General features: G+C 43.0%; 5 protein-coding genes across 10 annotated transcripts; 3 read left to right on the forward strand and 2 right to left on the reverse strand.

The window, feature by feature from the left end:
- Positions 1 to 15,751: 15,751 nt before the first annotated feature.
- Positions 15,752 to 70,178, forward strand: slco2b1 (solute carrier organic anion transporter family, member 2B1). 3 transcript variants are annotated; one of them, XM_083987154.1, is made up of 15 exons: positions 15,752 to 15,808; positions 21,341 to 21,451; positions 25,349 to 25,486; positions 27,332 to 27,494; positions 29,170 to 29,394; positions 32,783 to 32,881; positions 43,296 to 43,426; positions 50,368 to 50,461; positions 52,157 to 52,321; positions 52,406 to 52,616; positions 53,519 to 53,663; positions 56,679 to 56,839; positions 62,655 to 62,719; positions 65,096 to 65,216; positions 69,064 to 70,178. In XM_083987154.1, exons 2-15 carry the CDS (start codon positions 21,365 to 21,367, stop codon positions 69,257 to 69,259), a joined length of 2,001 nt encoding a protein of 666 aa, XP_083843280.1. In that variant the 5' UTR covers positions 15,752 to 15,808; positions 21,341 to 21,364; the 3' UTR covers positions 69,260 to 70,178. The 3 variants fall into 3 exon arrangements, with proteins under 3 accessions (XP_083843280.1, XP_083843279.1, XP_083843281.1); XM_083987153.1 differs by lacking the exon at positions 15,752 to 15,808 and having other exon boundaries at positions 21,330 to 21,451; XM_083987155.1 differs by lacking the exon at positions 15,752 to 15,808 and having other exon boundaries at positions 21,434 to 21,538.
- Positions 70,179 to 76,596: 6,418 nt separating this feature from the next.
- serpinf1 (serpin peptidase inhibitor, clade F (alpha-2 antiplasmin, pigment epithelium derived factor), member 1) lies at positions 76,597 to 88,665 on the reverse strand. The gene is made up of 8 exons (XM_083986557.1): positions 88,553 to 88,665; positions 86,079 to 86,139; positions 83,883 to 84,078; positions 82,325 to 82,480; positions 79,819 to 80,022; positions 79,570 to 79,709; positions 79,267 to 79,477; positions 76,597 to 77,145 (listed from the first exon to the last, which is right to left on the reverse strand). Exons 2-8 carry the CDS (start codon positions 86,136 to 86,138, stop codon positions 76,895 to 76,897), a joined length of 1,218 nt encoding a protein of 405 aa, XP_083842683.1. The 5' UTR covers position 86,139; positions 88,553 to 88,665; the 3' UTR covers positions 76,597 to 76,894.
- Positions 88,666 to 91,504: 2,839 nt separating this feature from the next.
- On the reverse strand, positions 91,505 to 98,849 carry serpinf2a (serpin peptidase inhibitor, clade F (alpha-2 antiplasmin, pigment epithelium derived factor), member 2a). Of its 2 annotated transcripts, none has more exons than XM_083986544.1 (9): positions 98,576 to 98,849; positions 97,429 to 97,497; positions 97,060 to 97,303; positions 96,735 to 96,878; positions 96,602 to 96,644; positions 95,847 to 95,992; positions 94,803 to 94,945; positions 93,627 to 93,828; positions 91,505 to 92,500 (listed from the first exon to the last, which is right to left on the reverse strand). In XM_083986544.1, exons 2-9 carry the CDS (start codon positions 97,480 to 97,482, stop codon positions 91,989 to 91,991), a joined length of 1,488 nt encoding a protein of 495 aa, XP_083842670.1. In that variant the 5' UTR covers positions 97,483 to 97,497; positions 98,576 to 98,849; the 3' UTR covers positions 91,505 to 91,988. The 2 variants fall into 2 exon arrangements, with proteins under 2 accessions (XP_083842670.1, XP_083842669.1); XM_083986543.1 differs by having other exon boundaries at positions 98,571 to 98,848.
- Positions 98,850 to 110,782: 11,933 nt separating this feature from the next.
- On the forward strand, positions 110,783 to 132,778 carry LOC310997450 (Na(+)/citrate cotransporter-like). 3 transcript variants are annotated; one of them, XM_083987150.1, is made up of 13 exons: positions 110,783 to 110,949; positions 111,214 to 111,362; positions 113,168 to 113,296; positions 115,149 to 115,285; positions 115,380 to 115,597; positions 115,675 to 115,854; positions 117,752 to 117,935; positions 118,015 to 118,137; positions 118,211 to 118,423; positions 126,161 to 126,455; positions 126,984 to 127,145; positions 131,126 to 131,263; positions 131,345 to 132,778. In XM_083987150.1, exons 2-13 carry the CDS (start codon positions 111,249 to 111,251, stop codon positions 131,471 to 131,473), a joined length of 2,022 nt encoding a protein of 673 aa, XP_083843276.1. In that variant the 5' UTR covers positions 110,783 to 110,949; positions 111,214 to 111,248; the 3' UTR covers positions 131,474 to 132,778. The 3 variants fall into 3 exon arrangements, with proteins under 3 accessions (XP_083843276.1, XP_083843275.1, XP_083843277.1); XM_083987151.1 differs by lacking the exon at positions 110,783 to 110,949 and having other exon boundaries at positions 110,993 to 111,362; positions 126,161 to 126,258; positions 126,334 to 126,455; XM_083987149.1 differs by lacking the exon at positions 110,783 to 110,949 and having other exon boundaries at positions 110,990 to 111,362.
- Positions 132,779 to 135,248: 2,470 nt separating this feature from the next.
- Positions 135,249 to 141,354, forward strand: med31 (mediator complex subunit 31). The gene is made up of 4 exons (XM_083987178.1): positions 135,249 to 135,412; positions 137,660 to 137,734; positions 139,369 to 139,465; positions 140,764 to 141,354. Exons 1-4 carry the CDS (start codon positions 135,403 to 135,405, stop codon positions 140,972 to 140,974), a joined length of 393 nt encoding a protein of 130 aa, XP_083843304.1. The 5' UTR covers positions 135,249 to 135,402; the 3' UTR covers positions 140,975 to 141,354.
- The last annotated feature ends 2,520 nt before the right edge of the window (positions 141,355 to 143,874 follow it).

Raw genomic sequence — 143,874 nt, forward strand, 5'->3', positions numbered from 1 at the left:
AATACATCCAAATCTGCAGCTAGTGCCAGCGGCTTAGCAGAACATTTCAGAAAGGGCAAAACAGTCGTGGGTCTTACACTTACTTCTGCTGTGGTAGGAGAGCTTGAATGCCTCAACAAATCCCTGCAGAGGAGAATCCAGACTGTCTCTGGAATGCTGGCAGCGGTCGATTGTGTCTGCTCCTCTTTCCAGGAGAAACAAAATGGCCAACATTATGTGACCCTTTTTGAAAAGGCAAATGCTGCAAGTGGTCGAGTCTGCACAGATACAACCCTGAACGCTTTGATCAGGAGAGTTTTAAGGATCTGCAGAAACTGGAGAATATGCTCCTCACTGAGCAGGTGGAGGATGTGGTAGACCCAGAGGTGGGTAGTAACGCGCTACATTTACTCCGTTACATTTACTTGAGTAACTTTTTGGATAAATTGTACTTCTAAGAGTAGTTTCAATACAGCATACTTGTTACTTTTACTTGAGTATATTTCTTCAGAAGAAGCGGTACTTTTACTCCGTTACATTGAGCTGCATTCCGGTCGCTACTCGCTACTTTTTCTTATCGATCCAATGCGCAAATTGTTTATTTTTTAATGGAGATACTTCCAAGCCTCTGTCACATGACTGCGTTTCACCAATCAGATGTAGCCACTCGCGACGTTTGCCTCCGTGTAACCAATCAGACAGAGCCAGGGAGTCACATGACCGCACACAAAATCTCTGCGGTAAACAGGACGGCCACTCCGCCTCAAATTTGAGAAACTGCGGCTAGTAAATGATTAGGATGACGTCAGCCCTGGTATGTCGTGGATAATGTCCGTCAAGGCAAAGATATTCAATATAAACCGTCTGTGGTGAAGGTTCTCAGTCATCCAGGTCATCTTATTCTTCTTCCTCCCCAGGAAGTTTAAACCCCATACACACCTGGAGACATGTGACTCCTAGTCACATGACCACCACTCCAGTTTCGGGGGTGTGGTCATGTGACTCGAGTCTCGGGGGTGTGGTCATGTGACTTTGGTTTCACTAGAAACCAATCATAGGACCACTCACCCTGGGTTTAAACACCTGGGTTTCTGGCATTAATCTCAGACAGTTCATATCATAGATAGGCCTATGTAAGTTATTGTGGCTGAATTTGTCTTAATTTATGTTTAGGCTATTTTCCTAGTTGTTAAATGTTGTTCTTTGGCAATATCTGAATTTTTTCATTGCTATTATATTTTTGTGTATTTGATTAGGCCTACATTTACGCGCTGTTCATTAAACAAACAAATCAGAGGTTACTTACTCAGTACTTGAGTAGCTTTTTCACCAAGTACTTTCTACTCTTACTCAAGTAAATATTTGAATGGCTACTTTTTACTTTTACTTGAGTTAAATTATTCTAAAGTAACTATACTCTTACTTGAGTACAATTTTTGGCTACTCTACCTACCTCTGGGTAGACCAGTACCCTGAGCTGAAAAGAGGTGCTCTTGCTGTTGAGTTGCCTTTATTTAAGAGTAAATATGAGTTCAGCTGCAGTAAGGAAGCAGCAGAGGTACTCAGGGAACTGCCTGTAGAGGGGTGGGGACTGTTCGAATAAGTGGAGGCTCTGGTTAGACTTTCATTGGTAGTGCCAGCATCTTCCTGTGGAGCAGAGAGGAGTCCCCTGAGAAGGCTTAAAACCTGGCTTAGAGCCACCATGTCTCAGGAACGACGTGTCATGTACACAGAGAAAAGGTTGACGAGCTGGATGGACCAAATCTCTGTCAGCAATTTATTGCTGGTAGTGAAACTCACAAACACACCTTTGGCTCATTTGCTTAGTTATGATAGTTTCTTCTGCTTCTTCCATTCCCATTTTAAACCAAGGTGGTTGTTCTGTTTGGTGTTTTTGTTGTTGGTTGGTATTTATTTTGTCTGATTGGTTTGAAATAAACTTTTTGAATTTAATTGAATTCAATTGGTCAGATTGATGATAAAAAGCTTCTATCTTCTTCATAAAATGCACACGAACCATCTTCTTTGGTTGACTCATGCAGCACCTGTGGCAGCCGATATCCGCTATGCGGTTACATGCTGCCATTCCGACATGCTGCCACTCCGACATATCGCCATTCCGACATTTTACTATTCAGACATGTCACCATTCAGACATACCACCATTCCGACATGAAAACGTCCTGCCATTCCGACAGTTTCGTCCCGCCATTCCGACAAGGCTTTAATTTCCATAAGGAAATGTGCGTTACTCCGAGCGGCGGTTAGGTGTATGTGTGTATGTTTTTTTTTTTTTTTTTTTTTTTTCATGTTTTAAGACATGTGTACAGATGTGATACAGTCAGTGGAAGCTTAATAAATAAACAAACACAAAGTCTCGCCATGTACAATCACACATGTGATTGTACATGGCGATGTCAGTTTGTAACCATTTCCCTTACAATAAGGATATAAGAGGAACTGGCACAACGCAGGCGGATCTAGGCTCGCGCTACTGGTGCGTCCAGGGAAGCAATAATCAAAGTCGCTACTTAGAGTCTCTGTATTTCACTGAACTCAAAACGCGCCCATCACAGGCGGCATATAATAAACTATTACACACAGATCAACAGAACCCGAAAGACCTCCCCCCTCCCGCTGTCCATTAAGTCCGAGTGGGAATGAGTGTGTGTGTGTCACTGTCCGTGCAGGCGTGTGTGTGTGTGTGTGTGCGGGGGTGCGCGAGCTCACAGTCAATGTGTGTGTGTGTGTGTGTGTGTGTGTGTGTGTGTGTGTGTGTGTGTGTGTGTGTGTGTGTGCGCGTGCGTATGTGTGTGTGTTGGTGCGTGGTGAGGGTGAGTGAGAGAGAGTTTGTTTGTCCTACTGTACTACACGGGAGAGACGCCGCGGCTCCGCCGAGGTGACCACCAGTCCTCTCCCTCGTCCCGCTTGGCTGAAAACGGGCTGTGAGGTGTCCAAACGGGCTTTTATGATCCACAGGGTAATCCACCGGGAAAAATAATCCACTATGCCGCCTCTCCTCCCCTCTCACCACGTCACTTCTCCATTTAAACCCTCGGTCCCACTAATGCACTTTTACGCATTACGCACACAACTTACAGAAAAAAAGAAACATTCATTCATTCATTCATTCATTCATTAAAGGTCCGCACGTCCCAGTGCGCAAACCACAAGGATAATTGATCATTTCCCTGGCCTAATACACAATGAAAAAAACCTGGGGAGCAAACTTGCAAATCAACTACCCCAGCTGGCCAGGCAAAACCCAGTGTATCACTACAAGTTGTTGCAACTTTTGGGAATTTACTCCTGGTAAAAACAGCACGAAGTAGTCAAAATATGTGTTTTACGCATGCCTCTGTGCGTCTGCAGATCAAATTGTCTATAATTAAACTTGGAGCCAGACCCGGCCAGGCTACAGGAGAGATCAAAAATATGCAGGGGTCCAGGACCCCCATGAGAACCACTGATTCTGTTGAACGTACTGTAACCACTGTGATACAATAATAAAAAACAACACTGATCTGATTCACCGGCGTAGCGGTCCCTCTCTCCATTAACTCTCTATCTCTCTCGACCACAGCTGCAAACTATAGCACAGCGCCAATAATAATAGGTAATAATAATAATAATAATGCATTTTATAATCGAGATGGATGTGACAAGGGCGTTGACCAGAGTCAAAGTGCTGTTAGAGGAGAGAGATGGGCAGGCAGGGAGGCGGTGATCATTATTAACCTACACATTTAATGACCTTATGTCGGAATGGCGGGACGTTTCCAAAAAAGGAAAGTACCGCCATTCCGACAATGGAAACAAAAATTGTCGGAGTGGTGGGACGTTTTCAATTAATGGAAGTGCCGCCATTACGACAATTAGACGTCAATGTCGGAGTGGCGGTATGTCGGAATGACCCGCGGATACCCCGCTATGCTGCCCCCCTCTGGAAGCAGCAGTTAACTCTGACTGAATATTACACAGTAATTGAGAGAGAAAACAAAACGAAAACTACGCTGATTTTATCTGCAATTAAGTTTTGTTTTGTAATGTTCATTGTAGTTTTTATTTTGTTTTAAACTGACATTTTCACAAATAAATTCGTTTTTCACTGCTAGTCAGAGGTGGCAAGTAACAAAGTACAAATACTTCGTTACTGTACTTAAGTAGATTTTTCAGGTATCTGTACTTTACTTGAGTATTTATTTTTCTGACAACTTTTTACTTTTACTCCCTACATTTATATGCAAAAATATGTACTTTCTACTCCTTACATTGTAAAAACAGGCTCGTTACTTCTTTTTTTTTGACACGACGTAAAAGCACCGGTAAAAGACGTGACGAACTAGAGAGGGAAAGAGGGAGAAGAAGAGGGAGGAGGAGGGAGGGGGGGCGGTAGAGAGAGAACCGAGTTACCAACTTGTAGCTACTGTAGCAGGGACATGGAGGCAGCAGCATGGAGGAAGGAAGCTATGGTGGTCGGACTATCCGACTGGGGGGGTTGAACACTGTACAATCAGCGCGATATAGCGCATTTACCGTTTACGAGCGGCAAAGCTCAACCTGTCCCATGTGCCCGTGTCTCTGTGTACGTGCGCGCGCGCGTGTGTGTGCGACCGCACGCGAGAGAGACGGCAGGTGGACTGACTGACAGAGATGAGAGGTGGTGAAACGCTGTTTAAAAATTCTTATTATTAGCCTATTATTTAGTGAGAGTCTGTGGCGGCCCAAACGTTGGGAAACACAGCCTCTGGTCAGTTCAATCTTGATTATTCTGTCTGAACTTTTTTTTGTTTAACAAAATTATCAAATGATGTACAGTAGGTTTCATTAACGGCAAAAATTCATTTTTACTTTTTACTTTTACTTTGAAAGTACATTTCAGAGCCTGTACTTTCTTACTTTTACTTAAGTAAAGGAGTTGAATCAGTACTTCTACTTTTACCAGAGTATTTTTTTACACATGTATCTGTACTTCTACTTAAGTACAGAATATGAGTACTTTTGCCACCTCTGCTGCTAGTTTAAGTTTTAGTCTTAGTTTTCGTTAACTATAATAACCCTGGCTGGAACATGATATTCATCACTCACCAAAAAATGCACAGACCTCCCAACATGATGACCCTGCCATGTTGCCATATTGAGACTTCATACAGTGGCTTGGTCCAAGTGGTCTGGATTTGACAGTCATGTTTGTGAGGAAGAGGGTGCCAGAGGTCCCTGGAACTAATATAGTATGATAATTGATTAGTGCCCAAAGTTGTTCCAAAACCCCCACCACCAAAATGTGGCAAGATAGCAAACAATTACTGTTGTCACTGATCATAAATTGTAGGTTTGACAGTTAAAGCAGAAGTAAGCGGAATATTTGTGTTAATATAAGTCTTAAATAGTTATATCTTCCGACAGCAATCACTTACATAGAGTATTTGGTCTGAAACACGGGTCTGTCAGTCACTCTGCTCTGCTGTAAGCCGAGGAGAAAACGTCTTGTATACTTCCTTGTATCCTACAACCTTTATCCAATTAGGAGAGAGAACGGCATGAAGGGCTGTGTGTGCAGCCAAGGGATGCGCGTGAATGTGGTGATGTAGGGACGAGGACCAATAGATGCATGACGAGGGCGGGGGCTGCTAACTCCATCGGCTGACAAAACGACCGGATCGCTTACTTCTGCTTTAAGTCCCCACCTCCACCTGGCCAAGTGGTAAAGTGTCCTTCAGCAAGACACAGATCCCCAAATTGCCCCTAATGGTCAGGTCAGTACCTTAAATAGTGACCACCTGTTGCTCTGCTAGCAACATCTGTATCTCTGACTGTATCAGATCTATTCCTGGGCCTGTCCACAGTATTTTCTCTGACATCATGGCCTGTCACACCTGACTTGAATATGTCTCTTATGTCTTTCTTCTTGCATGCCCACTCTTCATCCTTCATGCTCCTGTCTGCCAGAGGAGGTCACTGTTAAAGCCTGTGTTTCTCCAATACCCAAACCGGCTTCTGAAGTTTAATTTTGGGGCCTTGTGCTTCACTGGTCATCAGATGACACTTGATTATTGAGGAACAGGGAGCCATCAAGGTCCCTTAAATTGAAGCCCATGAACAATTTTACCTGCGTTACACCCTAAAGACCCATTCTGAATTTAATTCCTTGCCCACTCATATTAACATGGTTGATTCTTTCACTTTATTAAACCTCATTCATGTTCCTGACAAACTGGTCCTTATCCAAGCCTGCCCAGACCTATCTTTGTTTGTTTTTTTGGGCCCAACCAATGGCAGCAAAGGGATGGAGTTTTTGGTGCACATTTAACAGTTTTGTAATCCTTCAGTGGTGCAGGTGCTGCAGTTTTATCGTAATACTTGAAGTAAATGGTGATGGGTGAAAGGTACATAATTTGTCTGAGTAACCTCAAGGTTACTGTGTTTATCATAAAGGTCTGTAACAGAAGGTGATGAAATGAATCACATAAATGAAAATCACTGTTGTGTGTTCACAACAGGGAAACAGGGAAAAAAAAACACTTTTGGATAACAGAACATAAGTTGGTATAATGATAGCTTCACTCGTGAATCACCACCCCGCCGCCATCCCCCCACCCCCCCCCCCCCCCCCCACCCCCGCTGCTGAGTAATATCATGAAAACATGACCTCACTGTATCACCAATGTTTTTGTTGTTTTGCTGTTGTTACAGTAATGCGTTGTTAATTAGTACCTAGAGGCAGAAGAAGCTCTGCAGCAAAGCCTCAGCTGACCCAACCTCCATCCTCAGCATCAGCCAACAACAGTTTGTACAGGTTTGGTCACCCCAGAGGGTTTTAGGAATTCAAACAACATCAGGCCTCTAATGATAAAACAACTTTTGCATCATGAATCTCCTAAAACTTTTTCAATTTCACATTTAAGTCAAGTTTTTCTTTTCGTTAACTTTTTAGACTAGCACAAACTTTGACCCAGAGAGGGTACAGAAAATCTGGATGGATTCTCTTTGGTTGTTACCCTACTGTAGGTGTTTTGCACCATTAGGCATCCAGACAAGACTAGATTACGAGCTGGCAAAGAGGGCAACTGCCCCAGGGGTCAGAAGTGAGTTGATTTTTAACAATTTGTTTAACTGCAAATTTATCATGAATTTGAATTTGCAAAGTAGAATATCAAATAAGGGGCCATGTACAGTTTTCTGTCTTCATTATAGCTAATGGGAACTTAGAGGTGACCTGGAGCGTAGAGATGGGAACCTTGCACATTTAAACCAATAAAGTTCTGTTACCCTGTTCCTGGAAACCAGTACTGGTATGCAACGGTACCTGTTTTCGGTTCTTTTTTGTGTGCATGTGTGGTAATTGAAGTTATTTTGTTTGGAAAAGGGGGGGCTGTTCACAGACAGTAGAGTTCTAAACGGGCCTAAAATTTAAGACCCCACCCACTGGTGTTGAAGACTGGACCCAACGCATACCAACTCACTGGCATTAATTCTCGGCCCAAAAAGAGAGGAAACCCGAGGTCCAACCCGACCCAAGTCATTTGTACACACGTCCAGTTGGGCATATAGAGCAGGGTAAGGAGGGGCAATGTACTGCATGTCAGCCAGAATTCCTCCACTATCTCACAGCCACATGGGTGCGTTCAGGTACCAAAATATGGTACCATTTGATCTAACGCGAAGATAATTGGGATTACTGTGGGAATTCGGTTGGTACCAATAAAAGTACAGAATTAGGTACTTATCCCTACTAGGGGTTGCACAGACTAGTCGACTGTACTGCTCCACAATGACGTTTTGAGCTTGACGTCGACTAGTCGCTGATCATGTGACAGAGCTGCTTGAAACAACAGCTGAGTGCGCTGAATGAAAAAAATACGAGCGCCGTTGTGAAGCTGGATAGAACGAGATTTTACCAGACAGGAAGTCGGGCACAGAAAAGGCGAGAGAATCCAGTCAATTTTCAAAATACAATAAATTAAATGATGATTAAGTTTGCTTGTCCGTCTAAAAATATTTGTCAGTTGCGTCTGCACACGAGACACACATCCATACAGAGCTAGAGACAGACCTGTGTGTGTGAAGAACACACACAGTTAAGTGTGCGACCAGCCAAGCGCCTGCGAGGACGCGCGCAGTGCTCCCGCTCGGCTTCCGCGGGCAGTGTGTCCGGGCTGTGTAAGCCGGCAATCAAAAAAAAAAAACTCACCTCATATAGACAGCTTTACGTCGTACAACAACAACAACCAACCAACCAGGATCGAAATACAAAAACTGTGACTGAGCAGGACTGTGATGGTGACGAGGCCTGTGTGTCGTTTTCCTCCCTAATTGTTTAACGGACAGTAGGCTACAGTATTTTCTTTTGCACTTATATATGTTACAAAAAAAACAAACTGATTTACAGCTTGTTGTTTATATAGCCACCTGCTGTTCTATGTACTAATTTCTGTGCATGAGCTGTCTGTCAGTGAATACAGATTGTTGCAAAGCATTCCCTCCTCTGGTGATTTTAGTTATGATGGGGAAAATATGAATTATGTCATCAGCGATTAGTCGACGTCGACTCGACTTTCATAACATTAGAGTCGACTTGAAAAAATCTGAAGTCATGCAACCCCTAATCCCTACTGCCTTACAGGGAGTGCAGAAAAGATGGGGGTCAGTAGGCCCCCAGGAACTCTGCCACATTAGCGATCCCTGTAGATACCAACAGTCAGTTGGTCTGACAGATTTTTAAATGGTGGCCTCTTTCTTCTGTGTGTATGTTGTGGTTGTTGCACACCTGTGTTGTACCTGGACTGCAATGAGTGTCCTGGAGGCCTCAGAGCTCCCAAGTGTCTCAGTGACCAGTGGGCTAATTGAATTAACAGTTGCAATGAGGTGTTCAAGGGACAGGGGAGAGGGAGCCACTCAGTCCCTCTGGAGAGAATCCAGCCTGCAGACACACTTTCCTTTGACCCTATCTGCCTAACATCAAAGTGTGTCCAGAAACTGTTTAGCCTAGCTTAGCAGAAAGACTAGCAGCAGCAAAGTGTTAGCAAAGCAAAACCAGGCTCTCCGATGTTTTAGATCTTACTGTAAAAACCTGTTTTTGGTGTTTTTGATTGGTCTTTTTTCAGGGTGATCTGTTTCCCACTCTGTCAATGCAGTGCAGGCCAGATTCTCTGCAGCCACAAGTTTATGGTTCAATGTCTGTTAAGTGAGTCCCTGTGGGTCCCAGGAGATTCCATTACTGCCTCCTCTGAGCTCTGATCACTGGGCCCCTCTCTGCCCCCACAGGGCTAATTACCATCAGAAACTGTTGTGTTTTGTCAGTAGGCTCACAGTGGACCTCATTAATGACCACCTTTGTTTCTCAATTATTACCACTCATTACCGGCTGCTTTTGCAACTGGAAATGATGAAACTGGTGGACCATAAGGAGGCAGCGCAGTTCCCTGAGCTGTGAGAATGCAACATCTGAATCAAACTAAGTTTGTTACCATAAACAAACAAAGTGGAACCCTTCAGGGTCCACACACTCAACATGATGAAGTCACATAGTTTCACAAGTAAATTTTAACATTGTGTGTGTTATGTCTACAGTGTGTGAAACACCAAGGCCTACTTAAAAATGTTCTTGGCACCACCACATAGATAAAACACCAGTGTAATTACTTGTAGTTATAGTTGTACAAACAAAATCGATCTTTTGTCATTTTCTACTAAGTCTACGCTTAAAGGGGAATTTCCGTTTTTTACAATCTGGACCTGATTTCTAGCATAAAAGATGATCTCACCCACATAAGTTTGGTGTCATTACGAGTCCTTCCGACGAAATTAGATCCAGCCAAGAGCTGTGTATATCCATGCGAGTCTACAGGGCAGCAGAATGCAGCCTCTAAATAACACATTATCTGCTGTGAAACTTCATTTCACCAATACTTTATGATACGCTAGTGCTATTCCCCTCTGAGTCCGGAGTTACCTGTTATCAACATCCAGGGTCTATGGGTTGACCTATTAAACTCTGACCTGGATGATATCATATCTGAGCGCCGCATGGCGTGGCTTGTTTATGTGAAAGTTGCTACTGCTAATGCTATGGTTCGTATTAGTGCTGGGTTGAAAAGATCGATCCGCCGATTATAAATCGATTCTCATTTTAATTTCTACAGATCGATTTGTACGTCCAAAGATCGATTTTTTTTTTTTTTTTTAAATATATAGCGTCCGACCGGACGTGATAAAATGATGACAAGGAGTTGCTCAACAAACTTTCATTTATTTCAGGAACAGTACAGTTACTGTCTGCCGTAACCCAAAAGAAAGAAAAACAACAAAGACAAACTTCTCTGCTAAGGAACCTCTGCTCCTCTTGCACACCACACACACACGCAGGCTCGGTCCTCGTCACACCCGCCCCCCACTCTCTCATCCTACCAACTTGGCGACTTTCTCTTTTTTGTCAAAAGCGACTAGCGACAAATCTAGCGACTTTTTCCGGTGTTGTTAAAGACTTCTCTCGTTTGTAGACTCCGATGTGAAAGCACGTCTCAAGCACCGTCTTCAACGAGCCGCGGGTGCCGCCGTGGCCCCGCCCCCCCAGCCTCACAGGCGGTCAGTCTCACAGTGTCACGGTGCCTGCTGCAGTCAGAGACCCGCACCGCGCCGCATGACCGGCCGCTCGTCAGTTATGCTACTTTTCACACTGATGCTGCTATTCGGACTGAAGCCTGCACAACATGCAGTGGTTACATGCTGCTATTCTGACATGCCGCTATTTCGACATTGACTTCTAATTGTCGGAATAGCGGCATTAACATTATTTTTCAAACGTCCCACTATTCCGACATTTTTTTTTTCATTGTCGGAGTAGGGGCACTTTACTATTTTTCAAACATTCCGCTTTTCCGACATTGATTGATTACGTTATAGTCAGACGTGTCCTTCTGATTTTTTTTTTCTTTTTCATCTGAGACACTGTTTCTCATACACAAATACATAGGCCTATAAGAGAAGAAAAAACAAACCCTCCAAGTTTAAAAACACACAGGCAGCTCAGATTTGGGAGGTTTTTGTTTTTATTGTAGCTTAGTAAAATGCAAGATCATTTTTCTGACTGATTTATTGCCCGATGTCGCCGTGTATCTCGCTTTTTCTTTCCCCCACCCTCCGCCCGTTGTCTTCGTTGTCACTTTGTTGCCGCTCCACAGAGCGCACATGGCTAATTAATATGCACGTGCTGACCATATATGGTTGTGTCTAGGCATTCCGGGGGCGGAGGTGTGTTCACGTGCACAACTGCGCACCATTCTTGGATCCAGTTTGATTTATCAAAGAGAAATTGTGGAGAGTTGTGCACGCACAGTTTGATAGATCTGAAAAAGGTGTAAATATTTTGGGTGTCTTTTCGCCATAGGCCTAAGCAAAAAATTTAGTAGCAGCAGTTTTACACTGCTTACTTACAGTTTTGATAAATGAGGCCCCTGGCCCTAAGCCCAGAGACGCACAGCTAGTCCGTGGTGCTGAAGGTCACAGGTTAACTTGACAAACAAACTGCAGCATAGTTCTGTTTGTTTATCATGTGTGTCAGTTTTGTTTGTGACTTGATAGTTGAGTTGTTGAGATTAAGAACATCACTCCCTCATCAAACCAGTGATAGGCATGCTGAAAAGAAAAGAGAGAGAGAGACGCGCCTGGGTATCGCAGCTGTAAAAAAGAAAAAAAAAGATGACGTGTCGGAATAGCGGTATCAAAAAGTGTCGGACTACCGGCATGTCTAGATAGAGGGATGTCGTAATAGCGGGATGTCTAAATAGAGACATGTCGGAATAGCGGGATGTCTGAATAGCGGGCGGACCCCACATGCAGTATAGTTTACTGTGTGTCATGAAGTTCACGGACTCACTTGCTGTAACTTCACGCTCGGTTTTATTCAGGAGCTACTACACAGTTAGTCAACACGTAAACAAACTGTTGCTACTTCTTCAACTAGCCACAACGATACTAGCATTACCCAGAAGCCCCCACTTCTCTGAGCCCACAATGCACACAGTGACACCTTGTGGTGTAACACAATATAACAATCCAAACTGAATCACATCACACTGTGTGACCCTACACTTCACTATCTTTAGTTGTTCACGTTCACAGCTGTTTGTGGGCCAAATGGCCATGACGAAATTAAAATACTTTTGTATTCAACAGCAACAGCTTTTGGGTGAATTCTTCATGTCATATTTTTAATAATGCACCAGGTTACTGTCCCAATAGCAATCCATTGCTGCAGGTGCCCTGGATCTGTTCAGTAATTCTGCCCTACAGCATGTTTGTAAAATTCTAGTCTATCAACATTCTGGGATTGGTCCTTGCCATTTTCACCAGTCCTATATTTCGCACATTCTGTGACATAAACTGTAAACTGTCTTGTCTGTAACAACATCTATTGCACGTCTGTCCGTCCTGGGTGAGGGATCCCTCCTCTGTTGCTCACCCTGAGGTTTCTCGGATTTTTCCCTGTTAACTCATTGAGTGCCAACCACGTAATTTCTCGTTTTTCGTTCCCATGCGTTGAGTGCCGAAAACGTAATTTTACGTTTTTTGCTTTTTTTTTAAATTATGAAAATAGACACTTTAATACACATTATATGTAAATTTGGGGACTCTACGACGAGGAGAACTGAAATAGATGACGATCAAAGTCACATGACAGCTCATGATCTGGAAGTTTTTATCATAACTCGGCTTCTGCAAACGAGTTCTGCATGCAGATGCAGCAGCTGCTGCAGCTTTCAATTGAGCCACAGTATGTGTTGGTGGCAATAATATAGAATACACTGTGGCTCTACATAAAAAGTCAAAAATGGTCTAAATTGCCGGTACACTTGACTAAAACTTTGGAAAGGAGCGCGGCACTCAATGAGTTAAAAGGGTTTTCCATGGAGTTTTTCCTCAGTCGATGTGAGGGTCTAAGGACAGAGGATGTTGTTACGATGCCATGTAAAGCCCTTTGAGACAAACTGTTTGTAAAAACGGGCTATACAAATAAAATTGCCTTGCCTTGCCTTATAGCCATCATTAACTACCAATAGGCTACTTCATTAATTTAATACTAGTATGTTGCATAACTAGACAATAATTTATTAATATGTTACATAACTAGACAATGAGGTAACAGCTCAAAAAACGGTTTTAATGACACTAACCCAAATTGAATCGAATCGGATCGAATCGAAAAAATAAATTCTGAATCTTAAGAATCGGAATCGAATCGATTCTTGAAATTTGAATCGATACCCAGCCCTAGTTCGTTTCTGCGTGTTTCTGACTTGTCAGAACAAAATGAGCAGCTGGATGAAGTTCAGCTTCCACAGGCTTCCTCTCCACAACCTAGACTCACTAAAGCTCTGGATAGTTGCACTAAAAATGCCGACCCGAATGCCGAAGCGGAATGATTATTATTATCAGAATGAGCCACGCAGCGCTCAGAGATGACATCATCCAGGTCAGAGGTTAGTAGGTCAACCTACAGACTCTGGATGTTGATAACAGGTAACCCCGGGCGCTGCAGATAATGTGCTATTTAGAAGCTGCATTCCGCTGGCCTGCAGACTAATTTCATCAGCATGACTCGTAAGTTATCCGAGTAAGTAAATGGTTGCATTTTATGCTAGAAATAAGGTCCAGATTGTAAAAAATGGAAATTCCCCTTTAAAGCAGTTCATACCCTTATGGTCATTCTCACTAACAAATTTCATTATTTTCTAAAAGGACTCATTCATATCAGGAAATCAAATCAAATCTTGTCTATTTTTTTGTATCGTTCTCTCTCCTGTTCAATTTCTTTTTTTCCTTTGTTTCTAAGTGTCTGTTTCTATGTTTGTACTGAGAGTCATGAAAAAACAAACATTTGTTTTGTTCTTTGACAATAAAAGATTGTGATTCTTCAGATGCAGATATTGATGTACTGTATATAAATACCTGCATATGTTCTTTGACTAATCAGTCTTTACTCATAGAAATTGAGCCCAAGTTGACTGATATCAATGCATGTATAAAAATATGTTCATTTTCTGCTTTGAATAAAACATATTGTCATGGCTTCTCTATTTTATTTGTAATGTATGAGCGCTGGCCAGTAGGTGTCACTGTGTTACTTCTCTTGATCCTCACTCTGCTGGCCTGCTTCTGTTCTTCCTAAAGCATTGTGTCATCATCATCATTGGTCCTGATGTCTCAGCAGATGTGGTCACTGTGTTCAGCCAGTAATAAAAAAAACTCCAGGTTGTCTTCCTATGAGGGGAAACTCAGGGCAGATGTGGAAAGTGTTGTGAACAGCAGAAATTCCACACAGCCTCATGATTCAGTGGCTGTGGATAGAACTACTGACACTGTCATCACTCTGCAAAAATATGCTACAAATAAAATTGCCTTCTATAGAGACACCAAGGACACAAACAGTTTGCCTCAAAGGGCTGTATGCACCATTATAATAACATCCTCTGCCCTTAGACCCTGACATCATCTGTGGAAAAACTCCCAAGAAAAAAACAGGCGACACTTCAGGGTGAGCAACAGAGGAGGGATCCCTCACCCAGGACGGGCAGACGAGCAATGGATGATGTGTAAAGACCAAAAAACAGTTTACAACATGGAATATGGGATAAATGGGGATTGTTCAGTCAAGGAAGAGCTGATGGAGGCAGTTTCTGGTGGGCAGACTGGTTTAGGAACAGAGGAAAGGAGGTGATGCGGGGGCAGTTGGGGCAGAGGGAATGGAGCTGTGGAGTCAGAGGAATCCGTGGAAAACACAAAGTGCGGGACACCAAGGTCAGACTGCAAGAGCTGATCCATGGTGGGTTCTTCACCACAGTTAATGATGAGATCACAGAGCTGACGTCACATCTTCCAAAGAAGCCCATGTTGGGCCAGAGTTCAGCATTGAGTGCATTTGTTATATTGACTCTGGCACCACCTGGTGGTCACATGATTAATTACTAATCAAAACGTCTTGATAGGTGCTGATTTGAGTGATCATGGAGACAGCAGCAGTGATGTGGACAGTCCATCTGAATGTTTGAATGTCTTCAGTTGTTCTGCTTCTTGTTATTAGTGTTATTTCTCCTGCATCTCAACTTCAGTCTAATTTTTATTCAAATTTGTTCTATTGTTTTGTGTAAACAGAGAACTAAAGTATGAATTTAATTCATTGTATGGTCTAAACCACTGTGTTTTACTGATGGAATATGAATTTTGTATCTTTTATTTATAGGCTTTATGCACAGCTCCACTTCCTGAACTTAAACAAGCTCCTTTATTTCATGTCTTACATTATCAAACTGATTAATCCGGGTGTGTCTGACCATTAATCAGTTTGTCCAATAATGTAAGACAGGAAATAAAGGAGCTTGTTTAAGTTCCGGAAGTAGTGGAGCTTTGCATAAAGCCTATAGCAAGAGTTCACTGATCATCTTAGAGGTATTAGAGGATCCACTCAACAAGTCGACAAGTTTAAAACTGCAATAACTCATGTTCCACAAATCCACAATAATAAATGTTAAGTAGCTTACACATGCTTATAAAAGATCCATTTGAAATTAACAGCCAAGCAAAAAGGTTTGTGTATATTCAGCCTTGTTGAAGCAGATTCCTTAAGTGTCTGAAAGACAAACCTGTTTATTACTTAGGTTGTAAATTGAGACACGTGGGTCTGAAAATTCACTTCCTTCTTCTCCACTAGGGTCAAATTCCTGGTCCCTCCCTCCTGCGCTGCTCAGGCTGTAGGAGGAGGAGAAGATCGAAGCTGCAGCAAAGCGAAAGGAGTAAGCAGAGAAAGCTGACCTGAGCTGGTGCTGCTATCAAGGTGAGTCTGACTGGATCACGTCTCTGTCTCTTCCCTCAGGATGTTTCAGGCTTTAACCCAGTCTAATGAGAAGTCTCTGATTCATCAAAGCTAGTGTGTTACAGACAGCAGGAAGTATTACTTTACAAAATCCACGACAAAAGACCAATTTTGAGGAAAAATTGAAAGGATAAAATATGATTCATTACTGTAATGCTGCCTGTTGACAGTCCTGCTGCTGCTGCAGGTTGGATACACTGTAAGTGGTATGAAATACCAAGTGCATGATGTGCTTTAGTGAAGTAATGCTCCTTTGTGCACAAAACTACTGCAGCATTGAAACAAAATCATATCATAAAAAACATCAAGTTGTGATGCATATGTTAGCCTCATTTTCTGCAGTTCCTCCAGTGCTGCTGCAAAATCTCTGTTAAACTAATCATATCTAACTCTCAGATCTGTGGGTCTGACCTCTCTGATGAATGTAGCTGAACAGGTCCAGTTTATTGCACCTCTGTGATGCCATGTTGCACAAGAGCTGCAGATTTCTGTTCTGTCTGTTTGGCCATTGCTTTTGCTGATACAGTTGTTCGTCCTTCAGTTCTACAACAAACATTTAGAAGAGTCAAAAGAGTTTGTAGTGTGACTGGACTTCTTTACTCTCATACTCACAGTGAAAATGCTAACATGTTGATGTTACACAGTTAGCATTTTCAGCATCTTGGTTTTAGTTGTTGGCGTTGGGCATTTGCAATTTAGGCCTACCTGCCGAGATAAGGTCTGCTGAATCTATCAACAAACCTAAAGCTTTCTTAAAAGCTTTAAAGAGACCCCAAGGAGTTTGCTTTTGGTTATAAAAGAGTCTCATATTAATGTGGATGAATCTACGTTACCCACACTTGTTAATGGGTCCATTTGGATAAATATATCATTTGTCTTCATAGTTATTTTTGTTATTATTAGTGGTCGGCTGCCCCAGCATTTCCTAGTTTCGGTTTCGCGGATGCTGCCCGGCGGGTCATGGGAATAACGCCACCGAATCACCGTTTATGGTCGGACTCAGACTTTCATTCTTGATTAATGAAAACATTCTTGGAAGATGTTTTCGCTTTCCGTCTTGCGTCGGTCCAAGAATTTCATTGTGCGCACAGAGGCTCATGGGAAATGTAGTTTTGTCTTGTTTACATATGCCATTACGTGCAGCGGCTGTCGTCCGTCTGCTGTCTGCCCAATTTCACGTGAATGCATCATGAAAAATACGATTGAGTTGCTTGCGATATACAACCACAACGCTAGATGGGAGTAATTCCTAATGTACCTTTAAAGGTATAATGTGTAGGAATTACCCCCCATCTAGCGGTGCGGTTGCATATCGGAACGTATTCTTGATGTTGCATTAACGTGAAATCGGGCAGACGTCAGACAGACAACAGACACTGCATGTAACAGGATAAACAAGCGTAGTAAAATAAGTGGTCCGCTAGCACGAGGCAAAACAATACAGGCGTGACAATATGTTGTCATGGTGATGTCGTATTGTTTACCTGACCCACGACATCAGTGCCTCCGTCCTTCATCACACTACACAGTGGTGACAGTTTTAACAGGCGCTACCTGGAAAACTTTCTCCCCGAGTTGACAGCTCCGCTGAGTTTCCGTGGTTACCTACGGTCACGCTGCCACTGAACGTAAAAAATTGTGATGCAACATGGCAGCCTCGGTTCTGTGCGTCGCCCACTTATTTGTAACGACTTGTAACTCATTCTAAGGTACAAGAAAGCTTTTATTTGTATGCGGGTGTGACTCGACTTCAGTGAAATACATTTATGAAAGCAATATTTGATTTTTGCTACTAAAAAGCCAAATAAGTTACATAGGCCTACTGGGGCTTTAAAATTAAAACAAACCAAGAATGAACTGCACTTTTTGTCTCTCCCACGATGTTACTTTTTCCTATTAGCACAGCGTCCATTACATTATGCAAATTATGTGATGACGTCATTTAGTGACTCACTTCCCTTTACTGAGCAGTTGGCATGGATGTAGCCTATATACTATGGCAAGCCATTTTAAAGGGATAGTTCAACCAAAATTCAAATTGCACTCATTATCTACTCACCCTCATGTCGACTAAGGGCTGGGAGAAGTTTCAGAGTCCTCCGTGGCTTCTCTGAGTTACAGGGGGTCTCGGCGTAGCACTGCATGTCCATAACGGTTGCAAATCGATACCACTTCTCTTCGTAACAAAAAGACACACCAAAAAACATCCAAATACCTCATATGCTGCTTGTATGTAATGTCCGTCTTGTATTGAAGCCCCGAAATGCGAAATTGTTCCGAAAAAAATTAAATAGGCTACTCTAGCTATAGAGAATGTGAAGTTACGTCACGTCGTGGGACGTTGGGCGCCATCTTTGGAGGATCACGGATGTAAACACTTGCTCGTCCCCCTAAAAAAAGTTCCCCAAAGTCGCTTAAAAGTAATCATGGTGGGACAGTACTGCTGTGTAATAAAATGCCACAGTATGCACTAATACCAAAAACGAGATAGTTCACAATGTCTGGATAAGTCAGTGGAGGGAGTAAATCTGGGTCTTGAATCCAGCCAAAACGTAGGGATCGACACCATTAATAAGTTGTAGTTTTTCTGTGTACCTTTGTTTCTCGTTAAATTTGAGTTTATCACACGTTCCTCCTTCGTTTCCCTTCCCCTTCTCCATTTCTTTTTTTTAATTTCTTTTTGTCCGTCTTCCTCATCTCTTTTTCTTTCTCTTTTACTTCTTGCTCGTTTTCCTCCGTTTTCCCCACTCTGTTTACGTTTGCGTTCCTCCAAAGATGGCGCCGACGTCCCACAACGCCAAAGCGGCGTGACGTCAGCTTCACATTCTTTAGACTCATAGCTGTAGGGGCCAGTGCCCGGTGCGATGGCCCGTGGCCCTAATTAGAAGTTATCTGGCTACACTGAGTAGGCATACGCTGAAACGTCACCTCGTCCACACTGGTGGAAGCAAGGGGGTGGATCGGACTACACGCAGGCGTAGCTCACAGTCGGCCATATGAGGACGGTCAACTTGCTCTGACTCTGGCTGCAGTTACAGTGCAGTAGATGGTGATCCAGTCATCTGCACTAAAAAAACGATTCATAACTCTGTGAAAAATAAATCAGTAGCTATTACTTTAACTATTTGCATAATGTCACTATAATGTTACTTTTACAAAAAAAAAATACATTATTAAAATTATCCGTGATTCTAAATATGCTGCATCATAACTGCATAAACGTTCATAAAAATCAAACCGTTTTGAAATCGGACAAAAACTGAGCAAGTTGTGGTCATTATAGCAGAACATGCACCATAGGCTTAATGCTCTGAGGGAGAGAGTTGCCCGTCCCAAGATGGCCGCCGTACTGGCTACGCTTTGTCATTGGGAAACAGCTGCGGGTGAGTCATCTAGTTCTTATATATATCTATGGGTGGAAGCACCGCAGACTGTGACGAACACGGTCACCTGTCCATTCAACACAGAGAGGAGGGGGTGGGGCGCCGGCGCTAATGCTAAGCTAAACTAGCTAATAGGTCGCAGCAGCACGTAAACAATCGCTGACTTGGTGAAAGTTGCTGAGACTGCAGACTGACGGTGAGAGCTGGAGAAAAACTCATTTGAAGAGCACGCTGCCAGGGAAAAAATAAAGGTATAACTTCTATTAGAAATATTTATGTATAGCGTTATATGCCTCAGTAGCCTTTCTGTTTATAAATGGAGGATATTTTTCAATTTGTGAGACAGAGGCAGGAAAGATATCAGGCATCCATTAATTTACAGGGTAATATTTTGTGTAACAGAATTTTACTATAGTAGAAGTAGAGTGGCCAAAATGGTCTCATAAGTAGTCTCAAGTTGTTAATGAGTAACATTTCATTTCAAATGAAATTAAAGGGCTACAGTGAATCATTTCACAGGTGAGAGCAGCACCAAAACCACACCTGTTGATACCAATCAAGCACTAACAGATTACTGAGCTTTCAGTTTCTTGTTAGAAAAGTGTTAGACAGGCTTCAGTGGATGGAGTAATAGAAGCAGGATGTGTTGGCGAAGGTTTCAGCTGCAGCGCGGGGCTGTTGGTGCAGGCCCAGGGTCAGTGGTTAGTGCTTAGTCCCATCATGTTTGGACTCTGAGCAGACAGACAGTCGGCTTCTCCCTTGATGCTGGTGATCTCCCTCTGCTGAATCTGATAAGAAGTTGTTTACTTCCTGCTTCTCTCAGCTCCATTTATCAGCACTGCATGTCAGGAGGGCAAACATCAAGACAACCAGACTGGTAAATAACGGGGAAAAAACAACAACATTCTTTAGGATTATTCAATCATCTGCTCTTTGTCGCTCTGACAGAGGAATAAACTCAGTTTATTCACAATCCTCAGTATAATGATGATGATGATGGTGAAGGTGAAAGGGATGAAGTTTATCTTCATCAGTGAAACCTGAGAAAAAGTAGAACATCACATCCTAAAACGTATGATGGTGCATCTCTAAAACAAGAACCTAACACTTAAAGAGATAGTTCAACCTTTTGGCAAATTGGCCCATTGCCATAATCCCTATAGTCACAGCAGTAGGTTTGTTACCTTTATTTGTCAGTGCAAGCTGTTGTTAGAATGGCGAAGCAGAGCTGCGAGCTGCTCAGAGCTACGCTACGGAGGCTCATGGGATTTCTTGGTTTCAAACTCATCAAATACAGAATCCAACATCTCCAAAACGCTCTGGTGGACAGGTTGTGACCTGCACATTCACCACGCTATGAGATAATAACACAACGTTACCAGACAGAGTTGTTTTCGAGGTAAATTCATGCAAAACAACACGTTCCCGTCGGGGGCAGTTTTTCAGCAAGCAGACTCTGCATTTACCTCTAAAACAACTCTGTCTGGTAACGTTCCGTTATTATCTCATAGCGTGGTGAATGTGCAGGTCACAACTTCTCCACCAGAGCGTTGTGGAGTTGTTGGATTGTGTATTTGATGAGTTTGTTGAGGGAAACCAAGAAATCCCATGAGCCTCCGTAGCGTAGCTCTGAGCAGCTCGCCGCTCTGCCCCGCCGTTCTAAAAATAGCTTGCACCGACAAATAAAGGTAACAAACCTACTGCTATGACTATAGGGATTATGGCTATGGGCCAATTTGCCAAAATGTTGAACTATCCCTTTAAATCTTCTATCACAATTTGTAATTTTGTTGTTATGATTTCCTTCTCTAAATTTCATTTTTTTTCTGTCAGTGTTTGTGTTTTCTGTCTGTCTCTCCATCTCTCTCTCTAACTTTCTCTCTCCCTCTCTCTTCTTATCTTGTTTTCTGCTGCAGTGATTTTTCCTGTTGGCTTCAGTCCAGACTTCAGTCGGCTGCCAAAAGCTTTCACTTCTCAACCCTTTGTTAGAGCACACACATAGACCACACACACACGCACACACATCCTTTATGTTCTGAGTGATTCTAGAGAGCTGCAGCCATGTTTATGTAACACTGTGTGTTTTACAGGCCGTGTTCTACTCTTCCAGTTTCCCTGCTGTGGAGGTTAAGTCATGGCAGCCACCGACCTCACCGTGTCCTCTGACCCCGCTGGGTCTCGACCCTCTGCTCGCAGGCGGAGTCCCTTCAACAACATCAAGGTTTGTCTCATCGTCACACCCAGAGTCTGATGTTAGATGATCGACAGAGAAAGAACTACGCTGAACACATTAAAGGGATATACCGGCGTAAGTTCAACCCATGGTCTAAGTGAGTAAGACCCCCCTTTGAAAGATCAAGTTTGCCGACCGCTAACTTCTCTAGTTGTAACATCCTCAGTAAAGACCGCACTATAGCAGTACACTGCTGTCAATTCCTCCACCAGCTATCCACCATCAAAAAAGCCACAAATAATGCTCAGAACAGCACCAAACTTCATCAGCAGTACAAATAGTGTCCCAGCCCATAATACGAGCCATCAAACACCTGCTGGCTTTGACTGGTTTCTATTGAAAAGAGACCAAAACACAACTCACCCACTCTCCTCCAGCCGCTTGTTACTAATACAGAAGCCCTGACGAGTCGATTACCGAGTGAAGTAGAAAAGTCAAGAGTCCAGTGATGTTTAGTTTCAAAAATGTCAATAGTTTAAAGAACTCAACTCTGTTCAGTTCCCTGTCAACACTTGATAGTTATTGCCAGAAACAGAGAGGAACACTGATGCACTCTGTAATCAACTCGCCAGGGCTTCCCCACAACTAGCCAGTGGCTGGAGGAGAGTGGTTGAGTTGTGTTTTGGTCTCTTTTCAATAGAAACCAGGCAAAGCCATTGATGCCTCGTATTATGGGCTGGGACCCTGTTTGTACTGTTGATGACGTTTGGTGCTGTTCTGAGCATTATAAGTGGCTTTTTTGATGGCGGTTGGCTGGTGGAGGAATAGGCAGCAGTGTACTGGCAATTTTCCACAATGGTGGACAATAAAGTTTTATTGTATTGTATTGCTATAGTGCAGGGGTCAGCAACCTTTGTGACATGGAGTGCCGGTTTGAAATTTTCTTGTCAATGAGTGTGCCACTACAATAAAACAATGTGACACAAAATACAAAAACAACATAACAGAAAGCCTGGGAAAAACAAAAAAAACTCTGACCCGGGAGCTGGTATATGTGTGGTGGCCTGGGAAAACCCTTCACATGGTGGGATTTTGACATTTTCATTTTTTTTATATTTCCATAAACTAGAAGTTTTCAGCCATTCATAACTGTTTGAATAACTGAGATAGCCCTTTCAGATCAAAAGTGATGGGCATTTTAATCTATTATGACCAAAAAACTGAAAAGTGAGAAAAATGGCTTTAAATAGAACGTTGCTGTTTTAACCCTCTAAAGACAAGTGTTTTACGAAACATTAAACAACTTCTGAACCATTTATGATAGAGACTAGCTGTAAACTTTATCTGAATCGTGATTTTCTGCTTTCCGAGGGTCCTTGAATGGTGCCTCTGTGACAAGAAGGGACCGTATAGGGTGCGTGTAATCACGTGGTACGGCAACAGACGTTAACCTAGCATAGCATCGATGCTAATCCGAACGTAGCATCAATGCTAAACAGTACGTAGCATCAGCGCTAAACCGAATTTATCATCGGCACTTGCACAAGTTTTACAAAACATCAACAACATATTATAACTTCCGAACCGTTTATGATAAAGATCAGCTGTAAAAAAGCATCTGAATCGCGGGATTCTCTGCTTTCCGAGGGTCCTTGAATGCTACCTCTACAACAACAACGGACCTGTCTCCTCTATAGTCTACTTGCCAGCCCATAGGGCCCCATTGTGAACCCGGAAATGTTGAGTACCCCAAAGTTTTATGTTAGAAATATATAGTATGGGTCCCCAGTATTCAGAAACTGCCGGATGCTAACTTATATATATTGGGCAATTAGCACAATTGACATAATTAGCATAAATTAGCATAATTTCCTATATGGGCAATATTTCAACAAAATTGACTTGGCTGATCTGGGCAATATTGGAGTGGTTTTAGGGGTTATTGATGATGCTGAATCCATTTCTGACATTTTCAAAATTCAAAATGGCTGTCTAAACCGGTAGTGACCAGATTTAAACCGCCAGTGGGCCGATTTTGATGGATTTCAATCTGGTCCCTTCCGGTTTAGACAGCCATTTTGAATTTTGAAAATGTCAGAAATGGATTCAGCATCATCAATAACCCCTAAAACCACTCCAATATTGCCCAGATCAGCCAGGTCAATTTTGCTGAAATATTGCCCATATAGGCAACTATGCTAATTTATGCTAATTGTGTCAATTGTGCTAATTGCCCAATATATATAAGTTAGCATCCGGCAGTTTCTGAATACTGGAGACCCATACTATATATTTCTAACATAAAACTTTGGGGTACTCAACATTTCCGGGTACTCATTTTTGGCAAGTAGACTACTAGCGCTGCTGCTGCAGCTCAGCTGTGCTGTGGCTCAGCTGTAAACGAAACGCTCTACTCGCCACAAAAACATAAAAATAAGTACTTTCCGTTTTGTTTACTTAAAATATTTATTCACCACGATGTAGCAGGGAGTTCAAAGTACCAGAATCACACAAAATATCAAAATCGTGGAAATAGTACTTTTCCACCTATTTCGGCTATTTGCCACAATAGAACGTCCGCGACATCCAACGGGTTTTCCCAGGCCGCCACACATATAGCGGTGAGAAATTTAGCGGTGGAGGTGACAGCGTGCCAATGCCAAACTTGATCTGTGTGGGGGGGGGGGGTTCTTACTCGGTGGCACGGTGTGTTAGACCATGGGCTGAACTTACCCTGGAATATCCCTTTAAGTTTTAAAGGTACATTGTGTAAGAATTACTCCCATCTAGCGTTGCGGTTGTAGATCGCAAGCAACTCAATCGTATTTTTCATGCTGCATTCACGTGAAATTGGTCAGACGGCAGACAGACGACAGCCACTGCACGTAACGGCATAAACAAGCCTCTATGTAAACAAGTGGCCCGTCAGCACGAGGCAAAACAATACACGTGACAATATGTTGTCATGGCGATGTGGTATTGTTTACCTGACCCACGTTTTACCGGCTTTCTCTGGACTTCTGTGACTAAAATGACATCTGGTTTGTTAGCGACGGCCGTCTGCCCGACTGCAGGTGAATGCAGCATCAGTGTAACGCTCCATTCCTCCTCACTGCGTTACCGCGGTGACTTTTCACAGACGCCACCTCCACCTGAGCCGACAGCTCCGGTGTCTCCGCTGAGTTTCCGTGGTTTCCTACCGTCACGCTGCCACTGAACGTAAAAACATGGAGACACCACATGGCAGCCAGCACTGAGCTTACCCGCTCCATGTAGATATGAATGATATGAACGGCTCATTCAGAGCTGAAAGGAACACTTCACTTTGTTGATGGGGGGATTACTGATTAATGAAAAACAGACTTTTAAACCAAATAATCGATTTTCGTGAATAGATAACAGGAGAAGTTACACAATGTCCCTTTAAGTTTAATTTCTCTTCAGCTGAGGGAGTTAGTGAAGGTGAGACACAAAATCTCCTCCAGGTTCATTTTCCTCACTGTCGTATTGCAGCAAAGACACAATCGGAAGAACCTTTGGACTTTTTCCTTACTTTGGTCACTAAGGTGTTTTGTGCAACAGTTTCAATTTGAGGAAACTTTAACTCAGATCCATCAAAACAAAACTTTACGGTTTCACATTCCTCGTGTCCATCCTGGTTTTGTTCTCTGAGGTCGTGACATGGAGAGGTTTCCTTTCCCCCTCTCTCCTCCCCCCTCCTTGACTTTCACTTTTGAAACCTTCACCTTTGTTGTTCTTTGGCCACAACTCCTTTGTTCTATATATGAGGAGTTTGGTTTGTTCTGATTTGAGCCTTTGAACCTGATTTATCTGACAGATATTCCTCTCTCTTCTCCCTCTTCATCTCTCCTTATCTTCCTCATCCTCCTCTCTCCTCACCTCCTTTATCTTCCTTGTCCTCTTCTCCTCTCTTTTTCTCTGCAGTTCTTTGTGTTCTGCCACAGTTTGCTGCAGTTGTCTCAGCTGCTGGTGTCGGGCTACATGAAGAGCTCCATCTCCACCATCGAGCGGCGCTACGGCCTGTCCAGTCAGAAGTCTGGCCTGCTGGCAGCGTTCAATGAGGTCAGTTCAACTTAAAGTTATAAAACAAAATCATTACTCACAACAACTGTAACAAAAGTTTATATTTTCAGTCAACATTTTCATGATTGAATCTATAATTACACCTCATTCTTGTCAGCTACACCCAGAGATGGACAGAGTACTCGACCCCAGTACTTGAGTAAGAGTACAAATACTACTGGTCAAAATTCACTCCGTTACAAGTAAAAGTAGCTCAGTCGACATGTTACTCGAGTAAGAGTAAAAAAGTACTTGCTTTTAAAGGTACTTATGTATCCAGAAGTACATGCTTTTAAATTTACTTTATGTAAGAGTAAGAGTAAATTTCTTATTTTTCACATCAATGAATTACTATAATTTTTTCTAAATGAATTTAAGGAGCTTTTAAAGCAGAAGTAAGCGATCCAGTCGTTTTGGCTAATGCTGCGTTCCAGGCAGGCTTTTGAAACCGTAAATTACAGCTTCACGTCACGACTTACGACTTTGTAGCGTTCCAGGCAACCCACTCGTGTTTTTCCGACCTGTTTTACCTGTGAAAGTTTTACGTTAAGTTTTGAGTTGACAAACGCAGTCGAGAGCGTGGCTGCTTTGGCGGTATCCGGGAGGGATGACGTAGATCCCAGTGGAGAGCTGCACTGTGCACTTTGACAAACACAGCTTGTGTCCAATAGTATTTTAGAAAAAAAAAGAGCAGACCTGAAAGTAACGAGTACTTTTCAGCCTTCCTAGAAATTAATTCGAGTAAAAGTAAAAAATATTTGTCTTGGAAATGTATTCAAGTAAGAGTAATAAGTCCCAAAGAAATCTAATACTCAAGTAAAGTACAAATCCTCTGGATATGTACTTAAAGGGATAGTTCACCCAAAATTCAAATTTCACTCATTATCTACTCACCCTCATGTCAACTAAGAGCTGTGAGAATTTTCAGAGTCCTCCGTTCCTTCTCTGAGTTACAGGGGGGTCCGCGCAGCAGTATTTGTCCATATAATGGTTGTGAATGGATACCAACTTTCTTCGTCCAAAAAGACACACCAAAAAACATCCAAATACCTCCATACTGCTCGTCTGTAATGTCCCTCTTGTATTGAAGCCCCGACATGAGAAATTGTTCCGAAAAAAATTAAATAAGTCTATATTTTAAGCTTGTTTGTAGCGGAAGCTCCCAGTGTCTCGGTTCACTGCTCTTCCTATGTCAGTGCAAATCTCGCGTGATTTGCACTGACTGGCGGAACAATTTCTCATGTCGGGGCTTCAATACAAGAGGGACATTTATTTGGTATTTGGATGTTTTTTGGTGTGTCTTTTTGGACAAAGAAAGTTGGTATCCATTGACAACCATCATATGGACAAATACTGCTGCGCGGACCCCCCGTAACTCAGAGAAGGCACGGAGGACTCTAAAAATTCTCCCAGCCCTTAGTCGACATGAGGGTGAGTAGATAATGAGTGAAATTTGAATTTTGGGTGAACTATCCCTTTAAGTACAGTACTCCAGTAAATTTACTCCGTTACTGTCCGCCACTGGCTACCATTTTTCTGTAGGGCCAGGATTAAATGTAATAGTGTTCATGAACTCCAAGTGTAGTGGGGACTCATCCATGTTATTTCCAGGCAGTCATGTGAAAGAAAACAGATTTCTGATGCAACAGGACAAGAGGAGGGAGGGTTTCCGTCATAGTTGTTGGAGGCTCCAGCTCCGAGAGGAAGAGTCTGTTTTTCTACAGTGCACATTTCCTTAGCAGAGTCCAAACAATTGTCTCTGCTTTTTCCCTTTTCACCCTGTTCCTCACAGTGTGTGTGTGTGTGTGTGTGTGTGTGTGTGTGTGTGTGTGTGTGTGTGATCAGGTGGGGAACACCGTCCTCATCGTCTTCGTCAGTTTCCTCGGCAGTCGAGTCCACCGGCCGCGGCTGATCGGGGGCGGGGCTCTGCTGGCCTGCCTGGCCTCGCTGTTGATGGCGCTGCCACACTTGCTAAATGGACCGTACGAGTACACTGACCGCACCAGCTGTGAGACCACACACACACACACACACACACACACTGAATATACAGTTTTCATTTAATTTTCATGTATTTATTTATTGAGTTGGGAGCTGGGACAGTGCACATTCAGCAACATTGATGCGTTAAAGGGATAGTAGCATTTTTTTTAAAGTGGGGTTGTATGATCTACAAATAGCCCCTAAGTACTTTAATTGCAGTAGAAGACTCTCTGCACTCCTCCCGTTAGGTCCAAATAAAAACTGCCTTTTTCCTGCACTTTGAGGGGCTGGAAAAAATTATATTATAGCGAACAATAGAACTGTGTTTTTTTTTCAGGTAAAACCTCTTTTAGGCCGTGAAAATAGGCCGTTTCTTTGGGTCTGTTCACAACACTGTATGTTGTAAATCTCTGGGCAGGGCTATGGGCTGGCGTTGCTAACGGGAGGAGTGCAGAGAGTCTTCTACTGCAATTAAAGTACTTAGGGGCTATTTGTAGATCATACAACCCCACTTTAAAAAAAATGCTACTATCCCTTTTAGCATCAGTGTAAACAGTCACAGTTTCTGATGCGTTCCTCTTACAGAAACCACCATTTGACAAAATTTAGTTCTACGCCTCAGTACACTGCAATCACCTCTAGTTGAAGCTCTGGTTCTTTGTCCTCCTTTTTTTTCTGAATGAATTCATAATTCAAAGGAAGACTTGGTCCTATCAGGTTCTGTTTCTTCTGAGCTGAAGGTTAAAGGTCTGGAAAAAAGCATATAATGAAATACAACAAATTCTGGATATTGGAGGGAATTTTCATGCAAAGCATACACACGTTTTTTCAATACACCAGACATACAGTCCAAACTTCATCATCCATCAGCTCAGACCATGCAAACCACTCACACTTTTTCTATTTCTTTCTAATTCTGGCATGTTTACATTTGTTTAAATGTTTTTATTAATGTGCAATGTCCCTGATCCTTAAACCTTTAAATAAATAAAAAATTCTGCCCATCACTAAAGCCATTCTGGAAAAAATCACATTCTATTTTTTTTTAATGTTCCAGTTTAAAAAGACAGTGGAATCACAATGTATTATTTTAGGAATAACACCAGCTGAGCTCACAACAGAAAAAGAGTAAGACAAATACTTATTCAGGATACTTGCAGTTTTGAAGCAAGTAATGAGGGACTGGCTAAAACCCACTTTACCTTCTTTTAATAACTGGAAATGATATTTTAGAAATGGAAAGAATAACATAAAGAATAAGAAATCAAGAACCAGAATGTCTGAAAAGATGGGATAGGTGGATTGAATATATGGAGAACAATTAAATAATACTGAAGATTGCAGCTCTGAGGAGTTGTCTGTAGACTTTTGAAGAGATAAGAAGAATATATTTATACATATACGTACATTGTTTTTGTGTTTTTCTCTATTTTACTGTTTTTATTCGCTCTCTTTTTTTCTTTCCATCTTTTTTTCCGTTATTACGAACATTTTCCTTTTTCTGTTGTACTTCATTACAAAATACAAAAATTTTGTGGGATTGCTCTAATATCTAAAACGTAATATGTGTAATTGAATGTGAACCAATACTGTAATTTGTGCAGTCCTGCAATCAAGTATGAAAAAGGGGAAAAAAAGGGTTAAAGGTCATACAAACTGATATAATGCAAACTGACCTTTTCCCTCCTGTTTCCCATCAGCCCCCAGTGACAACAGCTCGGGCCTCTGCCAGTCAGGGAGAACCTTCACCACTTCGCCGTCCAATCAGAGCTGCAGCAAGCAGGACAGCCCCTCCCAGGAGGGCGTCTACCCTGTCCTGCTGATGGGGCAGCTGCTCCTGGGCATCGGCGCCGTCCCCATCCAGCCGTTCGGCATCTCCTACATCGACGACTACGCCAGCAAGAGGAACTCGCCGCTTTACCTCGGTACGTTGGGCCGCTGGCGTTCAGGGTGGGACGGCCCATCGTACACCAGGTCATGTGATCAGTTCAACCTCAGAGTTCCAGCCACAGTTGTCAAGTCAGTTTATTATAAGCGACTTTGGGCTTGTTTTTCTGTGAAGTCTCTTATAAATATTGGCAGCCGTTGCGGGTTTTTGGGCTATTTTCCACCTGAACCTAACACGTCATCATGTTCGGTCCGGCCCGTTAAGATTCGGAGAGAAGATTCGAAGCAAATATTGGAAAATTTACTCTACATTTTCCACAAGTTTTTTATTTCTTATTCTATTTTATTTTTTCCTTTTTTTATTTTTATTTTTTTTACCAAAACACAAATATGAAGATGAGCACATAAAAACCAATAACAAATTTGTGGATTCAAGGTGATATTTACAGTGGTGGAAAAAAGTTTTCAGACACCCTGTGGATTTGTGGAATATTGCATTAAGAATCACTCTTAGGTCTTCAAGTGCAATTTCTTTTAAGTCACAGCCACAATACTAAACAATTTCTAAAAAAAAAAAAAAAAAAACTTAAAATGTATTTGTTCCATAAAAATACACAAGAAATGTTGAGTATTGGGTCATTTTTGGTTCCAGTGATCCACTAGTGAAGGTTGTGCTTTTTATTAAAAGACACAATCTTTGTTGCCGTGCTTGGAGTCTATATAAAGCCAGCACATTTGAAAGTTCTTCAGAGACAAAAATGTCTAAAACAAGGAACCTAACGCAGGAAACAGGCCTGAAGGTCCAGATTCTCAGCCAGGAAGAGCAGACACACTCCTTTTTGCAGCTGGATCCACTCTGCTGAAATCCAGCTTGGATGACAAACCAAGATCTGGCTGTCCAAGGGTTTCTTCAGCAAGACGTGACGCATCCTGATCCACATGTGCAGCAAATTTTTCATTAACCAGTAATCCCCCCCATCAACAAAGTGAAGTGTTCCTTTCAGCTCTGAATTAGCCGTTTATATCATTCATATCTCCATGGAGCGGGTAAGCTTGGTGCTGGCTGCCATGTGGTGTCTCCATGTTTTTACGTTCAGTGGCAGCGTGACGGTAGGAAACCACGGAAACTCAGCGGAGACACCGGAGCTGTCGGCTCAGGTGGAGGTGGCGTCTGTGAAAAGTCACCGCGGTAACGCAGTGAGGAGGAATGGAGCGCTACACTGATGCTGCATTCACCTGCAGTCAGGCAGACGGCCGTCGCTAACAAACCAGACGTCATTTTAGTCACAGAAGTCCAGAGAAAGCCGGTAAAACGTGGGTCAGGTAAACAATACCACATCGCCATGACAACATATGGTCACGTGTATTGTTTGGCCTCGTGTTTAAGCCGTTACGTGCAGCAGCTGTCGTCCGTCTGCCGTCTGCCCACTTTCAGGTGAATGCAGCATGAAAAATACGATTGAGTTGCTTGTGATTTACAACTGCAACGCTAGATGGGAGGAATTCCTACACAATGTACCTTTAAGGGTGTCCGAAAACTTTTTTTCCATCACTGTATGTGTGTGTGCAAAGTGTAACCCTTTTTTTTTTTTTTTACCACAATCAGAAAAGCAGAGGTGGCAAGTAACGAAGTACAAATACTTCGTTACTGTACTTAAGTAGATTTTTCAGGTATCTGTACTTTACTTGAGTATTTATTTTTCTGACGACTTTTTACTTTTACTCCCTACATTTATACGCAAAAATAACTACTTTCTACTCCTTACATTGTAAAAACAGGCTCCTTACTTTTTTTTTTTTTTTGATACGACGTAAAAGCATACCGGTAAAAGACGTGACGAACTAGAGAGAGAAAGGGGGAGAAGAAGAGGGAAAGGGGGAGAAGAAGAGGGAGGGAGAAGAGGAGGGAGGGAGAAGAGGAGGGAGCTGGGAACAGAGTTACCAACTTGTAGGCCTACTGTAGCAGGGACATGGAGGCAGCTTGCATGGAGGAAGGAAGCGATGGTGGTCGGACTATCCGACGGAGGGAGGGGTGGGGGGGGTGTTGAACACTGTACAATCAGCGCGATATAGCGCATTTACCGTTTACGAGGGGCAAAAGCAACCTGTCCATGTGCCCGTGTCTGTGTGTACGTGCGCGCGCGACGCGCGTGTGTGTGTACGTGGGTGCGACCGCACGCGAGAGAGACGGCAGGTGGACTGACTGGCAGAGATGAGAGGTGATGAAACTCTATTTAAAAATGGTTATTATTATTATTTTGTGAGAGTCTGGCGGCCCAAACGTTGGGAAACACTGCCTCTGGTCAGTTCAATCTTGATTACTCAGTCTTAACTTTTTTTGTTTAACAAAATTATCAAATGATGTAGGTTTCATTAACGGCAAAAAATCATTTTTACTTTTTACTTTTACTTTGAAAGTACATTTCAGAGCCTGTACTTTCTTACTTTTACTTGAGTAAAGGAGTTGAATCAGTACTTCTACTTTTACCAGAGTATTTTTTTACACATGTATCTGTACTTCTACTTAAGTACAGAATATGAGTACTTTTGCCACCTCTGCAGAAAAGTCGCTTGTTTTCATATTTCTAGTTGCTTTGTTTCTCTGGCGAGCTCTGGCAACACTGGTTCCAGCCTGAGTTAAGAGTGGGCAGCAGACATCAGAACACAGAGACCTTGGCCCTTCTTCTCTGATGTGATAAAAGTTGCAATCACACCAGCCTGTGGAATCTGAAGCTTCTCACACAAGGAACCAGTTCTTACTGGTTCCTGGAAGCTGTCCGCAGCCGACCCAGAGCCGCACACAGGAAGTCAGCGTGCGTGGTGATCTCTGCTCGCTGTTCGTTTACTGTGACAGCATTTTTATGCTTTTCGACACCTTGTCACACGTCGTGATTTTTCATTCGTCCTCCTGTCTAATTTTGTTTCAACACAAAAAAGCTGCTCATTCTACACAGCCACATTTAAACAGTTCAGCTGGTTCTCTGCGGTTCCTTCTCTGTCATCGCTCCCATTGAGATTCCAGTAGTTAAAGACAATAGAGGACGCACCCACACATTCTTTTGGGATTATTAGGTCATTAATTATGCTTCAATAAAACAGTTGTTTATTCTGAGAGTTCAGTCCAAGACTTTTAAACATAGAGTGGAAAAAGAAACCAGAACTGACATAGACCCATAAGTAGGTCAGAAATGTAAGTTATGTAGTTTATATCTACTGAGCATGACACACACATAAAGCAGCAGCGAGGCCAGTGTGGGGTTGGTGTTAAAGAGTGAAAATAAACAGGATGTGATGAGCAGAGAGCTTTAATGCTGATCCATCAGATCTGGAGGTGATGAGTAGATTTCTCCTTAAAACAAGTAAAAAAAAGGAGAAAGATTGTGAACTTTTGATCTTTCTGAGGTTTGTTCTCGTCGTGTTTTCCAGGCATCCTCCTCGCCGTGACCTCCATCGGCCCGGCCTTCGGCTTCATCACAGGCTCCCTCATGCTGCGCTTCTACGTCGACTTTGACAAGCTGCCCAAAGGTGAGGGGACGCTGATGAGCCACAGCTGGACCCGACCGCTGTGTTCATCTCCTCCTGTCCAGTCAACTTCATTTACAACACTCACTTTGAAAGGAAAGGGAGGATTTCCTGCAGTAAAGAGTGTGAGAGGTTGATATGTCTTCATGTTAAATGGTTAGGGGTTAAGAACAACAGCTGCAGCAAAACAAGACAAACAACCGACACAGGGGAAAGGTATTCATCCTGCTGCGTGACAAGCAGTAGGTCTGAAGACTTTTCAGCTCGTTGGCTTTTCTGCACACAGTTGTTCAAAAGGTGTAATCTGGATAAAAATTATCCAGATTTTGAAATCCCTTTTTTTGCTATCCAGGATCACATAATCCGTCTTAAATGTATCCCAGTGGTTCAAAGCAAAGTAGGATTGGATCAGTCTGATCCAGATCCAAACTTTTCAAGATTACCAAATCCGGATAATGAGTGCTCTAGATTGGACTGTGCATCACAATGAAGGCTGATTGGTCTGTAAACAACAGGTGGAATAGCAGCATGGGCTCACTCAAAGTCTGTTTATTTGAAAACAGAGTGCATGTATATTCAGTGTCTTTTAAACAGCCAGACCCCATCTGGTTGGGCTGTTAAAATAAATTAAAAAAAGAAAATATACAGTTAGTGAAATTGTGAATATTTCCCCATGTGTTTCAAATTCAAACTTCAAATTTCATTAAATTCAGTTTGGGGAAAAGTAGTTGGGGAAATGTTTTCAGTTGTAGAATATTCAACGGTTAATGTTATTTACTAATCACTGTTATGGTTTAAAAAATTTGGTGCAAAATATCAATCAATAAATGTATCCACACTCCATTATAAATATTGTTTATTTGACCAGTTTGAATTTAATTTAATTCACATTTTGTTACTGAATCCACCCGACCGCTGGGATCCTGTTTTTTTGGATCAAAGTTATCCCGATCCTACAAAAAAGTTTTGAACAACACAAACTTGAGGGTTTGATCCAGATGAAAACCAAGATTGGATGTATGTGATCTAATCCGATCTCAGAATCCGTTTTTGGTTTTGAACAACCCATTTTCCAATCCATTATCCAAGATCCAATCAGATTACTTTTGAACAACTGGGCCCAGGTTTTCAGTTACCAGTGATGGAAATAACGGCGCTACTTTTTGCAGTTACGAGTAATCAAAAAAGTTACTGTTTCCCCCGCATTACGCCGTTTCCGTTACTGAGGCAGTTTCTTGACTCAAGAAGTCCCGTCACAAAATAATACACCTGTTAAAGTGTATGTTATAGTATTTTTCAGTTCATCAACTAGACAAGACAAAACTGTTTGTCTGGAACTAACCAACTCACTCAGTATTCCTCCACACAAGCAGTAATTAATGATAAAAGTAAATTTCCTGGCAATTAGTTATTTTTATAATGTAGTTTCCAGTTACTAAATCAGTTACTTTTTGGGGAAAGTATCTAGTAACTATAATGAATTACTTTTTAAAAGTAACTTGCCCAACACTGTCAGTTACTAGCCAAGTGATTTACTGTGTGTAAATCAAAGTGTGTGTTTAAAAAGTTTTCATTATTTGGTCCTTAAAGGACAATTCCAGTCAAATTCAACCTGGAGCTATAGTTTCCTAACATTTTAGGTCTATAAGAATGAATCTGAGGATTTTCTTTTCAATGTCTCCTGTTCTGCAGTAGTTCTGTCTGTCCCTGCATCGCCACAGCAGCGTATAATGGGAGCAGATGGATCTGGCTGTTTACATCCCACGAAACCTACGTCAGATGGCTTCAAACATACACCGAGCGGTTTACTTACTTGTACTTGTACTTACGTGTTTATAAACAGAGTTGTAATACAAAGTCTCACACGAGAGTTAAGTTCACCTGTCTCCAAGTCTGTAATTGACTTTGTAAGTGAATCTGAGAATGAGTGAGGAAATGGTGTTGTGGAGAATGCAACATTTCCTCAATGGAAAGATTCTTTGTTGTTAATTCAAGGATTGTGTTTTCTGGAACAAGTTGAGAATTAGTTTCTGCTCTGCTTTGGGCCAAGAAAGAGAAGGAAGTTAGGTGACATTTATTGTTTGATTTCAACTTCAACAACTCACGACAGCTGTCAGGCTCGGTGTAGAAGTAAAACTGCATAGAAGCAGAGACTCGGTCCCTAATGACTGATTAATGTGAAATGGAAATTGAGAAAAGAACAAGACTGAGCACAGCTCCTTGTGGCACACCGCAACAGGCCTAGAGCATGTCTGCTGTGATTACCACTTAATGTGTAGAGCAAAGTGAGATGTGTGGGTTTACTACGATCTAAACCATGGAAGAGGTGTGTCGGAGACCAATCTATGACTAACAGGTCCAGGAGTCAGAGAGTCTCAATAACCTCTTTGTCAGGACTTTTTTTTTTTTATCTATGACAAGATTGATAAGGTTTATGATAATTATTGGATGAAAGGATTGTACAGTATGAGTTGCTGAGCCACTGCTTTGCTTTTGGAAAAAACTTTTTTGAAATGTACGGTAGGTCAGGTCAGGCTTATAGGTTATAGTAAAGGCGTGGTGATTATTATTAATTATCTTATCAGAATGTCAAAACAAACAAAGTAAAATATCAGTGATAAAAAAACAGAAATAAGTGGAAAGTAAACTCAACTCTCTCAGCTTGGTGTGTGATTAGTAAAATCCATGTGCGTACGAGAAATACTGAATTGTTGAGCCCGTTGTTTTGGTAGAAGGTAACTTAATACCCGACAGTTTAGCGCTGAGTCACCGAGTGTTCAACAGGTTTTATGAAAGCAAACAGTTACTTCACACCCTGTTGACTTCCTTTCACTCTTGTGGGAAAGTGGTGTTGGACAAGTTGGACAGATTTATGTGGTTCCACTCACACTGCCCCCTAATGGAACAAAATGAAACATAATTTTATCTTCCATCAGTTATTCCTGCCCCACCCAATCCCACCCTATATTTGATCAATTTACTTGAGGTTTTAATGATGGTTTTAAGGGTGTGGACATGGCCACAGTTGGCATTGTACATTGATCTCGGTGCCTCAACTGTGGTGACACAATCTACTCCCACTGCCAATGTAACAGTGAGTGTGTTTACATGTGCACTAATGAAACAATTGCTATCAGAAAACTGGAGTTCTCAGATTATTTTAGCGGTCATGTACTAGGGGTGTGACGATACACTCATCTCACGAGATCGAGACGAGACGAAATTTTAAGAAAACTACAATGACAAAATATATGACTGGACCAACAGACTTTTATTTAACTGAGTTGCACATGCATTTTTAAATGTTGTATTATAACTCTTTACATGCATGGTGTAAGCATTTTAATAAACTTCTTCTTCCACAAATTGAAACTAAAACTAAAATTTATAAAAGTTAAAATAAAATAAAATATTCCTTTCTTTTTTTCAAGTGCAAACAATGTTATGTGCAGTATGTTTCCTCTAGGATTTTTTTAGGTAGTGGCAGCGACCCCCCCCCCCCCCCCCCCCATGTCATTTCACTACTCTGATACTCGGATCCCCCCTCCCCCGTCGGACACATTAGCGAGAGAGAGAGAGAGAGAGAGAGAGAGAGAGAGAGAGAGAGAGAGAGAGAGAGACGCAGCCGCCACAGAGTCATTAATTAACCCGGGATGCGCTGGTTGATAAGTTTCTGTTTTACTGAGGAGGAACTATGTAGAACTCAGCTGTGACTGAAAAGAAAAGCACCTAAACCGAGTCGAGTAGAGTTGTAACTAGTGGAAAGGGGTGCAAAGTAATGGTAACTGGTAGTGGAAACAAACAAAAAAAAATCTCGCAAGACGGATTTTTAATGCGACGAGAAATATCGTTGAGTTTAATCTTGCGAGATCATGCCTATAATCCAATCCACCAATCCTCATGCTTATAGAACCCATGCAACGTACAGCGCTCCATCTGCCCCTAAATGGGGGTGAAATATGGAAGGGCCGACTCAAAGAATGTGGAACCTGTCATCACAGGTGGCAGGCCAGGGTGTGTGAGGAAATGTGAATATTTGCTTTGCAAGTCGATTTATTCGCCCCTAAATGTTCTGCTGTGCTCCAGAGGTTTTTAGTTAGGGGCCTCTTTGCTCCTAGTAAAAAAAAGTTAGTCTGGAGCCCTGGTGTATGGAACCTTTCCACCTTTCCCTTCACCACTGACGTTTTTTGAAAAGAACAGAAGACCTGAGGTTTTGAGGAAAGAGTTCTGATGACCAACAGAATCATGCAAACAAGGTTTTTTTTTTAAGAAAACGGATTATTGAAGAGCATGTAAACGCATCATAAACATTAACGTATTATTCTTATAATTGTTTTATCAGTGTGCATTTAAACACACTCATTGCGAAAATGGTGCCAGTTCTGTTAAGGTTGTGGCTCTATAGTAACATTCTCAAAGCCAGTAATGACTCTTTGGTAGTTGTTTTATTATTTATTTATTGGATCTCCATTAGCTCCAGCACATTAGCCTGGCTATTCTTCCTGGAGTCCAAGTACCAGTATTATTATTGAATGTCTGACACATCAACAGCAGATGGATTGTGAAATCTCTGTAGCAGCTGAAGATGAATGTTTACAAACTTAGCAGAGTCACAGAGCAAATCTGGTCTCATCATATTTCATCTTGAGCGTTTGTTGAGACTCCCATGCTCTGGCTGTTTGACGCGTTCAGGATCAGTGGAGCTCAGTTTCCTATAGAGACTTGTTCAGGCAAAATCCTGTTTCCATGTGTGTGTGTTAGAATGGAGGGAGGAGATGATATTAAACTATTGAGCTTATGTACTAGGATTTAATCAGACCGTAAACCTGAATAGTTAATCCATTCCATGGGTCAGGTCCGGGCTATTTTTTGGCAAATTTAGGCAAATTCTGAGCAACAAACGGGAGAAAAGGAAAACAGAACAGTTGACCTTATAATGTTCATTTTGAATCAGTTGAGGATTGAACCCGCTCTTTCTGGAACCAAAGACCGTTGTCTATCGCACTGAGCTAATTGACAAGTAGTAGTTTAGCAGTGGCTTCACAAATTGAGTAAGCTGTTCACTGTCGTGCAGGCAGATTTGAAACCACTGTAAAAAAAAAAAAAAAGTTTTTTAGGTAAAATTCTGATATGTATTTGTCAAACATCATCTATGACTCTAAGATTTTGTACATTTGTTTCACAAAGACCATCTGGTATTTTGATGTGTTATCATCAACTCCCTTGTTGGGTCTTGAACCCACATCCTCTTACACCAAGCACCAGCTCCTAACTCACTGAGCTAATTGTCTGGAAGAGAGACCCGGTGTGTGTCTTCTCAAATAGACTCAGGGAGTCACTGTCCAGGCAGCAGGTGTCAAGGCACATTTAAAAAATTATCAAAATGTCACAAATTCTGTTATCTAAACAAAAATCTGATAATACACAAATTGCATCTTGACAGCATGGAAATGTTGGTGATTAGTTTTTAACTCAAAGTATTTTGCATCAAGAGAAAATCTGATGTTTATAAATGCCACTATTACACTGACTGCAGCTGTTCCCATGAGAGCAGAAATATTCAGTTTTTGAGATAAAATTCTGATATTTGCCAAACTTCATCAACCGTGACTCCAAAATATTGTCAGTTTTTTTCAGGAAGATTGAAAATATATTTAGCAAGAATTTGATGGTATGTTTACAGTAGTGTTTACAGTTAAACGTTTTCATGCACTGTAGACTAAATTTTTGACAAATCAAAAAAAGTTTTGTGGAGGACGGTCTGAAGATGTTCTCTAGCAAGTTTGGTGACAATTAAGCAAAAATTGCCCGGACCCTAATAAAGCTGCTGTAAAATAAAGTATAAAATCTAGATTTATTTTGTGAAGTTTAGAGCTTTATTTATGCTTTAATGCTATCATCATATAAAATGTTCAATATTCAGACAAAGGCTTTTGTAATACATATCATACAAACACGTGTGTACATGCACACGTGTGAGTGTTAATAAGGGATTAAAGGATCGTTAGTCAAGGAGTTCCTTCTTGTCCTACATATAAAACCAGTATTGTTGAACCTGTCATTCGTTGCCGTTGGTGATGAGTGACTCATAAACAGTAATTGTATCCTTTCTTAGTGTCTGAGAAAAAGAATCCAAGTGAATCTTTTCAGACAACGTGTAGCTTATGTTTCTGATAAAAATGTACCAGTGGCATCACCGATACAAAATAATCAGAGTGTGGCTGTGACTATTGTCATTCAAATACCTATACAGAACCACATTGTTCAAATACTTCATATGAACTAACAATAGTTACAAGCAGACAGATATCAGATCAGATATAGGCTAAGTGTCAAAGTTGCAGTGAGATATGAATCCCAACGTCTGGTGTAGACTTTGATAATGAAACAACAGGAAACATGACGAAGGTTGTGATTCACATCCCAGATTGTGAATCTACCCAAAAGTATGATCTTGAGCCGGGGAGATTATCCACCATCTGTTATACCAAGATGGAATGTTTATAGTCAACAGTATCACTATTAAGTGTTGGTTTAAAGAAATAGTTCAACATTTACGAGATAGAGTTGTTTTCGAGTTAAATTATTGCGAAACCGCTGATATTCCCGTCGGGAGCAGTTTTTCATCAAGCTGCCTCTGTATTTACCTCTAAAACAACTCTGTCTGGTAACGTTCTGTTATTAACTCATAGCGTGGTGAATGTGCAGCTCACAACTTGTCCACCAGAGCTTTTTGGAGTTGTTGAGTTGAGTTTGATGAGGGAAACCAAGAAATCCCATGAGCCTCTGTAGCGTAGCTCTGAGCAGCTCGCGGCTCTGCTCCACCGTTCTAAAAATAGCTTGCACCGACAATTAAAGGTAACGAACCTACTGCTAAAACTATAGGGATTATGGCAATGGGCCAATTTGCCAAAATGTTGAAGTATCCCTTTAAGGCAATGTTCCAACTAAACTGTGGTGCAAGACTCCACAGCATTTTCATCCCTTGTCCCACATTTAGTTTAGTGCTAGTTTTCTTTGTTTTAATCAGCTCAAGTTTCAACACTGTAGGACTAATGTTTTCTTTTTGTGTTGTTTTTTTTCTGAAATCTTGATACAATGGCTGGGAAGAAAGCTGGAGGACTTTTACCACAGATCCTCTTGAGTCAGCATCTTTATCTCGCCCTTTTTGCCATTTTTCGAAAATCAAGTTTTTTTTTTTTTTTTTTTTACGTTTTTCTTCTGTTTTTCTACCCTGCACTGGTCCTATGTATGTATATAGAGCTTCCCTTGCAGTCTTATCACCTCTGGTTAGAGCCCATCCCATGTTGGTATAGTCTCCAGCAGTTGAACTCCTGACCAGAACAGTCTTTATTGCATGTCATTTCCCCAGTCTCTGTCTGCCTGCTCACCTGTCTCTCTTCTCTGTCCTAATGATAAAGCCATAAAATGACTGAAAGGAACTGTTCTTAAACCAAATGATTGTAGAGACAGATGGAAACTTTCCTCTCAGTTTCTCTCAGACACATTCCATTAAATAATAATAGAGAAACTGGTTGAAACTTGCTAGAACAGAATGTGTAGGTTCAGTGAATCAACTGAGAAGCAGCTGAAAAGATTGATTTGAAATTATGGCTTATCAATTTGGTCTGATGACAGTGTATAGTATGATTGAGATGAATGATTTGAAGCCGTTGTTGTTGTGGTTTGAGTTACTCATTCTTGTTTTTTCAGCTTGTTGCGTGCCAACTCTGAGCTCACTGCAGTCAGACACGTTTGACAGATGACAGCGCATCACAAACCACCTGTAGCCGTTGGTAACTGGATATTTAAGGAGCATCTGTCACATCTGCTGTTTTGGTACCCACCAAAGCCCCTGAACCGAGACTTGGTCACGGTACAGGAGGAGAACCAGGTTCTCACAGGTTCAGGTTATGGAATTTCAAGGTCACGAGTCATTAAGTTACCAGAGCAGAATAGTTAGAGTTTGTGGAGAAGCACCAGGAGCCTGGTACAGGACAGATGTCCCACGACGGTCGGTTACAGTATCAAATACAGAGATTACAACACCAACAGCGTGGTGTAATATGTAATATATATTAACGTGCTGCATTATCACAAAACTCTTATCGCGCGATAAGAAAATTATTATTAAAGGGATAGTAGCATTTTTTTAAAGTGAGGTTGTATGATCTACAAATAGCCCCTAAGTACTTTAATTGCAGTAGAAGACTCTCTGCACTCCTCCCGTTAGCAACGCCAGCCCATAGCCCTGCCCAGAGATGTACAACATACAGTGTTGTGAACAGACCCAAAGAAACACTTAAACAGAAGATCCGCCCCGGTCCAGCTACATGACCCGCACCAAAAGGTGGCAAAGTGACTGGACTTTGTTTTATTTTACTGGACCATGCCGACGCTGAGAGAAAGACAAAGTGACACCTGACTCTCTCTGTCTCTCTCTCTGTCTCTCAGTCTCACAGTTGGCTCTTGTTGAGGTGATGGATTGTACAGATGCTGCTGACAGCTGTGGACATTTTGCAGATGGTTTAAGAATCTGCACAAATAGTATTGATGTCATGCATATACCCACAGACCTCCATTACACATAGATGATAGATGTTATCAGAGGCTGTTCATGCACCCTCTGCTGTTCATACCAGGTAGTTCAGGAAAGAGCGTTGTCCACATGGAGACAGAAGCTGTGTAAGATTTGATTATTATATTATTATAGTGTAGTCTCGCTTGCCAGACCCTCCTCCAGAGAAGAAGGAGAGTCTGGCTGGTCCGCCTATGATTCTGCGATCAGAGAAAAAAACGGTCCGGCCGTTTGGAATTCTTTCAACCAGTCACAATCATTGTGGTCGTCGTTTAACGACGGTCAGCAACCGCTGACGGATATTTATTCTTCTGTTAAGTTCAAGACACGGATGTATAATAGATCCATGGTTCGGTTCCTGTTGTTATTTGTTGATGTTTCCCTTTACCGGGCGGACTGTGAAAGCTGCAGCAGGGATGCGGGACTTCCGCCGGGTGGCTCGTTCCGACCAATCAGAGGCTAATCGCAGCAACTTCCGTCAGGCCAGACTAATTATAGTAGAACAGCGTTCTCAAGCAGTTTGTGATGCATTTTCATTATTTAGATAGGTCATGCATTTTTTGAATGTCTTCAGAAAAATTCAAATCTAGCATTTTATATCTAGATTAAAGCAAAAGTAAGCGGAATGTTAGTGTTAATATAAGTCTTAAATAGTTCTATCTTCCGACAGCAATCACTTATATAGAGTGTGAAAGACGGGTCTATCAGTCACTCTGCTCTGCTGTAAGCCGAGGAGAAAACTTTCCTTGTATCCTACAAGCTTTATCCAATGAGGAGAGAGAACGGCATAAAGGGGCGGTCCTCTCTGTGTGTGCAGCCAAGGGATGCGCCTGAATGTGGTGACGTAGGGACGAGGGCGGGGACTGCTAACTCCATCGGCCGACAAGAAGTTAGCCAAAACCACCGGATCACTTACTTCTGTATAACTACAAGAGAGAAAGAAGAAAAAGAGAAAGTAGTTCAACATCTTATAAAACTAAGCAACACACACAGCTCTCATGAGCCGGGGCTGATTGTGCGACTGATTGTGCAACTTCTTCCTCCCCAAAGTCTGAAGATCAACTCCTTGGTCATGCTGGTGTTTAGGACCAAGTTGTTCCCATTACATTACACCAACAGTTGCTCATGCACATTCCTGTCCTCCGGAGATGAAGCCCACCACCGTGGTGTGATTAACAAATGTATTTATGATGCCGTTTCTGTGGTAGCAGATGCAGTCTCACCTTGACCTCAAAAAACACTTTACGCGTCAGTACTGATGATCTCACACAGTAACATTGTTTGCAGATGGTTGGTGTTTTCTATGACTCAGGATAATCAGGATTTAACTGGAACTAGTCTTTGTAGCGGAGGGATACAACCAGGAGGAGCTAGCTTAAAGGGACAACGAGGAGTTTTGGAAAAGCGAAGTGTTTTCACTACATTTATGAGCCTCCGCGCACCGTGAAATTCTTTTGACCGGCGCAAGACAGACTCATGTTTTCATTCATCAAGAATTAAAGTCAGAGGTTCGAAGGCGATCACATACCGTCGTAGTTCCGACCATAAACGGTGATTCGGCGGCGTTATTCTCATGACCCGCCACGAAACCGAAAGTAAGGAAACGCTGGTCGGCTCGCCCAGCATTTCCACCACCACTAATAATAACAAAATAACGATAGAGATAAAACGATATATTTATCGAAAATGTGGCCCATTAACAAGTGTGGTCAACGTAGATTCATCCACATTAATATGAGACCTTTTTATTGTCGCGGAATTTTTCGTTCTGCCGATGGAGAAACTCCTCGTTGTCCCTTTATGTGCTTTGTGTTTCATGGTGCTCTTCTCTTCTTCCAGATGAGATCAAGCTGGACCACAAAGACCTGCGCTGGGTGGGAGCGTGGTGGCTGGGCTTCCTGGTGGCTTCCTGCCTCCTCTTCCTGGCTGCGCTGCCGTACCTCTTCTTCCCCAGAGAGATGCCAAAAGAGGTGAGGAGGGGTGGGGTGGGGGGGGGGGGCTAGAGCCCATCCTCAAGTGTTGCTAGGTGACATTAGGGGTGTAACAATATGGTTCGGTGCACACAGTTACACGACGAATCCGTCTGAGTGTTTAAAAAAAAGTCAAGTTGAGTCCTCACTCCAATCCAGGTGGCGCTAATGAGCCTAAAAACATGCAAGCAACGGTCATTACAGACGAGTGATGAGAGTGTGGAGTTTGTGTCAGTGAAACACAACGGCGTCGGCGTTGCTGGAAACGCATCAAACACGTTAAAGGGCATTTCCAGTCGTAATCAATGTTTACCTCAGATATCAGTGATGAAAAAGAAAAAATCCGCACACCAGCAAAAGCTCTAGAGCAATAATTTATTATCACCCAAGGGGGGAGTGTAACGTTTCAGGCTCAAGGACCCTTCCTCAGACTACGTTACAACGTTCCACTCCCCCCTTGGGTGATAATAAATTATTGCTCTGGAGCTTTTGTGCTTTGTGCTGTGTGCGGATTTTTTATTTTTCATCATTGACTTTTTATGTCCGGCACCCAGCGTTTCAGATTTTGGGATGTGCGTGCTTTTTCTATGTTTTCAATACCTCAGATATCAGGTCACCTATGATCAGTTCATTTCATACCCTCTATACTCCAAACTGCAGCGTGTGGACGTTTATAATCGTTTTTGTTCAAGAATCTATCGTTTTTTTCAATGTTCTTCAATGGGCTCTGGACTCATTTTAAAATTGTTCTGTGGTCGCAAGTAACATCCTTTTGACCATCATTTAAATTATTTGCTTTACAATTAAATTAAATCAAAACTCAGACTTACCGCGGCTTCCGCATTGTTCCTTTCCGGGTCAGATAACACAACAGCAGAGGGACTCTGAGGCGTTTGTTCTTTTAAATTCATTTTGAATTCTGCTCTCATGGGAACAACTGCAGTCAATGTAAGAGTGGCATTTTTAAACATCAGATTTTCTCTTGTGAAGCAAAACACTTATCATTAAAAAACAAATCACCAACATTTCCATGCTGTCTAGATGCAATTTATGTATTATCAGATTTTTGTTTAGATAACAGAATTTCGGACATTTTGACAATTTTGTTACTCCCTGAGTATATTTGAGAAGACACACACCAGCTCTCCTTAGCCAGCCAAGTAGCTCAGTGAGTTAGGAGCTGGTTCTTTGTGTCAGAGGATGTTTTGCAGTCAAGTGGTGTCAGTTTAAAATAAATCAAAACAGCTAGTCTTTTACAAACCGAGGTACGTACTGAACCGTGACTTGTGTGTACCGTTACACCCCGAGGTGACATCTAGTGGTTGTAGTGAATATGACTAGAGCAAAGGAAAGAGGTGCAGTGACGTGGTTTTAAGAGACAAAGTCCACGTCAGGAGGAGGTGGTTACAACACAGTAGCCTGCTACACACTGCTACAACGTGACGACTGTGAAATTAGCGGTTAGTTGTAACCACAGAATCAAAGACTGTGCCATTTAGAGAACTACTCATTTTGAGCATCTTCTGGTAAACTGTAGCAGCAGCAGGATGTTGGGTGTGTCCAGGGTATTCATAGTTCAGCCCTATCTACGTGCTGGCCTTGTTTTACACTGATTGTGTTTATGTGTTAATGTGTTTACTGTTCACTCCAAACACACACACACCCTGTATGTGGTGATGATTAGCTTAAGACAACAACATGATTTAATGAAGGAGGAAATGAGCTCCAGACCTTTGGATGAACTGGTTTAGAATATTTTTGTGAAGGGAAAATTAGCTGTTCTAACCAAAGATTTCATTTAATTTACTGCAGGATCATCAGTCGTGTTTGTACGGCAGCACAGAGAGCATGAAAACATGGAGAACAGTGAAGGATTCACATCATATTTTCTTAATCTTTAACCATGAGTCGTGCAAACATTTACTTAAGTATTGGGATTTACAACGAGTCAGTTATTACATTTAAAGCCAGCCAAATATTCGCCAACATAATGGGTCGATGTGGCCGTGTAAACAGAGGCAGGTTTTTTCTGTAATAACTAAAGGCTACATTTCCTGAACAAATGTTGATGAAATAAACTTAAAGACAAACTTTAACGAAGAGAAACAGCATGAAAACACGTTGCACACGTTGCCAACAGGCTTTGGAAGCTGCTGTGTGTTTTGGCTCAGTGCCCAGAACAAAAAGAAAGTTCAACTCAGCACACAGATTTATCAGTTCAATGAGACCGATCCGGTTGTTCCTGTTGTTGCTCAACAGAAGTGAACTCGGCTCCCTGAGCGACGCAACAGTGTCAAACTGAGCTCGTACCTCAGCAGTCCAGAGTCTGAGTGATTCACACATCTGCAGTGAGGCTTGGTTCCTGCCTTTTCATCCCATCAAGACAAATCTAGATCTAAATTACAAACATTCCTCCTCCACACTGATGTTAACTCCGACACCGACTCCGTGTGAGGCAAGGCAGTTTTATTAGAACAGCCCATTTTTACAGTTTGTCTCAATTACAACATTCTCTGTCCTTAGACCCTCACATCAACTGAGGAAAACTCCCAAGAAAACCATTTTAACAGGGAAAAGCATGTAATGTAATCACTGTCAAACAGCCCGATGTCCATGAACGCCTCGCTCCACTGCTGAATGAGTAGTGAAGATTTGAACACAGTCAGATAAACAAGTTGACTGAAATGATAGATTCCACGTGGCTATGAGGTCCCGCCCCCTTGCTGTCACGCCAACCAATTAGACTTACACTTGGGCACGGCTCAATGTTTTTTTTTTTCTCTGCGCTGTGGGGGTGCGTCCAGCTTATGGTCCAGGTGGCGAGGTCGTTGTCCAGGTTACAGGTAGGCGGGGATATTTCTTGGAAGCAATTTCAGGCCACAAACAAGGCGTTTGGTGACTCACTGTGACGTCTCTGTGATGTACAGTACTGTGCAAAAGTATTAGGCGAGAAAAAATGCTGTTAAAGGGATAGTTCACCCGAAATTGAAATTTCACTCATTATCTACTCACCCTCATGTGGACTAAGGGCCGGGAGAAGTTTTCAGTCAGTTTTCAGTCCTCCGTGGCTTCTCTGAGTTACAGGGAGAACGGCGTAGCAGTGCATGTCCATATAACGGTTGCAAATGGATACCAACACGTTATATGGACATGCACTGCTACGCCAAGACCCCCTGTAACCCAGAGAAGCCACGGAGGACTCTGAAACTTCTCCCAGCCAGAAATTTCAATTTTGGGTGAACTATCCCTTTAAGTCAGAATGCTTAGAATGCCCCCCCTTCTCCCAGCCAGAAATTTCAATTTTGGGTGAACTATCCCTTTAAGTCAGAATGCTTAGAATCCCCCCCCCCCCCCCACGGAGCCCTGAGCTCAACATCATCCAGTCTGTCTGGGATTCCATGTAGAGACAGAAGGATCTGAGCAGCTCCAGGATATTTGGAAAAACCCACCGGCCCAGGTCCTTCAAAAACCGTGTGCAGGTGAACCTGCCTAGAAGAACTGATGCTGTTTTGAAGGCATTCAAAAAAAAAAAAAAAATTCACTGCATTTTGTTAATTGATGAAAAAAAAAAATCAACACTTCCATCTTTGAAAGCAGTCAGGTTTTTTTCCACACCTGCCTTAAACTTTTGCACAGTACACGTGCACAAACAGCTACAGAACAACTTTAGGAGTGGCTGGTTATTTCAACCATGAAGGACATGGGATGTGCTTCTTTTAGGGTGTATTCAGACCTGGCTGATTTGGAGCAGTCATTCCAAAACAGGGAGCGTTCAACCCAAGAGATTAGTTCATTTGGTCAGGTTTGGATATGGGTGGGTGTAAGCAACAGTGTAACGCTACACACACACCAGAAGATTTAGAAAAGACTCTAAAAGACTGATCAGCTCACATCTAAAGACTGGTTGAGTTATTAGTGCCACTGTCATGTTCTTCTATGGGACAGACAGTAGTGAGCTTGCTTTTGAGCGGTAAAATATTAAAAAATAAACCGTTCAAAGGTATATTTACAACTGTTACTGAATTACTGTATCAATGTCAGTTCTCAAACAAAAGGCAAAATCTTCTTGCTTCAAGGTTTTATTTGTCACTCCAAATTGAAGATTAGCCTGCCCTACAGTAAAAATGGCATACATAAAATAAAAAGAGGAGTAAAGCAATATATCAAGCGGGAATATATTTAAGCATCGAAGATGTTCAATCAAACCCACAAAGTTTGAAAACACACAACCAGTATCACAACTAAACATAAAGTCCGCTAGCTTAATGCTAACGTATAATGTAAAACCTCATAGACAGGCTAACAGAAATTAGCATTTCATGGGAGAACATAATCAACCCAGCAACCTACACAAAAAAAACCCTCCTCCTCCTCCTTCTGACCAATGACAGAACAGTTGGTTTGCACATGGCATTTGTTTGTCACTTTGGACACAAACAACCAAAAATAAAAATGCAACAATTGTATAGCTTTCACCCCTGAATCAGAACAAAGCAAACGAGCCACATGTCTGAATACAGCTTTACAGTCTAACTAGAGACCTTCACCTCTGTGTGACCTGTTATCTAACACTTTGATTGCTTCCAGCCTTCCACCATTCAGTTTGGATTTCTTTCTAAATTCATCTTTAAATGGAAGTGATCATCTCCAGTGGGGACAAATAAAGTTTCCATCAATCCTTCCGTCCATGGAATTACATTCTGGGTTTCAGTTTTCTTGCCTATAATGAAAATACCCACTCAAACAATAATGTGAGGAGATTTAAAAATCGCTGAGGCAAAGATTAATGTTAGATGTGGACTTTGGCTGCAGTGTGTTTTCATTTGAAGCCAGGGAGTCGTATCATATCAGTGTTGTGAAACCTCCTGGCACCGAGCAGCTCATGTTATGCAGTTACATTCGTTTTTTGTGTCTGTGCCAAAACGCCTCCACATGCCGGAGCTTATTCCTCCTCCGTCAGTAACGTAAACCATCTGATGGGATGGCTTATTGTTTGTGCTTGACTCGTCCTCTGCTCAGGACACACAGTGCATGTTTTAACTCAGCACCGAGGCCCCCCAGCATGCTCTGCTATGCTCTCTGTGGGATCTGCCAGATTATCTAAAGGCATTGGGGAGGACACTGGTATCTGCAGAAGCTTTGACTTAGTACAGATATAAAAGTAGGCTACCAATAATCAGTCCAATCAATTATTAAAACACTAAGGCTGGGCCTGCACTTATGACCATGGTTATCATGATTACAATAAGAAACACACATGGAGTGAATGGATAACAGCGTACCTACCATGGTTACTGTAATGGATTGGCATGGCATGATTCGGTTAAACGAAAACTCATGATTTGATTTAATATTTCCCCAACATAACACAATCTTGTTGTCATGGTTACAATAACCACAACAAACAACCATGGATTATAGAAATAACATCACTATGGATGTCCCAATTCAGCGGATGCATCCTTCAGAGGCAACATTTGAAGGCCGATCACAACAGGCCGATCCCAATTGGGAGGCTCCTCCAGATCTGGCCTTGCTTTGCCAGTTCCAGGAGGAAGCACTGCACCTATCCTTCGTGGCCTCCCATTTAACAAGATTCAGTTATTATTAGCCACCTAGCATGCTAGCTATCGGAATGTTGAGGCGACTCCGCGCTGTAGCCATGGAAGCCCTGCTCTGCGGCCGGCTTAGAGGCTGGCTGCATAGCCCGAGGTGAGGTGTTGGGAGTGTAAAAAAAGCAGCACCTTTCAAATGTTTAACGTTGGGACGTTGACTGTGTTTGGAGGTGCTACACATTTCAGCAGGTGAACCACCAGGGCGCTCCATCAGCTCATTCGTTTTAATAGAACTGTCTTGTTCTTGTTTGTCCTTGTCAGCCACTGTAAGATGTACGTAGAACAAGTATTGAGCATTCCCTCAACCGCTGGTGAGACTAAACACTGTGCTCAGAGAGAGAGCACCGGACTTCCCATGTCTGATAACGCTGCTCTGGAAATCCTGGAGGTTAAAGAAAGCCGCTGTTTGAAAATAACACACACGGTAAGGTTGTTAACACAGACGGTATGAAGAAACAACGTGTTTGAGAGGAGTGAGACAACATGCTGCCAAAAAACATGTCTGTGAGTCTGAATTCCTGTGTGGGTGGTTGGAACACGGATCAACTGATCTACCACCAGCTTCACCTTGACAATCAGCACCCAGCTCTGTCACCATCTGTTGATGCCTATCAGGGGTTAATCAGACTCGACATAAGGATTGATAAAAGTCTTCATGCTCAGTGTGATAGACCAAATAAATCCTTGTTGCATGAGTAACAAACCCTCTCAAGGTCTCGCAATATCAACTAGAAAATTTGCTCTGGGAAATTTTGATAGGGCCACAGGGGCTACTGCCGGGCAAACCATCTCCAGGGTTTTTTCTAGCCAAACTTTGAGCTAAGGAGGGCAGGGGAGCTAAAATTTTGCGGTACATGTGCGTGCACGCTCGTCAAGTAACACGTGCATGAAAGTGCCCAGGTGTTATGTGCACAAAACCACATCCACCTGACCTTTCTCTCATTCATACAACACAAATTCACCTCACCTGTTTCCAACAAGTACAGTTTCCATAAAACACCAAATAAAGGCACGGGCATTTATTTGGTTAAATTATTCAAATCAACATAGTGACACGTGACATAGCACACCGATCCAGATCAAACCGCATGTTCGCCCCGAGCACTGGTCTCTGCAGCTATTTCATAGCTGTAGGGGCCGGTGCTCGGTGTGATTGCCCCGTGGCCCTAATGATAGTGCAGCTACAGTAGTTCATAACCCAGAGGGCTCTGTTTATCAATGGTGTCTTCGGTATAAAGCTGTTTCTCATGCAGGGAACCAGCAGACTGATGGAAGGGTTTTGAATGGAGTCCAGTCTGTGATGTTCTGTTTCCATATTATGTCCAGGACGGTGCAGACGATGACGTGGAGTCCAGACCGGACGGCAAGCAGCAGCAGACAGACCCTGTCCAGGAACCTTCCCTCCTTCAGTTCCTCAAAAGTAAGTGTCTCCTTGTGCTGACTTGTCTGAAGCATCAACAGAGGTGACTGCAGGGCAGTGACCCTGACCCAAAGTTACCCACCTACCAGAGCGTTACATCAGACCACCAGTAGTGTCTCTCCAGTCAATCACAGCATCCCCTGACCTCCGTCGGTCAACTGCAGGGGTTAAAGTTCTCCGTCGCCACGACGGATTTCCGTCGCCACGACGGATTTCCGTCAATGGGAAAAAATGAGGGGAGAAAAAAAAAGGCTACACGTGTTTTTGTTGTGGTTTACTAACGCTGCTCTCAACCAATAAAACTAGCCAGGACCGTTGTATTAACCTAGTGGTTCTCAACGGGGAGGTGGGGGGGCGCGAGCACAGGAGGGGAGGGTGGAGGTCGGCTCCCGGTCGGTAATTTCTCCCGCTAATCAGTGAAGGAAAAAAGTAAGATTGTGGGGGATATTTTTCGAACTATCTGGCAACCCTGGCCTGCCTGCACGTATGAGCCCGGTGACGTGACAGTCACTCGCTGGAGGCAGATACCGGACCGGTAGGATTGATTTTAAGATCTTATTAATCACTTTTAAAGCACTCAACGGTTTTAGTCCTGCATACATCACTGACCTTTTATCTGTGTACACTTCTGCTCGCACTCTGAGATCCTCAGATAAGGGTTTTTTAGCTGTCCCTGGGGCCCGACTGACGACAAAGGGGGAAAAAGCATTCTCAGTTCGGGCCCCAAGGCTCTGGAATGACCTACCGGAGGACATTAGGTCAGCTTCTTCAGTGTTGTGTTTTAAATCACTCCTCAAAACTCATTTTTATCGGAAAGCCTTTCCTGATTTTATTTGATTTTATTTACTTGTTCTGGTTGTCATTTTAATTGTTGTTACCTTGTTGTACAGCACCTTGTAACATTTGTTTTGAAAGGTGCTATATAAATAAAGTTTATTATTATATTATATAGCGTTGGGTCTCCTGAGTTCTGCCGCTGTTGACGTCGACACGAGCGGACCTGTTGTTCCGAGTGGCCGCAGTGCGAGCGGACGTGGCGGCGCGCATTCGGTTTCTTTTTTTTTTTTTTTTTACCGTGCACGTCCGCAGTGCACCGCTGCATGGACAAATAGCAGAGGAAACGGGCCCTTGAATGGCTGGTCCAGACCCCTAGATTAATATGAGATTTGTTTTTGCTCCCCACTAGACCAGTTCTGAGTTCAGTTTCATTCACTCCAGCCATTCTTGGCTTGTTGCCTTACAATGATAGGAACCTCAGTCAGTAGGCCTGGCCTACTCAATGTTTTTTTCTATCTGAAACAAATGTTCCCTTCATGTTCCTCTCAGAGGACATCAGAATGCTTCATTTATGTGTTAAAATCAAAAACAATGTATGGGGGGGAATGCCCCCAGACCCCCCTGTAGGGGTTTGGTGACTCACCTTTGACTTCACCACTTCAGAGTTTGCAGGCAGTGTGCACCTTCAGGTTTATGCATATGCAGAATCATTTATTGAAGAATCAAAGAAACAACACTTTTAGAACAAGGTTCCTTCATCAGGTTTAAAATACAAGGCAAAAATGACGAGAAATTATGCACACCGGACGAAGGAACGCTTAGTTGGGGGGGGGCTTGCAAAAGAAATTTCAGTCAAAAGATTTTTTTTTGCTTTAACCCATGCAACTGCCACCTAACCAGTCCTCCGCTGTCCCTCAGGTTTCCCTCGTATCGCCCTGCGGACGCTGCAGAGCCCCATCTACCTGCTGGTGGTCCTGGCGCAGGTGAACCTGGCGGCGCTGCTGGCCGGCCTCGCCACCTTCATGGCCAAGTTCATTGAGAGACAATTCAGCCAGACCGTCTCCTTCTCCACCATGATGATCGGTGAGTCCACGCGGCCATAGCTGCAAGTTACTAAGCTCATAAAAACAGTGGGAATCATCCGACATCTCTGCGTCTTTCCGTCAGGAGGGGTTTGCATCCCCATGGCCGTGCTGGGCACCGTCCTGGGTGGAGTTCTGATGCGGAGACTGAATCTTTCGGTCGGCGGTGCCAGCAAGTTGTGCAGCGTCGCCATCCTGCTCTGCCTGATCTGTGCCACGCCGCTGCTATTCCTCGGATGTTCCACCCAGACGGTCGCCGGGGTCTTCCCGCCCACCAACACAAACAAAACTTTAAGGCAAGAAATCAAACGCAGTCAAGCTCAGGACAGAGCCAGTTCCAAAGGTTTTAATTTGCAAACAGGTTCAGTTTACAGACAGGAAGCGGGTGAAGAACCTGATGTTGTAAAATCTGACCAAGCAAAACCAGGAGGCAGAAAAATGAGGAAATGAGGAGAAATCAGGAGGGACCTCAGGTTCTGCAATGCACAGGAAACAGAGTGGAATATGACACCAAACAGGTTCAAATAGTTTGAAGGGTACTAAACATGGATAATTTCATCAACACAGAATTAACCTGTAAGCAAACTAACACCAAATAAAGTGCCATAGACACATTTCTTTCTTTTTTTGTGATCAAATGTTTATTTAACAAGAATACAAGTTACAACCAAGAAACATGACTCATTAATTGACAATAGAGACAGTACAAAACAAAATTGACTGTAACAACTAAATTGCATAATAATAATAGTAATAGTATAACCTTGCACTTCAATAAGTTGCAAGAAAAAACCAAAACAAATGTGCATAAAAATGATTTAAAAATTAATTAATAAAAAAAAAAGGAGAGAGAAAAAGAAAAGGAAAAGGGGCACCACCCCCCACCCCATTGACAAATTACTTTAACCACCTAACAACTTTTTCTTAAGAAGAAAAACTGATCATGTCATCACTGGGCAGGGAACAATGACAGGGAACTAACATGGATGTTTACAGAGAATTGGTTTGTTATGAGCTGAACTGATGGAAACTGATAATGAAGGAAAACGGAATCGGGGAATTCAATTAATCCCATTGTTGTCAGGGAACTGATTTTTTCTACTCACTGAAAATGATTAATAGGGAACTAAACTTCTTTTTCAGCCATTCTCAGATCTTCCAAAGTGTTGAAGTTTCATCATGTGTGTTTTTTTTACAGTGCACAGTTGTCGTGCAGCTCCAGTTGTCGGTGTCCTCAGGCGGACTTTAACCCTGTGTGCGGTTCGGATGGGGTGGAGTTCAAGACGCCCTGTCATGCCGGCTGCACTGCCTTGAAGATGAACACATCCAACCACAAAGTCATAGTGAGTTACTTTATGCTTTTACTTTGAAATCCTGAAAACAAAACATCCTGTTGTCACGCATTCAGACTCATAGAGCACAAACATATTGTCATATTCAATTCATCATTGAAATCATTTCACCCAATTTATTGGTTCCTATCAATATTCCTAAAAAGAAGAAGTGTAACCTCATTGAATTAAAACTTTATTCGCAAAATATTCATCATTATATTATATTATATTATGTTATATTATATTATATTATGTATGATCAATGGAGTTGTTCACTTGTCGTTATGTAAATGTGTGTAAACTCCGGACTGCGAGTTGACTGGACACTGTGGGATAATGTCCAGATGTTTCCTTTTTTTTCCTGGCTGAGGAAACGAGGGGGGTTTGTCTTTAATACTGAAACTCCGAAACCAAAATCCAAAAGAAGTGATAGTGTGTTGACTCAGCTGGAGAAAGTATCACACTGACACAGTAAGTGTTACCAGCAAATGCCAGAACTGAGTTGGAAACTCTGACGTATGAAGGAAAGTTATTTAAACATCCTCATCCAGAAACTGAAACTTTGGTTCAGTGAGTTCCTGAACATTTATTTCCTGGTAGAAAATAGTTTCTTCATTTTACTTCCGCTTCAGACTGAACCACACTGAGTACTCCTACAACAGGGCTATTCAACTGGCGGCCCGCGGGCCACATCCGGCCCCGAACCAATGTCCGAGTGCCCCGGCTCGTGGTTGACCCAAAAAAATAAAACAAAACAAAAACAGAGGGAAACACGTTTTGCGAGAACTCCAAATCCGTACTGTAGGTCAGACAGTGAATGCACCACTCAACGCAGCCTAGCAACACGCAACCCACCCACCCAGTCAGTGCGTTGTTTTGAATGTTACCGGTAGAACCGAGGCTCGGTCGGTCAGCTGCTCTCCAGAAACGCCGTGTCGGGCCACAGCCGCTCATCACAGAGCGGGAGGCTTCGCCGCGCCGGACGTCCGGACAGCCGAGGCTGAGGCTGCCCTCCGTGGTCCTGTGGTGCTACAGGTCAGCGAGAGAGACAGTCTCCCCGTCCGTCCGGGACCGACGGACCTCACACTCCCCAGCGGGCCTCTGTGGCACGACACGGTGTTTCTGGAGAGCACGCTGACCGATCCTCAGCCCTCACATCAGCCAACAATAAACCGTGGTGGCTGGTTAATACTCCACCAGTCTCTCCACTCCTTTCAGCCACACATGAGCACTGTCCACGCAGTGACAGCACGCCACGCTCCGCTGTCCTTTCTTTTTTCTTTTGAGGGAATGAAGTAACCAATAATTTAATTTCAATGCAACTAGCCTGCTTGCAATGGAGTAATCAGAACTGGGATAGCTACTTTTCAAAGGAATGATTTGTAATCAAATACTTTCCCAGAGTAATTGTCCCCAAAACAGCTTTTTGCTCCTTGTTTTTCACCAATTAAAATATGTTAGAGAAGACATCTGTGTTCAGTTTAAGACTATAGGCTACATTTAGTGATTTACATAACCCCCTGCTGTAAACCTCAGTGGAAACTCAGACAGTCGGCCCCAGGAAACTTTTAGTTCCTAAAAAAACCTCCAACTCAAAGCATTAACAACTACATCTTTACTACTACTATCACTACTACTTTTATTGACTTATAGTAGCTAATGCTGGGTTTTAAAAATGCCCCTCATTTGTAATAACCTCCTCCTTATTGACCGCTGAAAATGGCCGGCCCAGCTTAAAGCAGAACTATGCAACTTGGCCGGAAATAGCTCGCTCCTTCGTTGGTTTCTCTTTTTTTCCCTCTCCGGGGCTCCCCCACAGTTCTGGGAGGCACATGTCACTGTCGTAAAAAAAAAAAAACTCGCCGCCGCCACCTCCTCCACCCCCTCCCTACACGTGCTTGTGTTTACTGCTGAAGGTAGAGAGCGGTGTTTGCTAAGCACGGAGCTAATGCTAACACGGAGCTAACGCTAACAGGGAGCTAATGCTAACACGGAGCTAACGCTAACAGGGAGCTAATGCTAACACGGAGCTAACGCTAATACGGCCACACACAGACAAAGACACAAAGACACACACATACACACACACATGAATAAAGGTTCCAAAACGCGAAGGCGTGTGTGTGTGTGTCATGATGTATTACATTATCTTATAAAAGATCCATGGTGTGTGTGTGTCTGTTAGCATTAGCTCCGTGTTAGCCACAAGCCGAACTTCATCAGTACAAACATGTTTCCATGGTTTCCTCCGACTTTCCGAACTCAAACCAATCACGATTCATAACATGCATGACGTCATCTGCGTTCTTATCTCGTACTGCCGTAAGGCAGTTTCTCACGATAGTTCTATCCATTGATGAGATTTGTAACACCGAGACGGAGGACTGATCTTGCAAGTGCGGTTTTCAGCCAGTGGGGGGGGTGAGCGCATTGGCCTAGACCCCATTCACCTCATAATAGGTCACTCTACCATCACAGTGACTCTGAGCCACAATAATTACAGCCGAAATCCTGCATAGTTCTGCTTTAAGGTCTCGGTTTTAAAATCTGGCCCCACTGAATTTGTAATTGAATAGCCCTGTCCTACAACATCGATTTTCAGTGGATCTGTCTGCTGCATCAATTTCTACTGGTATTCAATTCATCATAACAATGATGATTAATTCAAGATCAAGATTTAAGATTTTTATTGTCAATTCAACCACATGTGCCAGACATCCAGATGAATCGAAAAAACTGTTTCTCACTGTCCCACAATGACAGAATAAAATACAATACACAAGACAGGACATTACCTAACGCTAAAGTACAAATAAACGCTAAAGTAAAAATAAACAATAAAGTGCACAACAGATTAGACATTAACTGTAATAACAATTAATCCAGGACAGGTAACAATTTGTTATTTCAAAGGAGAAGATATTTTGTAAAAGAATGCAGTACCTCACAATGCCACCCAGCCTTGTTACCGCCCAGTAGGGGCTGTGTCCTCCAGCTGTGTCCTGACGGTGTCTGTCTCTGCAGAACTACACCGAGTGTCGGTGTGTGGCCGGCGGCGGCTCCGCCTCCCCCGGGACCTGTGGCAGTGGGTGTTCCCACCTGCTCCGGCCCTTCGTGGTCCTGCTGGGTCTCACCAGCTTCGTGGCCTCCTTCTCCCAGACGCCGTCCTACATGATGATCCTCAGGTATGAAGCCCAGAGACGCCTCAAGCTGCTCCACATTTCACAGGGGAAATATTCAAGTACATTTATCTGACAGCTGGACCTGCTTGGGAGAATTGGCTCTATGCACAGCTCCACTACGTCTTGATCTTAAAGGGATAGTTCACCCAAAATTGAAATTTCACTCATTATCCCCTCCCCCTCATGTGGACTAAGGGCTGGGAGAAGTTTCAGAGTCCTCCGTGGCTTCTCTGAGTTACAGGGGGTCTCGGCGTAGCAGTGCATGTCCATATAAGGGTTGCAAATGGATACCAACTGTCTTCGTAACAAAAAGACACACCAAAAAACATCCAAATACCTCCATGCTGCTCGTATGTAATGTCCGTCTTGTATTGAAGCCCCGGAATGCGAAATTGTCCCGAAAAAATTAAATAAGTCTATATTTCAGGCTTGTTTTGTAGCGGAAGCTCCTCTTCCCGGTTCGTCAAATTTGGACGAACCAGGGTCTGTCCTCTTCCCAGTTCCTCCAAATTTGACGAACCGGGAAGAGGAGCTTCCGCTACAAAACAAGCCTGAAATATAGACTTATTTCATTTTTTTCAGGACAATTTCGCATTCCGGGGCTTCAATACAAGACGGACATTACATACGAGCAGCATGGAGGTATTTGGATGTTTTTTGGTGTGTCTTTTTGTGACGAAGACAGTTGGTATCCATTTGCAACCGTTATATGGACATGCACTGCTACGCCGAGAGTAGAAAATTAATTTAAATTTTGGGTGAACTATCCCTTTAAGGCAGCTCCTTTATTTCTTGTCTTACATTATTGGGCAAACTGATTAATCCAGGTGTGTCTGACCATTGTGACTATTCAGACACACCTGGATTAATCAGTTTGTCCAATAATGTAAGACAGGAAATAAAGGAGCTGGCTAAAGTTCAGGAAGTAGTGGAGCTGTGCATAGAGCCCATTCTACCGTGGGTGATAGGAGTCATCAGTACTCCCACCCACAGGGGGGGGCAGTGTTATTCCGGGGTTCTACCTATGAGAGGCACAGGGGCGGCAGTGGCTCAGGTGGTAGAGCGGGTCGTCCAATGATCAGAATCGATTCGATGATCAATTTCGATGATCCAATGATCAGAATCGGTTCGAATCCCGCTCTGTCCCGGTTGCTGCCGTAGTGTCCTTGGGCAAGACACCTTACCCACCTTGCTCCTGATGGGTCGTGGTTCGCGCCTTGCATGGCAGCTTCCACCATCAGTGTGTGAATGTGTGCGTGAATGTGTGAATGCGATGTACTGTAAAGCGCTTTGGGTATCGTTACAGGTATAGTAAAGCGCTATATAAATACAGACCATTTACCATACAGACAGTAGACAAATCAGACACACTTGTATGCACCAGTGGTCTGGATTGAACTGTAGCAGAAATCATGGGAAGAGTGGACTGTGAGAACCTGCAAGACCCTCTGATGCACAGAAGATTTCACTGCTTCTAACCATTGCAAGACCACCAGCAGTGGAAATTAGGGGTGACGGAAATAATGGTTTCAAAAATGCATGGACGACTCTGAATCGAATTAAATTCAAATAATTCATTCAAGTTTGATGATGTTGTTCACATGCAGAGACAGTTATCTAATTTATCTTAAAGCACAATGGTTTTTCCTGCATAGACAATTTGGTGGCGGCCGCCACTGCTACATTTCTCACCACCACCAGCTCACAAGTCTGTTTTTTTCCAGGCTTTTTATGCTTTTATTTTGAAAGGACAGTTGGAGAGAGGGAGTGAGGGGGAGAGAGTGTGAGAGGGTTGAATAACACACGTGTAGGCCTGTAGCAACTTGACTAAACTTGGCTGGCGTGTGTATGGCTCAGTGGTTTCTAGGCAACGACTCCAACAGCTGGTCACACTTGGACTGTCCACAGCCTGACCTCAGATAATCGGTTAAAGATGAAGGATGGATGTTGTTGGTGATTCGTACCCGTGCAGGGAAGTTACATAGTGCAGTTTCAGCCGACGCGACCCCGCTCAGGCTGCAGCAGCAGCACCATTCATCCTATTAACCATTTTTCTACCATTGCAGTGAGTCTGGAAACATTATTTTAAGGCCGAAAAACTCCGCAATGTTACTTTAAATAGTTTTTCAAAGGAGGTTAAATCGAAAGCAACTGGACTTAGTTATTTGTCTAGGAAGACGTTTCACCTCTCATCCAAGAGGCTTCATCAGTTCATGTACGCAGCTAACCAGGCTGGGACTGGTCCAACTGATGTCACTGGTTCCCTTTTGTGCTCCAAGTGCCAACGACAGTCGTTGGCACTTGGAGCACAAAAGGGAACCAGCGACATCATCACTTGTGAACGCCCACACAAGAGGTTAAATAGTGAGTCTCCACACCAGATAGTTGGACCAGTCCCAGCCTGGTTAGCTGCGTACATGAACTGATGAAGCCTCTTGGATGAGAGGTGAAACGTCTTCCTAGACAAATAACTAAGTCCAGTTGCTTTCGATTTAACCTCCTTTGAAATACTATGACCTGGACAAATGAGAATATGCACCGGCTTACTTTAAATAGCAAGAAAACAATTCGATATGATCACAAAACAGCACATGTCGTCATTACGCACGGCTTTTTATTCGATTTAAAGGTCTGAGAAGGAAACGCACTTGAACCGGCTTTATTTGCATTCATATTTTTGTCGATCTTCAGATAATTCGATTGACAAGTGGATGGAAACATGGTTAGTGAGAGGTGAGGATTCCAACATGTGCAGCAAGAAAGCAGCTCTTTCACTGTCAAAAGAGTTACAAAGGAAAGCCCATGATGATGTCATCAGGAAGCTGCTCCACAGCTCTCTGTGTCAATCTTTACCTGAAGTCAACCCATCTGTGTGATGTTGTAGCTTAATGCAGGGCCCCAGCTCTCAGAAAATCCAGCTGCCACAATTGACTGTTTCCATGGGGATGGTGAGCTGTTGTGGTTTTTAATGCGCTGTTGTTCACAGCTGCTAAACATTACAACTAAGTGCAAACTGGAGGATGGGTATTCATAAGTGGAACAGTTACATAAGTTTCCTCTGGCTGGAGTAGGCTAGTAAGCACTCTTTCTTCATTTTGTTTTTAGTTTCACTTGTCCCTCTGAGAGACTAGCTGTCAGTCCTAAGTCCTCCATATCTATTAACAGTGTAGACATTAAAAGATATGGGGTGTTCAAACATCTGAGGTAGCAGAACATTGGCAGCAGGGACATAAACTGTTTCTGTACCAGGCTGTGAACATGTTTATATCTGCTGTAAAGTTTCAGGTGGGAGTCTATGGAGACTGACCCACTGTTGGACACACTCTAGTGGTCAGGAAAGGAACTGCAGCTTCTGGTTTTATGATGCTCCATTCCAAACAAGTCACCTTCAGATTATGTGAAAAAAAAGTCAAATACTAATGCGTAGTTTGGTTGACATGGCGATGGGTGACAACATGATGGTTCTCAGGATGTTCTGTGTAACATCAAATAGTGGAAAGCTGCAGCACCGGAGGCTGCAGTTTCAGGACCGTTCGATTCTCGTCACAGTGCCACCTACTGAGCGGAGGATGCAGTTTCCTGGCAGTTTATTTTTATTCTTTGCTGAACCTAGAGCACTGGAAAAGAGAGTTAACAACACCACCATTGACTCCCGTGGTAAGGGTTTTGCACCCTGAGTGGCAGGATATGGGTATTGCAAAAGCGCCCAGAAAACCCATTCACTCCAATGTTGTGTGTTGCCCACTTGCTTGTAAATTGATGAAAATGGCCGTGTTTTTGTTTTCAGGTGTCTTGGTCATATCAAATTATACTTATAATTTGTTTATTATAAAATGTAGATTGAAACGTTAATGTAGACAACTGTTTGTTTTTTTTGTTTTTTTTTACTAGCCTATATGTTAATCTGTAAAGGATCCTCAATGATGCTATTAACATGGGTGATCTATAAATGTCCTTAAATTATTGAAAATACCACACTTGCTCATTCACCAACAATGCAGAGATGTCAGTTCTTGGGCGCTTTTGCAATACCCATATTCCTCCATCAGGAGGCGCTTCCATTGAACCAATGCGTGTCATTACTCTCTTTTCCAGTGCTCTAGCTGAACCCAACTGCTTTCTTAATTCAGTGTTAGGCAGTAACGCCTTAGTAATGCATTACTGTAATTCGATTGCCTTTTATTTAAAGCAGTACTAAAGAACTTTCAGTTTTGGTTGAGTTTGGCGGCGCCAGTGGCCCAAAGCGGTAGTGTTTTGCCTGAAAGAAGACTCCATTTCCCATGAGCACTAGCGCGTAGCATCGTAAACATTCTGATCTCCCGTGCATGGAAATTAACAGAAGACGTCCAAACTAAGTTTCTGTTACCAGCGGATCATTTCTCAGTAAACACACATACAAAATCCGACAGAAAGGTGCCGCATTGCCTGCTCCCTCCTAGTGAAAGTGAAAGTGAAACTTAAGTGAGGCCGGTTTCCTACCATGCTCCTCAAAGCTGCTTAGTGCCAGTGAAGGCGATACAGACCCCCTCAGGCCATGACAGAGGTGTCATTCAACATGTTGTAAGTCGATGTACCTTCACAAAAGTTATGAAAATATTATATGAAGGTTGAAAAGTTCCTTAGTGTTGGTTTAAGTTATTGAGTAATGTAGGCTAACACTTTATAATTACTAAAATAGTAATTAGATTATAGTTACAAGTCCAGCCTGACCTCCACGGTCCTCTCCACTCCTGTCACACACACCTGAGCACCTGACTAACTAGTATTTGGTACTAACTTATTATAACAGACTGACATCTTATCATAGGTCAATGTGTTATGATGTTATCTGTGTTGAATATGATAGCTAAAACCATTCACAGCTAAAACCATTCACAGCTCTGTTTTCCTTGGTGTCAGTGAATGTGTTATACAGACGCTGAGAAGCCTGTCAATCATCATCCAATCATTTGTGATGTTTTGATGTTTCTCTAATTAATAGAATAAACCCACTGGCTATATAAGATTGTTCCCAATAACTTTTCCCCATGTTGGTAGCATCCATTTAAGTTAGCATGCTAACAAGCTAATGCTAGGGGCGGTGCGTGGCGCAGTGGTTAAGGCGGCCGCCCCATGTAGAGGCTACAGTCCTCAACGCAGGCGTCCCCGGTTCGAATCCCGCATCGGGCAGACCTTTCCTGCATGTCATTCCCCCTCTCTCTGCCTCCCCCTTTCTGTCTATCTCACTATGTGCTATCAAATAAAGGCAAAAAAACGCCAAAAAAATATACTTAAAAAAATTTTAAAAACCAACACAGTGGCGGCAAACTATCGTAAAAGTGTCATACTCAGTGGACTTTATGTAGGGTAAACTTATCGATTAACGCATAATGTGGCAAGCCCATGTTAAGTCGCAGATCGATTTAAAGTAGTGGTCAGTGTGAGGGAAATGGAACGGTCCTGAAACTGCAGCCTCGGCTAGGATACTGCAGCTTCACCCATTTGTAACGTCTGTGATTCCTGAATAATGACGTCAGAGGTAACACCAGGTGTTAGAGTGATTCACACTGAATTAGAAAGTGAATGTGTGTGACTCAGTGACGAGGTGCTTTGACCTAAATTGCTGTAGGAGAAATTATAAGGTGTGCGTGTGTGTTATTGAGGTCAGTAATAACCTGTTGTTCTTGTGTGTATCTCACCTCTGCTCTTTTACGTGTTGCACGCCATGTCATCTCACAAAACACGCACACACCGGGAGTATCTGAGTGCACGACATGCCAACTGAACCCACTGTCATCATCAACATCATCATCATGACGTGTGTCTTTTTGTGCTGCAGGACGGTGCCCACAGAGGACAAGTCTTTTGCCGTGGGGGTTCAGTACATGCTGTTCAGAGTCCTCGGTGAGTCACAACCACGTTAGCAACCGAATTAAGAAACATGGTAGCAACCACGTTTGCAAAGTTTATCAGCAACTCTATTAGCAACAATGTTCAGTCAGTCATGTTGAGTCTTGCTGTGTCAGAGTGAAGTTAAACGATCAAGTATCGTGTTCCCCAGAGGATGAACCCTCATGACCGGAGCTTCCTGGCACGTCGAGGGGCGTAACGATACGATACCAGCAAGTCGATAGCATCAATCTAAAATGAAAACATCAATCACAAATTGTTACATGTTGTCATTCATTGGGCGCACCCATATTTTTTCCCGTCTGTTTCCACACACAAACAAAATGCAAGCAGCAAGAAAAGAATAAACTCCAAACTAAACCACTAAAATTGAACTAGAGGTAAATTAGAGGTGAATTATTTAAAATTTTATAGAAGATGCATCAACAAGTAAGTTGCATGCTGTGATTAAACACTCACACGCAAGTGATAATAGGTCAGATGCCGACTCATCACCTGTTGTGACTTGTAATCAGCTTTTCCCACACAAATTAAAGCACAAGTCCAAAAGAACAACGAGTATCACAGCTGCAGTCTCATATTTCACTCTCAGTATTTAGTCTGAGATCCTGAATAAGGAAAAGGTTCACACCAAAATTCTGCTTTGATGTAAACAAACAGGAACTTAACTCATTGAGTGCCAGCCCTTTTATAAAATGGTCAGTGCCATGTGCCAGTGTTTCGGGGCATTTTGAGTAATATTTCAAGACCCAGAGAATATTTTGTACTATGACTCTGAAAACACCAAATAGCTCAAAGGAAAGAGGAGACTCTCTATTTAACTAGGCAAAAAACCATTTGTTTGTACCTTGTTCCATTCTTGATTTATCTTAAGTTGAATAGAGCCTGGTTGCACCAAAAATACCACTTTTTTTCTTGAAAGCTGAGAAAAATGCATTTTTGTGAAAGAGAGTCTCTCAAGAAAAACAGTGATTTATCCGTTTTAATTTTGACTTCAAAAACATGTAAGACATCTGAAAATTTCATTTCACATGTTTTTTCATTGTACAAAAAAAAAGAAAAAGAAAAATAGTCCTAGTCTGCAGAGTGATGCCTGCTCTCCTACTTCTCCTGCTGCAGTTGCTGCCCCCTCACCCTATCAAAACCATATCATTTCAGTCTTTCTGATATCAACAAATATCAAATGGTTGTCCATTGGATCGATATAATATCTGTTGTGATGTAACTTGTGATTTGCACCCCGAGGCCCTAGGCATGTCTCTCTAACAGCAGAAACAAGACATTATTTTATTAACTCTTTCGCGACCATTGACGAGTAAACTCGTCACAGCCTGCCGAACGTTCACGACCATTGACGAGCAAACTCGTCAAAACCGTTTTTTTACAGATTACGATAATAGACACTCTGAGGTACCCTGTGTGTGAATATGGTAGTCCTCTGATATGTAAAACTGTTTTAAACTAAAATCAAAACATAATATTTTTTTATAAACTGTGTGATCTTGGTTTTGTTTGAGTAATCGTTCTCCTTGAATGCTGCTGTGGGGACAGCGTGCAGCGCTGTGCGGCTGTCGGCTACAGTGTTGCGACTTTCTCGCTGAATCTGGCGACTTTCCAAACCCTCTTTTGACAAAAGCGACCGACGACAAATGTGGCGACTTTTACCGGTGCTGTTACAAACGTTTATGGTTTGGAGACTCGGATCTGAAAGCCCGTTATCACGGCTGTTTTCACGGCGCTGTGCAGCAGAGCGGGCGCTCTGCAGCGGGGGCTGTGACCGGCCGCCCCCGCCCCAGAGCACTCATCGCCGGCCAGTCACACAGCAGTGTCCCGGAGCTGCTGCGCTGCGGCCAGAGACCCACACCGCTGCACCGCTGCTCTCCACGCTGCCACACCCCCCAGATATGCCTACAAATATATTTATTTAGCCGTAGAAATGATTTGGGAGACGCCACACTGCAGAGTAGCGGTAAAATGAGCAGATTGCCACTTGACACAAAAGTGCGTTTTTCTCTGAAACTAGAGCGGGAGCTCCATTTTTGGAGAAACCCAGCTCTCTTCTTCTACTTCGTCCTCACGAACGAAACGGCGGAAAAACTCGCCGTTTTTTCGTGGAGCACGTTGTAAAGTCACTCTTCAATCACGTGAAGACCGTTTGTTTCTAGGTGACGTACAGAGTTCGGTTCGACGTGAGATAAAAGGTAAACAAATAGCCAAAAACATGTGGTCCTGAGCGGATGTGCTGAGCAATTAGTGTGGTCGCGAAAGAGTTAATATGATTGTCTCCATCAAACATCCTGCTCAGCAGAATGTGACCCTCTTCTTTCTCTCCCTGTCCTCCATGTCACCTGTTTGTGTGTGTGTGCGTAGCGTTCATGCCTGGCCCGGTGCTGTACGGCAGCGTCATTGACAGCACCTGCATCCTGTGGGGCAGAAAGTGCGGTGTGAAGACGTCCTGCCTCTACTACAACCTGGACCAATTCAGACAGAGGTGAGGTGGACTGTGTGGTGAAAAAGTGGCTGATCAGTAGAAATGAGATAGATTGTCTGAAGTGTGGGTGTTTGTGAAGCCTGGTGTCACAGAACAAACAGGACAAGTGAAAACAGATCCTCTGGTGAAATGAAGCAGAGATGGAGTCTGTCGAAGGGCCAGCGTCCCAGCACTGACACCGGAGCCTGGAGTACGTTGCACCTGAACATGTCGATGCAGGTGCTCATCAAAGCTGTTGTGACACCAGCTGAATGAATTTATCTGAACATCTGAATTAGCCTTTGAATCCAGAGGGAAACGTGCTGTCAGTTGTGTTTGACTGCTCTCAACAGACCAAACTTCACATAGGCCTTTAGTAATGTCACTACAGCCACATTAGCTACACATTGGTAGCAATGGCAACCATGTCAGGTAATTGTGAAATTGGCTGATAATTATTCAGTTCATATGAAGGACCACCTTTATGTAGAGGGTCGATGTTTTCCATGAATAGGAAATACACGTTGAAAGAGTCAGATTAAGCACATCAACAATCATATAACAGGAGCAGCAAATGCTATAAGTTGTAGGGTTCAATCTGTCAGCCCCAACAGTCTTCCTAGGATGTAAATTACTGAGAGCATTGAACACCTCAACTCTAAGGCCCAATTCCAATTCTATTTTTCATCCCTAGCCCTTAACCCTTGCCCCTTGAAACGGAGCTACAAGGGGTAGAGGTTGAAAGTCAACCCCTACGAATTGGGACACCACTTCAACAATCAAACATAAGCAGACATGACAAGCTTTTGCTACAAATCCTGTATTCCAAACCATGTTAACGTAATAAAAAAAAAAAAAATGTAATGCAGACTGATCGGTTCATTGTAAAACATTTATTTAAAGATGTAAATGTGGTGATTTCTGTACGTAGGCTACAGAGCCCCGAGGCAGCGCTGCTCCTCTGTCCAATACACACATGAAGCTTCACTTTTAATTCAAACAAACTAATGCTACTGCCACAACTGTTATATTTCATCAATGAAACCAACATTTATCTCCTAAAAAGAATGTAACCACCCGGCGGTAAACCTTTAAAAAACCTGCGGGTAAGTTAATTAGCGATAGTCTTTTCTCCCGGGATGACGATGGAGGTTGGCCGGCTGACGAGCTCTCGAGCCGTTGATCTGCTCCACAGGTGGAGCTTCACTTCTCCCAAAAACATCAGAGCAAACGTCTAAACAGCCGTCATTTGGATGAGCCGACCGCACATCTCAACATCTACTTTATTGCATGAAGAAATATTAAAACTTAACAAAGTGACGTAATAACAGCGCTAAAGCGAGAAATAAAACAGCTGCCGGTTGCCGCGAGATGCATTCTGGGAAACTTGTCATACCCCTCGGTTTGAAGTGTGCCTCTGAAGAATCTCCGTTTGAAGGGCCAGATAGCCCTACCACTTCCCCCTAACCCTCGTCTGAACCAGAATTCTTCACTTCACGTGAACGCGCAAAATGAAGGGGTAGGGCCAAGGGCTTGGGGATACTGATGGGACACTCGGACCTAAGCGCTAGAAGTTATGGCATGCGGTAAGAAAGTGTTTATTAAGACAGAGCTGTGACAGATCTGTGGGGGTTTCGGAAATGATGAAAATACGGCCAAATACTGCTCAGTCCAGAGAGTCTTGTTCCAGCAATGTTCCTATTACACAACATTACAGCTATTTCTGGAGAGAACCGAGGATTAGTTTTGTTCTTTGCTCTCAGTTTCTTTAAGGGTGAATGTTTATCAGTAACAGAAAACAAAGTTTTGACAAAATAATTTAAAACTATAGGTGGTTCCTGCAACCACCTACAATTTGGATCCTCACACTGAAGAGCATCAGAGGTAGAGACAAAAAGACTAACAGACAATCAACACCCATGCAGCACTCCAGGCATGTTTTTTTGATTAATTTAAAGCTATGTTAGGGTCAGAGATAGCAGTTAATGGAAAATATATCACTAAGAGACAAGTCATCTAAAAATTAATGATCCACAAGCTTCTTAAAAGTTCTTTTAACAATAAAACAAGGTTTCACTTTTCCTTGCTAAACATTTCTGATACAAGCAATCAGGCAGTGGTCACTTAAATCAAGTGGGAGAACCCCAGAGGATTTAAAATGATGTCTGCTGTTGGTTAAGATGAGGTCCAAGAAGGTTAGTTGGATCAGGCCTTGATGGAGCAGAGAGTTGTGTAAGATTTAGGTCAATACACAGTAATATTATTTCTGAGGAAAGATGAGATGACATCAGATGAGCTTGATCGGAAATGGCAGTTGACAGTGCTGAGGGAGGACGATGTTTTTCACAGTTAGCACTGTTCCCCGAGGAGGCACTTGAGGCAAGATTTTTCAAATTCTTTTCGACAGATACAGCGCTAACAACAGTCACAGAGAAACTTTCCTTAGCTAAAATGGTTACACCTCCACCTGGTTGGCTCTGATCTGTCAGTCCTAAAAACATTTTATCAGGGCTCTTCAACGTTTTTTCAAGCCAAGGTCCCCAAACTCATGAGGAAATGGAACAGAGACCCCCTGCTATATACAGTATAGTACCATGTTTAAACTAACCATGTTATTTGGCATTTAATACTAAGCTGTTCAAACAATACACACGTTCATCTCCAGGTACAGTGAGTAGGGGGGCCGTGCCACTGCCATTTATAAACACACCTTGTTAACTGATACCAAGCCCAATATCAACAATGTGTCAGCTGCATGATCACCAGCAGACATGCTATTGAAATGGACGTTTTTATTTTAAATATGAATGTGGAAACCAAAAGAAATGATAAAAAAATTTCTAATCAACCGAACGTTTCGAGACCCAGCCCGGCTGCAGTACCCCCATGGGTCCACTAGAGGTCGCAGACCTCTGAGTGTGTCTAGAATAGATAAGTTAGGGAAGACCAGGGTCAGTCATTCTAATAAATGGTAGCATCGTTCTCAACATTGTGATGTTTTTATTAAAGGGATAGTTCACCCAAAATTGAAATTTCACTCATTATCTACTCCCCCTCATGTCGACTAAGGGCTGGGAGAAGTTTCAGAGTCCTCCGTGGCTTCTCTGAGTTACAGGGGGTCTCGGCGTAGCAGTGCATGTCCATATAACGGTTGCAAATGGATACCAACTGTCTTCGTAACAAAAAGACACACCAAAAAACATCCAAATACCTCCATGCTGCTCGTATGTAATGTCCTTCTTGTATTGAAGCCCCGAAATGCGAAATTGTCCCGAAAAAAATTAAATAAGTCTATATTTCAAGCTTGTTTTGTAGCGGAAGCTTCTTGAAGCTCCTCTTCCCGGTTCGTCAAATTTGGACGAACTGGGAAGAGGACAGACCCTGGTTAGTCCAAATTTGACGAACCGGGAAGAGAAGCTTCCGCTACAAACAAGCTTGAAATATAGACTTATTTAATTTCTTTCGGAACAATTTCGCATTCGACGGACATTACATACGAGCAGCATGGAGGTATTTGGATGTTTTTTGGTGTGTCTTTTTGTTACGAAGACAGTTGGTATCCATTTGCAACCGTTATATGGACATGCACTGCTACGCCGAGACCCCCTGTAACTCAGAGAAGCCACGGAGGACTCTGAAACTTCTCCCAGCCCTTAGTCGACATGAGGGTGTGTAGATAATGAGTGAAATTTCAATTTTGGGTGAACTATCCCTTTAATTCACCCCTTACTCAGCCAATCAGGCAGGAGTGTGATCAGCGTGTGAGAATCCTGCTGAATTATTATAGATCTCTGAGTTCTGGTTCTCTGGAGGATTTGAGGGTGGACTTGGATGAGTCCCTGATTCCCTGTGTGCTTTGTTGTTGCAGGTTTCTGGGTCTGCAGGTGGTCTTCGTGTGCGGGGGTCTGCTCTGCTTCATACTGACCATCGTGGTGCTTCGTAGAAGAGCAGGCTGCCAGATGCCTGAGCCGGGCAGTAAAGGAGGCTACGAGCTGGTCAACGGCCAGAAACCAGCAGAGAACAGTTCATCTAAAGAGAAAGAACTGGAAGGCATCAAGACCTGAAGAGGACCAGGAGAGTACGCGGGAGTGAAGATGTTTTCGTGGACTCAATTATCCTGAGCCTCACTAAAGGCCAAGTCAGCCAAGGCCAACAAGCTTTTAAATTCTATTTTTGTACATTCAGATACTTGGCACACTCAGTTAACGTTTCCTGTGACGTAGAAACTGTTTTATAAGATGAGCCCATATAACCGTCCCCAGCTAGATAAGCTGCTGAGGTTTAATAAGCTGCAATTCCTCTGGCAACCACTGGATGCTGCTCCGAGCTGACTGTGAATGTCCCGCCATCCTCAGGGTACTGAAGTGACCTCAGTTACTCTGCTCTTTGTTAGCAACATTAGCAGCCATATCAATAGCCTTATCAATAATAATCTACTGGCAAACATGTTAGCAGGGACATTAGCCGCAGTGTTAGCAGTCATGTAAATAGGCTTATTAGCGACACAATATTAGCAACTGTACTTGCAGCCGCTTTGCAGGAAAAAAAATATTAGTAGCCAAACTAGCCATAAAAAAGCCATAGTAGCCCGGTTGGTCAGATAGCAGCTATGCAAGCAGCCACAATAATATTTAGCAGTGATGTTAGCAACTTTTGTTAGCTCTACTTAGCAGCCATGTTAGCCACATTAGCGGCCATGTTAGCAGTTGCTGCTGCTTGAAGGTTTTAAGCTGCAATCATGTGAGGTAGGCTATAAAAACAATGTGCAAGTGTCTGTGAACTTGACCCTTAAACTGTGACACTTTCTCTGCTGTGGTGAAACTTTTTAACGATTGAATTTTGGAAACGAAACTTTTCTGTGAAAATCACAATTATATATTTTTTAATTGTATAAAGACACTTTCCAGAGATGATTTTTATATGTTGGTTGTTTAAACAAGGGTTTTTGTTTGTTTTTTCACTTAAATATATTCAAGTTTAATTTTTTTTGACTCTTCACAGCTGTTGGGTGGAGTATATACAGTGTATATGTATGTATATATACACACACACACACAGTAACAGCAAATTGTGTATATATACTGTTAGTGTGTGCTGAGAGGAGCTCAGTAACATATTCAGTCTGTGGTATAAGGGCCAGGAGCCTCTGTGCTTCCGGCTCTGTTGTATCTTGAGCCAGTTGCTGTTTTGATGAGTGTTTTTAATTTCTAACTGTGAGCGTCTCTCACACACAATTTTTTTTATAAGTTTGAATAAAACTCTGATCAAAGATGATCTTTACAACCTGGATTTGTTCTTTTCTCAGAATGTCACGTTGAAAGTCCCATTGAGTGACACTTCATTTTACAGGAAGGGACGTGTCTCAAAGGTTTTGTTATGACATTGAAACATTCTGTTAGTTCACAGCTGAATTTCAGGGAATGATACTGAAAATGAAATGAAGTTCTGAAGAACAACGCGTCTGCGACAGTTTCACTGCAACACGTCTTCCTGACAGATGTCCTCCAGATGACGATGACGATGATTTCATAACTGAACATCTTCATCCAGTGTTTGTGCCAAACATTCCTGGAGACAAGTCAAGGCAGCAGCTCGAAATCGTCATGGTAACAGGTTCAGACTTGTTGCTGGTATTACACAACTGTCAATCACTTCAAACACGTTTACTCCACTTAAGCAGACGAGTCAGCTCAGTTCATTTTAATTGCATAGAACCAAACCACAACACAACATTATCTGAAGTCTCTTTACAGGGGGAGGGGGGCAAACCTCCCCTAACAGGAAGAAACCAGGCTCAGAGTGGGGCCAAAGGGGGGCAACTAGCTAAGTAATAAATGGATGAATAGTAGGGCTGCCAATTGGTTACAATATGTTATTAGTATAAATTACAAATAATCACATTTTTTCTTAACTCATCTGAAAGGGATGTTTACCAGTGTTTAATAAAGGATGCTGCTGTATTAAAATGTAACTTTGATTACATGAATGAAAAATAATTACAGATATTGTCCAGAAACCCTCAAAGGCATAAAACAATATGCACCAATAATAACCAAATGGACTCTGGCAACTGATTTAGACTATGGGTCAAGGTCAATATGACAGAGTGTGTGTCGTCCATCAAAAATAAATACATAATCAGGGTTCCCCACTTCTGGGAAAACTTCCTGGAAAAGGCATGGAAAACCTCACTAAGGATTTATTTTCTTTAAAAAAAAAAGTGCCTATTGAGTATAGAGACTTTGAGTTGATGAGTGTTTCCAGTGTTGGACCCCATGTTTGTGTTGTTCTATGATAAATTCATAGGAATTTCTAAGCATGTAACTGTAAGAGATTATTGCATAACTTTGAGCCATAGACTGCACATCTTTAAATCAGACTTCTGGGGCTGGGAGAGGAAGAAACATAGAAACAAAAATGTACAAAATAAGGTACAACTGTCGAAAAGAACATGAACGGGACAGAGGATGTGTAATAACATGTCTGTCAGACTGGAGCTGCTGAAAATGTCCTGAAAAATGATTTCAAGAAAAGAGTGGGAACCCTGATAATGCAAATTCACTTTAATTTATTTAAGGTGTCATTGCAATAACTGAGTCAGAACTAATATTTAGCAGAATAGAACTAGCGCCGTCGGAGGCGCGTCAGGCGGAAACGCCCTGCAGGTAGCTGCTACCTGTGCTTACATCTTAATAATAAAATAGATCTGGATCAATACAGAAAAAACAGTTTTAAGCCTATTATGCATACGTTTGCATATGTTAAAGGGAGAGTAGCATTTTTTTAAAGTGGGGTTGTATGATCTACAAATAGCCCCTAAGTACTTTAATTGCAGTAGAAGACTCTCTGGCTGCACTCCTCCCGTTAGCAACGCCAGCCCATAGCCCTGCCCAGAGATTTACAACATACAGTGTTGTGAACAGACCCAAAGAAACGGCCTATTTTCACGGCCTAAAAGAGGTTTTACCTGAAAAAAAATACACAGTTTGATTGTTCGCTATGCGTTTTTCCTGCACTTTGAGGGGCTGGAAAAAATTATATTATAGCAAACAATGGACCTGTGTATTTTTTTTCAGATAAAACCTCTTTTAGGCCACGAAAATAGGCCGTTTCTTTGGGTCTGTTCACAACACTGTATGTTGTAAATCTCTGGGCAGGGCTATGGGCTGGCGTTGCTAACGGGAGGAGTGCAGAGAGTCTTCCACTGCAATTAAAGTACTTAGGGGCTATTTGTAGATCATACAACCCCACTTTAAAAAAAAATGCTACTATCCCTTTAATGTAATTGTAATGAGCTAATAACAGAAGAGCTGTGGGGCCAAAATGCATCATGGAGGCCCAGTGTGTGTTCTTCCACCTGCTGCTGGACGACTGATCATTGATCAATGGGTTTGATCGGCTGTTTTCCTCCGACCCTGACAGTCACACACGTTGTCAGTCACCTCATGACACTGAAGAGACAGGAAACGGTGCAAAGGTCTTTCATCATCACCAGGACATGAGACGTCTGCTGAGGAAGAGGAAGTGAAGAGACTGTGTGTCTGCCAATCAGCTGATCTGTGTGTGTGTGTGTGTGTGTGTGTGTGTGTGTGTGTGCGTGCGTGCGTGCGTGTGTGTGTGTGTGTGTGTGTGTGTGTGTGTTTTGAGTAAAATACTAGTATGTATCTCCATGTTTAAATGTCAGTCTTTCCTGCAGATGAACTGAGTGATGTATTTCACAGATGTTCCTGTGGAGCCAGTATGCAGCACTGGGACATGGTCTATCAGGAGCCCCTCTTCCTGTCTGGGGGCCCCCAGTATCTGCTCTGTTTCCTTAACGTACGTGTGTCCAAGTGCATATCTGTCTCTCCCTCTGACCTCTGACCTCAGCTGGTTTTTGTCTCCAGTTGACATGATGCTATTTCCAGCGGCAGCACAGGAGGCTGTACGGTCGTCTCATAAACAACTGAATATCAGTTATGTCTCATCTTGTCTCATGTGTGGGAATGTCCTCTGTGACTGCACAGACGGCAGCCTGGCGGGACAAACTTCCCTCAAACTGGTTTAAGTTACTTACAGTGAGATCAGGTGGATGTTAAAGGGATAGTTCAACATTTTGGCAAATTGGCCCATTGCCATAATCCCTATAGTCATAGCAGTAGGTTTGTTACCTTTATTTGTCGGTGCAAGCTGTTTTTAGAACGGTGGAGCAGAGCCGTGAGCTGCTCAGAGCTACGCTACGGAGGCTCATGGGATTTCTTGGTTTCCCTTATCAAACTCATCAAATACACAATCCAACAACTCCACAACGCTCTGGTGGACAAGTTGTGACCTGCACATTCACCACGCTATGAGGTAATAACAGAACGTTATGAGACAGAGTTGTTTTAGAGGAAAATTTATGCAAAACCGCTGATGCACGTTGCGTTCAGGGACAGTTTTTCAGCAAGCAGTCTCTGTATTTCCCTCTAAAACAACTCTGTCTGGTAACGTTGTGTTATTATCTCATAGCGTGGTGAATGTGCAGGTCACAACTTGTCCACCTTTTGAAGTTGTTGGATTGTGTATTTGATGAGTTTGATGAGGGAAACCAAGAAATCCCATGAGCCTCCGTAGCGTAGCTCTGAGCAGCTCACGGCTCTGCTCCGCCGTTCTAAAAATAGCTTGCACCGACAACTAAAGGTAACGAACCTACTGCTATGACTACAGGGATTATGGCAATGGGCCAATTTGCCAAAATGTTGAACTATCCCTTTAACTCCTCAGGTCCAATGTAATATTCACAATTATATTGTATTAATCTGTTGGTTCGTCACAATGATGATAGTGTACCAGTATGCTAGTACTATAGCATACCACTGTGCTATGTTCCTATTATTTCTATGGTTATGGTGGTGTTTTTGGTTCAGCTGCAGTCTGTGACCTGTGAGGTTTTTCCTGAGCATGTGTTGCCCTCTGCTGGAGACGGAGAGGAGATGCAGGTACATTTCTTTGTTTCATTGTTTGGCATTCCAAATCTCTGTGTGTGCGTGTGCATTGTTCATTCGGAAATGTGAGGGAGTTGAACCCGTAAAATTCTCCATAACGTTCCACACCCTTCTGAGAGGTTCTGGTTCTGGCTCAGCCAAGTTTTAACTCACACTGAAGCTGCCTCTTTAATCCAGACAGCGAGACACAGACACAGAGAGAGAGAGAGGTTTCATGTTACAACAGACTCTGTCAGCTCACTGAATTCTGGGAAGTTCAGAAACCTCAGGAATCTGCCAGTGTGGAAAATGAAAACCACATGTGTGCACGACACAGACTCTCTCCATTCACATGGAAATTTACTCAGACCATCAGGCTAATATGAAAATTTTATCTGACATTCAGTTGAACATGTGATACTTTAACACACTAAAACATATTTTTTCCAGCTGATCATCAATAGTGGATCATTAGCGTTATCAATTACATATGAGGTGATGCAGGAGCTCCATCAGATGATCGACCTGCTCCACTTCTGACTGCAGGACCAGTGACTTCTTACACTGCAAAAACTCAAAATCTTACCAAGTATATTTGTCTTATTTCTAGTCAAAATGTAATTTCTAGTCAAAACAAATCTCATTCTACTTAAAATAAGACTCAACACATTAAAAAGTAACTTGTTTTTTAAAGTTCTTTAAAGCATATTTTCACTTGAAATAAGTAGAAAAAATCTGATAGTGGAGCAAGTTTTTCTTTCTTATTACAAGCACAAAAAACTTGCTTTCACTGGCAGATTTTTCTACTTATTTTAAGTCAAAATTTGTTTGAAACAAGTGAAAATTAAATAAAAACAAGTACATTTTTAGGTGATGATTCATATTCTAAATGGAAAGAGATTAGTTTTGACTAGAAATGAGACATTTTGATAAGAAATAAGACAAATATTCTGGGGGAGATTTGGAGTTTTTGCAGTGTGAGTGTGTGTTCCTGTTGCAGGAACATGTAATGATGCCGTAACCTGTGACCTGTGCCATCTATCTGCTGCCGGGCCTTAGAACCACTATTCTGTTGACTCAGTTTTGTGTGGTTGACTTTCAGACAGTCGAGACTCAGGTCAGAAACACACACATGGAAAATCACTTTGGTGCGAAAGTGTGAACTTGGAAAACAGACAGCGTTCCACGTTCTCCTCTCCAGCGGGAGGAGGAGTCATGTGATCAGAGCTGAACATGTGGAGAGACGATCAGCTTCACATCAGACCAGCCAAAACCTGAACTTCACTGTGCTCACTGTTCTCCTCAGACTGCATCACCACCACCCTCTGCTGGTGGTAACACCCTTTTTTTTTCTGTGGCACTTTCCTCTTGACGCTTCATGGTCCCACCTGGTTTAATGAGTATGAAAGGTCATTTGGTCCAAAATGCATTAAAGCCCCAGTATGTAACTTATTTGGCTTTTTATTAGCAAAAAATCAAATATTACTTTCATAAATACATATTTCACTTATGTTGAATCACACCCGCATACAAATGAAAGCTTTCTCGTACCTTAGAATGAGTTGTTACAAGTCATAAGTGGGCGACGCACCGAACCGAGGCGGCCATGTTGCATCGCCATTTTTTACGTTCAGTGGCAGCGTGACCGTAGGTAACCACGGAAACTCACAACATATTGTCAGGCCTGTATTGTTTTGCCTCGTGCTGGCGGACCACTTGTTTACATAGACGCTTGTTTATCCTGTTACATGCAGCGTCTGTGACGTCTGCCCCATTTCACGTGAATGCAACATCAAGAATACGTTCCGATATGCAACCGCACCGCTAGATGGGGGGGTAATTCCTACATATTATACCTTTAAAGAGGAACCATGCTGGATTTGGAGCCACAGAGGGCATCTACACTGTCATTTCTAAATGTCTCCTTTTTCATCGTCAATATGACAACATGCCCCTGGAGTTTTCAAAATAAAAGTGGTCATCGGTTTCCACAACGCTCCACTTTCAGGCCCAAAATCTCAGTCGTCATGTAGGTGGAGGAGGCAGTGTAGCAGAGTTTGGAAAGGAAGATGTAGCATTGGGGACAGAGCTAAGTCATTCTCTATTTATAATCTACTCATTTTCTTATCTCTAAATAATGAGCTTTGTCAACTTGAAAAATATTTTCTGGGCTTCCACTGTCAAAAGAAACTGGTCTAGTTCCAACAAAGAGCTACAAATGTGAAGTTTGTTTTACATCAAATGAAACAAGATCATCTTAATGGAAGCAGGAAAATTCACAGATAATGTAAAAAGTCATCGTAGCTCTGACTCTGAACATCTGGCAGGAAGAAAACAAGGAACAAGAACATCACATGCAGCAGCAGTCAAAACTGTCAGTAAAGTACATTACAAAAAGTATAGCCTTCATATGAACTCTAGAAGAAAAAAGAAAACAACAGGTCATATGTCTGGTTTCATTGTCGTGTTTATTTCTTTGAACACAGATGACAATATTTGGATTTCTTTAAAAAAAAAACTGTCCTTTGGTGAGCTCATTTGGTGAATATCATCAGTGTGTTTGAGTTTCCTGTCAGATTAATATAATCACGTGACGCCGAGGTGTTCCAACAAAAAAGGTGAAAACCATGTCAAATCAAATCAAATCAAATCAAAATCAGATCTAAAAATCCTGGCAGACGTCTGCCCCACAAACACAGAGCAGCTAGGCTACCTGCTGGTCCAGGACCAGCTGACACCGTGTCTGTGAGCCGGTTATATCCTCAGCTCCTTGGGGTTGAGCACTCTGCCGATGAAGAGCAGCGCCCCCGACGCCTCGTCCCGGATCAGGTAGACGAAGGGCCGGTCCACTCGGTACGACAGGTGGCTGACCGTCGAGGAGGCGCTGGGGTACAGGTTCCCTTCGGGTGCCGTCTCCATGACGACCTTGTGGTAGGAGCTGAGGAGCTTGGCGGGCTGAGCTGAGATCTTCTCCAGGTCTGGGTTGTCCAGCCACTCAGAGAGACCTGCAGGGGGCAGCGCATGAAGAAACCTCAACCAACGGATATAGACATCAACTTGTGCAGACTGTTGGCTGGCCTCTTCTGTGCTACAGGTGTCTCTTTTCTTTTCTTTTTTTCATTTATTCATTAATTTGTAATGGGACTCTGCATATTCATGAACATACAAAAATCATTTGTTGTAAATATGCCAGATTTAGCTCAGGAACTAATTTCATGATGATGTTATATAGGGCTGTCAGAACGAACTTCGCTATTCAAATACAATTCGAATGTTAGTCAAAATGAGAACATTCGAAGGTGGAAACTGACGTTCGAACGTTTTTAACGAGGCAAATTAACGTAGTGCGTCGCAACGTTCGGAGTAGTAGGCCTACACATGTTGATAAAACAAAATGCAGTTGTTGTTGTGCACAAGGTAAAGCTGCAGCTTCAAATATACGAGCAGAGTTTTTTTAATTGCCCGTTCATTCGGCCGCCACGGTGCGCGTATGTGACCCCACACTACACGCACACCTTTTTTTTTTAATTGACCGATCCGCGGACCACTTGTGTGCTGATCACGGATCAGCTGTGATCTGTTGCACCACTACTCTGGGCTGTAGGCCTATAGGCTACCCTGCAGCCCCCGCGAGGCGGGGGGTGGGGGTGGCAAGCCGGGTTTCCACCGAATCAACGATACTTTTTTTTTTTTTTTTTTACCGCAACATATGGTTCACGTCAAGATAACTTATGTATTTTTCCATAGTTCTCTTTGTTTAACACTTCAAGAGACTTTTGGTTAAGTAACCATGGACAGCTCCTATGCAGGATCGTTCTGCTGTGTCGTTGTCGCCACCGTCATCGCAACCGTGATATGGAAATTTCAATTTTGGGTGAACTATTCCTTTAAACAAAGTATCACACACATCTGTTGCTTCCTGTGCGCCCCCCAGTGCAGGTCTTCTAACTGGCAGACTCCAAACTGAGTGGAAGGAAAACATCTGATCTGGCCTGGGAATGCCTCGGGATCCCCCCAGAAGTTAGAAATGTTGGACATCTGGACCAGATGCCAGATTATGTGGTTGTAAATCAACAGATTGTTGAAAACTTGAGGCCAAGACTGAGCCTACTGTAGAGCAGCTACAGATATTAAGACACTGCAACACTGAGCAAACAGCAAGTTAACAAAAGGTTACGACTACAATCCTTTTGACTGAGCTGGCAGCGCTCGGACCTGGGTTCAATTATGGAAAATGAGCAGCAGCTGCTGAAAGAGGAGTTCCTGTAGGACGGTGCTCACATACTCTATGTTTTTTCAGACTGTTTCCTCAGTGGATGTGAGGGTCTAAGGACAGAGGATGTTGTTATGACGCCGTGTAAAGCCTTTTGAGACAAACTGTTTGTAAAAATTGGTGATACAAATAAACTTGTCTTGCCTCCCAGACTATGCCCATAGGGACATGCTCTGACCACTGGACTGGACGACCTGCTTCTATTGGTTTTCAAGGATGACTGGCAGATGATTGCCAAACCGTTAAAGGACAATTCCGGGCAAATTCACCTCGGGGCTGTATTTTCCTAACATTTTAGGTCTAAAAGAAGGAATCTGAAGATTTTCAGTTTAAAGGGATAGTTCACCCAAAATTGAAATTTCACTCATTATCTCCTCCCCCTCATGTCGACTAAGGGCTGGGAGAAGTTTCAGAGTTATCCGTGGCTTCTCTGAGTTACAGGGGGTCTCGGCGTAGCAGTGCATGTCCATATAACGGCAAATGGATACCAACTGTCTTCGTAACAAAAAGACACACCAAAAAACATCCAAATACCTCCATGCTGGTCGTATGTAATGTCAGTCTTGTACTGAAGCCCCGAAATGCAAAATTATCCCGAAAAAAATGAAATAAGTCTATATTTCAAGCTTGTTTGTAGCGGAAGCTTCTCGAAGCTCCTCTTCCCGGTTTGTCAAATTTGACGAACTGGGAAGAGAAGCTTCCACTACAAACATGCAGTGCTGCACGGAGCCCCGCTGTAACTCAGAGAAGCCATGGAGGACTCTGAAACTTCTCTCAGCCCAGCCCAGAACACATTGCATTTCTGTCTGTTCAGGTGTTGAGGCCATTGATGGGATTGGGGTTGTTGACTCACCCAGATCACCCAGCAGTGGCAGCAGGTCCAGGGAGTAGCTGAGCCTCAGGCTGGGCAGGGTGAGGGACACCTGGGCAGGGAGCAGCGTCATGGACAGGTCCTGGACAAACTCAGCAGTCAGACTCTCCTCCAGCAGCGTCATGTTGGAGGTCACCGCATCCGGAAGGAAGATGAACATGCTGACATCGTTCTGCATCTGGATCTGAGCGATCTGGTGGTGGAGAGAGCCCGAAGCGTCAGTGTTGAGGAAAGAACCTGAGAACCGAGGCCGGATCGGTACCTGTACCTGCCTGAAGGACTTACAGTGCAGCTCAGATCTGAGTCGACTCCCATCTTCACTGGGTAGTTATCCTGTTTCATCATTGAGACACGGACGGGTGCGCTGCCATCCAGCTGGAAGTTCTCCATGACTCCATTCTGACTGAACCGAGTCACCCACTTCCCTGTATACGGACAAAAAGCCGAGTAAGCACTGGCGGTCATTGTCAGCCCAGCTTTAGGCCAAGAACCCACTTCAAACCGTCCAACAGGTGGAGCCACGGGCTGACGTACCTTTGAAGTAGGCCCCGCTCACAGTGTGCACTCCAGCGTTTCGGGGCAGAGCTTTGGCCAGAAGGCGCTGCACCTTCCCGCCCGTCTCCTGACTCACCCAGTCGTTGATTTCTTTCAGGTCTTTGGTCCCTCCCTGCAGCGCCTTGGGACGAACGCCATACTGCTGCTCCACCAGCCCAAAGAACTCCTGCTTCAGACGCAGTCCTGAGCACAGCCGCACCGAGAGAAGGTTTCATGAGTATGTTTAACAGGGAAATCAAAAGCCTATAAAGATTTGACTCACAGAAGTTGTATTTGGCACAGGATGTCTTGTTCCAAGACTTGACTGGGGAAAGACTAAGAACCGACAGGAGTCACATCAAAACAAAGTGACAGTTTTTTTGTCGGTCACTGGAGCATCATGGAAACATCAGATGTTTCCTGTTTCAGTTGTCTTTTGCCATATAAAAGGGACAGTTCAACATTTTGGCAAATTGGCCCATTGCCATAATCCCTATAGTCATAGCAGTAGGTTCGTTACCTTTAATTGTCGGTGCAAGCTATTCTTTAGATCGGCGGAGCAGAGCCGTGAGCTGCTCAGAGCTACGCTACGGAGGCTAATGGGATTTCTTGGTTTCCCTCATCAAACTCATCAAATACACAATCCAACGACTCCACAACGCTCTGGTGGACAAGTTGTGACCTGCACATTCACCACGCTATGAGATAATAACACAACGTTACCAGACAGAGTTGTTTTAGAGGTAAATACATGCAAAACAGCTGATCCGCGTTGCCTTCAGGGACAGTTTTTCATCAAGCAGTCTCTGCATTTACCTCGAAAACAACTCTTGGATTGTGTATTTGATGAGGGAAACCAAGAAATCCCATTAGCCTCCGTAGCGTAGCTCTGAGCAGCTCACGGCTCTGCTACTACTACCCTACTGCTATGACTATAGGGATTATGGCAATGGGCCAATTTGCCAAAATGTTGAACTATCCCTTTAAGGAATACCAGAAGGAATACCAGAACAAAATTATGTGTTATACCCAATTTGCTAATAGTTTCTTACAGTCTCACTGTGCTTCAAACTAAGAACTGAAATGACACAGAGTTTCTGTGACTGTGCAGAGCCAGTCTTACACTGTGACTGGACTTTGAGGAGAGCACTTGAACATCTTTGAGGAAAGAGACGTGAGAGAGCCGTTTTTCCCATTCCGACCTCAAGAATAAGTGGAAATACTTTGACATCTCGATGAGGTTGGATGACACATCAAACAATCTGCCTACTGCCAATGACCTTATATAAAACAGAGGAGGAACATGATCAGAGGAACAACGTTAAAGCAAGACCTTGACAACCTAACCAAGGTCTTATTTTACAGTAGATGAAGTGGCTGCAGTGGTCTGTTTGTAAGCGTTTCAGAACAAGCTGTTGAGCAGTTCACTGCCAGGCTCCTGGCAAATACTAGGGAATATGATCATGTTGCTCCTGTTTTAAAATCCCTGCACTGGCTTCCTGTTTCTCAGAGAACAAAAAGTTGCTGCTTTTATATACCGTGAAATCTCAAATAGAAGCATGAGCTTTGCTTCAACTGTCGAACTGACCCTGGCTTATATTAGAGACAGGAACCTGGACAGGCTTTTATTTAATATTTCAGCTAAGACGGAAAATCCTCCCAAATCTTTTTGTTCTTACTCTTTAAAAGAGTAAGAGTAGAAGGAAAGAGTCGCACCCAGAGCAGCATTGATTTAGAAGTTTAATCAACACAGATTAAATAGTGTAATTGCGTTCTCCGGCTCTTGGCTCAGTCCCAGTTCTCAACGGGCCGGACTGAACAACACGACCGGACACACCGGGTTCAGGTTGAAAACATTTCATAATTCAGGTCGGACCGGACCACGGGCTCGGGCCGAGAATTGATTCATGACCACGAGTCGCCACGAGTCATCCGGTCTGAGCTTCAACACCCGTGGGTCGGACCCGGTCAGGTCTTAATTTTCAGGCCCATTGAGAACTCTAGCATGAATTAAACAACTTAGAAACTGATCAAACAGGTAATCATAGGCTTTGAGAGATTTTGTACATTCACAAGAACTTGCAGAAAATAGAAACTAGACCCTGCTTCTAATTGAGAGCGGCTTTTATTTGCTCAAACTGTAGCCTGACCGGGACAGTGTAGGAGACCGGCCTTTCTTTGAGACTCAGCTTTTATTTGAGAGTTTACGGTAAATCACTCTGCAGCTCAGTTCCTGAATACATCTCTGACATGTTTGTGATGTCTGATTGGACCTACTGACTGTCCAAAGGATTCCAACAAATCATGGTGAGGCAGCATTTTGTTATCATGCAGCACAAACCTGGATTAACCTCCGAGACGATGTTAGAGATAGTTTTGTTTGTTTTTCACTAGAACTCTCCTGGAAGAAAACAGTGAAAGTCAGCCATGTTTGTAGTAATGTGAACAAAGTCGTCACTAGTAGAAAAGAGGCAGGGCGACTCGAGGCGGACACACATGAACTCACGTCGTGCCAGGTAGATGCGTGCGGCCGTGCTCAGGCCTTTTCCCGGCGTCTTGACTGAAGCCAGCATGTTTTTCAGGGTGGTGTGCAGCTGAGGGTCCTGCAGGTTGTGGTACCTCAGAGCCCTGAACAGCTGTCTCTCAGCACGCTCAGACGCCCCTGCAGGACAGGAGCAGCTGTGTTACACAAGGCGCCATCAGTGTCCTGGCTGAGACATAATGTACAATCATGTCTAATGAGTTAACTATCAAAATATTATCTTAAGGTATGACGTCATCACGTACTGTGCGACTAGGGATGGGTACCTTTCACATTTGAATCGATATGGTACCGATACTTGGTTCCTGGGAACCGGTACCGGTATACAATGGTACCTGTTTTCAGTACTTTATGTGTATGTGTGGTAATTAAAGTCATTTAAAAAATGAAAAATGGTCAAAACTTTACAACTCATCAGCCTTTAACAGCATTTATACCGTGTCACTCACATTGACATAACATTGGGTCAGGTATCCCAGTATGCTTAGGTATCGCCAATGTGAGCGACGTGGCTTTCCGTGATATCGTTGCATATACTGTAGGTACCGAAATGTGGACCGTTCAACTTGACGTGAATCGATACTCGGTAATTCGTTGGGGAATTCTGTTGAATAACCAATAAACCAATAAAAGTACCCAATTCAGTACCCATCCCTGCGTACGACCACCTTGTTTTTTTTCCTTTTCTCTGTTTATTGCTACTAGATATGTTTAACGTCAAATAAGAAGGTCTGTTCTTCAATGATCTGTTCTCAACACCTTCTGTCCTGTTGCAGGATCAAGGCAGTTAAACTGACGAGCTGTGGTAAAGGCAACAGACTCTACCAACCACCTGAAGGTGGACGATTTGGGGGATGCACAAAATCCTCCACCTCCAGGCTCTGCCTGTGGTCCATAGAGTGCCGAGGCGGAAGCAGGAAGTAACGTCGCCATGGGACCTCAATTCGGAAAAAATCTCCATGTAAGTGAACGGGAGTCAAAATTTTATTTCATGATCCGATTGAATTGTGCCATGAGAAAACAATATGACCTCTACCTGTTTAAAACATCATGTTTCATGAAGAGAAATCGGCAGTTTATCGTAAAACGGCAACAGAAGAATGTATTTTGTGTGACGACACTCTACGGACTACAGATCTGGTGTCCCACAAAAAATATGTCACCAACTGACACGGGAAAGGGCGGCATTTGCTGATATCACCTACGCCACCTGGAGTCTTTCTGGTTACGGATTCTTCTGAATTTTATTTTACAATAGTTTTACAACAAACTTTCTCGGCATGAAACCTGATGTTTTAAACAGGTAGAGGTCATTATTTTTTTCTCATGGCACAATTCAATCGGATCACAAAATATAATTTTGATTCCTGTTCACTTACATGGAGACTTTTTCCGAATTGAGGTCCCATGGCGACTGTTACTTCCTGCTTCCACTTCGGCACTCTATGGGCCCATATACGCCGTGGTGGCTAAAGCCAAAGCACCAGTTTGGCTTAAATTTGCAGTGTGTTTGTGTTTTCACCCATGGACAGCTGCGTCAGCGCGGCCGACACACTGATGGGGGCCAGGAAGATGTTCCTGGAGGTCTCGCGGCTCCCCAGGGCACGGAACAGGTTGTAGCCGAAATCTGAGGTGCCGGCGGCCATCTTAGTCGTCGGCGTGGTGAAGAGCTCCACATATTCTTCATCAGCGCCGGTCTCGTCACCACCGGTGTCCGACTGTAAGACATCAACAGAGTGACATCAGCAGAGAATCCACCTGGAGGCTACTGACGAGTCAGTGTGACCTGCTGCTACATCCTCAACCATTCAGACCTCAGCTGTCTTTACTGTCCCCAGAGTTGAAGATTAACCCGGAGAAGCAAATTTCAGTTTTGACTCCACAAATCTTAAAGGGATAGTTCACCCAAAATTCAAATTTCAGTCATTATCTACTCAACCTCATGTCAACTAAGAGCTGTGAGAATTTTCAGAGTCCTCCGTTCCTTCTCTGAGTTACGGGGGGGTCCACGCAGCAGTATTTGTTCATATAATGGTTGTAGAGTTGTCACGATACCAAAATAAGTAACCACGGTACTATACCAGACAAAGTATCACGGTTCCGGGTAATATCACGATACTGCAACCTTTTTTTATTATTATTATTTTTATGAACTGCAATGTATTTGTACAAGTTATAAATACTTATTAATTACTTATAATGTTGTTTGGTGCATGATAAACATAATACTGGTGAAGTAGGAATTAGACTGAAACAAATATTTTTAAATAAACAATAAAAAACAAATAAATGAAGTTAGAATTTATATGGTTGAAAATAAATAACCATTCAGTCTCTTGCACATTCATTTATGTTTAACAAATATAAATAATCAACTTAGGATAAAAACAAATCTACTGTCTTTAAAAAAAATCTATTTGACAATAATGCTTCTTCTCCAACATAATAAACCATAGAGGACAAAATACAATGAACAGGAACTGATTCCCTGTGAAAACTATATTTTTATGCATTTTCTAGGTGCTTTATACTTGGACATCCTTTAACTCTGTATTCCTCAGCCTGTACACGGAGCATATAGCCTGATATTAGCCGATGAGAAAATAAACAGAGCTAAATTAATTAAGTGCCACTGACGACGATGCCGCAGCAGACCCGCCGCTCGGGCCCGGTGCTTCTGCCGTGGTGAGTGTGTTGCCTCGTGTTTGTGAAGCCGTGTGCGCGTCTGGGCGAGACAGAACTTTAGCTCGTTGTTTGTTTTGAAGCGAATTTCTATCGAAGCGGAGCTGTCTCAGCTGTCTTCATGGAGTCCGTTCTTGCCGGCATGAACACACGAACAGCCAATCAGATAACAGACGGGCGGACCCAGCGTGCGGAAACAGCCTATCATATCCCCGGACATCACCAGTAACAGGCAAACAGCCAATCATTCAGCAGCTGTGTAGTTAGGTTGCAGTGGGTGCATGTGGGTTTTGTTTACAAGGGAGTAGCATGCAGTGAGAAGCCGGGAGGAGAGGAGAGGCGGCCGCTATGTAGCAGAAACTGGCACCGTAGTAGTAATCCACGGTAGTACCGTCGTGTAGAATTTCCAGTATAGTAGGAACCGTTACGTTTTGGCACCGCGGGGTACCGTGTCTACCGTGGATATCGTGCAACTCTAAATGGTTGTCAATGGATACCAACTTTCTTCGTCCAAAAAGACACACCAAAAAACATCCAAATACCTCCATGCTGCTCGTCTGTAATGTCCGTCTTGTATTGAAGCCCCGACATGAGAAATTGTTCCGCAAAAAATTAAATAAGTCTATATTTTAAGCTTGTTTGTAACGGAAGCTCCCAGTGTCTCAGTTCACTGCTCTTCCTGTGTCAGTGCTGACCGGCGGAACAATTTCTCATGTCGGGGCTTCAGTACAAGAGGGACATTACAGACGAGCAGTATGGAGGTATTTGGATGTTTTTTGGTCTGCCTTTTTGGACGAAGAAAGTTGGTATCCATTGACAACCATTATATGGACAAATACTGCTGCACGGACCCCCCCGTAACTCAGAGAAGGGACGGAGGACTCTGAAAATTCTCACAGCTCTTAGTCGACATGAGGGTGAGTAGATAATGAGTGAAATTTGACTTTTGGGTGAACTATCCCTTTTAGAAGCATCCAGACATCGTGCAGCCATGTTGTTGCTACTGAGCCATTCAATAAACAGGTGAGGTGTTTACCTGAGCCCAACAGAAGCTCAGCAAGAATCCAAACACCAGTAGGAAAGTGGTTTGCTTCATCCTGGAAGACAAACACAGAGACAAAACGTGAAGATGATGGTCAACATGTGGGTGTTTTTCATTGTTATTGTTGCCTTTTTGTGTTGTCTACTTTTTTTTCTTTCTTTTTTTCTTTTATATTATGTGTAATGTTATTGTTACGGACAGAAATGAGCATCTTGCCATAATCCGGCATATTAACATGTTATGTCCATTAATGTGCACTGTCCCATTCAAATAAACAAATAACGTAAAGTAAAGTAAAGTTTCCTGAGTAAGTGAAGCTGCTGGTTGAGAACCTGAGAAGATGATTGACAGCAGTGAACATCAGGCTAAATTGGGGCTAAACAGGAGGTCAGTGTTTTGACAGATGGGGTGTCAGTAGGCTGGGTGGTACCACGAAGGAGTATCCACATTGAATGCCTTAAACTTCAAATATCACAAGTGTCCTCTGAAACACTTCCTTGCTGTTGTGTGAATTTGTACACTCTTTAATCAGCCACACTCTTGTGAAAAGTATAAATACTAAACCATGTTTGGTTTTGTTTAGATTGTAATGATTACACCCCTGTTCTGTTTCACAGTGGTTTGGTCCAATGCTACCGGCTACCACCCCAGACACAAGTGACCCACTGGAAATAAAGTGAGGTGGAAGTTTTTGAAAAACCTAAACACAGACATGCGTGCATACACACACACACACACACACACACACACACACACACACACACACGCATGCACATAAGCTAAATATTCCTCTCACACACACACAACCACACAAAGTTTCCTTTGTTTTTCTGTTCACATCTGGAACTGGTTGTTGTGGTTACAGAGGAACAAAAGTCTCAGACCACACACACTAACACACACACCACATGCCTGATGGGAAACACAGAAAGCTCTGTGAAACTTCAGCTTCTGTTTTTTTTTTGTTTTTTTTTGCTCCTGAACTCTCCAGTTTCTTTACTGATCTGAGGTCAGGGTGGAATGAAGAGCAGTGAGATCTGCTGCTCATTATCTTCTCCTCTGTGGCTGAAACACGGAGGATCATCGGCCTGAGAGAGGGCGGCACTGTAAACACTCAGCTACAGGTTATGTAAAAGTCATACAGTCTATGGTAAAAGTCCAGGGTTGCAGCAAAGCATGATGGGAGCTACAACCAGGGCCGTTGTATAGGGGAGAAAGGTGATAATGATTCTAGGGGCCCAGGGCCCAGTAGGGCCCCACAAAAAACCCCAGTAGTCTAATCTTTGTATGACTGATTTATTCTGCTTAGACCCTGACTAATACTCATAGTAATGCTGCATTAGCATCAAAACAAAGTAGGCTAAATAAAAAATGATAATACATACGTAGTCTAAGAAAAAAAGTGGGAAAAGTCAGGGGCCCACTTTAGTAGCCTATTTTTTCAGGGGGCCCAGAATTCCTAGCAACGGCCCTGACAATGGCATCATATTATGAATTATTATACATGCCATTATTTTAAGAAGCTAAGGCTTTGGTACTTTGGCAATTCATCCACATCAGTAAATCCCTTAAATACATTTAAAAGCTGACATAAACAGATTCTAATCTTATAAATTAAGATCAGATCAGTTAAATTAGGATAATGTAAATTAAGTTCAGATAAGTTAAGTTAAATTCAGATATTCCTTTATTATATTTTCCCACGATAGGAACATTTCCAGCATTGCAGCAGCAGCAAATATCAACAAAAAAGGACAAAGAACACTAAATGATAAATACAAGCCCCCAAAAACAATATTCTAGTCTGAGAGAAGAAGTGGAAAAGTCAGGGGCCCACTTCAGTATTCTTTCAGGGGGCCCAGAATTCCTAGCAACGGCCCTGGCTACAACTACAGCTCATGATTTAGATGAAGGAGCCAACCAAACCACAGCAAGAGACGAGAGATTTCTAAGAGATGAAGACCAAAGTTTAAAAGACAAAAATGTGATGATGATCATGATGATCACAATTAAATGTCTCTTCATCTCAGAGGTCTGGTGGAGGACCAACTTGTCTCAGAACTTCAGGAATGTTTCTCATTGGCTGCTATCAGCTCTGATTTCATATCAGCTTTTTTTTTTTATATAACCGGGGTCAGGACATTGAGATGTTCACAGTCCTGCAGACATGTTGATCTTGGCTCCAGAGTCTCCACAGCCTCACATGACCTCAGAGAAGTGACGGTGGTCACCTAGAACCCCTGATGAGCTGCTGCTGTGAGTGTGAGGAGCAGGACTCTGAGAGGAAACTGAAGAAGCTGCAGCTCCAGGATCAGTCTGTCTCTACCGACAGCTGTGAGGGTTTTACTATCGACGAGAAGCTGCGGCTCTGAAGCAGCTGCAGAGACGCTCCATGAATTCATGATTCAAATATTAAAACATAAAATAAAATAAAAGTTAAAAGTTGAAGCTGCGCAGAGCGAACTCACCTCGGTCCGTCTGCTCCTGGACGCTCCACGTCTCTCAGTGTCTCTGTCTCTGTCTCTGTCTGCAGATGAGATGAGACTTCGCCCCGCCGACGCCTCCTGGCTCCGCTCCCGCAGCGGCGCAGCGCGCGTCCGCCGGCTGCCAGCAGGGCGGCGGGAGCGCGCAGCTAGGACAGAAACTGCTGAAACCAAATCAGTGAAAGTTTACAAGAAGAAACCAGAACCTGATCTGATCTGGATTCGATCAGCAGTGATAATCTGTATGTTTGAGGCGTAATTGAACATCTACATATGTATTTTAATACTTTTTTAGCATTAGGGCATAATGTGCTCTCATGTCCCCCATCTGATAATTTTTAATCCCATGTGTCAATATTGAGGTTCATAGATTAAACATTAAACCTCAGATCAGGGATCATCATCTGAGACTTTGGTAAGTACAAACATACACTCTTGGACAGTTATAAAGAACTGGACAGCTAATTTTACTCTTTTTATTTATAATCATGGTCTTATTTCATATTAAATATTAATATTAAATGTTTTTAATCTTCTGAATTGTATGGAACTACAGATGTATGACATGAATCACAATGTAAGGGGGGGCTGAACTTGATAAGCTTTGCTTCTTTCAGCCCCTTCTCAAACTTGCACAGTATCATTATTGTTTTGTTTCTTGTTACATAGATTGTTTGTCTTTTGATGTGCTTGTCTGAGACAAATAAAAATCAAATCAAATCAAATCAAAGACTCTTATACATTTTGTTCCCTTTAGGTATCTGACAGTTTTGCCATTAGGCTAACCAACTTGGAACATGTGTCCAGATCCATTCTCATGGAGCTGATGACTGGGTAACATGAAACTAATTCAGAATTAGCCAGAACATCCAGAGGGACTCAGATATGAGCTAATTAGACTTTAGTGGTTCAAAGGTTAAACTCTCAAAACAGAGTTCATTTGAATCTCTTCACATTTGGCACGAGTGTTCACTGGAACTCAAACACAAAATACTTTTTAGTGATAAGACTTCAGACAGTAAATATAACAACTTGTCACACACATTTTCATGTTTTCTATAAGTCTGGACCAACCTCTGCTTGGTTTTGTTCTGTGTTTTGTTGACTGAACATCCATTAACTGCATAAATTATTTAACAAGTTGCACTTATTGGGTATTGTGTTTTACAGGTAGACAGACATCTAATGTAAGCAATCAGGGACCTAGAATAAGTAGTAGGACTCAGCAAGTCCAGTTGAGAAGTAACTACGTTGATCAGAATCACAATCACAAACACTTAAAGGGGAATGCGTTTTTTTCCGTTTTTTTTTTTTTAACGATCTGGACCTTATTTCTAGGCAAGGCAAGGCAATTTTGTTTGTATAGCCCGTTTTTACAAACAGTTTGTCTCAAAGGGCTTTACATGGCATCATAACCACAGACCCTCACATCCACTGAGGAAAAACTCCATAGAAAACCCCTTTAACAGGGAAAAATTGGAGAAACCTCAGGGTGAGCAACAGAGGAGGGATCCCTCACCCAGGACGGGCAGACGTGCAATAGATGTTGTTACAGACAAGAAAACAGTTTATAACACAGAATGTGGAAAACTTGGAAATGTTAACAAGGGTTGATGGAGGGAGCTTCTGGTGCATAAAATACTCACCCAGATAACTTTGCTGTCATTACAAGTCGTTCAGATGAAATTAGATCCAGCCGAGAGCCGCGCATATCCGTATAATGCAAGTCTACAGGGCAGCGCAGTGCAGCCTCTAAATAACACATTATCTGCCGCGAAAGTCGTACATTTCACCAATATTTTGTTATGCTAGTGCTATTCCCCTCCTAGTCTGAGGTTACCTGTTATCAACTCCCCACATCAACGGATGGAAGAATGAACTCAAAATATACAAAAAATTATTGTATTACATGACAAACAAAAATGCCCAGAGACTCTTTTCTTTATTAGACTTATTTACCCTCCTAGAATAAAACCCTCACGTTGTTATTCTCTTTTCTTTTTCTTTTCCTTTGTTTTGTAAGCTGGTCCAACATTGTCAATCTTTGTATCACAAAATGTACTCTAATTGTTTGTAATTTGATTATGCTTCAAATAAAAACATAAAAAAATAAAATAAACTGTTATCAACACCCGGGGTCTGTAGGTTGACCTACTGACCTCTGACCTGGATGATGTCATCTCCGACCGCTGCCCGGCTCATTCTGATAATAATCATTCCACTTCGGGTCCATTTTTAGTGCAACTATCCAGAGCTTTAGTGAGTCCAGGTTGTGGAGAGGAAGCAAGTTGAACTTTATCCAGCTGCTCATTTTGTTCTGGCAAGTCGGAAACACGCAGAAACGAACCATAGTATTAGCGGTAGCAACAAGCCGCGACGGATGGAATGACAGAATTACCACAGAAGGTCAGAGCAAGTTGATCAGAATAGTTGTTTTTGAAAAACATATCCCCGTCAGTCAGTTCTACGTAGCCCCTGGAAGCAGGAGAACGATGTTGTGGTCTCAACGACTAAGGGATGAGCATGCTTTAGAAATATATGCTCATATGTTTTCATAACAGAGATCTAGGCTCCTGTCCAGCCTCATGGGGGATGTCACATAGGCCTACTGTTCCAGATTTGGCAACACAGTAGTGACGTCACATCTGTTGAATTCTCCCAGCAGAAACACAGGCTGTTGGCCAGTCAGGATGACAGCTCTGTGATAACAGTCTGCTATGCGCTTTAAGGACAGCGAAGGGACTATAATTTCAGCAAAGGGACTATAATTTCAGAGAAGAGCTGGATTTTCTTCTCCCAATGAAGCTTAAACAAATCCAGAGTAATTACTGTAACTTTTTTCCCACAACACAAACACACTCTTTATTTTTCCCACCTGTATATGAAATTAAACTCATCACATTGCTAATAAAAAAATCTAATAAAAAGACAACAGCGTAGAATCGCAACACTTTGTTTATGAACCAGTATCATGTTTCCTCAGTGAGTGAACAATGCAGCTCTTTTATCAGCATAAACCAAAAACACAGTCATTGTATTTTAATACTATTGTTACACCCGATGATAAGCTCATAGTACAACATCAGCAAACCAGAGGTTCTACTATTTGAAATTGTTAAGTCCATCACATAAAACTGAACTGAAACTGGTCACTGCTGTTTAACATGAGACTGGGACGGCATCCTGTTGGTTGTCTGGATGTTACTTCAAAGGAAACATTTGCCTTTTTGGGAAATTAGCTTAGAGACTAAACAGATGAGATAAAACTTGTAACTTGTGAGTGTTGTTACCTTTGGATTGAGCCAGGCTATTTGATATCTGTCTTTATGATTAGCTAAGGGAATCACAAACAAACAAAGACAACAAACATTTTTGAACTCAAAATGTCAAATGCTTCCTTTAATGACTAAGATGTTGCTCTTCAGACAGGAACAGAGTCATCTGCATTGGAGCTGGGTTTTTCTTCCTGTGTTTTCTTTTGCCCATTTCCCTCAAGTTCGTTTACACTACATGGCTGCTCTTTCTCACCAGAGGAGGCGCTGCATGCCCGCACACTGTTGCCGACGCCTCCTTCTGGCTCCGTCTTGCTTTGTTTGCTGTTTATGTCTCTCTCAATGTCCATAACTGGTTGGTCGCTCATGGTTCTGTTGCCGTGGGGGTCGTCATTTAGCATGGGGTTGTTGTCGGGGGCAGGGTTGGTGACAACGCCCATGAAGAGGGGAGTCAAGGAGGCGTCATCGACAAGGGCGAAGACAAATGGGGAGTTGACTGAGAAGAGGGAGACGGAGCGCATGGAGGTTACAACGGTGGTGGCGGATGCCTCCACGCCTTCCTCACTGAGTTCCACAGTACTGGCGTGGCGGACGCTCGACACCCTCAGAGGCTGGTCAGAAATCCCAGAGAGGTTGGGGCCCGTGAACAGAGAGCTGAGGCCTGATGAGAGAGAGGTGAGATTAACAACTGAAGCCCATGTTGCTGTCATTCCGACATCCCACTATTTAGACATACCACCATTCTGACATACGAACGTCCTACCATTCCGACAAGGCTTTTAATGTAAGGAAAGGTGCGTTACTCAACAGGTGACTTCTTTAAGACATGCTGATAGAGGAATACCCACATGGTTGTGCGTAATTATGCAGCAGAGCGCAGACAGGGACTAGTCTGCCTGTCTAGCCTCTACCTGGTCTTTTTACTAAACTTAGGGGCCGTGTCGACCAAACGCGTTTTTAGCGCTGACAGCGCTCTCAGCGCTGCTTTCCCAGCGCTTAGCGCTCTCTCTCTCCCTCGTCAGAATGCCGCTGTTGCTAGGTTACAAAACGAGTCCTCTGACACTTCCGTGTTCCTGCCTTGTTTAATGTAAACACTACAACGAGTGTCAGAAATACACAATAGCATTAGCGGCAGCTTTTGACATGGACCCTGAGGTCGGCCTACCTTCAATACAAGTGTGGGTCATGATATAAACCAAGCCACGTCTCCGGTTGTGTTGCTGTCGGTAACGTATGTCCCGCGGCCCGCCCCTTCTTGATTCTGATTGGTCAGTGCGGGGAAAAGTGACATTGACGCTGTTCTAAAAGTTGAACAGATTTCAACTCGAAGCGTTGAAATCCGCGACAAAAAGAAGCAAGCGCCAAGGGCGTTTTTCCGCAGAGGGCGCTTAGCGCTGTGAGCGCCCAACTCAATAGGGTTTGAATGGAAAGCAGACGCCCAGAGCGCTAAAAACGTGTCTGGTGGACACGGCCCCTTAACCAACTCCTTTGCCTAAGCCCAACCAGTGCAAAATCTTTTGGGGAAACAAATACGCTATGAAAGGAATTGTCGGAAAGGCAGGATGTTTAAAAAAAGAAAAAAATACCATCATTCCAACCATATGAAGCAAAAATTGTAGGAATGATGGGCGTTTGATAGAAAATTAAGTGTTGCCATTTAGACAATTAGAGGCCTATGTCGGACTGTAATGGTGGTTGCCCCCCGTTTGAAAGTGACATCATCACCAAAGCGTTTATATTGCTTCTTGCGCACATCCACCCTGACTCAGAGAAGATAATCCTCTCACCCATGCTGCTCAGCGCCTCCTGGAGCTCCTGCCGGTACTGCAGCTTCACCTTCGGTAAGTTGACCTGCATCGTTTTCTCCTGAGGTAGACGTCTATATAGGTCGGAGATGTTCAGTTTGGGAAGCAATGATGACACGTTTTTGCCTGGCAAGGGCAGCACAATTAAGAAACTGGTGTTTCCTTTGAAGGGAAAACTGGCTACCTGGACAAGAGAAAAAGACTTGCTTTGATCTTTCATATGAATGAACTCTGAACACAAAGACAAGAGGAACATGAGGTGGTTAAAGAGTGAAGGAGAAAAGAAAGAAAGAAAAAAAATATTGTATATGGCATGAACTAGACACAAACTTTTCTTAAACCATGGCCACTGAAAACCTTTGTTTATGATTGACTATAACAAAGCAGCCAAAAATAGTTCTATTTAGCATGGACAGCAGACTCAGGAGACCCAGTCATCCTTGTGCCCTGTTATGTTGTTCTGCTCTTCCTTTAAGGTGCAGAAGCAGCACCTGAATTTAAACCCCAGCAGGGTAGAGCCTTGGAAGGGTAACCGACAATTTCAACATAGCTTCTATTTTTATCCATTTTAAGTGACCACAGTTTAAGATACAAAATATTCTGAGATGTCCAAAAAGATGAAATCCAGAATGCCAATTAACTTGTTTACTAAAATCCCCAAAATGTTTTTAGTGGGGAAAGAGTAAGCCTAACTGTGCGTTCACACCAAAAGCTTCCAAAGCGTCAAAACGCCGGAAGTCAATTCATTTTCAATGAGAGCCCGGCGACACTGAGCGACCAAAGCGTCAACTGGCGTCACCGCGCTTCCAAAGCGTCCAAAGCTTCCAAAGCGTCACCAGACGAGAAGCTGAGCCACCTGTTAACTTTAGGGTAATGAGCTATGACGCGGTTCGGCGGCAACCTGTCAGAATAGAGATGTCCTTCGGCTGCCTTTTTTTTCTTTTTTTTTTGTATTTCGGCTCCCCAATGACCAGCGCTATCGAACTTTGACGTCAGTCACGTGACGAGCGACCAAAGCGGCTGAAAATATTTGCCGTTTTGGGAGCTGTCTTGTCTGAAGCCCACCCTTGAGCGTTTTTGACGCTTTGGAAGCTTTTGGTGTGAACGCACAGTAATAAATTCATGCATTCATGATGAGCCCAAGAATGTCAGTGTTACTTGTGCATCCAGTTCTGGATCATCCAGCAGGCGTAGAGGGTGATGGGCAGACTTCATCATGTCCACCGACACTGAGTTCTTGCCGTCCAGGTAGAACGCTCCCTTGGAGGTCACTTGGGGGTCAAATCGAGTTTGCCATTCACCTGATGAACATAAAGACGAACACAAGGGAGTCATTAGTAACTTAAAGTAAAAGTTTGTTTTGAACAAGGTGAATTCATGCACCACCTGCTTCTGAGTTTGCATTTGTAGAATTAAAGTAGCCCCTCAATGGATGAACATTAGACTGCTCATGGTGCACCTCACCATCTTTGCTGTTTGCAATGTTAATGGAGAACACAGCATTGAATTGGTCTGGGGAGTGTCTCATGTGGTTACAGTAAAGTGGGAAGGTGCAATTAAAAACTTTGTAGCAATCATGAAGATTACTCCCAAGTTTGAGATGAAGGTTCTATCCCCAGTGCCCAGTACATATGACTGGCAAGCTTTGACTGTGGTTTCAGTTTTATGGAAGTTGGCACAGAATTCATTGTGTTGGTTTCAGACAGCGTGGGATATTGCTCCCCAACACACAAGTTAGGGTTAGTAATTCAAGAACATCTTGGTATTGAGCAGCTGCACATGGGAGATGAACTGGACTAGGTACCTGGCTTGCTTTCCTGTTAAAGGACAATATCCAGGTACCTGGCCTAAGTTAAAAAAAAAAACAGCTGTTTTTGAGGGTACAAAGACATTGGAGGTGTCTGATCCACTAAAGATTGGGACAAACACAAACTGTAGCTGATACCTGCAAAGACTAAGCAGTCCAATCCAATTGTATAAACCATCCTACACAGTCACACTAAATACACAAGGCAACACAATGAATGCTCAGCAATCGATGGAGTTCTGGGGATAGATGACCCCACAAATCCCACAAAGGATACCAGAACTGTTGCATGTTTTCTGTAACAGAACCAGTCTGAAATATCCTCCCCTTGGAATTCTGGGTATTCCCAGAATGAAAATCAACATGCAGTGATGTCTTTTGGTGGAAGGGATCACCTTTGAAGTACACCGCATTCATGAGCATAAGTACCACATCATGTGGGATACTTTCCAGGAAGTTGGGGATGTGACCATTGGTGGCATTCTCCACCCACTGGTTGACCTCTTCCACAGAGACCAATGGGACAGGTCGTGATCGATACCTGAAAAAAAACACAACCCCTTTACTTCTGTAGTAATTATGATACATATAAACTTTTTGACAGCACAAAAGACAGAACCCGTCATGTGGTATTGATCCAAGAAAAACACTGACGAATGAAAATTTCTTTAAAATATATTATCTCACAATGTCATAGCTTCTCCATTGTCAACTGCCATTCTTATCCATTCTTCGCCATTCTTACTACCTGTTATCTTTTCAAGTCATGTAATCTTTTAACATGACCAGCAGGTGTCACTGCAGAGCTTTTTCACTCAAGTCTCCACAGCTGTTGCCCATTTAGCAAATCAATTCCCCTGTATAAACAGCTCAGACCTTTTTCACTCACTAGTTTGTTACTGCTTATCAATTATGATGAATCCATCAATATGTTTGACCAACTGCCTGCCCTTAGCCTTTACAACTAATGCTTTACCATTTTGGTTCTGATCTGTATTGCCCAACCTTTGCTTGTAATCTGACAGACAAAAGATAGTTTAGTCCAAACTCTGTGATGAACGTTTCTCATTAAAATTCACTGAGACATTCAAGCTCAAAATGTCAACTTAAATATCTACTTCTCCATTCAGCACTTGATTGTAATTGATACCTGGCCAGGGAGTCCTCAACAAAGGAAACCTTCACTTCAAATCCTGAGTAGACATAAGAAGATAGAGAAGATCAACAAGTTAAGTAAGATCAGAAAATCTAAAGCCATCAGTTCAAGACTCATCATCACGCACCTGGTCTCAGGTACATCCGTGTTGCCACATCCAATGATGCCTTGCTGAAATGAGGTATGAGGCTTCCCAGTATGTGATGGTAACATGGTAAATTGTGGGCATGGAGGGTCTTCAGAAGCAGTCTCTCTGTCTCGTTCCGAGCACCTGTGAGGAAAAAATGCTGGTTGGTCCACCACTTTGGTCCGGAAAGTAATGTTTTAAAAAATGAATGGATTGTGATGAAATGTGGTAGACACGTTTATGGTAACATTAGTCTTAATGACTTTAGTGATCCCCAGCAATTTCTCAAGCGCTACCAACATGAGCACATTAGGAACTGACGGACCTAAGGTGAGCTGAGCGAGGGCAAAGGCCACACTGAGAGGTGATAAGATGACATTTGGCTGCTGTGGACCAATAGGAAGATTTTGCAGGAGCTGTAAACCCAGTCGCTCTATGGCACCCCCGATCGCCCGGTGTTCTTCATGGCTGAAAACCTTCCCTCCACTACAGCTCTGAACCAAGTCATCTGTCTCCTCCTCTTTATCTACAGGGTCAGAAACATCAGGAGCTACTGGAGTGGGCTCCTCCTGAAATCAGAGGGAACGTCAGGGTTCAGTTTCTTGAGAATACCAATACATCAAAGGGAATGAGCAGATAAAGAATTTCCATTTAGTGCTTAGAGGTTAGTTTACTAGACTGAGGTTCTCCTTACAGTAAGTCCCAGGTGGCAGAGACAAAATAAGAAAAGTAGAGGACGCAGCTTCATTTCCAAACAACCAGCCTGAAAAACAGAGAAACGTTACTGGCCATGAGGAAAACATGCATTTACATACATGCTACATGCTACATACATTTGTAGCATAGAGGCAAGATTGAGCTTGGATGTTTGTCGCCACATGGTTGATGATGGAACCAGTAACCAAAGTGCGAATTTGAGGCTTAATTGTAATCAAATTTCAGTTTACCTTCACCCTGCAAATAATTTTGTTGGATGCACCTGGGGCCTCTGGTGCAACTCAGGCAATATATCCTTAAATATAAAACCGAAAATCTTTCTTTTTCAGCCTCCTGGATACAAGTCCTCCATGATGACACTTAGATTTCCCAAATGCCAAGTTTGGGGGACATGGGGATTGTATCACCCATATTTAGTCCAACAGTGCAACAAGAAACAATACTACGTGTACACTGGACCAGATTAGCATTTTTGGTATGCTAGCATTAATCTCACAGTAGGTTTCCTGTCATTAACTTTAATGATGGTACTACTGTAGGAAAAGTCAATGGATCACCAGTTAGTAGGATTCCTCCTCTAGGGGTCAGGAATGTCTATACCAAATATCCATCCAATCATTGTCAAAATATTTTGGTCTGGATCAAAGTGTTTAACACTGCTCTGGACTACTGATGATTATATGATTATATTTGATGTATAATCAAATATTTTCTTTGGTAATGGTGGATCAGTAGCTTTAGAGTCACTTGAGGTTTCAGATATGGCTGCTGTGTTTACCAGGAGACTAAAGGTTACTGTTTCAGAACCTTTTTTTGGCTGAGCTGTAATACACTGAATACACAGAGCACACAATTCACTGAACTACATGAACCACAACTGTATACGCTAGATAAGCGTCAAGCTCGTATACACAGATATATTCCAAGTACACCTATGAATTGAACAAATTGCATCATCAATGTCTGAGTGTAGCTCTTAACCTTCTCTATGACTGATTGCAATTTTGTAAATTACAGATTCTTTTAGCAGTGCTGCAAAAGAATGGCAACAGGTTTTCTCTGCACAGACTCCGAACACAGAGTAGGGTTTTGGTGAAATCAAAGATGGTCCAAACTCACCTGACCTGGGACTGATGTGGTGACGACAGACAGATGAGGAACAAAGGGGATTAAAAGAGGAAATGAATATAATAAGAGTAAAGACAGATATGGCCAGTCTTCTCTAGGCTGGACCACGTAGTGCCTGGACTCAACCACTGCCGCCCCCCTGTTGGCTGGTTAATAATCCACCCTGGATGGATCATGGCTGTGTCTGTGGTCACTACACAATGTAAAAATAAAGAGACAGGCTGTTTGTTTGACCAGTGCAATGAGCCATCGCTTTGGTTTCACTAATCTATATATCTGGTCATGAAGCCCCATCAAAGAACTAACAACAGCAGAATCCCTTTACTGACCCAACCTCTAGTTGTGGGTCAAATATGATGACTCAATAAACTGTCTTTAGCCAAACCGCACTCAGTCCAATCACTTAAATGAACACTCTGTCTTCTTGTTACTCAAATACCCAGAGGCCCCCTTCACTCTGGAAAACAAACACACTAATGTCAAGCTATGGAACCTCTGTATCTCAGCCACATTGATTCTTTGTGTATAACAATCATAAATTAATAATTTAAATATTTTATATTATGGCACACATTTGCTGAGTTACCTTAAAGTAATGACCCAGTAAAAAGCAACAAAATTATGTATAAAAATTGCAATCTAAGTGCTTGACCGGTAATCATGGGTTTCCATACTAAACTTGGATTAACTAGTTATAATAATAATAATAATACATTTTATTTATAATGCACTTAACATTTAAGCAATCTCAAAGTACCACAGTGCAAGCTTAATTTAATTATGTATAATTGAAAATAAATCAGTTAAACAAAACAAAAGCTAAACTGATTGAGTCTCAGGATTTCAACATGTTTTGTGCACTGATCTGTCCTTTAGCTCAGTGCCTTCATGGCGCATTGCACATACGTCCAGGGGAAAGAGTGGGCGTGTATTTGTCCTTTTGGACCGCCTGGCTCCAACTTTACGCCCCCACAATGCACAAACAGGGTCCCTCCTCCACCTCCGTTCACTTTGATCCTACAGGTTCCACTACAGAACCATAACAGTCACTGCGATGCCCTGTGAAGCATGTCAGGCTCCACACTATGGGGAATCTGTTTATTTACTCAAGCGATGCCCAAATACACATTCAACAGACCCAAACCTAAACAGATATGAGTTCAGAGTTTCTGACAGAACGCTTGCTCGACTTCTAGTCAGGAATTTCCTGTTGCACCAGAATATAATATGATTTTTTTTTTTTTATATTAATGGTTAAAGTTAAAGCTAAAAGCAGGAGTTGTTGTGCTCTCAAAGTGTGTCAATGGAAGAAAGAACCATCCAGCTCCTCCCACACACTGTTGCTGACTTCCAGGAAAAACAGTCACATTTTGCCAACTCTGCACACACCCTCTCTCTCTCGCACACATACACACGCAATTGGCCTCACACTGTAATCCAGTGTTGAGGCAGCAGACAGTTCAGTTCAGTCATCTTTCAGTGAGCCAACGCACATTTAACCACCTACATGTATGAAAAAGAGGAAGTATACACAGAGATTTGCCCCATTACGAAATTGTCATTTGTCAGTCTTAGCGAGGGGAGGTTGTGGCTATTGAAGAGTATGAGAGAAATTCAGATTTTTCAGTGCCTAAAAAGTATCTGACTTCCAGTTATTTGGGAATCAGGAATCCCGTTCAGAGCTGGAGGGTGCAGAAAAAGGGGAAGTGTTTGAGCAGCAGCAGGAGGCACAGCCAGATGTGCTGCAAGAACTGCAACGGAGAGAGAGATGGGAGAAATTAAAGGCCAGTAAAAGAGTAAAGGCCTGTGCAGTTACTTTGCATAAGCTTATAGGCAATATGTTATAGGGAACAAAAATGTTAAAAAGAAGAAAAATGTGGGGCGATGCATGGCACAGTGGTTAAAGCGGCCGCCCCATATAGTGGCTACAGTCCTCAACGCAGGCGTCCCCGGTTCGAATCCCGCATCGGGCAGACCTTTCCTGCATGTCATTCCCCCTCTCTCTGCCTTCCCCTTTCCTGTCTATCTCTACTGTGAGCTATCACATAAAGGCAAAAAAGCCCAAAAATATACTTTAAAAAAAAAGAAGAAAAATGTATGCATGTGAAGATGTATGTGAAAAAAAGAGAGGAAAAGGAAAAAGATGAGACATAGGAGATTGTCTGAAATTTTGGAAACTGTGATGAGTGTTCTCTGTCTCTGTAGTAGCCTACCTGCATAGGCTGGAGGAAAAGCGTTCCTCTGGGGTGTGAACTCACCACCTTTACACCACTTATTGGTGCACTCCCTACCACCAGAAGGCATCCCCCGGGATAGCGCCTCTGGTGTCTCAGCTCCAAATGATCTGCCACTGTTAGAGGTTGAGGACCAGAAGCATTGGTTGATGCTACAATGAAGAGTGTTCAAGATCAGGAAGGGGGAGAGGAGTGTCAGACCATGGGGTCTTGAAGGTGGGGGAAACTTCTACCGAGTCATTATTATATATATCTACTCACCCTCATGTCGACTAAGGGCTGGGAGAAGTTTCAGAGTGTCTTCGTAACAAAAAGACACACCAAAAAACATCCAAATACCTCCATGCTGCTCGTATGTAATGTCCATCTTGTATTGAAGCCCCGAAATGCGAAATTGTTCCGAAAAAAATGAAATAAGTCTATATTTCAAGCTTGTTTGTAATGGAAGCTCCTCTTCCTGGTCCGTCCAAATCTCGCGAGAAATTTCAATTTTGGGTGAATTTTGAGAAGATAGTCATCTGTGTTTCATCATTGTAACTCATGTTAAGAACAGACTGAGCAGCCCTGAACCTCAAGGAGGGGTGTCAAGGAAGGTCAGGGTTCCCGGGCTCAGCCTTCAGAGGGATTGTGAGTTTTGCTATCTTATATTATAATCAAAAGTGTGATTTTGTGTGATGAGGAACCCATGACATGTCTGCGAGACAGGCTGAGGCAGGTCGAGGAGAAAAGGCCACAAGGTCAGTCAAGGTGGCAGAGCTTTAAAGATGGGGAAGTAGCCTACACATTGACCAAATAAGGTAAGTAGGTGCATCATTCTGCACCTACCGGTGCAGAATGATGGAGAAATTGTCCCATGACACAGGGGAAGGGTGTTGGCTGCTCTGGGCCTATAAAAAAGGTTATCCGCCCGGAAGCCGAAGAGTGTGTAGCAGGCCCGGGCGCGAGAACAAAGCTGGTCAGACCCTACTCCTGCAAGAACCCCGAGAACTGGTGCAGTTGTAGAACTTAGCCATTCGACTTAGCTGCCGAGCCAGAGCGAGCTCATTCCGCTCTGAGGAATCCTCAGCCCGCATCATCACCCCAGCAGAAGGGGTTCAGGAAATTCGTGACTGCAGCTGAAGCCTGTATCCTTGTATCCTACAGAAATTGTAAATCAGGTAATTATTTATCAGAGGTAGGGTCACTGCTAAATTCCTGCAATAAATATTCAACCTAAAAGACAATAGAAATGTTATCCTCATCTTTGTGTCTGAGGGTTTAATTCAGTTATCACTGTGATGCTGTCCATGATCGTAAGAAGCTAAGCCTTAGTGTGCACAACATCTTTAGGACTCTTAAGGGTTAATCTAGTTTTGTGTCAACTTGAGAATAGTTAAACAGGTCCCTAAGGTTGTTTTTTCAAACCCTTGAATTTAACCTAGCCAATAACAAGTGCCAAGATCATAAGAGGAAAGCTGCCTTTAATGGGCGTGTCAGGTGACTATTCCTGGGTGGGTGGGCTGCTCTACCAAGGCTAGTGGCTTGGGGATAGACGTCTGGATGAAGGCAGTTAGAAGCTAGGCGAGTTTCCTCATCACCAGCTTAAACATTCTCTAGAATTTCTACTCTACTGTCAGAACTTGAGAACGTACCCTTTAAATGGAGAGCTGGTCCAGTGAAAAGCCTTAGTAAAAGAGGCAAAAAAAAACAGGGATCTAACAACATGCTCTCAATGTTGATTTCCAAACTGAATTTTTGGTGAATAAGAAAAACTTGCATAATCAACTAAATGTAGCAGAGATATCAGAAGCTAAAGATGCATTGAAGGCAGTCCAGATGGCCTTCCAATTTATTTTTGGTTTTGAAGGATGTTATAGACACGCTTAAAGGGTTTAGAACTTAAACTATGACATGTGCTGCTGCCTTCCTTGGCCAGGTCACCCTTGTGAAAGAGGTCTTGATTTCAGTGGGTCTTTTATCTGGTTAAATAAAGGTTAAATAAAAATAACATAAAAAGCCTTTGCAGCAGTTTAATTGATTTTACATTCTATTATTTCAGTGGAGACCGCTGACTGTGGCAATCTGAGGACATGAAACATTCTGACTAGTAGCCTACTACACATGACCAGAGAGAGCTTTGAGACAAAATCAAGGGCAGTCAGGAAAACAAAGAGTCCAACAGGAAACACTCTGACAAATCATGAGCTGATTGCAGGTCAGATCTTTGATGTAAAACCAGTTCCCAACCTTCACTCAAACTTTAGGAAAAATCTAAAAATGCCAGGAGGGCATAAACCTCAGTAATCTATCCATCATGAGGATAGATATCAATGCAATACCACTGACTGGCCAGCAGATGTCACCCTTCTGCTGTCTTAGATCCAACTACATCTAATTCTAAAACGTTTCTCTTGACCCTAACTTTCAGTGTCCCTGTTGTCAGTCTCACTCAAACAGGTGGCAGCAGAGGATAATGGGAAGTCTCACTGAGGAACCAGCAGGTCAGAGCCTCTGCACATCAACTATAACTCCAAATGTTCACCTTTTGTTGAAGAACTGAATTATCTAGTCACGTGACTCAGTTAAAAAAAAAAAAAAAAAAATACGTATTTGTGTGTTAAAGGGACAACGAGGAGTTTCTATTCGGTTATAAAAAAGTCTCACGTTAATGTGGATGAATCTCCGCTACCCACACTTGTTAATGGGCCCATTTTCGATAAATATATCGTTCTGTCTCTATCGTGTCTCTATTTGTTATTATTAGTGGTGGCGGAGATGCTGGTCGAGCCGACCAGCGTTTTTTACTTTCGGTTTCGCAACGAGTCATGAGAATAACGCAGCTAAATCGCCGTTTATGGTCGGAACTACAACGGTATGTGAACCTCTTTGAACCTCTGACTTTAATTGATGAATGAAAACATGAGTCCGTCTTGCGCCGGTCAAAAGAATTTTACGGTGCGCGCGGAGGCTCATAAATGTAGTGTGAAAACGCTTCGCTTTTCCAAAACTCCTCGTTGTCCCTTTAACTTATCTGTTCACTCTCAACCTTTTCCATTATTTTAAGGTTGCCTGTTGTAGGCTACTGCCATTTCAGTTCTGGTTTTGTGTGCTGTATTGCCCGAATTTACTTTACATTTCCTTGGACAAGAACAAGAACATTTAAGTAAGAGTGATGGGTTATCAGTCTGGTGGTTAAACCAGAAAATATGTTGCCAAGGCAGGTTCATTAACAGAATAAAATAAACAACAGAATACGTTTCACAATAAAACCGGAAGAGGCGTAAAGCTGCAATTCCTCTCTTGACCACTAGAGTGTGTACGTGAGTCAGGTCAGTCCTCGACCTGTAAAGTCCGAGGTAAAAATGTTTACAGGCTGATACACAAACAAACAGTTTTGGTCTGAACCAAGTCCAAGTTCCCAAGTTTGGTCTGGTCAGCTAATTCCCCTCTTAATGAGACTGTTTACAAAACTCACCTTTTCGCACTGGCAGACTGGCGTTACGGAGAGTTGTGAATGACAGGTTGCTGCTAGCTCTCTGTGAGAAGGTCTGGCTCCTGTGTCTTTGAGGTAGGTGAATCCTGTGTTGTTCAAAGTGTACAGGTATGTCTTGGCTCTCTGCTGGCTCTGTATCTTAGCTGCTTACTAGCTAATTAGCCCGGAAATTACGTCGTTTAGCCTTCCGAGCGTCGCCCATTCGTGTAGCGGTGCTAAGCTAACGATGCTAACACGGACTTATGTTTCCTCCTCACCTCTTTATCCTTGAAAGCCGAGGCGGAGCTCGGCGCTGCCAGGAGGGCGGCGGAGGAGAAGCTCAAGAAATAAACTTTATTTCTCTAGAAACAACCAGTTAAACCTCCTAACTTACTCCCATTACTGGGTCTTATTGGATACATAACATTACTGTACTAGGACAATTAGCATCATGATGATCAATAATCAAAGTCAAACTCATCCACTGTTGGTCCACTGTTTTTATGTTTTTTTTTCTCTCTCTGATCACTGCTTCTGCTTTGATTGATCACATCCAACCCATTCTTTCTACTTTGATGCTTTTTAATTTGTATTTTTTGTTACAAGGTGAAGCAGAGGCACCTTTGTTTTCTTAATTATAAACAACTAATAAATAAATACTCATTATATTTCATTCCAATTTACTCTAATTTATTCAGATATAGTGTAGTATCTATATGCATATCTATATCTATTTTTTTTCACGTTATTTTGTGTTTTTTCACATTAAACTGTAATATAAGGTGGAGGCTTACAAAATAAGCCCCTTGTGGCCTTTTGCCTCTCCCTGCACTGTCCTATTGTTACCTACCATGTTTTATGTTGTATTCTTTTAACTTTGTGCAAAAATAAAAAAAAATTCAAATTCAAATTCAAATATCTAGTATATCTATATTTTCATTTCAGGATACCAGGCATTTTGGGCACAGATATTCTCTCTTATCTCTTTATCATATCTATTATTATTATTAAATGTTGGATTAAACACTGGGCACACAGTAAACTGACTTGTTATTGTTGTTGGTTTTTAAAATGCAGGATCAGCAGATGAAGACGGGCAGCTTCTCTCTCTGACAGAGCGTCTTTGTCAGACTCAGCTGGGAGCAGCAAGATGCTGTTGTGTCCAGACACAGTGGGAGGACGAGTACAAACGTGGAGAAGAGTGTGAGCCGAGGTAAGAGAGAGGAAAGAACAACATGAGGGCAAGAACGAGGAGGAGGAGGAGAGAGACAACAACATCAGAGTCAGAATCTGGTTTATTATACAGATTTTCACTTACTACCCAGGGGGCAAAGCAAAAAAAACAGACACGGAGCGTTGTAAAAGGTTTAAAAGCAGAAATGATATCTAGGAACTTGAAGGATTAAAACCTGGGTGGACAACCCGGTCAACTAGATGCTGGAAAGCTACAGGGGGCCAAAACCCCTTTCTTGGGTAATTTTGCTGGCAAAATTATGTAAATGCAAATATTTAGGTACTATAATGGCATAAATAGTCATACAACTATAAAATTTGGTATCTTGACACATAGGGGGAGGCATGAAATAAAGATTCTGGGGTTTGTTGCAACTCGATTTTAAGATATCACCCTCAACATCCCAAAAAAGACAAAAAAAAGTACTGTTCGCCTGACAAATTCTCATGAAAATTATTATTTTTCAGCACTTTATGGAGAATATTTATGCTTAACATGTATATAGAAAACTTCCTTAATTCATAAGCTTCCATTTGAGTCTAAAATAGCCTTTCTATCTCCAAAGTCCCACTTGCTGTGGCCAACGGTCTTCTCTATCTATCTGTTCACTTTGGGGAGACCAGAAATAGAATGGTTTCTGTCTGATCATGTCAGTTAACATGTAGTTTTTCACAATAGGTGTTGCATTGTTTGGAGACAGCCTGTAGCTTTCCAGTAGCTAGTAGAAAGGCTATCTTGGACTCAAATGGAAGCTTATGAATTAAGGAAGTTTTCTATATACATGTTAAACATAGATATTCTCCATAAAGTACTGAAAAATAATAGTTTTCATGAGAATTTGTCAGGTGAGCAGTACTTTTTTTTTTTTGTCTTTTTTGGGATGTTGCGGGTGATATCTTAAAATCGAGTTGCAACAAACCCCAGAATCTTTATTTCATGCCTCCCCCTATGTGTCAAGATACCAAATTTTATAGTTGTATGACTATTTATGCCATTGTAGTACCTAAATATTTGCATAATTTCGCCAGCAAAATGACCCAAGAAAGGGGTTTTGGCCCCTGTAGCTTTCCAGCAGCTAGTTGACCGGGTTGTCCACCCAGGTTTTACCAAACAAACAAATTCTGTATACACAGAATTTGTTTGGTGCAAACCCAGAAAACATAAAAAACAAGTAGGCAGCAAATCAGATCAGACGCTGCAGTGGTTAATCATGTTTATAATTGGTTCTAGTTTTTTCCTTGGCCTTTCCTAATTAATTCTTTAGTTTTCTCCACCTTTGTTTGTTTTGCTCACTGTTAGGCGACCTTGGGTTTTTTGACAGTCACTATATAAACTAAAGTATTTGTAATTGAAATCATTATAAAATTTGTCATAATAGGATGTAAACCTACAGACTGTGATTGTAGGACAAGGTTATCACTGGGTTTCTGTCATTGACGTTATTCGTTCACACCAGCGTTGCCAAATGCTGTAAATGAAATAATCCTACAGACATCCCAAAATGATCGTATTTCAGACCAAACTATTACAGATTAAATCCAACCATGAAGCAGCCAGGTTAAGTGTGTAGTAGTTGGTTATGTAGATTGTTTTGGCTGTGTGTGGTCTTTTGTGTAGTGATAGGAGTTAACCACAAGAGGGGGAAAACACCCAGCCTGTGGATGTGTCTGTTTAAAGGGATAGTTCACCCGAAATTGAAATTTCACTCATTATCTCCTCCCCCTCATGTGGACTAAGGGCTGGGAGAAGTTTCAGAGTCCTCCGTGGCTTCTCTGAGTTACAGGGGGTCTCGGCGTAGCAGTGCATGTCCATATAACGGTTGCAAATGGATACCAACTGTCTTTGTAACAAAAAGACACACCAAAAAACATCCAAATACCTCCATGCTGCTCGTATGTAATGTCCGTCTTGTATTGAAGCCCCGAAATGCGAAATTGTTCCGGGAAAAAAAAGAGTCTATATTTCAAGCTTGTTTGTAGCGGAAGCTTCTCGAAGCTCCTCTTCCTGGTTCGTCCAATTTGGACGAACCAGGGTCTGTCCTCTTCCCAGTTCGTCCAAATTTGACGAACCGGAAAGAGGAGCTTCGAGAAGCTTCCGCTACAAAACAAGCTTGAAATATAGACTTTTTCGGGACAATTTCGCATTTTGGGGCTTCAATACAAGACGGACATTACATACGAGCAGCATGGAGGTATTTGGATGTTTTTTGGTGTGTCTTTTTGTTACGAAGACAGTTGGTATCCATTTGCAACCGTTATGGACATGCATTGCTACGCCGAGACCCCCTGTAACTCAGAGAAGCCACGGAGGACTCTGAAACTTCTCCCAGCCCTTAGTCCACATGAGGGTGAGTAGATAATGATCAATTTGAATTAAATTTCAATTTTGGGTGAACTATCCCTTTAAACTTTGTTGGACACATTTACACATAGAGTTTGCAGCCAATTTTAAAACAGGTTTTTTGTTTGTTTGTTTTTAAGTATATTTTTTGGGGCTTTTAGAGAGAGACAGGAAATGGGAGGCGGGGGGGGGGGGGGGGGGGGGTGACACACAGGATAGGGCCACTCGACGCGAGATTGGAACCGGGGCCGCCTGCAGAGAGGACTATAGCCTCAACACATGGGGCGGCTGCTCTACCAACTGAGCTAAACACCGCCCCTTTAAACAGGTTTTAAAAGATGGTTTTTATTTTTGTTCAATTTTTCAGTTAGATTTTTTGTTTCTGTTTGGTTTTAGTGTGTTCAACAAATGATTAAGCAGTTTTAGTTCAGTTTTTATTTTGTGGACTTGACTAGTTTTAGTTTAGTTTTTATTTAGTTTTAGTTTTCCAAGTGAAGGCCTTGATTTGTAGAAGCTTCTGAGTGAGAGCTCCCAAGATGAACTTTCAAATTTGTGAGATTTTACCTTTTAGTTGCATCCCATCAGTCCTCATCATTTTCCTTGCGGTCATGCTCCCATACACAGTCCCATACTGAGCTGTGCTGTTCTCTTCCTGCAACTTTAGCCCCTCTAAGAAAATGAAAACTAATCTAATTTTATCTGCAATCTGCAATTGGTTTTTAGTTAGTTTTGCATTGTTCATTGTAGATTTTATAATATTTTCATTTTTTTTTAAATGGTCATTTTCTTTTTTATTTCAGTTACTGAATTATTTTTAACTTCTAGTTTTAGTCTTAGCTTTAGTTAACTATAAGAACCCTGGTGTGTGCTAGTGTTAAATGTTTTTTTTTTAAAACATGTTTTTATTTGAAGAAATGAACATTGATCACAGATATTCAACATACAACATTTTTCTTATGTTCTTTCCCCCCACCCATCCCCATCGTGCTGCCAATATGAAAAAATAAATTAAATAATGAAAATAAACTTGTGAGTGAGAAGCACACCTCAAATGTTATACGAAGAAAGTTACAGGTATGAAAATATATACAAGATTAAAATAATATGGTAATGCAAAAGAAATAAATAAAGAAAAATAAATGAAATAAAAATAAAAAGCAAATAAAAACAAATCGATAAGAGAAAAAATGGACATCTAGGGCTGGGACGATATGCTTTTCTCCCGATTCGATTCTTCTACGATTTTTTGGATGGCGATTCGATTTAAATTGCAATTCTACGATATTGCAGATTCTCTCGATTTTTAGTCTGCATTTTTAACATTTATCTGCACACAAATACTGTAGGAGCCTATAAATTAACATACTCCATTATAAAGTGAACTTAAACCCTTTTCAAAACCTGTACTCTCTGTATGTAAAAAAGGCTAACAAATGCACATTGCACAATATTTTAAAAAATTCAACAACAAAAAAATTGATTATTGAAAAAAAAAAATCGATTTAAAAATTGTCAAAAAAGATATCGCGATATTTATGTGAATTGATTTTTTTCTCCCACCCCTACAAGACAGTACAAATAGGCTATTTGCCTTTTTTAAAATTTTTAATCTTGTGGGAGAACTGCAAGTTTCTCAAATTAAGATAATAGAGGGGCCCACGCTTCATAGAATTTTTGGGTCGACCCTCTAACGCAATACTTTATCTTTTCCAACTTAAGGAATAGAATCAGGTCCTTCATCCACTGATTTCCAACAGGATTTTTCTCTGGGCAAGGAGAGTTGAAAAAGCAATCACATTTTAAATTTTATTTGTCATTAATGAACCCTCCCCTGGAACTCCAAATAAAGCCATTTCAGCATTAGGTTGGATATCTTTGCTAAAAGCTTCAGATAGAGTTTGAAATATCGTAGTCCAAAAATGATACAATTTATTACAGGACCAGAACATATGGGTCAGATCAGCCTTAATAGCTATAATATGACAAGGTTCACATGTTTCACTGACATTAGAATAGATCCTAGAGAGTCTGGCTCTGCTATAATGGGTTCGATGAAGAACCTTGAACTGAATTGACCTATGGCTAAGCCACGCCCCCAAACGCGATGAGCCAATCACAGTGCGCATAGCTAGCCCATACACTCGGACATTCTCTGCTTCCACGTCCATTGAAATGCATTGCAGTTAGTCAGTTTTCATTAGTTTTTATATGTTTTTTCTTGACATTTTAAGTTTAAAATGGTCAAACAGTGTGCATGGGGAACATGCAGCTCAGACTCTAGGTATCCCGAGAGGCTGGGCCACGGGGTGGATTTTTTTTTACCTTTTCCCAAGCCACATCTCAACCGAGAGAAGTGTCTGCTCTGGGTAAAGTTATGCAGTAGACCACAACACCAACTAAACGTGGATAAAATGAACAAGGATGTCTACATCTGTTCTAAGTTAAATCAACAACGTATTTGAGGCAACATATTGTCAGAGATGTTTAGATGTTAGCCAGCATCACAACTAAGCATAAAGTCCGCTAGCTTAATGCTAATGTATAATGTAAAACTCCATAGACAGGCTAACAGAAATTAGCCCGTCGCTATCGGCGTTTCCCGGCAACCGACAGCCATAGCAGTAAAGCTAAGTGAAGTTTTGGTGACTTCCAGATGATATTTAATATATTATATATATTTGAAACCATCAGTTGCCTCTTGTGAAATGTCTCCTACTGTGACAGCTGCCATAGCAACTGTCACCCAATGTTGACTGTTTGTCCGAGTGAGTGGAGGGGGCGGGGCTTAGCCAGAGGTCAATTAATAAGCTAAGCGTGTGTTTATGTTGACGTACTGAATACGGTGCTACGGCAAACTGCACAGGAAGGTTGAAATGATCGCACGTTAGAATTATTGATCGTACAAAGGGTTAAATTATCGCACATCTGGCAACCCTGATTCACACTGATAAAAGAAGATGGAAGAGAAGCAACGACCTGTTCATAAAAAAAAAGAAGAAGATCAGAAACAGACTTTAAACTGAGTTGTGACGGGGGGGGGGGGGGGGGGGGGGTGAAAGAGCAGCAGAACTGACGTAAACTGATCTGATTTCCTCTTCTCTGTTTGCTCTGGTGAGGGTTTAGATAAAGTCTGCAGGGACGTGTGTGTGTGTGTGTGTGTGTGTGTGTGTGTGTGTGTGTGTGTGTGTGTGTGTGAGCGTGCATGCGTGTGTAAGGTTAATATGTAGTCTCGACTGTGAAACGCTTCACAAGTGTGTGTGAGAGAGAGCGAGAGCGAGAGCAGACCGGAGTGTGAGAGAGAGAGAAGTCTCATCGACACAGCCGTTCTCCGATCTTCATCATCATCTTCATCGTCGTCTTCTTCTTCTTCATCAGCGTCGCCGTCCACCATCGTCATCCTCGGCTCGGTCATGTCGGTTCTTCCTCTGCGGGTGAGGATGTTGCGGCAGGTCTGGAGGCTGAAGGGAGTCCTGGTCCTGGTCTGCAGCCCCTTCCTCCTGCTGCCGCTGGCCTTCAGCACCACGGTGAGACCAGTCCACTGATCTCAGACCAGTTCACCTGTCACCAGACTGACCGACCTGGTCTCCTCTGTTGTTCTCTGTAGCTGTCAGCAGAGCAGGCCACAGTCTGCTGTCAGTCATTGACAAACTGAGTTGAGGCAGTTTGAAGATTGACTGTTGAAGTTAATTTAGTATAAACAGCTGATCTTGATCTACCGCTTACATGTATGTGTGTGTGTGTGTTAGACATTTGTTGTTGACATGTGTGGTTTTATAATTTCACACACTATTCTGATGCAGAGATCTGTTTCCTAAAAGGCTCCAGTCATGTTCCCAGAATCCTGCACTGTGTGTTTGTGTGTGTGTGTGTGTGTGTGTGTGTGTGTGTGTGTGTGTGTGTGTGTGTGTGTGTGTGTGTGTGTGTGTGTGTGTGTGTGTGTGTGTGTGTGTGTGTGTGTGTGTGTGTGTGTGTGTGTGCGTGTGTGTGCGTGTGTGTGTGTGTGTGTGAATTCCTAAACGGCTCATTTCAGCTCATTGTCCACCAGTCTCATGCAGCTTCACGTGTGACTGAAAACACAACAGACTGTGGTAGACGAGGTGACCTGTACCCGACCTCTGACCTCAGACACCTGCCCTGACAGTGGAAACAATGAGAAACGTCTCAGAACTTATTATAGGGTTGCAAAATTCCAGGAATTTTCAAAGTTGGAAACTTTCCATGGGAATTAACGGGAATAAATGGGAATAAATCCGGAATTTACAAACTTAAAGGTTGGCCCTTAACAGGGAACTTAAATATAGTTGGGGAAACTATATTGTAGCATAATCTTGGCTAAAACAACCAGATTCAATGCAAGTACACTTGAATATCTATGCTATTCCTCAATCACATGCACACAGTGGGGGGGGGGGGTAATGGGTAATATTTTACTCAACATTCATGTTTTTGTTGTTCAGTAAAAGAATTGATTGTTCATACAAGAATGAAAACTTGATAAAGTTCTACTCACAAATAAATCTGTTGAAATGTCATGTTTTTTAATTGTATTAATTTGCATGGATGTCTGCTTATGACAAAACAACATATTTACATTATGTTTGGATATGATACAGTTTGTTTAAATTACCCCCAATTTCCAGTTACTTCCCGTAAATTCCCATAATTCCCATGGAAGGTTTCCAATTTGGAATATTTCCTTCCTCCCATGGAAATTTACTGGAAATTTGCTACTATCCCTTTAATGTAAAGTGATGATTGTCTGCTTTTATAGGAAAAGGTCTGAAAATGTTCTCATCAATAATAAAATGAAATTCTGTGTTTTTTAGAAGAGTGAAGTCATCAGTTCACTTTCATCATCTCTGTTTACAGGCTGAGGTTAGAAAGAAAAAAAGAGAAACTGTATTGTACTGTATGTTATACTGTAAGTTGTTTATTCTTATAACCCCAGTGCTAGTGGAAACAGTGATTTGATAAATTCTAGAAGTAATGATGATAGGAACAATATTGATGATAAAGACATGATTGATATTGATTTTCTAAAGTGGGAAAATGTCTGAAGAAATAGAATAAGAGCAGAAACAGAATCTGAAATAAAGAAAAATAAGTAAAAGAGATGTGAAAGAATAGACATGATATAGTGGTCAGGTAGTAAAGTCTGTGTGAAGCTCTGTGGTGTCTCTCAGTGTGAGTCTGAGTCAACACGTCTCCTGTTCCTCTGCAAATACCTTCTGTTTTCACTCTTTATATTGTTACATATAGATCAGTGTTACGTAAGGAGAAAATACGGGCTCAACTTAAACCTGTGTGTGTGTGTGTGTGTGTGACACAGGAGGCAGCCTGCGCCTACGTCATCGCCCTCATGGCGGTGTACTGGTGCACTGAAGTGCTGCCGCTGGCGGTGACGGCTCTGCTGCCGACCATCCTGTTCCCCATCCTCGGCATCATGGAGTCTAAAGACGTAAACACACACACACACACACACACACACTTTTGTTCTATCTATTCAGTTCTATTCTGTTCTGCTCCACACAGATGTCTCTGCACTGAAAAATTGTAAATGGTTGGCTTTACTTAACATAAGTAAAGTAATGCTGCATTCCATATACCTTGGAAGTCGGAGGTCGGAGCTGGGAATTACGTCACACCCGAGTTATCAGCGTTACAGTTACAAAGTCGGAAAAAAGCAGCCAACGGCCAAAAACCCCAGCTGAAACTACCAGGCTAACGGTTAGCCGTTGTTAGCACGGTTTGCTTTGTAGTTCACATATAAACATGAAAAATGTAAATTACACTGTGACAGCATTGCATCTAACAGTACTATGTATACGGCTGACATATTGTGACGGCAAATGTGTTAAAAAGTGTTAATAAAAGGATTATTACAGGAGCTTCTACGACTGTTTACAACCGGGGCAGCCATGTTTAAATTTCAACTCGGAGGTTATGTGGATCGTCCGACTTTCCGAGTCGGAAATCCGACCTCGGGGGCTGTTCCAGTTGAAAGTTCCGACTTGGAGCTTGGAAATCCTGACTTCCGAGTACAACTGGAACGCACCATAAGATCTGATTCTGAGTTGTTTAAGCTGAAAAAACTGTGATTAGAAAACCCATGTCAGCCAGTTAAATTTAGTTTAAATTCAAATTCTTCAAATACTTTATTGTCATTGTGCAGTACAACAAAATGTACTTGTGCAGCCTCCAGAAACAATACTCACATTCACACACATACTCAGAGAATTAAGAATAATTAAGAGTATCCAATTTTGCACCATATCCCATATTGCACCATCTCATGTAGAGAGTGCACTCGTGGATGGTTCTTCTTATTCTCCTTCTCCTTCTTCTTTTTTCTGTTTTTTTGCAGCCATAGATCTATGATGGTAACCAGCTTTAAAGGCACATAACCACCACCTTTCTTTGAGGATGGTTAATCCTCACTCATTTTCAGTAAAGGGTACTTTAGCCTGATGACTTGAATTACTTTCCTCACCAGAAAGTTGTATTAACTAAGTGTAAGCTAGGAGAAGAAATTAAGCAGACACCAGTTAATATCACTCTTTATTCTAAGTAAGGATCAAAATTACATTTTACAGTGTGATAAACTGATCACTGACTGTGACTTAGAATAATTCAGTAGTACAGACAAAGATATGTAAAGAACAGATAAACAGATACTATGAATATAAAAAACAAAGTTGTATTCTGAAGGGACTGAAACCACTGAATGACTAAACATGTCTCTTTAGACAACCTCTTTGAAGAAGAGGTTCTTTAAAGGCCCCATGGCATGAAAAATGTGATTGTGGTTATTTTTTCGTGCTTGGGGAGGTCTCTGGGCCACGTATATACTGCCCCATGCATCAAACTGGTCATAAACGGAGAAACGCACACCGCCCATTTGTAGGAACTGTCTCTTTAAGACGAGCAGATAGCACTTCCTCCTTTGTGTGATGTCACACACAAGGTAACTCCGCCCACCGTGACCAGTTTTTTTTATTTTTTATTTTTATGAATGCAGCTTAGGTTTTAGTTACTTGCCTGTGATTGGCCCGACCACACGCCACTCAAAAACAGTCAGCCAATCAGAGGCGAGGTTCTCATTCTCTCTTCTGATTGGCCAAATGACCTGTGCCCCTAGAGCTCCAGAAAGAGGCAACAGAAAGGGGCAGTAGAAACCATATTAAGCAGATCACAGGTACTCAAAACCAATGATACATCTTGTTAGGGATATCAGCAGGTAAATAAACCCAGAGAAAAGTGCACAGCATGAGGCCTTTAAACCATGTGTGTGTGTTGTTGTTGTTGTGCAGGTGTGTATGCAGTACCTGAAGGACACCAACATGCTGTTTGTGGGGGGGCTGATGGTGGCCGTGGCCATTGAGCACTGGAACCTGCACAAGCGGATCGCCCTCCGAGTTCTGCTGCAGGTCGGGGTCCGGCCCGCCCTGTGAGCTCAGCTTAACCTTTCAGAATAAAAGCACAAAACCACGTTGTTACTGTACCACAGACTGAAGAGTGTCTCCTCTTCCTGTTGTCCCCAGGTTGATGCTGGGCTTCATGGGAGTGACGGCCTTCCTGTCCATGTGGATCAGCAACACGGCCACCACCGCCATGATGGTGCCCATCGTCCAGGCTGTCCTGGACCAGCTCCACAGCAAAGTGGACCCTGAGCCCTCCTCCAAGAGCCAGAGCAGTACTGTGGTTCTGCACCAGGAGAAGGCCGTCCTGCAAAGCGCTGCTCCGAGCGTCCCCGAGAAAGGTATGACAACAGGTGGAGTCATCTGAGAGGTTTGTCTGACTCGGAACTTCATGAGTATTTCACCTGGTTAATTTCAGGTCTGAACGGGTCACAAGACAGCTCAGAGAAGACCAGCAGCCTGCAGGACAACCCCCTGTCTCCTGAGCAGACAGAGGGACAGATAGACCAGCATCCATCCGTCCCTCTGGCTGGGGGGGATGGTGTTAAACCAACACCACAGGACAAACCTCCCTCAGACCTGACCAGCACTGAACCTGGTGAGTCCACAGTCCAAGTTTCATTTAGGAGATTTCAGTCAAACACTGATGACAGAGGACAACAATGAGGAACCAGTGTCCTCCTCACACCTGACTATGGAGGAGCAAGTTAATGTGCAGCTCCTACAGTGAAATAAAGTTTTACTATTTATGTGCAGTGCAGGAAAGTGGGCGGTCCTTCAGATGACGTTTCATGACGTCAGTAGACGTCACTTTTTTCAGTCACGGCACCTTTCAAAAGTGCATAAAATCTCATGGCACCCCTGTGTAAAATATAATTCAAAATGACACTGCATAGCTTATATGTAAATGTCCTGTTTATTTAGACGGGACAGTATTATTTAACAGAGCATAATACAAACTGTAAATGCAGGGTGCATAGGTGATTCTGTAGCCTACATATGCACACACACACACACGCACACAATAATCCGCAATGTGAGAGGAAGAGAGAAAGGTCTACATGCGTGCAACGCGCAGGCACGCGCTCAAATGAATATCCACCGGCGGTCTCCGCTCCGTTCTGACTCCGTTGCGAACAATCAGAGAATTTCCACCGTGTCACTGCAGTGTGTTTTTATAGGCTACATCAAACGCACCGGAGTCTGACACAGATCCACTGGAGAGAGGAGGGGGTGTGACTCACCAGCAATGTGAGACTTGTGCCTGGTACGATGCATTTTTTTCATGGCCCCTACTGCTCTGAGCGCCCGTGACCAACGGCCGTGTCCACCAAACGCGCTTTTGGAACGGTCTCTCTCTCTCTCTCTCTCTCTCTCTCTCTCTCTCTCTCAGAACGCTGCCGTTACCAGGTTACAAAACGAGCCGTCTCACATCCGAGCCGCTTGACAAGCGCGGCACTGTTCCAGAAGTTGAACATATTTCAACTCTGAGCGCTCTGAGCGCTCTGAGCGCCGCGACAAAAAAAGGAAGCGCAGAGAGCTTTTTTTCTGCCGAGGGCGCTGAGCGGTGTGAGCGCTGAGCTCCATAGGATCTGAATGGAAAGTAGACGCCCAGAGCGCTAAAAGGGCGTCCGGTGGACACGGCCCCTTTGCATATATATGTAAAAAGAATGTATTCTATGAAATGTCAGAAGAGGTATTTTTTTCATGGCACCCCTGACGCAGTCAGACGGCACCCCGGTGTGCCGTGGCACCCACTTTGAGAAAGGCTGCTTTAGTTGACGTCAGTAGAGTGGGCGGTCCTTCACAGGACATCGGTAGAGTGGGCGGTCCTTTAGTTGACGTCAGTAGAGTGGGTGGTCCTTCAGAGGACATCGGTAGAGTGGGCGGTCCTTTAGTTGACGTCAGTAGAGTGGGCGGTCCTTCACAGGACATCGGTAGAGTGGGCGGTCCTTTAGTTGACGTCAGTAGAGTGGGTGGTCCTTCAGAGGACATCGGTAGAGTGGGCGGTCCTTTAGTTGACGTCAGTAGAGTGGGCGGTCCTTCACAGGACATCGGTAGAGTGGGCGGTCCTTTAGTTGACGTCAGTAGAGTGGGCGGTCCTTCACAGGACATCGGTAGAGTGGGCGGTCCTTTAGTTGACGTCAGTAGAGTGGGCGGTCCTTCACAGGACATCGGTAGAGTGGGCGGTCCTTTAGTTGACGTCAGTAGAGTGGGTGGTCCTTCACAGGACATCGGTAGAGTGGGCGGTCCTTTAGTTGACGTCAGTAGAGTGGGTGGTCCTTTAGTTGACGTCAGTAGAGTGGGTGGTCCTTTAGTTGACGTCAGTAGAGTGGGTGGTCCTTCAGAGGACGTCAGTAGAGTGGGTCCGCTTTTGAAGGAAAACTTAGTATTTCATGAATGAAGTTTAAATATTCTGAGGACCAAACTGATGACATCACAAGTCCTCGGGCTGTGGAGAAGGAGCCTGTGTAACAGTCATGTCTGTGCTGCAGTGGTCCTGTCTGTGGTGGACGTCTCCTGTCAGATGGAGCTGGAGGAGCTGAGCGATGAGGATGAGGAGAGGACGAGGCTGAGTAAAGGCCTTCTGCTGTGTGTGTGCTACGCCGCCAGCATCGGAGGCATCGCCACTCTGACCGGAACTGGGCCAAACCTGGTCCTGATCGGACAAATGAGCCAGTAAGTTCTCACACGACCTCCGCTGTCTGTGCTTGGTGAAAGCCGGATGTCTTACTGTGAAATGACACTTCTCTCCCAGACTCTTCCCTGACAACGGGGACGTGATCAACTTTGCGTCCTGGTTCGCCTTTGCCTTCCCCACCATGGTGCTGATGCTGACCTTCGCCTGGTTCTGGCTGCAGTTCCTCTACATCGGCTGCAAGTAAGTCGCAACAAAACCACTTCCTGTCTGCGAGGGGTGGAGGTGGAGGCGCTGACGGCCTGTTGTGTTGCAGCCTGCGGAGGTCGTGGGGCTGCGGGGCGGTCCAGTCGGAGAAGGAGCGAGCGGCGTACGAGGTGATCCGGGAGGAGCACCGCCGCCTGGGCCCCATGAGCTACGGGGAGTTCAGTGTCCTGGCGCTCTTCAGCCTCATGGTGGTGCTGTGGTTCACCAGAGACCCCCGCTTCATGGACGGCTGGGCCACACACGTCTTCAACGCCAAGGCAGAGTGAGTCCAGTCCCTGTGGTCCAGTTCTTGTGTTATGTGGTTTCCACGAGTTGCCGCACGGGTTTACCCGAGTAAGGAAAACTAATTTGATTGGTCGTTATCGAGCAGGTGGGATACTCAATGTTTGGGGTGAGACCGAGCTCAGTGTGTGTGTGTGTCTCAGACGTTTGATTGACAGATCCATTATCAGTGGCAGATGAATCGTGAGCAACGTGACGCATGATTCGTGTGCCTGCATTATCCAATGCAGGAAAAAAACTGGATGAGGAGGAGGACTACCGGTCGGCCTCGAGGAAATTCTGGCAAACCCTCCGACGCCTCAGGAGGGGGAAGCAGTGCTCCGCCAACACTGTTTACAGTGGAGGAGGGGAGCTGTTGACCTCGACTGGGGATATCGTCGGGCGGTGGAAGGAATACTTCGAGGATCTCCTCAATCCCACTGACACGCCTTCCGTCGAGGAAGCAGAGGCTGAGGACTCAGAGGTTGATTCATTCTTCACCCAAGCTGAAGTCACTGAGGTAGTCCGGAAGCTCCTCAGTGGCAAGGCACCGGGGGTGGATGAAATCCGCCCTGAGTACCTCAAGTCTCTGGATGTTGTGGGGCTGTCGTGGCTGACACGCCTCTGCAGCATCGCGTGACAGTTGGGGACAGTGCCTCTGGACTGGCAGACCGGGGTGGTGGTGCCTCTCTTCAAAAATGGGGACCGGAGGGTGTGTTCCAACTATCGGGGGATCACACTCCTCAGCCTCCCGGGGAAAGTCTATTCCAGGGTGCTGGAGAGGACAATTCGGTCGATAGTCGAACCTCGGATTCAGGAGGAACAATGTGGTTTTCGTCCTGGCCGTGGGAACGCTGGACCAGCTCTAGGGTGCATGGGAGTTTGCCCAACCAGTCCACATGTGTTTTGTGGACTTGGAGAAGGCTTTCGACCGTGTCCCACGTGGCATCCTGTGGGAGGTGCTCCGGGAGTATGGGGTCTGAGGCCCTCTGCTGAGGGCTGTACGGTCCCTGTACGACCAGAGCAGGAGCTTGGTTCGCATTGCCGGCAATAAGTCAGACCTGTTCCCGGTGCGTGTTGGACTCCGGAGGGGCTGCCCTTTGTCACCGGTTCTGTTCATTAATTTTATGGACAGAATTTCTAGGCGCAGGGGGTACGGTTCGGGAGCCACTTGATTTCACCTCTGCTTTTTGCGGATGATGTGGTCTTGTTGGCTCCTTCGAGCCAGGACCTTCAGCATACACTGGGGCGGTTTGCAGCCGAGTGTGAAGCAGCTGGGATGAGAATCAGCACCTCTAAGTCCGAGGCCATGGTTCTCGACCGGAAAAAGGTGGCTTGCACCCTCCAGGTCGGGGGAGAGTTCTTGCCTCAGGTGGAGGAGTTTAAGTATCTTGGGGTCCTGTTCACGAGTGAGGGGAGAATGGAGCGCGAGATTGACAGGCGGATCGGTGCAGCGGCTGCAGTAATACGGCCGTTGTATCGGCCCGTTGTGGTGAAGAAGGAGCTGAGCCGAAAGGCAAAGCTCTCGATTTACCGGTCGATCTACGTTCCCACCCTCACCTATGGTCATGAACTCTGGGTCATGACCGAAAGAACGGGATCCCGGATACAAGCGACCGAAATGAGTTTGCTCCGCAGGGTGGCGGGGCACTCCCTTAGAGATAGGGTGAGGAGCTCTGTCACCCAGGAGGAGCTCGGAGTAGAGCCGCTGCTCCTCCACATCAAGAGGAGCCAGCTGAGGTGGCTCAGGCATCTGTATCGGATGCCCCCCGGACGCCTCCCTCGGGAGGTGTTCCGGGCATGTCCCACCGGGAGGAGGCCCCAAGGAAGACCCAGGACACGCTGGAGTGACTACGTCACTCGGCTGGCCTGGGAACGCCTTGGGGTCCCCCCGGAAGAGCTGGAGGAAGTGTCCGGGGAGAGGGAAGTCTGGGGATCCCTGCTCCGACTGCTGCCCCCGCGACCCGACTCCGGATGAAGCGGTAGACAATGGATGGATGGATGGAAAAAAAAACTACCACACTTTCATCCCGGTTTTACTGGATAGAATTTTGCACAAAGTTTGGGCTACATCGTCTGATAGATGAGTTATTACACTAATATTTGGACCCACAGTGGGCTCAAATTAAATTTTCTTTTCTGAATACCTTTAAAATTGTATGGACGTTTTTGTGTCAGGCCCTATTACTCTCATATAAAGTTTTTGTTGGACTACGAACTGCCCTCCCGAGTCTCCAGATGCACTTTGAGGAATAAAAAACTACTCTGGAGTATTCATCAGCATGAGTCACTAATGACTGAATTTCATTTTTTTGGTGAACTTTTCCTTTAATGGTTATAACTTCGCCACAGTGCCAACTGTGTGTAGTGCAGTAGGCTAAAGTAATACCTACAAGTAATCCGTTTTTTAAAGAAAGTGTCCAGGGCTCCAGACTAACATTTTTTTACTCGGACCACAGTGGCCCCCTAACTTCAAATTATAGGAGCACAAGCAAAAAATGTAAGGGCGCACACTGTGCAAAACAAATATTCACATTTCCTTTTCATTCATATTCCTCACACACATTGGCCTGACACATGTAATGACAGATTCCAGATTCTTTGACTCGCCCCTTCCACATTTCACCAGTGTATTAAAAAAAACAGCAAATTTTACTGGTTTGACATGCCCAAGTAGACAAAATTTCGGGGGAGACTGGAGCCCTGGTATCTGTATTCAGAATACACCAATTTAAACTGGAACTGTAATGGAATACGGTTACTCTTATTTTGTATTTTAAATACCGTTATTTGTAATCCATTACTCCCCAGCCCTGTGCGCGTGTATGCGCATTAATGTACGGTGGAAAAAGCTGAATGAACTCTGAAGTGAGGCTGGGACGTCGCCTCGGGACAAAAACCTGGTGAAGCAACAGGAATCAGAGGCGAAGAGCAAACAGAGGAAAACGTGTCCTGGGTACAAACACCGCTGTCCTGTCACGTCAGCTGGACTGAACTCAGATCAGATGGACCATTTATCAGGCTGCAGGTCACAGAGGCTGAGCTGCTGCTGTTCCACGAGCGCTGTCAGACTCCACACAGACTCCTGCTTCTGTCAGAACTAGAGATGGTCCGATCAGGTTTTTTGGGACTGATACCGATCACCGATCACCTAAAGCCTCACCGATCCGATTACCGATCAGAACCGATCGATCACATGGGACGATATTATTAATATTTATATTTTTTTTACTCTTTAACCCATTAATTCATCCACTCATGCAAAAATACTCTGGTAAAAGTAGAAGTACTGATTCAACTCCTTTACTCAAGTAGTAAGAAAGGACAGGCTCTGAAATGAACTTAAATGTAAAAGGGGGCTTCTTTGCTCTGGGCCCCCCAGACTCTAGGACCGGCCCTGCTACCCATAACGTTTTTTTCAGTCAGGAGTCTTCATATTCCTGCTCTGTCTGCACATTGTTGGACTTTCCTTCAGTAGAGGATTTTGATGAGCAGACACTAATGGCGCATTTCCACTAGCACGGCTCGGTTCGGTACGGCTCGGCACGGCACGGCTCGGCTCGGTTGTGTTTCCATTACAACTGAGTATCACTAGTACCGCCGTGACGTCATTTACACGTCGCCGAGCAACGCTCTAAATTCTGTAAATATATAACTTTAGCAACATTTGAAACATTTTCAGGTGAGAAAGTAGTCGTTTAGATCCCCAACGTGTTGAAAATCTGACAAAATACCAGCTGTTTACAATTTTGTTTCAACGAAGTCGGCGTTACTAAAGCTAGCCGTAGTGAGCAACGCACTTCCGGTTATTTTCACAAAATAAAATACCCGTTGCCTTTTATCATAAGGAAAGCCATTACGATAGAATTGGTGCTTTTACTTTGAAAACAGGAAGTGAACCTACCCTCGCTGTAGCTAGCTTTAAACCGCCGTTTTGACTGCTCTCGTCCCGTTAACGGCATTTAACCGTTCAATATGCCTTACTGGAGAGTCTTGCCAGCTCTGAGATCGGCCTGGTTCATTGTAAAACATTTATTTATTGATGTAAATGTGGTGTTTTCTGTGCGTACAGACCCCAAGGCAGTGCTGCTCTTCTGTCTAACCACAAACAAACTTCTGCTACAGCCACAATTGTTAGATTTCATCAATGAGACCAACATTTAAGAGTTTAACCAGCCGGTGGTAAACCTCTAAAAGCCATCGGGGAAGTTAATTAGCGGTCTGTTCTCCTCGGGGTGACGGTGGTAGGCTGGCCGGCGGAGCACGTCAGGAGCCGGGCTGCTGCCTCTGTGATGTCGCGGTCGCTGCTCGGACCTGGAGCTTCACACTCGAAAAACATCGGGGCAAACTTCTAAACAGCCGTCGTTTGGATAAACTAACCGCACATGGGGATCTAAACAGTTACTTTCTCGCATGAAAAAATATTAAAACTTAATAAAGTCACGTAATAACAGAGCCAGTCTCAATATTAGAAATTCTCTGGTTAGGCTTCAGCAGGAACATTTCTGTTGTCGGTCGTCGCTTCCAGTGACGACACTCATCGGCCAATCAGTGGAAGGCAGTCGGCTGACGTCACGTTTTAGTAACGCTTCGGCTCGCTTGGAACCAGGGCTGAGGTGATACCAAAAATGTACCCGGTTGCAGGTACTGCGTGCTAGTGGAAACACGCAATAGCGCGCCGAGCCGTGCCGTACCGAGCCGAACCGTGCTAGTGGAAATGCGCCATAAGTACAGCATCGTACTGGGAGTGACACTGAGTCACACACCTAAGGGAAAAAAGATTGTTTTCTATCGCTTATTTGCGCATCTATATGTCAATAAGGTTGAAACAAGTAACAAGCCTGTTTTGACAATGTAAGGAGCATTTTGTTTGATAATTTTGGAATCCAGCTGCGGGATTCGGTCCGTGGTCCGGTGTCGAGAGCGACCGGGTTCTCTCTCACTCACGCACAAAATAGACCAGACGCCGAAACGATTGCTGCACGGTGCGGGCCGGCTGCAGAGGATCGCGGCACTTCGCGTTGCGGTGTCTCACACACACAGGTCGAAATCCGTTGTTGCGACGGAGAACTTTAATCCCAGCAAATGCCGCTATTGGGCTTCATGGTGATGCAGCTGTCTATGCTGCCTGTCACACACACGCAGAGAGAGGGAGAGAGACGCTCGCTCCCTCTCCTGCATGCTTTATATGATTATACACATGCAATTGTGATACAGGCAGCCTTATTTTACTGTCTGCCTGCGTGGATGCGGCAGGGAAACCCTGCTGTATGTATCCACAAGTTTCTGAACGTCATCTATGGTCAAAACCGGCTTACGTTTTTGACGTTCGGAAAAAGGTGGATAATGCGATCGGATCGGTGATTTTAACCTTTGATTGGATTTCCCGATCGATCGTTTTTTTTATCATATCGGCCCGATCCGATCAGTTGCCGATCGATCGACACCATCTCTAGTCAGAACCACGTCCATCCTGTGCTGATCCAGCTGCTGATCCAGCTGCTGATCCAGCCACCTGAGCTCTTCTGCTCCACTCAGACGGAGCATGTGTTGTGACAACAGGAAAAAGGGACATGTCGTCAAAGTGACGCCATCTGTTTTGTTTTATTTCAGTCTGTAAATACACATAAGTAGACAACCTGTCCCCCCGACCTCTCACCTGCTTTCCTGTCCACACACACTCATTCACAAACTCTGAGCTGGGTCACATGACAAGCAGACGTACGCTCTTGAGCACAAGTCACAAAGAGAAGCAGAAAGCAACTTCAGCATTACAGGAGAAGAGGGGTGGGGGGGGGGGGGGGGGGGGGGTCTCCTGACCTGGATCTGAAGGATCTGGATCGGGGGTCGTTCACCTCGCACCTGTACTTTGTGCAAATGAAGGATTTCAACATGTCTCATGATGACACAGGTCGAAGGCGAGACTCTGATGTCCTGAACCCGAACAACTGTGTCTGTGTGTGTCTGTCGACTCAGCGTTGATAACATTAATGTATGGAATGACCACACAGGAAACCAATAGGGGTGGGAATCTTTTACTATCTCACGATTCGATTCGATTCGATTCAGATTTTTGGGGCTACGATTCGATTCAAAACGATTTGATTCCTAATGATTTCTGCTTCAGTCTGTCGTGTGCAAAGGATCCTCATGATCTACTCCAGTCTGCTTTGCAAGACAGAATGACTCAAGTGTCTTTTTCACATTTATTGAGTTTTAAATATTTATCCATGCTTAGATGGAATTGTTGAAACTGTTGCATAAAAGCAATATCACATATTGCATAAGTAACAAAAAAGTGCCTCTTTATTTAAAAAAAATAGTGCAGTTAAACATGCTGCCTTTTAAATTCTAAGGAAATGGAGGCTGACAGCCAGCAGATTTGTTTCCTTTTTTTATTCTTTAAAATCGATTTTGGGACATTTTATATCGATTCTGAATCGTATTAAATGAGAATTGTGATTCTTATGCGAATCGATTTTTTTGGCACACCCCTAGAATCCAAACACTGAGCTCAAAGACAAGAATCACAGGACTTATTATTTATTCTGATTGTATTGAAATTCTGCCAGTTGAATAGAACCAGATGTAATGTGGATTATTTAATGTTGATCCAGAGAAGGAGACTTTAATGAACTTAATATGATCCATATGACAGTAAAGTCTCTTTAACTCTTGATTAGACCACATTGAATCCACTTTGGGGAAATGTTTAACACTTGATAATAACTATTACACATTAGTTAATCATCAGGTCTTCCTAAATTCATAATAATTAGTTTGTAATTTATAAACACAGTTATAAATGTGTAACAACATGTATGCTGCACCTATACATTCAATGATTTATACTAATGGTAGGTGAGTGTCTTATGGATGTTTTACTATCGTTTGACAGCTTAACATTATTAACTATTTATAAATTACAGAGGAGTTAGTATAAGTTTAAGAAGAATGCTTTATCAGTTATGAAGTATTACATAATGATAGCTAATGTTTGATAATAGTGTATAGTTACGATGAAGTGTTTAATTTTGGAAGCTCCTTCCTGAGCTGAGCGGGGTTTTTTTTTTGAAGTTATCCGAGGTCAGACAAACAGTTTCTGGATGGTGAAATCTCTCTGGACTCGCTGCTTTTCTGCATGAAAGCAAACACCAACAGCCTGTGGTGAAATCTCTTGACGGCCGAGGAACAGGAAGTGGCAGCGTCCCCGGCAATACTCAGAACTGACAGTTTTTTTTAAATCTTTATTACAATCTCTAAACTCGATACATATCCTATTTTTGTCCTATGTATAGTCCAAGGAAATCTTTGTTTGACGTGTTTTTAACCACTTCATATTTTCTCCACTGTAAATTTGCCTCATGTCCCCCCACTGATCCACAAAGTTTCTGGTTCTGATTCTGATCCACTAAGTCTGACGTCTGGACCAGGAGCAGGGTCAGAGAGGGGGCCCCTCCGCCTCAATTCTGGTCGATCCATCTTAAAAAGCAGCCGTTGTATAAGTTAAATGCTTCCTCTTTTTTTAAATGTTCTTATGTTCTTTTAATGTTCCTTCTTTTATTGTGAATCACTTTGAGCTGCAATAATTGTATGAAATATGTGGCTCATAGTTTCAAAAACTTTATTTTAAAATTAAAAAAATAATTAAATTAAACCAACCTCATCCAGCCTGTGGAAGATCCAGAAAATAAAACTCCATTTGGTCTCTCTCTCTCTCTCTCTCTCTCTTCTGCAGGTTTGTCACTGATGCGACCGTCTCTCTCTTTGTTGCCGTTCTGTTGTTCGTTCTTCCCTCTGAGCCGCCGAGATACCTCTGCTGCTGGAGAAGCTCAGGTAACACACACAAACGCACACACACACAGGTATTTGTTTATTTATTTATTTATTTATTTACTTTTCATCACTCAGAGTCTCAGGCGCCGCGTGGCCCCGCCCCTCCCTTACTCACCTGGCAGGTGACTCAGAAGAAGATGCCGTGGAACATCGTCCTGCTGCTGGGAGGAGGCTTCGCTCTGGCCAAGGGCAGCGAGGTGGGTCAGAGGCCATGTGACCCCACACCTGACGTGTGTGTGTGTGTGTGTGTCGGTGCGTGTGGGTTCGTTCCCTTTATTTATCAGTGCAATACATTACATTACATACATTATTTGTAAACTCATGAGTTTGATGAGGGAAACCAAGAAATCCCATGAGCCTCCGTAGTGTAGCTCTGAGCAGCTCACGGCTCTGCTCCGCTGTTCTAAAAACAGCTTGCACCAACAATTAAAGGTAACAAACCTACTGCTATGACTATAGGGATTATGGCAATGGGCCAATTTGCCAAAATGTTGAACTATCCCTTTAAATCAGAGGAATAAACATAGAAACAAACTGGTTAAATGTACAAAATAATGTACAACTGTAGAAAAGAAGACTTCTTCAAAGCATGAATGGGACGGGGGATGTGTTAGTGTATATGTGACGTGATAACATGTTGGTCAGACTGTAGCAACTGAAAATGTGCTGGAAAATGGTTTGAAGAAGAGAGTGTGAACCCTGTGTGTGTGTGTGTGTGTGTCCAGGAGTCTGGTCTGTCCCGCTGGCTCGGCGATCAGATGACACCGCTCCACTCCATCCCCCCCTGGGCCATCGCCGTCGTCCTTTGCCTGCTGGTCGCCACCTTCACCGAGTGTGCTAGCAACGTTGCCACAGCAACACTCTTCCTGCCCATCCTGGCCTCCATGGTAACATACAACAAGTGTTCTCACACTCACACACACTCACACCAATACATGCATGTAGCATCATGTAGGGCAGTGGTTCTCAACCTTTTTTACATCAAGGACCCTAAATTGACACAAATTAGACCATGGACCTAGCCTAGAAATCTAGCTGCACCCTAGCGGCAGCAAATATATTTGCTCCGTAGGTGGGTCTAGAAACGAGCCATAGGAACTTTTTGAGTCTGGAACACCGTTTGTGTTCACCAATCACAGCGCTCTATCTGTTTAGAGAGTCGTTGGGCGGGCTTAACGCCATGACGACATACATTTTAATTGGCTTGTCAGGCTAACGTCATCCTGCTCTTTGCTGTGATTGGTCGTAGCGCTACCCTATTGGTGCAGAGGCAGTTTGAAAGACAGCCTTCATCCCGCCCCCTGGATTGAGCCGAGGTCTACCGCTCGTTGCCAGACTAGACATTTTAATGATATAGTCTGGCTTGTCAGGCTACCATGGACCCCCATTGGACAAAATTTTCAAGCAAACACCAGAAATACACAATTTTTTTTTCTGAAACTGAATAACGTTACTGTGCATTCAAATTAGGGCCAATGGTGTGAATTTTTGGAAATATTATAGAGACATTTCTGGAAAAAAGTGGTACAATTTCTCAAAAAACGTTTAAACATTTGTAGGAAGAAGTGGTTAAAAAAAATAATAAAGTTAAAGATTTTCTACAAAAAAAAGTGATAAAATTCTCAAAAAAGAATAATGATAATTAAAGCCGCAAGCGGCGATGGCGGGCCCTCGCTCGCCCATGCCACCGCGGGGCCTGAGGCACGCCGGGGCCGTGGCGCGGAGCAGAAATGGAGAAAAAACCTGGAAGGAGGCAAAAAATGCAATGTTTCGTTCATCCACCAGGGGGCAGTCACCGCATGTGGTATGGTGTGTTCAGGGGCCGCCCCTCATCACTCATGTGAAGTTTGGAGTGAATTGGACAAAGCATGAGGGAGTTATGAGCAGTTGATGGTTCATCCACCAGGGGGCAGTAATGGGATGCGTGCAGGTGTGTTCAGGGTCAGTCCCTCATCACACATGTGAAGTTTCGTGGAAATCGGACAATGTTGATGTAAAACATGGCACTTCCTGTTTCCACTAGGGGGCGAATGAGTGAGATCGCCTATGAGCATATGGAGACGTTGAGGTCGTGACCCTGGACCTGTGTACCAATTTTCATGTTGATATGAGTTCAATAAAGCCATCTAAAGGGCAAACGTATTGTCATGGCGAGGAATGGTCGCCGCGTCGCCACACGGACGCCATTACTCGTAGCTTCACAGCGTTCATAATGTAACTTCACCAATTGGTTCTGCATGTTTTAGAAGTGGAATGAAGTATGTACATTTTCCAAATTTTAGTACACTTCCTGTTACCACCGGGGGCGCTATGAGTTCCGTGGGAAGTTAATATATCGGGACGTTCAGGGCGGAGCCATCATCATGTCCAGCAAGTTTGAAGTTGATTGGATGAAGTATGTGGGCGTGAGAGCAACTCGTATGGACATGGCGAGCACGCCAAAGTTAATTGAGCGCTGGCAGCCACGCCCTTTGACCTACGGACTCACGGAGCACAAGATAAGCTCAGCTAGGTCTGGAGATGTGGTGTACCTAATTTGAACTTGATCGGGCGAACGCTGTGGGAGGAGTTCATTTTGAGCGGGAAAAATCAAAACCAAAACCAAACGGAGACATTAACCATCGTTTGCACCCTCCGTTTACACGCAAACTGAGAAATCGCCCCTGAAAACGGTGCTTTTTAAAAACTCCGGCCAGGGTGGAGATTTTGGAAAACTCTGTTTTCACGTTTGCATGTAAACCGAGAAAAACTGAGATTTGGGTAACCGACGTCAGACTCTGACCATATTACATAACTTAATAAAAATAAATAAATAATAATAATGATAAAATTTAATGCAGACTGATGTGTTCATTGTAAAACATTTATTTATTGATGTAACGTTAAATGGGGTGATTTCTGTACAGAGTCCCGAGGCTGGGCTGCTCTTCTGTCCACACACATGACGCTTCACTTTTCATTCAAACAAACTAATGTTACTGCCACAATTGTTAGATTTCATCAATGAGACCAACATTTATCTCCTGAAAACAATTTAACCAGCCGGTGGTAAACCTCTAAAAACCTGCGGGTAAGTTAATTAGCGATAGTTTTGTCCCATGGGAGGACGACAGAGGCTGGCCGACAGAGCAGCTTTGCAGAGCGGACACTGTCTCTGTGATGTCCCGGTCGTTGCTCCACAGGTGGAGCTTCACCTCTCCGGAAAAAAAAAAGCTTCACCTCTCCGAGAAACATCGGAGCAAACTTCTAAACAGCCGTCATCTGGATAAACTGGTCGTATATTTGGCATCTAAACAGTTACTTTCTCGCATGAAAAAATATTAAAACTTTACACACAAGGAGGGCAAGTGACATTGTTGTTGTTGTTGTTGCTATCAGGTTGCTATGTGGGATCATGTGCGGGATTCTGATTGGCTAATGTGGGCTTGAGCTTCTCGCTACACTGTCACCTACAGGTTTGGCATGCTCTTGACGGCATATATACACGGGTTAGTGTAAACAAAACGTTTTCTGAAAACGGACTGGTGTGCACGCAGTGTTTTTTATGAACGGAGAGGGGGAAATGTCCATTTATGAAAATAGCCGGGCACGTGTAAACGCAGTCTAGGAGAGGACGCCAGAGCCGTGACACAGTGCATCTACAGCTGATTCGCCGGCTCGTTAAGCTCATTAACGGCCGCACTAACGATTCCCATTCAGGCGGCTGTTAGCAGCCGTTAGCCGCAGCAGAGCAGCTAGAGTGCCTAGCAAACGTTAGCGGCAGGCAGCAGCCGGTGCTGATTGGTTGGGGAGCTGGTGGCCGGTGACGAAAGCTGCCTCCAAAACATCATCTGCCTCCATCTCAGCCAATAGAAAAATTCGATTGTAATAGCCGTGTTTCAACCCATAGAGGGCAGTCACTCTACATTTTTACTACAAAATACACCAAATTGAAATATTTTGACTAAAATGTCAAAAGTTGGACCAGAATCAACCGAAAACACTACCTTATACCCAAATATATTTGTTTTCAGCAGAAAAAAGTGGTTTAGGGGTTTAGTTCCTCTTTAAAGTCCCACTCCCGCGACCCTTTTTGGTCATGTTAAAACCAGCTCATTAGCCATGCACATTAGCAATGCACCTCTGGAGGGTGGGCGGAGACTGCGCTGCTCTGCACCCGCCCAGCCACCTCCTCACACCCCACCCCCCGCTTGCTGACAGCTGGACATTGTACAATTACAGATTCAGCGCGTTTAGCGTAAAACTCCACACTGGGATTCGATCCCAGATTGGAACATAGTCCTTGCTCACAGTGCAAGCTGCTCTACCAGGTGAGCTATACCTGTTATACGGCTTTCACCTCTGAGCCAGATGCAGAGCGGGGCGGGAGCTTGTAGCACTAGTGCCCTCCCCTGGAGCTGTGACACGTCAGCTCCAGTCTCCCTGAAACTGCCAGTTTGAGTCTGCCATTGGTTCACAGCAGTTTGAAGGCAGAAAAACTCAGAAATGCAATTTTGCACTTCCTTTTCTGCTGATATGTGCTCTAACACAAGATAAATGCCACAGGAACATGTGAAAAGCTCAAAAAACACGATTTTCACGGGAGTGGGTCTTTAAAAGCGTCCACAAAGAACTTTCATTTTGTGTTGTTTTTGGCGACCCCTGTGGACAAAAGTGGTAGTGTTTTACTGTTGTAGATCATACAGAGACATCAGCACAAACAAGAGACTTTGAGTTATTTGTAGTTGTAAGCTGTTGACATCAGTGTGTGAACATAGGTCTGGAGCCACCGCCCCCTGGTGGCCACTAACGTGTTACCACAGGGTTAAACTGGATATTTTTGAGGTGGACATTACAAACATGAATTGTTTTGTTTTTTTTGTCCCAGTCCCAGTCGATGAGCTTGAACCCGCTGTACGTGATGATCCCCTGCACCCTCAGCGCCTCCTTCGCCTTCATGCTGCCAGTGGCCACGCCCCCCAACGCCATCGTCTTCTCCTACGGTTTCCTCAAAGTGTCCGACATGGTGAGTCCTGCTTGTGTTTGGACAGAAAAAGAGGATTTTGGCTGATGAAGACTGACTAACCTCCTCCTCCTCCTCCTCCAGGCTAAGACAGGCGTGGTGATGAACATCATCGGGATTGGCTGCATCAGTTTGGCCATCAACAGTTGGGGTCGTGTCATGTTTTCTCTGGACACGTTCCCTGCGTGGGCCAACGGCACCACGCCGGTGTAGGATGCCTCCCTGCTGTGGAGGCTTCTTAGATTCTCACTTGCAGCTGTGACGACCGGGTCTGCTCCAACACAGGCTTTGTTGGGACCTTGGCACTGATCCAGAGCCTGTTTCCCAGGAGTTTAAACTCAGGGTTATTATTACAAACCTCTCACTGCAGGTAGACGTGTGGATTCTTCACTCAAAGCCAGTATTAACACCAAACAAACACATCAGTGACCACTGGGTAAAAACGTGGAGGGGGTGGAGCTACATCTTCTACCAGCTCACAAGGTAGATTCAGTGTGACTCATGTCATATTCTGAGGCTATTTTTAATCACCCAGTATTTCCACTTGCTACTTTGCAGTTTCTTTTTATCCCTTTGTCAAACCGTTGTCCAGAAGAGTCACTTTAATTCCAATCAGCCTTTAATTCACAGGAGTTTCTTGTGTTTAAGCTCTACCAGGGAATGGAGGGATTCTGTCCTTTGAACCACCAGAAAGCTTTTAATTTGAAAACTCTGAAAAACATACAGTTTTGTTGTTGTTGTTGTTGTTTTCCATTTTCCAATTTCTAAAATTTTAATTCTGTTGTAACATTAATTTATTCAATTTCAATATGCAATAATTGATTATTTTATTTGTTCACTTGTCTTTGTTTCATATATTATGACTTTATTAAGTAGCTGTGGCTAACATGTTAGCAAAGGCTGCTAATTAGTTCATATTTCTAAAGATTGGCAAATGTTTGACAGATTCATTCACTGACTGATTAATCCAGTGCCATAATCCTCTCATTCAGTCGCTTTTAATTTGAAACGTTTGCAGGAAGCATTAAACGAAGAGCAACCTCTCATCAATCAAAAAAATAAATAAAAACGGACCAAAATAAGAGACAAAATGAAAACCAGACCAGAAAATTGAGGCTGCATTATGATCAAAATGTTATTAAATAAAAATATAATTCTCTTCAGCAGAGAAAAATGTCATAGAATTAACTTTTAGTTTAAACCTCAAACAGGTGGGACCCTCTTTAATCCTTTTCTTCTTAAGTGGTGTTTTTATTCACTGTTGTTACTTGGTAAAACTGACTCCGGATCAGTGACTCCGGCTGGGAAACCAAACAACTCTTCATCCTTTTGTATTGAAATGATTTGTTGTGATTAGTAAACGGAGTAGATTCTGTTTTGTATTGTTTTCTATTTAAACCTTTGAGTTTTATTGAATAACAAAGTTTCTATGTAAGTGAGTGAACATGTGCTGTACATACTGTAGGTCATAGTTTTGTATCATCATGTTGCTAACAGTTTTATTAAAGTTGATCTTTGAAGAAATGTGTGTCAAAGGTCCTTTGAGTGTTAGTGATGAAATACTTTCATTTTCTGTTACAGTTGTAGTAACATCTGATGATTACATTTATCAATCATGTTACATGTTGACGTAAAGATGACTTTTGGTAGTTAGACTTTATTAAAAAATACAAGTTCCCACTACAGTTTATGATTAATTTTAGTTTCATTATTGATGTTGTTTCAGTATTTCTCAGAGGTAGATAGAATCCAAATGCAGACATGTCGTTGTTCTATAGATATTTATTTTAATTTGTACATTTTCTACAGAAGCATGAAGCCTCCTATTTAAAGGGATAGTAGCATTTTTTTTAAAGTGGGGTTGTATGATCTACAAATAGCCCCTAAGTACTTTAATTGCAGTAGAAGACCCTCTGCACTCCTCCCGTTAGCAACGCCAGCCCATAGCCCTGCCCAGAGATTTACAACATACAGTGTTGTGAACAGACCCAAAGAAACGGCCTATTTTCACGGCCTAAAAGAGGTTTTACCTGGAAAAAAATACACAGTTCCATTGATCACTATAATATAATTTTTTCCAGCCCCTCAAAGTGCAGGTTTGTGCAAGTGCACAGTTTTTATTTGGACCTAACCAACTCACGTATCCCTCCGCCCAGGGTTAGCACCCGCCGATCAGCAGTTGGTTAGGTCCAAATAAAAACTGTGTTTTTCCTGCACTTTGAGGGGCTGGAAAAAATTATATTATATTGAACAATGGAACTGTGTATTTTTTTCCAGGTAAAACCTCTTTTAGGCCGTGAAAATAGGCCGTTTCTTTGGGTCCATTCACAACACTGTATGTTGTAAATCTCTGGGCAGGGCTATGGGCTGGCGTTGCTAACGGGAGGAGTGCAGAGAGTCTTCTACTGCAATTAAAGTACTTAGGGGCTATTTGTAGATCATACAACCCCACTTTTAAAAAAAATGCTACTATCCCTTTAACTGGTTATGTTTTTAAATGTCATCAAAATGCATGAAGGGAACAGAAAGTGGAGTAATGATTGAGCTGTCTTCTCCTTTGTGTCATAGCTGGACTCACAAGTTACTGTGGGAAAAAGTCACTCCATTTGTGGTCACAGAGCTCCACCTGCACAGCAGCTGCAGTAACACACTGTCCTGTGTTACAGTCACACATCTGTTTGTTACAACGATGATGCACGAGTAGTGTGCAGCGCATAGTGGATGAGTGTCAGTGATGCAGGTGGAAATGGCTTTAAGGACCAGAGGAGTGAAGTTAATGTTGACACACTGGGTCAATGTCCAGGGTCGGTGTGGTAAACATCCTGCCTGAAGTGTTTTCAACCACTGATGGGAACAACACAACAAGGCACATGTCATAAGGTTGAAAGGTGATGCAAAGATGGGGGAAAAAACAAAACAGTGTTACACCAATAACAGCAACATCTGGGTTACTCCACCACATGTTGACCTCAGTAAACAGCTGGATAAGAGAGATGAGCCAGAACAACAACTTCTAGAGAGGTGCACAGTCCAGACTCAGTCTTCATATTAAACTTTAAAGATCTTGATACTTGATGGTAACAAAGGCAAGAAAATCACACTGCCTAGCTTAGAGTAAGCCAAGCAGGCTTTTTATTATTAATATTTATTTCAAAGGGCTGAAGGAAATATTGATAACTGTTTTTTAAAATCACACTTAGACTTACAGTTTCACTACTCTATTAAAGCAGAAGTAAGAGATATTTTTGTGTTAATATAAGTCTTAAATAGTTCTATCTTCCGACAGCAATCACTTACATAGAGTGTTTGGACCGAAACACGGGTCTCTCAGTCCCTCTGCTCTGCTCTGAGCCGAGGAGAAAACTTTTCTCGTATCCTACAAGTTTTATCCAATGAGGAGAGAGAACGGCATGAAGGGCTGTGTGTGCAGCCAAGGGATGCGCCTGAATGTGGTGACGTAGGGACGAGGACCAATAGATCCATGACGAGGGCGGGGGCTGCTAACTCCATCGGCTGACAAGAAGTTATGGTGCGTTCAAGGCAACCCGTAACTCGTGTTTTTCCGACCTGTGAAGTCGTACCAGTTCGATCTGGTGCGAGTTCACGGGTCGGAAGTTACGAGTGGCCGTTATAGTGTACTTTCACAGGTAAAACAGGTCGGAAAAACACGAGTGGGTTGCCTGGAACACTACAAAGTCGTAAGTCGTGACTTGAAGCTGTAATTTACGGTTTCAAAAGCCTGCCTGGAACGCAGCATTAGCCAAAACGACCGGATCGCTTACTTCTGCTTTAATTTAATTTAATGTTATTTTATTTTTATCTTATTTAATTTAATCTTATTTTATTTTATTTTATTTTATTTTATTTTATGCATTCCTCGCCACCTGGCGGTCTGTCCAGCAGGTGGCGGTAGTGAGTCTTTATGCTGCTTCTCCGACCACTTAGAAACGCCAGAGAAGAAGACAGGAGTTGACTTCCTGTGAACATGGCACCGTAGCTCTGATGGCGGCGACGACTAGACCACAAACAAACAAAACAAAGAGCAGCGAGTTGACATTTGTCGTTTGAATTCCACGTTAACGACCATCAGTGTTATCTTTCATTTCACTTCAGCTCCGTAGCGTCTTTCCACAGCGGTCGTCATGGAAACAGGTTAGTAGCTGTTGTTTTTAGCCACTCGCCTCGCCAATGTGTTAGCTAACTTAATACTATGAGAAGAGGAAACGTAGTCACTGAGTTAGTCACATCTGAGACACTTTCTGGTGTTTAAATTATTTCAGTAGTAGTTCAGTAGAGTCGTGCCTTGGTTGCTGTGTGTATCTTATAAACCAGCAGCATTACATTGTTCTCACTTTAGTCTGCTGGGCCGTCTTATTTGAGAGGACCCGGTGTTGTGGCCCTACTGGTTTCTAAGTTAACTGGTTACGGTGCAGATGTTTTGCGCTCCCTGAGCAGATTCGTCACAAATTCACAAACATACACAACATATTACCAGCGAGTTTCAAGCCACAATTCACATCTACCGCGGCGAATATGCTGCTGTGAGTGAGCACTAACAGTTACGTACCAGCCACATGGGAAAAAAAATAAAGTGGAGAAAAAATAATCTTCACATATTTGCGTGGGTCGGGACTCGATCTCGCTTCAGCAAAACCAATTACACCACTAACCACCTGTCTACCTCTGTGAGCCACTCAAGCTCACTGGTGACAGCCGCTTCACTGCATATCAGTCAATTACGTCACTACATGTAACGTTTTGACTCGAGCTGATCTGAAACAACTGGTTACCATCGGTTTGCCTTTGAAATACACGGACATATGCCTCGGTGTTTATTGTTCTTTTTCCTCCAGTCTAATCAACATATTCAGCGCTACACTTCTCTCCGCACAACGCTACACACCACAACAAAGCCTGTCGTGTTGAGAAAGTGATGAACTAGCTCGGAAATACTGTCAAAATACGCTCAACAATATGTAAACAAAAGCGAAACACTTGAGCCACTGCATGTGTACATGGGTGAAAAACGTACGACTTGCATTTAATCACATTACTGTATTGCGAATGTTTTGTGTACTTACATTTCTTTACACTTCTCTACAGATCTTATAAAACGCAAAGCGTATTTATTGGCGTGCATTAAAAGAAATGTCCATTTAAAGTCGCCGTGGTTCGAGGAAGAGGGGTGAAGTTAGCTAAGTCTAGCTGTTTCTGGGCTGCGGTGAATAGGATGCGTTCAAGGGACTAGAGCAGCGTCGGACGTGAGTCGATTGTTTGGAAATGATTTATAGAATGGTCTCAATCAATCAATCAATTTGTTTATTTCGGGCATGTCAATTTAAATCATCATCGTCACACTTCATACACGAAATCTAAAGCATCAGACCATTCTATAAATCATTTCCAAACAATCGACTCACGTCCGACGCTGCCCTGGTCCCTTGAACGCATCCTATTCACCGCAGCCCAGAAACAGCTAGACTCAGAGCTAACTTCACCCCTCTTCCTCGAACCACGGCGACTTTAAATGGACATTTCTTTTAATGCACGCCAATAAATACGCTTTGCGTTTTATAAGATCTGTAGAGAAGTGTAAAGAAATGTAAGTACACAAAACATTCGCAATACAGTTATGTGATTAAATGCAAGTCGTACGTTTTTCACTCATGTACACATGCAGTGGCTCAAGTGTTTCGCTTTTGTTTACATATTGTTGAGCGTATTTTGACAGTATTTCCGAGCTATTTCATCACTTTCTCAACACGACAGGCTTTGTTGTGGTGCGTAGCGTTGTGCGGAGAGAAGTGTAGCGCTGAATATGTTGATTAGACTGGAGGAAAAAGAACAATAAACACCGAGGCATTGTCTGTGTATTTTCAATGGTAACCAGTTGTCTCAGATCAGCTCGAGTCAAAACGTTACCTGTAGTGACGTAATTGACTGATATGCAGTGAAGCGGCTGTCACCAGTGAGTTTGAGTGGCTCACAGAGGTAGACAGGTGGTTAGTGGACGAATTGGTTTTGCTGAAGCGAGATCGAGTCCCGACCCACGCAAATATGTGAAGATTATTTTTTCTCCACTTTATTTTTTCCCATGTGGCTGGTACGTAACTGTTAGTGCTCACTCACAGCAGCATATTCGCCGCGGTAGATGTGAATTGTGGCTTGAAACTCGCTGGTAATATGTTGTGTATGTTTGTGAATTTGTGACGAATCTGCTCAGGGAGCGCAAAACATCTGCACCGTAACCAGTTAACTTAGAAACCAGTAGGGCCACAACACCGGTGTGTGACGTACATAAAACGAATAGACTCAAATAAACAACTGAAGTCAAAGTCCTACAATAACAGTGTGTACGTGTTGTCCCTTTACTTACTGTTGTGTATGTGTGTGGTGCAGAGGAGCAGGCCAGGAACCGCTTCCAGTCGGAGCTGGAGTTCGTGCAGTGTCTGGCCAACCCCAACTACCTCAACTGTGAGTGACAGCTGCACCGTGTCCATGGTTACACAGCTGCATCTCCAGATTGACTCGTTGTGTTGCATGTTGCATCAGTTGTTAGTTCAGTGTCCTCTGTAACACCACTGTCTGATATCACTGTCTGTTTTCCTTTCAATTAGGCAAGACAAGGCAATTTTATTTGTATAGGCCGTTTTTACGAACAGTTTGTCTCAAAGGGCTTGACATGGCATCGTAACAACATCATCTGCCCTTAGACCCTCACATTGACTGAGGAAAAACTCCATGGAAAACCCTTTTAACAGGGAAAACCAGGAGAAAGCTCAGGGTGAGCAACAGAGGAGGGATCCCTCACCTAGGACGGACAGACGTGCAATAGATGTTGTTACAGACAAGAAAACAGTTTATAACAGAAAATGTGAGAAGCATGGAAATGTTAACGGAGAGAGGAGAGGAGAGTGAGGGGAGAGGTGAGAGGAGAGGAGAGGGGAGGGGAGGGGAGGGGAGGGGAGGGGAGAGGAGAGGAGAGGAGAGGAGAGGAGAGGAGAGGAGAGGAGAGGAGAGGGGAGAGGGGAGGGGAGGGGAGGAGGGGAGAGGAGAGGAGAGGAGGGGAGGGGAGGGGAGGGGAGGGGAGGGAAGGGAAGAGGAGAGGAGAGGGGAGAGGAGAGGAGAGGAGAGGAGAGGAGAGGAGAGGAGAGGAGAGGAGAGGAGAGGAGAGGAGAGGAGAGGAGAGGGGAGAGGAGAGGGGAGAGGAGAGGAGAGGAGAGGAGAGAGGAGAGGAGAGGAGAGTGCTATTAGTAATTAGTACCGACCCAAATTCAACGTAATGATTATTTCCCCCCGGCCATAGTTTGGCCCCCTTTAGAAACTATCACAGCATGTAAATAGTAAATATCTTGTCTGATACCTTGGTCAAAGTTCTCCGAGAGCTCCAGTCTCCTGGGTTTCTCATTCTTTTGCTGCTGCTGCTTTGTTTCCCCTTTTCACTCTGAAACTGTAGAAAACTACAATAATACACTGATATTGATTCAAATATTGAAAAAGAGTGTTTCGTGTTTAACTTGATGTCTTTTGGAGATCTGTTGACTGTTCACATTAACAGACATTTGGACCAGGGGTGCCCAAACTTTTGCATGACACTGTAATTCTCACAGTTACTTACTTCATTGGCACTAAAGGGAGGTTCAGTGGAAATAATGGAATAACTCTGATGAATAACTGCACATTTACTTTGTAATGTCTCCTGTCATGCAGTAGTTGTGTCTGTCTCCACATCGCCACAGCAGCGCAAGACTTCGCGAGTACATCTCAGTTTACCAACATGTCGGCTTTCTTGAAGTGAACAATAGCATCTGACGTTGTCTGTAAAAAAAAAAAAAAATCAGTTTTGTGGGATGTAAACAGCCTAAACAGATCAGTCCTCTTTTATTGTACACTGCTGTGATGATGCAGGGACAGACAGAACTACTGCAGAACTGGAGACATTAAAAAGAAAATCTTCAGATTCTTTTAGATCTAAAAATATTAGGAAACTACAGCCCCAGGTTTAATTTGTCTGGAATTGTCCTTTAAAATGCAGAGCTGACAGATCCAGGAGAGAAGCAGCTTCATGACATGAAACTGACCTGAGTCTGTTGTGTTTTGTGTTTCAGTTTTGGCTCAGAGAGGTTTCCTGAGAGAGAGACCCTTCATCAACTACCTCAAGTACCTGCTGTACTGGAAGGAGCCGGAGTACGCCAAGTTCCTCAAGTAAGACGTCTTTATTTTACCCAGGGGGCAAAGCAAAAAAACTGACAGGGAGCGTTGTAAAAGGTTTGACACCAGAAATGATATCTAGGACCTTGAAGGATTAAAACCTGGGTGGACAACCCGGTCAACTAGCTGCTGGAAAGCTACAGGGGCCAAAACCCCTTTCTTGGGTCATTTTGCTGGCGGAATGATGTAAATGCAAATATTTAGGTACTACAATGGCATAAATAGTCATACAACTATACAATTTGGCAGAGAGTATCTTGACACATAGGGGGAGGCATGAAAAAAAGATTCTGGGGTTTGTTGCAACTCGATTTTAAGATATCACCCTCAACATCCCAAAAAAGACAAAAAAAAGGACTGTTCACCTGACAAATTCTCATGAAAATTATTATTTTTCAGCACTTTATGGAGAATATCTATGCCTAACATGTATATAGAAAACTGCCTTAATTCATAAGCTTCCATTTGAGTCCAAGATAGTCTTTCTACTAGCTACTGGAAAGCTACAGGCTGTCTCCAAACAATGCAACACCTATTGTGAAAAACTCCATGTTAACTGACATGATCAGAAACCATTCTATTTCTGGTCTCCCCAAAGTGAACAGATAAATAGAGAAGACCGTTGGCCACAGCAAGTGGGACTTTGGAGATAGAAAGGCTATCTTAGACTCAAATGGAAGCTTATGAATTAAGGACGTTTTCTATATACATGTTTGGCATAAATATTCTCCATAAAGTGCTGAAAAATAATAATTTTCATGAGAATTTGTCAGGCGAACAGTAATTTTTTGGGGTCTTTTTTGGGATGTTGAGGGTAATATCTTAAAATTGAGTTGCAACAAACCCCAGAATCTTTTTTTCATGCCTCCCCCTATGTGTCAAGATACTCTCTGCCAAATTTTATAGTTGTATGACTATTTATACCATTGTAGTACCTAAATATTTGCATTTACATCATTTCACCAGCAAAACTACCCAAGAAAGGGGTTTTGGGCCCTGTAGCTTTCCAGCAGCTAGTTGACCGGGTTGTCCACCCAGGTTTTAATCCTTCAAGTTCCTAGATATCATTTCTGGTGTCAAACCTTTTACAACGCTCCGTGTCTGTTTTCCAAAAAAAAAATAGGATTTTGCCCCCTGGGTATTTGTTGATTTCTGAAGATGTTCCTTTTACAAAGACATTTTAATCATCGTCCTGTGTTCTGATGTGGAGTAAAAAGTCATTCCAAAAGAAAGAGGAGGATGAGCTGCAGCAGCTGACGGGTGGACGTGTCTCTGTGCTCTGTCCTCTGCAGGTATCCTCACTGCCTCCACATGCTGGAGCTGCTGCAGTACGAGCACTTCAGGAAGGAGCTGGTCAACGCTCAGTGCGCCAAGTTCATCGACGAGCAGCAGCTGCTGCACTGGCAGCACTACTCCAGGAAACGCACCCGGCTGCAGCAGGCGCTGGCCGAGCAGCAGCAGCAGCCGCAGCAGCCGCCGCACGGCAACGCCACCGCCAAGTGATGAGGAGGAGGAGGAGGAGGAGGAGGAGGACTGTAGCTGGTTCTGGATTCTGGAGCATCAACAGACCAGCATTAGTTTTCTTTTTCTTGTTGTACATACGTATAAATATGATGGGAAGTGGTTGTTGAAGCTGCGCGGACATGAAACTGTCAGTTCTCTGAGACGTTGCCAGTGACTCTGAGCCTCAGCACCTGAAACACAGTCCTGATCCAGGACCTAGACCAGGACCTAGACCAGGACCACATAGTGCTGCATCGGTGTTTGGGTTTGATGAAGCTGCTGAAAAAGATTTGTCTGTTGCTTCTCAATCAGTCACATGTGATGTATGAACTTTTTATAGTTTCTGTTTAAGTGAAATATTAGTAAAAAACTTTTTGGAAGAATAATTTATGTCCAAGATCATTCATCATTCAAGTGAAAAATCATTAGTTTGATCTTCATCCACACACAAACAATCTGAAAATATAAATGTCATAAGGTTAAAACACACTTTACATGAAGTACAACAGGAACTGCTCAGTTTCAGTGTCCAAACTGGTCACTATTATATTTATTATTGCGTTATATTCTGATTTCTTTCTCCCTTTAACACGTGTTCATTGTACAGAATGTGTACATGCACAATGTAGTGTTTGGTCTTCCATGTCTTCCTGTGCTGACAAACTCCAGCAGCAGTTATACGTCAGTCATGCATTAATACATTTACTAAAGTAAATGTACAATTATGCACAGTAATATATAATTTATGAATGATTATTGATGGACTCATCTGTGCATTACTTTAATGTTTTAGCTGGAACAACTGGAGCCAACAGAGTTCAATCCAATCTTATTCTGAAATAAATAGTGAAGCTGTAAAATGAATAATAAAAGATCAATATTTACCACTGTTGCATGAAGTGGAAATACCTGTAAAAGCACTCAAAGCACAGTAGCCTAATATGCAGCTCTGGAAAAAATGAAGAGACCACTCCCAAAATTATCAGTTTCTCTGGTTTTACTACTGTATTTATAGGTATGTGTTTGAGTAAAATTCAATTATTTTTTTGTTTTGTTTTATTCTATCAACTACCGACAACATTTCTCCCAAAATTGAAAAAAAAATATTGTCATTTAGAGCTTTATTGGCTAATGACTAAACTAGTCTAAATAACAAAAATATCGTCTATACTCAAAGTCTTTTCAGACCTTGAATAATAATAATGCAAAGAAAACATGTTCATATTTATTCCTAAACAACACAGCTAGCATATTTTAACTCAGGAAGAGTTTATAAGTCAGTTTTTGTGGGATAATGTCGATGTTTAATCCAAGCAGTGGTTTTTATATAAAACCAGATGTGGTTCAGGTGATGACCTCATCAGTGTCTCATTAAGTAGAATGAGTTGTGTTTGTGTTGGTGTTTAAAAAAGAAAAGAAAAGAATGAGTGTCATACATGTAGAGATGCTTTTAAGAAACACTTGTGAAAGTGGTCTCTTATTTTTTTCCGAAACAAATAAGAGACCACTTTCACAAAATGTTTCTTAAAGCAGATATCAGTGGAATGTTTTTGTTAATATAAGTCCTAAATAGTCCTATTTTCCGTCAGCAATCACTTACATGAAGTATTTCAGCCTAAACACGAGTCTCTCCGTCACTCTGCTCTGCTGTAACCCGAGGAGAAAATTTTCCTTGTGGGATACAAGTGTTATCCAATGAGGAGAGAGAACGGCATGAAGGGCTGTGTGTGCAGCCAAGGGATGCGCGTGAATGTGGTGACGTAGCACGAGGACCAATTGATGCCTGACAAGGGCGGGGGCTGCTAACTCATGGTGCGTTCAAAGAAACTCGTACTTTGTGTTTTTCCTTCCTGTGAAGTCATACCAGTTCGATCTGGTACGAGTTCACGGGTCGGAAGTTACGAGTGGCCGTTATAGGGAACTTTCACAGACAACAGGATGGTAAAAACACGAGCTACGGGTTACCTGGAACGCTACCAAGTCGTAGTTGTGACTTGAAGCTGTAACTTACGGTTTCAAAAGCCTGCCTTGAACGCAGCATTAGCCGAAACGGCCGTGAAGCTGATATCTGCTAATCTTTCTACATGTATGACACTCATTCTTTTCTTTTCCCGAGTTAAAATATTCTTGCTGTGTTCTTTAGGAATAAATATGAACATGTTTTATTTGCATTATTATTATTATTCAAGGTCCGAAAATACTTAATATTTTTGTTATTTAGACTAGTTTAGTCATTAGCCAATAAAGCTCTAAATGACAATATTTTTTTTTTCAATTTTGGGAGAAATGTTGTCGGTAGTTGATAGAATAAAACAAAAAAATAATAATTGAACACATACCTATAAATAGTAAAAACCAGAGAAACTGATCATTTTGGGAGTGGTCTCTTAATTTTTTCCAGAGCTGTACTTTTTTTTACTTTACTAATGTAATTTTTTAAAATATAGCCTATTTTTTGAGTGTTGAGGGGATGGGGGTTTTATTTTGAAGGACTAGTGCCGGAAGTGGGTGCGGACATTGCGGAGGGAAACATTTGTTGCGGATACACCTCTGGGCTGGAGTCGGACTGTCCCGGTGTTACGACGCGAACGGTCCGGTCCTGACCAGGTCCTGACCGAGCAGTTCCCGCGGTGTTTCCTGGTGAGAGCCGCTCTGAGAAGAACAGGAACAGCTGGAGCTGCTACAGCTGCTGCACTGCTGCTCTGCTTCAAAAGTTTGTTGTCATTGTTTCTGCGCATGCGCAGTTCAGTTAACTGTTCGACTCGGGGGTGATTTAATCAATAATATCGAGGAGTTAGATTAGTATGACGGTGTTACACAATGAACCTACTGGCTCATAGTGAAGCAGTTGAACTATTTCGTGTTTTACTCAACAGTTTTGACCCTCGCGGTGTTTGGGT

The sequence above is a fragment of the Trachurus trachurus genome, assembly GCF_905171665.1.
Source record: "Trachurus trachurus genome assembly, chromosome: 14".
Classification (NCBI taxonomy): Eukaryota; Metazoa; Chordata; class Actinopteri; order Carangiformes; family Carangidae; genus Trachurus; species Trachurus trachurus.

Excerpts from the sequence above, each read along its gene's own strand:
- med31 (XM_083987178.1), top strand. Across the intron at positions 137,735-139,368 it reads CAACCCCAACTACCTCAACT|TTTTGGCTCAGAGAGGTTTC; the intron begins GTGAGTGACAGC and ends TTTGTGTTTCAG. Across the intron at positions 139,466-140,763 it reads GAGTACGCCAAGTTCCTCAA|GTATCCTCACTGCCTCCACA; the intron begins GTAAGACGTCTT and ends TGTCCTCTGCAG.
- LOC310997450 (XM_083987150.1), top strand. The coding sequence starts at position 111,249 with ATGTCGGTTCTTCCTCTGCGGGTGAGGATGTTGCGGCAGGTCTGGAGG. Across the intron at positions 115,855-117,751 it reads CCTGACCAGCACTGAACCTG|TGGTCCTGTCTGTGGTGGAC; the intron begins GTGAGTCCACAG and ends TCTGTGCTGCAG. Across the intron at positions 126,456-126,983 it reads CTCTGGCCAAGGGCAGCGAG|GAGTCTGGTCTGTCCCGCTG; the intron begins GTGGGTCAGAGG and ends GTGTGTGTCCAG.
- serpinf1 (XM_083986557.1), bottom strand. The coding sequence starts at position 86,138 with ATGAAGCAAACCACTTTCCTACTGGTGTTTGGATTCTTGCTGAGCTTC. Across the intron at positions 79,478-79,569 it reads ACTCAGATCTGAGCTGCACT|ATCGCTCAGATCCAGATGCA; the intron begins GTAAGTCCTTCA and ends CTCCACCACCAG. Across the intron at positions 77,146-79,266 it reads GCCACTGCTGGGTGATCTGG|GTCTCTCTGAGTGGCTGGAC; the intron begins GTGAGTCAACAA and ends TGCCCCCTGCAG.
- serpinf2a (XM_083986544.1), bottom strand. The coding sequence starts at position 97,482 with ATGAAGCTGCGTCCTCTACTTTTCTTATTTTGTCTCTGCCACCTGGGA. Across the intron at positions 96,879-97,059 it reads CCTCGCTCAGCTCACCTTAG|GTGCTCGGAACGAGACAGAG; the intron begins GTCCGTCAGTTC and ends TTTTCCTCACAG. Across the intron at positions 92,501-93,626 it reads GGAGGCGCTGAGCAGCATGG|GCCTCAGCTCTCTGTTCACG; the intron begins GTGAGAGGATTA and ends CTCTCTCATCAG.
- slco2b1 (XM_083987154.1), top strand. The coding sequence starts at position 21,365 with ATGGCAGCCACCGACCTCACCGTGTCCTCTGACCCCGCTGGGTCTCGA. Across the intron at positions 43,427-50,367 it reads CCAGAGAGATGCCAAAAGAG|GACGGTGCAGACGATGACGT; the intron begins GTGAGGAGGGGT and ends TATTATGTCCAG. Across the intron at positions 62,720-65,095 it reads CATGCTGTTCAGAGTCCTCG|CGTTCATGCCTGGCCCGGTG; the intron begins GTGAGTCACAAC and ends GTGTGTGCGTAG.